Source organism: Melozone crissalis, unplaced genomic scaffold (assembly GCF_028551555.1).
Source record: "Melozone crissalis strain CALT ecotype California unplaced genomic scaffold, PUWL_Pcris_2 ptg000029l_1, whole genome shotgun sequence".
In the NCBI taxonomy this organism is placed as follows: domain Eukaryota; kingdom Metazoa; phylum Chordata; class Aves; order Passeriformes; family Passerellidae; genus Melozone; species Melozone crissalis.
In genome coordinates this window covers 14,062,804-14,195,393 of record NW_026535807.1, presented here as the reverse complement: position 1 = coordinate 14,195,393, position 132,590 = coordinate 14,062,804, and the positions used below count along the sequence as shown (strand labels likewise).

The 132,590-nt window shown below is 60.7% G+C and overlaps 12 protein-coding genes across 13 annotated transcripts; 4 read left to right on the top strand and 8 right to left on the bottom strand.

Annotated features, from left to right (window-relative positions):
• The first annotated feature begins 1,987 nt into the window (after positions 1-1,987).
• GNAT1 (G protein subunit alpha transducin 1) lies at positions 1,988-5,308 on the top strand. Its single transcript, XM_054280810.1, has 8 exons — positions 1,988-2,093; positions 3,627-3,669; positions 3,852-3,993; positions 4,065-4,222; positions 4,308-4,436; positions 4,516-4,645; positions 4,731-4,884; positions 5,118-5,308. Exons 1-8 carry the CDS (start codon positions 1,988-1,990, stop codon positions 5,306-5,308), a joined length of 1,053 nt encoding a protein of 350 aa, XP_054136785.1.
• Positions 5,309-6,453: 1,145 nt separating this feature from the next.
• GNAI2 (G protein subunit alpha i2) lies at positions 6,454-21,615 on the bottom strand. The gene is made up of 9 exons (XM_054280996.1): positions 21,459-21,615; positions 12,761-12,803; positions 12,439-12,580; positions 12,080-12,240; positions 9,537-9,665; positions 8,262-8,391; positions 7,873-8,026; positions 7,396-7,593; positions 6,454-7,313 (listed from the first exon to the last, which is right to left on the bottom strand). Exons 1-8 carry the CDS (start codon positions 21,574-21,576, stop codon positions 7,403-7,405), a joined length of 1,068 nt encoding a protein of 355 aa, XP_054136971.1. The 5' UTR covers positions 21,577-21,615; the 3' UTR covers positions 6,454-7,313; positions 7,396-7,402.
• Positions 21,616-23,855: 2,240 nt separating this feature from the next.
• SLC38A3 (solute carrier family 38 member 3) lies at positions 23,856-37,254 on the bottom strand. 2 transcript variants are annotated; one of them, XM_054280854.1, is made up of 16 exons: positions 37,136-37,254; positions 29,774-29,929; positions 29,556-29,640; positions 29,348-29,463; positions 28,820-28,893; positions 28,647-28,739; positions 28,483-28,564; positions 27,834-27,916; positions 27,619-27,677; positions 27,000-27,173; positions 26,800-26,879; positions 26,173-26,273; positions 25,954-26,078; positions 25,453-25,597; positions 24,890-24,993; positions 23,856-24,783 (listed from the first exon to the last, which is right to left on the bottom strand). In XM_054280854.1, the coding sequence occupies exons 2-16, from the start codon at positions 29,881-29,883 to the stop codon at positions 24,679-24,681; spliced, it is 1,536 nt and encodes a 511-aa protein (XP_054136829.1). In that variant the 5' UTR covers positions 29,884-29,929; positions 37,136-37,254; the 3' UTR covers positions 23,856-24,678. The 2 variants fall into 2 exon arrangements, with proteins under 2 accessions (XP_054136829.1, XP_054136828.1); XM_054280853.1 differs by lacking the exon at positions 37,136-37,254 and adding an exon at positions 30,288-30,427 and having other exon boundaries at positions 29,774-29,925.
• A 14,244-nt stretch (positions 37,255-51,498) lies between these two features.
• Positions 51,499-57,112, top strand: SEMA3B (semaphorin 3B). Its single transcript, XM_054281208.1, has 19 exons — positions 51,499-51,506; positions 51,606-51,653; positions 52,325-52,452; positions 53,287-53,444; positions 53,525-53,587; positions 53,676-53,795; positions 53,869-53,962; positions 54,051-54,170; positions 54,486-54,631; positions 54,730-54,844; positions 54,921-54,990; positions 55,075-55,219; positions 55,328-55,547; positions 55,637-55,728; positions 55,903-55,944; positions 56,037-56,194; positions 56,309-56,364; positions 56,439-56,578; positions 56,672-57,112. Exons 1-19 carry the CDS (start codon positions 51,499-51,501, stop codon positions 57,110-57,112), a joined length of 2,364 nt encoding a protein of 787 aa, XP_054137183.1.
• A 1,214-nt stretch (positions 57,113-58,326) lies between these two features.
• On the bottom strand, positions 58,327-60,515 carry LOC128939908 (2'-5'-oligoadenylate synthase 1-like). The gene is made up of 6 exons (XM_054281138.1): positions 60,258-60,515; positions 59,794-60,088; positions 59,530-59,705; positions 59,208-59,449; positions 58,987-59,122; positions 58,327-58,903 (listed from the first exon to the last, which is right to left on the bottom strand). Exons 1-6 carry the CDS (start codon positions 60,450-60,452, stop codon positions 58,364-58,366), a joined length of 1,584 nt encoding a protein of 527 aa, XP_054137113.1. The 5' UTR covers positions 60,453-60,515; the 3' UTR covers positions 58,327-58,363.
• A 3,107-nt stretch (positions 60,516-63,622) lies between these two features.
• On the top strand, positions 63,623-67,115 carry IFRD2 (interferon related developmental regulator 2). Its single transcript, XM_054281140.1, has 10 exons — positions 63,623-63,881; positions 63,993-64,117; positions 64,197-64,354; positions 64,582-64,632; positions 64,968-65,137; positions 65,250-65,355; positions 65,572-65,709; positions 65,837-65,965; positions 66,038-66,133; positions 66,279-67,115. The coding sequence occupies exons 1-10, from the start codon at positions 63,721-63,723 to the stop codon at positions 66,357-66,359; spliced, it is 1,215 nt and encodes a 404-aa protein (XP_054137115.1). The 5' UTR covers positions 63,623-63,720; the 3' UTR covers positions 66,360-67,115.
• Positions 67,116-67,320: 205 nt separating this feature from the next.
• Positions 67,321-69,157, bottom strand: LSMEM2 (leucine rich single-pass membrane protein 2). The gene is made up of 4 exons (XM_054281142.1): positions 69,136-69,157; positions 67,828-67,968; positions 67,539-67,748; positions 67,321-67,457 (listed from the first exon to the last, which is right to left on the bottom strand). Exons 1-4 carry the CDS (start codon positions 69,155-69,157, stop codon positions 67,321-67,323), a joined length of 510 nt encoding a protein of 169 aa, XP_054137117.1.
• Positions 69,158-69,593: 436 nt separating this feature from the next.
• HYAL3 (hyaluronidase 3) lies at positions 69,594-71,253 on the bottom strand. Its single transcript, XM_054281139.1, has 3 exons — positions 70,354-71,253; positions 70,157-70,246; positions 69,594-70,028 (listed from the first exon to the last, which is right to left on the bottom strand). The coding sequence occupies exons 1-3, from the start codon at positions 71,248-71,250 to the stop codon at positions 69,675-69,677; spliced, it is 1,341 nt and encodes a 446-aa protein (XP_054137114.1). The 5' UTR covers positions 71,251-71,253; the 3' UTR covers positions 69,594-69,674.
• Positions 71,254-72,449: 1,196 nt separating this feature from the next.
• Positions 72,450-74,993, bottom strand: NAA80 (N-alpha-acetyltransferase 80, NatH catalytic subunit). Its single transcript, XM_054281141.1, has 2 exons — positions 74,953-74,993; positions 72,450-73,182 (listed from the first exon to the last, which is right to left on the bottom strand). The coding sequence occupies exon 2, from the start codon at positions 73,172-73,174 to the stop codon at positions 72,461-72,463; it is 714 nt and encodes a 237-aa protein (XP_054137116.1). The 5' UTR covers positions 73,175-73,182; positions 74,953-74,993; the 3' UTR covers positions 72,450-72,460.
• A 991-nt stretch (positions 74,994-75,984) lies between these two features.
• On the top strand, positions 75,985-79,573 carry RRP9 (ribosomal RNA processing 9, U3 small nucleolar RNA binding protein). The gene is made up of 15 exons (XM_054281207.1): positions 75,985-76,059; positions 76,196-76,278; positions 76,665-76,777; positions 76,857-76,930; positions 77,025-77,066; positions 77,233-77,359; positions 77,554-77,678; positions 77,903-77,995; positions 78,094-78,194; positions 78,305-78,439; positions 78,570-78,632; positions 78,709-78,854; positions 78,940-79,019; positions 79,162-79,235; positions 79,331-79,573. Exons 1-15 carry the CDS (start codon positions 75,985-75,987, stop codon positions 79,434-79,436), a joined length of 1,437 nt encoding a protein of 478 aa, XP_054137182.1. The 3' UTR covers positions 79,437-79,573.
• Positions 79,574-79,666: 93 nt separating this feature from the next.
• On the bottom strand, positions 79,667-90,103 carry GRM2 (glutamate metabotropic receptor 2). The gene is made up of 6 exons (XM_054281137.1): positions 90,013-90,103; positions 86,571-87,191; positions 83,990-84,827; positions 82,262-83,325; positions 81,224-81,398; positions 79,667-80,755 (listed from the first exon to the last, which is right to left on the bottom strand). The coding sequence occupies exons 2-6, from the start codon at positions 87,027-87,029 to the stop codon at positions 80,682-80,684; spliced, it is 2,610 nt and encodes an 869-aa protein (XP_054137112.1). The 5' UTR covers positions 87,030-87,191; positions 90,013-90,103; the 3' UTR covers positions 79,667-80,681.
• Positions 90,104-92,299: 2,196 nt separating this feature from the next.
• Positions 92,300-131,367, bottom strand: TEX264 (testis expressed 264, ER-phagy receptor). The gene is made up of 6 exons (XM_054281188.1): positions 131,309-131,367; positions 130,291-130,358; positions 128,868-129,159; positions 123,251-123,472; positions 99,806-99,977; positions 92,300-93,138 (listed from the first exon to the last, which is right to left on the bottom strand). The coding sequence occupies exons 3-6, from the start codon at positions 129,144-129,146 to the stop codon at positions 92,834-92,836; spliced, it is 978 nt and encodes a 325-aa protein (XP_054137163.1). The 5' UTR covers positions 129,147-129,159; positions 130,291-130,358; positions 131,309-131,367; the 3' UTR covers positions 92,300-92,833.
• Between the last annotated feature and the right edge of the window lie 1,223 nt (positions 131,368-132,590).

Here is a 132,590-nt window from a genome sequence, read left to right as displayed (position 1 = left end):
TGGGAGTTACTGAGAGTACCTTGATTGATACAGGGGTGGCACCAAGCTCCTCTGAGTAGTTACCGCAGACACTGGGGGCAGTTCTGAAGGTCTTGGGCTGTATCAGAGGTAGCACTGGCCACACTGGAGGTTGGTACTGGGAGGACTGGGAGAAGTACTGAGGCATTAGGGTTTGGTAGTAGGAGCTGGTGGCACTGTGCAGTACTGGAAACAGTGGTGGGGAAGTGGTGATGGTTCTCTAGGGTGGCTGGGGATTGTAGTGGACAGTACTGGGCTGTGGCAGGGTACTCTGTTCAGTACTGGGGCAATGGTGCTGTGCTCCTCTGGCCAGTCCTGAGAGGGAGGCACTGGTGCTGTACTGGGAGCTGCACTGGGCTGTACTGGGAGCCCTGGGCTGTACTGGGAGCTGCACTGGGCTGTACTGGGAGCCCTGGGCTGTACTGGGAGCTGCGCTGGGCTGTACTGGGAGCTGCACTGGGCTGTACTGGGAGCCCTGGGCTGTACTGGGAGCTGCACTGGGCTGTACTGGGAGATGCGCTGGGCTGTACTGGGAGCTGCACTGGGCTGTACTGGGAGCCCTGGGCTGTACTGGGAGATGCGCTGGGCTGTACTGGGAGCGCTGGGCTGTACTGGGAGCTGCACTGGGCTGTACTGGGAGCGCTGGGCTGTACTGGGAGCCCTGGGCTGTACTGGGAGCTGCGCTGGGCGCTCGCGCCCTCTGGCGGCCGAGCGGGGCACTGCAGGAGAGCCGCCGTGCGGGGATGGGGAGCGCTGGGAACAAAAGGGGGATACAGGGGGGAACTGGGCTGTACTGGGGCCACTGGGGCAGCCCTGGCAAGGCCTGGAGTCACCGGAGGTAGGGGAACACTAGGGAGTTACTGCGGTGTTCCTTGGCATACTCAGTTTTGCTGCGGTGGCCACATGGTGGTGGCAATGGGGGGCACTGGGGACGTAAGAGGGGGGCACTGGGAAGGCACACTGAGGGACTCAGAGACATTGTGGGGGCTCACTGAGGTTGGGATGGTAACACAGAGGCGGCACTGAAGTGTCCCTGGGCCTTGGACAGGGTTTTTTTTGGACTGGGGCAGGAGTAGCATGGTCCCCACACAGGAACTGGAATTGCCTCGAAACACTGGGATTTCTTCCATAGTCACTTGGGAATGTTACTGGAGAGGCTTTGGGAACCCTGTGGAGGGTATGCAGGTATCCCTGAGGACATGGTGCAGGTGTTGCTGGAGGCCCTGGGGACGCTGTGCAGGTGACACTGAGCTGGCCTGGTGGCACTGGGAGTGCACTGGTGGCACTGGGAGTGGCTGCGCAGGCACACTAAGTGCACCCAGAGGGCATGGAGACATTAGTGGAGGTTCTGGAAGGGTCCCTGGGGACACAGGGTGTGCTGACTGAGGCTGACATTCTGTCACAGTGGGGAGTGCCCATGAGGACACTGGCATGGCTTACCGGGTTGGGACAGTGGGCACTGCTCCAGAGCAGGGGGTTTGACCAGGTGAGATGGGGACAGTGGGGACATTAGCTCCCACTCCGACCAGATCCCCGCAGACACACCATCCCACTCCCCAATTCCAAACCCCTGGGGTCCACAGCAGAGCTGGAGATGGGCAGGGGTCCCACTTCGCCCAGGGTGGCCGGGTCACTGCCCCAGCCCCCGGGTGGAGGCAAAGCTGGGGCTGGTGGGGCCGGGGCACCCTCCCGGCAGAAGTGCTGACTCCGGGAACCTCGGGATTGCTGAGCTCAGCCCGCTGCAGATTGCAGGGGGTTTATCGGGGGGGCCCAGCTTAAGCCCCCCGGCGGGCGGCCCCGCGGGACCTTGGCCCAGTCCTTGTCGCACACGGGCGGGCGGCGGCGGCGGCGGCGGCGGCGGCGGGCGCGGGAGCGAACGCTGGAGGCGGCGGGAGGCTGGAGCTCGCTGCCCATCCTGGTGCTGACCTCCAAGGAGCGGGCGCTGAACCGCAGGGCTGCGGGGCTGACCATGGGAGCCGGGGCCAGCGCCGAGGAGAAGCATTCCCGAGAGCTGGAGAAGAAGCTCAAGGAAGATGCTGAGAAGGATGCCAGGACCGTCAAGCTGCTGCTGCTGGGTAAGGGGGACACAAAACCAGGGGGGACATAGCCATCCCTTGAGCATCTCACCCTAACAGCCCACCCAATGCGTCCCGGAAACCTACCAGTGTCCCCCAACCCAACCTGTGCCCCTCATCCCAACCAGCACCTCTCAACCCAACCAGCAACCCTCAATCCAACCAGTGCCCCCCAACCCAACCAGCACCCCTCAACCCAACCAGCACCCCTAAACCCAACTGGTGCCCCTCAACCCAACCAGCATGCCCCACAACTGCCCCAAAACCCAACCAGCCAATCCTCTGGCTCCCAATACACCCCCAAGCCAAGCAGCCCACCCTCACAGTGCATTCAACATTCTCCTGACTCGCTCAGGACCCTTAAAACCAAGCAGCCCACCCCAACATCAACACCATTCCCAGCAGCCCTAAACCAAACCTCCCCTTCTCAAGAGCCCACCCAATGTTTCCCTGATGCCTCCAGCACCTCTAAACAAACCAGCACAACCCAAGAGTGTCCCCAACAGTCTCCCACTGCCAGGCATCCCTAAAACCAACCAACTCCTCCCCAATAAAACACCCAAAATTTCCCTGACCCCACTCTAAACCAAATCAGTTCAACAGTCCCCAAGCCCCAGCTCCTAAGCACCCCTAAACCCAGTCAGCCCACTCTAGCAGTCCTCTGACCCCCACAGCACCCCTAAAGCAAACCAGTCAACCCAAAAAAAGCCCACCCAATGTTTCCTTTCTCCCTTGGCACCCCTAAACCCAACCAGCCACCCCAACAGCCCCTCCATTCCCAGGATCCCCTAAACCACCTCATCCCAACTTGCTCAGCACCCCTTACCATGTGCCCCAAACACAACAGACCATCTCAACAAGAAGATGAGATCCCGAGATCCTAAGGTCCCAAGATCCACCCTAAGATCCCCTGTGTTCCATATATCCTTCAACCCAACCAGCCCTGCTAACATTCCCCCACGCCCAGGTCCCAAACCCAACCAAACCACCTTAAGAGCCTTCACCCACACCACCTACCCCCACCCCAGCCTGTGAACACCCTCATGCTCCTGGGGGCCCCCATGCAGCCCATCCCACCACCCCATGCCTGTGCCTGGAGCCCCCTTGTGCTGTGTGTCCCTCCCAGTCCTTGCCAGTCCCCCAGGGGTGCCTGAGGATGGGGATGCTCTGTGTGTGGTGGGGCCTTGGGTGGCATCACTGTCCTCTGGCCTGGCCCAGGACACATCTGCCTGCACAGCCACAGGCTTGGGGAATTGGGTGGTGGGTGGCAGGGTTGCGATGTCACCATGTCCCCAACCCGTCCCCTGGGCTCCTGAGTGTCCTGGATGAGCTGCTCCAGATCCCATTAGACACAGCAGCTCAGGCTAACCTTAATGCCACTGGCACCAGGCTGTTAATCCCCCTGCACACCCACGGAGCCAGCACAGCCAGCAGTGCCCACAGCCATGCCAGGCACCAAGGCTCTCAGAGAGCCAGCCCGGGCTCAGCTGGGAGTGCCCATGGCCCCACCATGACCCTGCTTTGTCCCCTTAGGAGCAGGGGAGTCGGGGAAGAGCACCATTGTCAAGCAGATGAAGTAAGTGTCAAGGGGGGGTCACTTGATGGTGCCCACCATGCACAGTGTCTGTCCCACACTGCAGTCATGGGGTGCCCCATCCCACTGTGCCTGAGTGCCCCGTGCCACTGCCACGGGGTGCATCCACCTTGTGGCTCAGCTCCACCCAGCTCAGCCCGACACCTGTGATCTTCCGTGGCCAGGATCATCCACCAGGACGGTTACTCGCTGGAGGAATGCCTGGAGTTCATTGCCATCATTTACAGCAACACGCTCCAGTCCATGCTGTCCATCGTGCGGGCCATGACCACCCTCAACATCCAGTACGGGGACACGGCTCGCCAGGTGAGTAGCATCCATGTGGGACAGGAGTTCCCCGCAGTCCCCAGGCCCCACTGACCCCCTGTCCCTCACAGGACGATGCCCGTAAGCTGCTGCACCTCTCGGACACCATCGAGGAGGGGACCATGCCCAAGGAGATGTCAGAAATCATCGGGCGGCTCTGGAAGGACTCGGGCATCCAAGCCTGCTTTGACCGCGCCTCCGAGTACCAGCTCAACGACTCTGCGGGCTAGTACGTGCTGGGCTCAGGGAGCATGGGTGGGACGGGCATCAGGGGGTTCCAACCCGTGTCTCATGCCCACCGCGTGCCCGGCCAGCTACCTGTCAGACCTGGAGCGCCTGGTGACCCCCGGCTACGTCCCCACAGAGCAGGACGTGCTGCGCTCCCGCGTCAAGACAACCGGCATCATCGAGACCCAGTTCTCCTTCAAAGACCTCAACTTCAGGTGGGGGCCAGGCCCCAGCGAGGGCTGGTGCCAGGGGGTGGGCAGGGAGGGGGTGCTGACCCTCCTTTGTCCTGCCCAGGATGTTCGACGTGGGTGGACAGCGCTCAGAGAGGAAGAAGTGGATCCACTGCTTTGAGGGCGTGACCTGCATCATCTTCATCGCGGCTCTCAGTGCCTACGACATGGTCCTGGTGGAGGATGATGAAGTGGTGAGGAACGCTCACCACCTCACAGCCCCTCTGCTTTGCCCCAGCCACGACACGGGTGTCACCACGGGGCTGTGTCCCTCCGCAGAACCGCATGCACGAGAGCCTGCACCTCTTCAACAGCATCTGCAACCACCGCTACTTTGCCACCACCTCCATCGTCCTCTTCCTCAACAAGAAGGACGTTTTCCTGGAGAAGATCAAGAAGGCCCACCTCAGCATCTGCTTCCCCGACTATGACGGTGAGTGTGGCGGTGGCCGGGGATGGTGGGGCGCTGCTGGAGGGCCGGGTGCCACCACCCCCGCAGGAGTCCCCACCAGGTGTCCTCAGCACCCCACGCAAGTGGCGCTGCATGAGCCTTGCTGAGGGAGAGTACAAGCTTTACCCACCTGAGGGAGCACTGGGTAATCCCGGGCCGGCATTTTGGCGGGGGGCCAGCCCAGGAAGGGATCTTTCTCACTGCCACACCACCAGGTCCCAACACCTACGACGATGCGGGCAACTACATCAAGCTGCAGTTCCTGGAGCTGAACATGCGGCGGGACGTGAAGGAGATCTACTCCCACATGACCTGCGCCACCGATACCGAGAACGTCAAGTTCGTCTTTGACGCCGTCACTGACATCATCATCAAGGAGAACCTCAAGGACTGCGGGCTGTTCTGAGCCCCGGCCGAGCACCCCCCACCCGGGACCAGCCCCACCGCTGACCCCATTCCACCTCCACAACCATCCCCGCTTGCCCCACACCCCTGGGATTTGACCTGCCCAGCTCTAAAGCCTCCCCTGGTGAAGTGGGGGGGCTGGGGGGGGCGGGGGGCACAATCTCACACCCCCTCCCCACCCACTCTCCCACTGTGGGGTCCCCAGTTCTGCTGGGGGTCTCTGGGGCTCCTGGTCCTAGGGGCACCTGGATAACCCTGTATACTTTGGGGTGCTGCAGGTAACCCTCAGAGCTGTGGGGGACGGGGGTTACCTTGGGTGCTGAGGGTCCCCGAGTACCCCTTGGAGCAGAGGGGTGTTTGGGGGTCCTGGGTGTCCTTAGTACTTGAGGGATCCTGGGGTGTCCCTGGGTTCCCTTTAGGGCTGACAGGTGCTGGGGTTCCCAGATGACCCTTGGCACTGGGGAGACTGGGGGGTTTTGGGTGCCCCTTGGTGTTGGGAGTCCCTGGTACCCCTTGGAACTGAGGGGTGCTAGGGGTTCCCTTGGATGCTGGGGGGTCCAGGTGCCCTCTGGAGCTCTGGGGTGATCCCTTGGGTGCTGCTGGGTGTCCACGGGTGCCCCCCTGGAGCTGGGGGTGCTGGGAGTCTCCACAAACCCCTCAGAGCTGGGGGTCCTTTGGGTGTGGGGTGTCCATGGGTGATCCCTGGGGCTGGGGGTTCCTTGGGGGCTGCTGGGTGCAAGGGGTGCTACATGTCCCTCTGGGCTGCAGATCATTGGGTGTTCCTGGGTCCTGGGTGACCCCAGGGACTGACTGTGTGATACTGGGGGTCCCCTGTGCCACCACGTCACCGCTGCAGAGCCAGGGGGTGGTCATGTGTTTGTTCCCCCCCACCCCACAGCCCCTCGGGGTAGGGCTCAGCCCTGCAGCAGCATCCCAGCTACACCCCCAAGGGTCCCCCCACTGCCCTCACCTCTCACAAGCAGGGACTTCTCCTGACCCCAGGGGGATGCCAACCCACCTTGTGCCCCTCTCCCACCCCTGGGGCCCACCCCAACCCTCCCACAGAGGGGAAGCCCCCCCTGCCCACTCCCATGCCACACAGGGCATTTCAGTATATATAACGTTTCTCTTTTTTTTTTTTTCCTTTCTACATTTTATTATTTCAAACGACGTGAACAGTTTGGTAAAACATCCCGTGGGAAAAGCGAGGCCGCAGGCACCGGCTGGAGGGTCCCCCTGGGCTGGGGGGACAGCGGGGGCCGCTCTGTACAGCGGGCTCTCCTCGCCCAACGCAACAGCTAGCCCTAAAAACTAGGCTTAGAAAGAGGGGGGGGATAGAGGCAGTGGGCAGCACCCCCTGCCCACCCTCCTGCCTGAGCTGCCCATCGGCATGGGGGCAGCAAGGCGGGGTGGGGTGCAGACCCTCCCCCCCAAAGGCACACGGTTGGGGGGTGGGCTGGCCACGGAGGATGCCACCACCACGTAGCACTTGATGCTTTTAAATAGTTTGGTAAAAAGGTTTGTTTAAAAAGTAACCTGTGCCCAACCGGTGTGGTGTGGTTTTTTTTTTGCATGGTTTTGGGTTTGGTTTTGTCGTTTTTTCTTTTTTTTTTTTTTTTCCTTTTTTTCTTTCTTCTTTCTTTTCTGGTTACTAAAAGGAATGTCATCGGTCGTGTTTGTGGCTGGGTGGGCATCCCCGAGGGGACCCTGTGCCCCCCGTGCCAGCAACACTTGCAATGTAAACAGTGAGAGCACCAGGGCTCGGAGTGAATGAAATGGGGGCTGAAGGGTTGAGGGGGTACAAACCAAGATTAAAAACTTGTCTTCCCTGGAAGGGCAACGCCGGCGAGGAGGAGGACAATGGTGGGGGGCAAACACAGCCAGCAGGGGGTACGTGGGCCCTGCCACCATGCTGACACTCAAACAGTCTCTTTACGTGGTGGGCGGAGGAATGAATCAGAAGAGAAGCAGGAGTGGGAGATGGTGTGGTCCTTCCTTTGCAGCTCCTAGGAGAGAGAGGTGGTGAGCAGGGGAGGGTCTGGGGAAGGGCAGCCTGCAGCTGAAGGATGGTCCATGACCACCACCCACCTGAGCCTCAGAAGAGACCACAGTCCTTCAGGTTGTTTTTGATGATGACGTCGGTGACGGCGTCGAAGACGAACTGCACGTTCTTGGTGTCCGTGGCACAGGTGAAGTGGGTGTAGATCTCCTTGGTGTCCTTTCTCTTGTTCAGGTCCTCAAACTTGCTCTGGATGTAGCTGGCTGCCTCATCATACTTGTTGGCCCCTGGGCAAGAAGAGACACTGGGCTGCCCCACAGTTGCCCACAGCCACCAAAGGGTTTGGGCTTGACTTGGCCCCCACAGCCACTGTCCTGATGCCAAATTGAGGCTCCAAAGGCAGAATGACCCCCAGATAACCCCCCTTCAAGACAGCTGCCCCTTGTGTTGGGCGTCACTCCTCCCACATCTCCTGGGGCAACCCAAACACCCATCACACCCCACTTGCTGCCCCAACCCACTGCTCCTGCCAGGGGGGCAGGGGGCACAGAGGCTCCCAGTGGTACCTGTGTACTCAGGGAAGCAGATGGTGAGGGAGCTGTGCACAATCTTCTCCTCAAAGAGGTCCTTCTTGTTGAGGAAGAGGATGATGGACGTGTCTGTGAACCACTTGTTGTTGCAGATGCTGTCAAACAGCTTCATGCTCTCATGCATCCGGTTCTGGCAGGGAAGATGGCAGCATGAGCCAGGCAGGGACCCCCAGGCAGCACCCACCCCACTGCTCCCCAGACTGTCCCCCCTCATGCTCCTGCCTGCCTGGGCAGGGGATGGCAATGGCCCTGCAAGGCTTGGGCCACCCTGGCCAGGGCACTGGTGGCCACCAGAGGAGGGGCTGCTCCCCCAGGCCCCCACAGAGGGGACAGCTCATGGCACTGGTTCCATGCCCATGACTCACCATCTCCTCATCTTCAGCCAGCACCAGGTCATAGGCACTCAGGGCCACACAGAAGATGATGGCTGTCACCCCCTCAAAGCAGTGGATCCACTTCTTCCGCTCCGAGCGCTGGCCTCCCACGTCGAACATCCTGCAGCAGGGGGGTGACACGGGATGGATGGCAGCTCCCAGCCCCACCACCCTCACCCCATGCCCTGCCTCAGTGTCCCCAGCTGCTGCAGCAGGAGCAGCGCTGGTGCAGGCAGAGCACAGTGCTTCTGCCCCAGGGATTTTGCCAGTACTGAGGATCTGCCCCGGCTCCTGCTGCCAGGACAGTGCCCAGGCTCATTTCCCAGCCAAAGCAAATCCCTGACGTGAGCTGGGGCAGGATCAGGCCACCTTTCCCAGGGGCTGTCAGTGTCATGGTCCCCAGAGACCTGCTCCAGAGCAGGCACAGCAGGGCTTTGCCAGAGACCTTGGACCAAGGGGAGCCAAGTCAGCGTGGGCTCAGCAGGATTGTGGCAGGAGCAGGGCTCGGGGATGATCCCGATGCACCATGTGCCTCTCCCTCCACGGGCAGCAGAGGATGCCCTGCTCCATGGAGAAGAGCCCAGCAGCAGCATTCCACATCCACTGCCATGCCCAATGCCAACTGCTTGGCTGGAGGGAAGGCTTCCCCACTGGGACACACTGCATTCTCCCAGACCACCCTCACTGCCACCCCCAAAGTGCTGCCCTGGCAATGCACAACCAAGTGTCTCCACTCTACCAGGGTGGCATCGGGGTCCCTGCGAGCCCCCTGCATTCAGAGAGGACCCCAGCAGATCTTTCTGACATCAGCTCTGTTGCCATGGGACTAAATCCCCTGGGGATGTGCACAATGGCAGCTTTCTGCCTCCGAAACTGGAGCCCTTATTATTTCCCGTGGGTTTTCAGTGGAAAGCAACCACGGGGTGCCAGCAGGCAGCACTGCCACTGCCTGACCCCGAGCCCCCAGCTCCTGCCCAGCGCCCTTCCTGCAGCGGAAGCAGCGTCACAGCAGCGGGAGGAGGGACGCCTTCCCCCTCCCCTCCTCGCCAGAGCCTGGATCCGCCCCCAGGCTCAGTTCTCTGAAGTGTTTTTGAGGCTGTTCCAGCTATTTCAGCGGTTTCCGCTCTCTGAGGCGGCAGTTCCCGCCATGAGCAAACCAGGAGGTGGGGAGAACTGAGTGCAGTGTGCACCATGCTCCATCTGAACATGGGGAAGAAGGGGTTTTTTTGCTTTCAAAAAGGCAAAAGGGAAAGATGTCAGACATACTTGAAGTGCAGGTCCTTAAAGGTGAAGTGAGTCTCTACAATGCCCGTGGTCTTCACCCTGGTGCGCAGCACATCCTGCTGGGTGGGGATGTAGTCAGCACGGGCTATCCTCTCCAGGTCGTTCAGGTAGCTGAGGACAAAGAGAAAAAGTGCTGTGGGAGCTGGACCGTGGGGCACAATCCACCCAGATCCCACGGGACATCCCCATCCCCTGTGCATCTCCCAGCATTGCTCAGTTGGGCAGTGCCAAGCTGGGGTGCACAGCAGAGTCCCCATGTGCATCCTGGGGTAACCCCACATCCCTGCCAGACACAGGCAGGGCAGGACACCAGTGGCCAGGGACACACAGGACCGAGGGGCTGGGGGCAGTGTGCTGGCACTGGGAGCCAGGCAGAGGATGCAGCCGGGGCTGAGGGGCTCACCCCGTTTCCCTGGCCGTTTGCACGGGGGGAAATGGCAAGAGGAAAATATTCAGTGCTATGGCAACCAGCCACAGTGCCGGCAGAAACAATTGATGGCGCCATGCCATTTATAGTCAAAAACACAAAGGGACGGCGTCCTGGGAGGAAGCAGGAGGTGGGAGGCTGGAGAGACAGGGAGCAGCGCCGTGGGGGGCTGCAGGAGCCCTGAGCCCCCCGGGAGCATCACCCACCTTGCTGCCCGCACAGCCACAGGTGGTGGCCGGGTCCCCAGTGTGCAACACCCACCAGGACTGATGAGGGCTGCCAGGGGGATCAAGGCAGGTTTTGATTTCTCCATCTCACATTGCTTTAATTGGGTTACTACAAACGGGCTCCTTTAAGCAAATTAGGCTTGTCTTAATTAAGGCATTTGCGGCCCTGTAATCTGGTGAAAGCCAGATTACAGCCCGCGAGGCCACAGGGATCCTTGGCTCCGACTGCAGCACGGCCACTCGCCAGCTGCTGGGAAACCCTGCAGCGTGTCAGGACAAGGCCAGGGCTGGAGGTGCCCCAGGAGCCTGCTGTGGGTGTGAGGGTGGGGGACCTGCACGTTACTGCTGCAGAGCAGCTCAAAAACAGCCGGAAACACACATGGCCTCTGGCTATGAAAAACAGGAAACGCCACAGCAGGGCCCTGCGCAGCGCCACAGGCTCTTGGACATTGCATCGAGCCCCAGGGTGCTGCCGAGCACCACCCCGGCACTGTTGGAACTCCCAGAGGCAGAGGAGGACCAGGATGGGGGCTGCTGTGCTGCAGAGGGCTGGGGCACAGGTGGGCTGTGCGCTGAGTGGGCACAAGGCTCCTCATTCCCACACTGTGCTGTTCCAGCAGCACCGTGGGCACATCATCCCTGTGTGATGGGCAAAGGATTGGCCACTGCACAGGGATCTCCACAGGGCTGGAAAAAGGCTGGAGCAACAGCTTGAAGGTGCTCCTAATTGATGGTTGTCCAACCCCCACCATGTGCTAAACACTCCATAATGGCACTGACAGCGACAGGCACTTGGCAGACACTGTGCAGATACACCTGCTCCAAATGTGTGCAAGCTCCCTGGCACCTGCTGGGTGTTCTGTGCCTCCAAACCAGCACCCACTGCCAGGGAAATGCCAGGGCTGGCTGGGGAGTGATGGGGCTGAGCAGACAGGGGCTGGGGAAGGTGGGGTGTGACCATCAGGAGGAAGTGAAAGCTGCGGGTGCTGGGGGAAAGAGCTGACAGGAGTTTCTCCAGGTCTGGGGCTTGCCAGGAGCTTTCCTGCAGTCTCCTCCCCATGGTGACCTCAGTGCAAAAGAGAGACCTGACACTGCTATGCATGAGGGGACAGCTGGGGAATGGGATGGCAGCAAGTCCCAAGTGTGCAGGGATCCCAGGCAAGGCCAGGCTTGATGGGGTGTTCCTGGCACACCATGAGCTCCCCCCCCACTGCTTTACCATAATGGGTCTGGGTGGAGAGGGTAGGAGGGCACTGTGCAAGCTGAACACAGACTCAGCTGTGTTGCTCTCTCCAGCAATGGTACATTAGCCAGATTAACTTTATTTATTAATCTCTTCAAAAATAAACCCAACCAGCTGCAGCAATCTACCTAAACACCAATTTGCTGGGTAATGCACAAGTATAATGCCAAGTCTTTCTGCATAAAAACAGTTAAAAGAAAAAGAGAAGCCTCTTGAGCATCCTACTCATCCTCTTCAGACCTAGAGTGTCCCCAGGGCTTTCCTTGGGAATTTTTCCTGCCTTGACAGCCCATGAAGGGCGATGAGGATGGGCTGTGCTCACGAGTGGGCAGCCAGTGGAAAGCCTCTCCTGGGAAGGGCAGAGGGGACAGAGCAGTGGCAGGAGGGGGATGCCCCAGTGCCCCCCTCCCAGGGTACACACACCCCGCCAGAGAAGGAAACAGCTTTCGAAACATCCGCCTTCCCAGTTCCGCTCGGGCTCAGCCCCAGCACCCTGCGGGAAGTGGCAGCACCAGCTCCTACGCCTGGCGAGGGTGAACAGCAGCCCCTGGGGGGATTTTCTGCTGCTTGATAAAAGCACTGTGGCTCCCAGGGCTCAGCTGAGCAGGGCAGAGGAGGGGGCACTCACTAGGCAGCAGAGTCGTTCAGCTGGTACTCTCGGGAGCGGTTGAAGCAAGCCTGCACCCCGTTGTCAGCCCACAGCCTCCGGATGACGTTGGCCAGGTCCTCAGGCATGATGCCCTGCTCCTCAGCAGTGGAGGAGAGTGCAAACAGCTGCCGAGCATCATCCTGCAGGGATAAAACAGCTGAGCATTGGCACGGACTTATTGAAGCTCACTCACTCAAAGGATCTGATGGGAGCCCACCAGGGAACAGCAGGGCTTGGGCTGAGCCACCTTTAATCCTAGTCCAGTCTTGGGCACATCTGTTTTAGCCACCGAGAACCTCCCTCCCTGCCAGGCACAGTGGGAGAAGGATGGCACTCACTGCTCTGGAGGAGTCTCCAAAGTCAATCTGCAGGTTCCCCATCGCCTTGATGATAGCCATAATGGACTGGATGGTGTTGCTGTAGACCACAGCTTTGTACTGCCGGCACTCCTCCTCTGAATAGCCATCCTCATGGATGATCCTGGGGCAGGGAAGAGATACAGGACAGGTCAGCCCTTTGTGGGGTACTCCAGGATGCTGCTCCCCACCCATGCTCTGTGGCAACACCAATTGGGAGCTTTCCCTGTCAGACACTGGTTTTGGAGCCTGTGGCCAATGCCTGAGCAGTGCCAGCCACAGTGACAGTGCAGGGACCACTCACTTCATCTGTTTGACGATGGTGCTCTTCCCAGACTCGCCAGCACCTGTGGAGAAAGGAGAAGGGATGAGGTCCTGTGCAAAGGCAGGAACCCTTACCCTACTGGGACACCCGCCCAGCCCACAGAGGGAGTGCAGCAGGTGCTTCAGCCATTGGAGAGGCAGCATTAGCCAGAGCAGATGACTGGATCTACACTGGAAACGTCAGGACCAAAAAAAGAGGGAACAAAAGTAGAGCCTGAGGGGCCCTCCCAATAGGTCCCAAGGGAAGAAATGACACCTACTCTGGGCCAGGAAAATGGCATCAACACACTAATATTTTCCCCACAATCCTCACATGCCACTGCTGACGGGCAATCCTGGCTTTGGCTGAACCTGGGGACTCCCTGTGACAAGGGGACCAGGCCCTGTCTATCACCTATCTATCCCATCTCCAGGCAGAACCTGAGATGCCACATCCCACATCCCCTCTGTGCTGAGGAACAATGGAGCACCAGCCCCAGCACATATGCACAGCTGGAGGCAGCAGCAGCCAGGATGCAGGGATGCTTGTGCCACAAGGTACAGGCAGGGAACTGAGGAATAAGTTGCCACCTCCAGCAGCAGCTCAAGCGATCCCAGCGGGCTCAGCCGCCCCCGGGCTGGCTCTTAAATAGCGAGCACTTCCCAGCCTGCCGTGCACATCCCAGCCTGCCGGGTCCTGAGCCCCAGCCTGCTGTGGAGGCGGCTGCCAGCAGGGAGAGCCGGTGGCTTTTGGGGTCGTTTTGTTTTTCAGCATCCAATCGCAGGGTTCTGTGAGTTCAGCGAGACAGCCAGAGTGCCTAAGGTTCTCCTTCCCCCACCCTGTCCCCCTAGGGACGTCACCCCACGCAGGCAATGTGCAGCTCAGCTCAGCCCTCCCTCCACTGGCTGAGAGCAGGGAACAAGCAAAGTCACCCTGGCTGCAAGAAAGGGGAAGCCAAAAGGGGAAGCTGAAAGAGGCATGTCCCTTGTCCCCTCTCTGTGCAGGGAGTGTCACGAGATGGATGAGTGCCTGGCCCGTCTTGCCCCAGGACCCCCAGCAGGATGAAGCCCCTTTGGCTGGGGACAAGTGCAGTCCCTGCCTCCAGGTGCAAATCCCAGAGGATCTCCCAAGCAAAGTCCATCCCTGTGACCTCTCACAGCCCTTTTTGTGGGTCCCCAATGCTGCCCTTGGCCATGGAGCTGCCCTTACAGGGGGCCCCAAGCAGGATGGTGCCAGCATGGCCACAGAGGGGGCAGAGATTACAGAGGAGGTTAAAAAAAATCAGAAAAAAAAGCAGCAGATTATGCTAAAATTAACTGGGAAAAACAGGGCCCATCATGCCAGCTGAGGCATGGTGGCAGGGAACAAACTCCTTGTACCCATGTCACCGGCCTGAACACCACCAGGTGACAGGCATGCACCCCCAGGGACACCACTGCAGGCAGTGCTCAGGGCATGGAGCGCCCTGATGCCGGGGCCACACTGAGGCTACAGAGACCCTGCATTTACCACTGGAGCACCTTGCTCCGTGGTTCCCATGCTCTGTGTGCCAAGGGACGGGCTCTGCTCAGCTCAGAGGTCAGTGCCCAGCACAGCAGGGGCTCTCAGCCCTGCTGACCCATCCTCCCCCAGGATGCTGACGCGGCACCGGGCGCAGCCCGGCCAGCGCTCGTGGTCAGTGCTGGCAGCTCCTGCCTGGAGCTGGGAGCAGGGGCAAGGACTCTGTGTAGCCCTTCATTTTTTCCATTAAATATCTCTAGTTTCTAACACCATCCCATAGCACTGGGTCTGGTGGCCAGTGGCATTCACTCAATCCTTTCTCAGTGGGTGCCTGGACAGGGAAAATGAGGCAGGTGGCAAGCAAGAGCCTGGATTATCAGCATCTCTGAGGTGAGGTGCCAGACAACCATTCCCAGCTCCTCCTCTCTCTGACCCTGCCTGACATTTTCTCCCTGCCAGGAGGGAACAACCCTGCCGGGGCCTCCTGCTTTCCCCGGGCTGGGTGACAGTCACAGAGTGACCGTCACCAAGGCTGGCTATTTCCTTGCAAACTTCCTCCACATCTCCCGGCTCCTTCCCATCCCCCTGAGGAAGGCAGCCATGTTCCAAGTCAGCACCTCTGCCTCCCAGCAGAGGAGATTGCACACTTGCAGTGAGCAGGAATTTGGATGTGAATTAACAGCCCCCCCTCCCCAGCCCCCTCCATGAGCGCGGCGGAGGGGAAGGATCTCCAATCCCCGGAAAACCCCAGCTGCCGCCCATTCAGCCCCAAAACAATTCCTGGGCTGGATGCCAACTGCCAGTTCCCACCCTCTAGCCCAGCCTGGGCAGGATGAGGCAGTGTCAGAGGAGCTCTGGACTCCTGTGCCGGCATATCAGGGTGGGGTGGAGACCCCCCATTAGCATGGGCTGACCCCAGGGCTGTGCTTCCTCCAGCCCTGCCTCTCTGCAGGCAGCGCTTGTTCCCAGGGCAGCGCCTGGCAAAAACAGGACGAGAGCTCTCTCTTGGGCTCATTTCCTCCTTTCTTTGATAAAAATAATCTCCAAAAATTTAAAATAAGCAAGCAGCTGCCTGGCTCCAGAACTCCCTGCCAATCCACTGGCAAAAACTTTATTGAGCCAACGTATATATTCTGCAGCCCATGATTTATGGTGCTTTCTGGGCAGCAGATATTTAGTGCAATATATGCACATACTTCTGGGCAGCACCTACATAATCCCTGTATTTTAGCAGCTGGCCACAGGTTTCAGGATCCACCTCACCCCCCAACACTGACAGGGGATTTTCCATTTTTCTACACGGCACAATCCTTTCCAATATTCAGGCATAGATGGAAGCAATGCATAGCTGGAAAATTCTCATTATGGGGGAAAAGCTGAAATTCAATCTGCCAGCAGGTCCAGAGCCATCCCCATCCCCATCACCCAGAGGCCCATCCCCTGCTGCTGTCCCGGCAAGCTTTCCCAACCTGGCAAACAGCAGCTATTATTTGAGCATGGATTTACAGATGGGTTTTAGCTCTGGACAAACCCACCAATCCCCTCCCCTGCAGGACAGACAGACAGCAGGACAGAGGGATGGCTGCAGAGCCCACCCCTCTTGGCACCTGCGGGGTCCCCACCACCAAATGGGACGGACAAAGGGGTGTGTTAAAAGCAGAGTTACCCTAAAGACTCTAATAACAAAAAGAGATTCCCCTCGACATTTTCCTTCCTACCCAAAATAGATGGAAAATTGCTGTAAAAATAATCACATTTTTTTAAAACCCCACAGTGACACAGGGCGTTTTTCCCAAGGGCCATCCCATTCCAGCACAGGGCTGGCTGCTTCCCAGGAGGAGCCGTGCATCGTTGGCTGGTGGAATGCCACGTCCTCGGGCAGGACCTCAAAAAATCGGGGGGTGCAGACCCCCTGTCCAAGGCAGCTAATAAAGATGCAAAAAAAACCCCAAAAAACCCACAAAAATAATAAATTGGCAGCACAAAGGATGCTCAGGGCACACAGGGAGGAGGTGGGCTGGGGATGGTTTCCCAGGGGGAGCATGGAAAATGCACCCCCCGTGCCAACAAGGGCCGCCGGTGTCCACAAGCTGGACAAAACTATCCTTGTGCTGGGCTTTTTCCAGGAATCCTGAAACTTTGCTGCTCTGTTTCTGCCCCTGCCATGGCCAGAGTGCTCCCTCTTCCCCTGCACCACTGCTGCCATGTGCCCTCAGGCCTGGGTGCCATTATCCCATCCACCCTGCCCTGACTGGATGGGGCCTCATCCTCTGGCACAGCCGGGATGCTGCCGGCACCTGAATCCCCCTGGCTGTGTTTTCCACACCCGAATCCCACCAGCTGGGTTTTCCACACCCGAATCCCCCCGGCTGGGTTTTCCACACCCGAATCCCCCCGGCTGGGTTTTCCACACCTGAATCCCCCCGGCTGGGTTTTCCACACCTGAATCCCCCCGGCTGGGTTTTCCACCAGGGATGGAGGATTACTCAGCTCCCTGGCTCCGGTGATTCAAGCAGTCTCCGGGCCGGAAAGCCGCGCTCCGGCCTGGAGCAGGAAACCCGGTGGCTGCGGAAAGGCCAGGCCAGCCCTGGCTGCAGCACCAGTGCCTGGGGACACCATGATCCCTGCCCTGGCAGGCTCAGACCAGGGGACACCATAAAGCTATACATATATATAGGTGAAGATAGATATATATATTTATATGTGCTTTAAATCAATGTATATGCTGCTCCATAAAAAAGTAAGATAGGTGGTGTGTGTGTATATATATACACACACACACACAAAAGTTAAAATATAAAATGAATTTCTAATGTACATCTGTAAAAATATATGTTAAACATACAGATATAAGCCTGCTGCTTCCTCTGGGCAAGGTCTAAGTGCTCATCTTGGAGCAGAGGGCAGCTGCCAGCCCCTAGGACATCACCAGTGGGGGCATTGTAGTGATCCATCCCATCCCAACCTATCCAAGCTGATACATACCAACTTCAGGGGTTGGACATCATATCCCTCTGGATTTAACAGCACTGAGTTCTTCCCTGGTCCCCCTCACTGTGACACCTCCTAGCCCATCACAAAAACAGCACTGGGCTCCCAGTGTCCCCACCAAAGGGAGGACCCAACCCCTCCAACAGCCAGGACAGAGGAAGGAGTAGAGGCAGAAACAACCCCCAAGACAGGACCAAGCACAGCAAAGCAGGCGGCTCACACAGAACCCAGGGCAATTCTGGAGCCACACAACCTCTGAAAGTCACAGCTGGTCCCTCCCTTCCTCTATTTTTATGCAAGCCCCCCCAAAAAAAAAAAAGCAAAAAAAAAAAGCAAAAAAAAAAGCAAAAAAAAAAAAAAAAGCTGCTTCCGAGCCCTGCCCACCCGCTGTCTGTCCCAGGCAGGATCTGGTACAGGCAGTCCCTACATGACGTATCCTGGTGCCACCACGCCAGCAAGGGCAGTGTCCTCATCCCAGGGTCTGCACAGACCCCTGGGGATTAACATCATCACCCTACCAGTGCCTTCTCAACCTCTAACACAGCTGGGAAATCCTTCACTTTCCCAATCCTCCAAAGATAAGAAATAAGGGGCTTTGAGCACAGCAATCACTTGTCTGCTGCCAATCCTCAATCCCCCTGGAGCATCCCAGCTCCCACAGGCAAGGAGGTGGCTTGGCCAGAACACTGCTGCCCAGCAGAAACAGCCACTGACTGCAGGGCTTTGTGTGCTAGGGATGGTGAGGAGCTGACAGTGGCACCAGGAGGTGCTGGAAGTATGGGGCAGATGCTCCAGGTGCTTTTAGATGTCAGCGCTGGCTCCTGGCCCCTCCCAGCACCAAAACCGTGGGAGACTGGTGGTTTTCAGTAGCAGGAAGGGACACATTCTTTGTTTGGGGGGAATTGCTTTGCCTGGGGGATATTGCTTCATTCTCCAGTCTTCTCTCCACCAGAGACTGGAGCTTTAAACTATCTGGCAGACACCCACTTTGCCAGAGCAAACAGCACAGGAAAACCTGAAGGCATGGACAGGTGCCACAGCAGGAGCAGTGCTGTGCCCATGCCTGCAGGGCTGTGTGCCACTGGGGCGTCCTGGCTGTCCCCACTGCCCTACCAGTGTGCCACTGGGGCATCCTGGCTGTCCCCACTGCCCTGACAGTGTGCCACTGGGGTGTCCTGGCTGTCCCCACTGCCCTGACAGTGTGTCCATGCCTCCCCAGCTCAGCCACCACGGCAGAGGAAAGGCAGGAGGTGGCTCATGGGCACATACAGAGCACAGCACAGACCTGAGGCACCTGCAGCAGTCAGCCCCAAGCCTTCTCTGCTCCTACACTGCTGATGCCATCACCACACACCGAGACTGGTGCCTTCCACTCACACCCTGCCCTGCCTGGCTGTGGTGCCCCAGCTCCAAAGCTCAGCTGTGGGACACCATGAGTTGACACCAAAAATAGGCCACACTTGGAAGAGACATTTCCTCTTCATGCAGTAGGTTGATGCAGCACAAAGGGTGAAGCTGTTTTTCTCTTTAGTTTTTGCCTCCCTTTTTCTGGAGGAGGCAGGAGGGCTGCAGCCCTCATGGAGGACCCTGGAGCTCTGCCTTGCTGAGAGTGACGAGGAGCTGTGGTGCTCACCAAAAGGCACGTGAGGCCTCAGGTCTCCTCAAAGCTTCCCGTGACCATGGGGAAAAAAAAATAAACCATACAAAGGACGAGCAGCAGGGAGGTGGGAGCATCCCCCCAGCACTGGGTCCCACCTCACAGAGGGGACATGTCACAAGCCCCAGGGGACAGTGCTGGCCACACCTGCCCAGCAGCTCCCTGCCGGCTTGGGAGGATTTTCCGGCCAAGGCTCAGCTCGGAAATGGGCAGTGCTGACCCAAGGCTGTGGTGCTACTGACACCTGAACAGCTGCAAGGGGAAGAAAAGGCCATTTTTCTTAATGTACAAAAAGAGCCATTTTGCTCTATTTTTGGCTTTAGAAAGCAGCTGAGATCAGAAATGCCGCTCGTAAACACTGGCCCCAGCAGAAGGGAGTGAGGACATCCTCTTCCTCCTCCTGCCTCCACTTCAGGACAGAGCAATGCCTGGGAAAGGGATGTCAGCCAGTCAGCCTAAGGCACAATCCTGCTCCTCGGTGACGCTCAGCACCAACAGGATGGGCCCTCCCTACCCAGGCACCCAGAGCTCACAGCACCAGGTGACACTGCCTGGACAGTCCCAGGAGCCTCCCGAGGCTGGAGGTGCCAAACCCCCTTGGCCAGCGACCTCCCCATTGCTCCCCACCAGGCCCTGGGCTGAGAGGAGCAGACCTGGCAGCAGAGCCAGCATGGGAGCAGCTCACAGAAAAGAGCCACCACATGCTCCTCCACTATCCCATGGGATTCCACTCCCCTCACTCTCCCTTCCACAGGAAAAAAACGGGGCAGCGAGTGTGCCCAACCATGGAGCCCCCCAGACAGCACAGACCCCCTCCCAACGTCCCCAGGATGGGTTTTGTTGCCAGCACTGCTCGTGCCAAGGCAAAAAGAATCAAAATAAAACAGAACGCAAAAGAGCCGCACTCTGATAAAGGAGCATTTTGAGGCGTTAATTACGCATTTCTCAAGGCAGGCAGGGGTTGAGCAAATAAAGGCCTGCCGGATTTCAGCGTGACTTCCTGCTGCTGGCAGCTTCCTCTGCAGACAGCAGATGAGTCCAAAGACATTTTCTGTCAGGGTTCCCTCTGTCTCGCTGCCCCACGGGAGCCTCGCAGCTCCCAGCTCGCACCTGGCGGGAGGCCCTCCCTGGGAATTTCGCAAAGGGAATAAAAAACCCAACTGGGAGTCATTAAGGGAAATAATGAATTAAAATAACGAAGTGCTGCCTTGCCCGCAGGCACAGGGCAGGGCTGTGAACGCCCATGGGAGCATCACCAGGGCGCTTTGAAGAGGAAAGCGGCCCGTTATCAGTACCCAAATCGAGTGTCCGTGAGGCAGAGAGCCTGTGGGCTGTGGGGGGCCCTGCCCACGGCAGGCAATGGCCCAAGTCCCCCAAACCCCCACGGAGAGGGCAGGGTGATGGAGAGGCTCGGGCCTGTCCCAGGGCTCCAGTGGGGAAGGCACGGGGCAATGGGTGGCTCTCAGCCCCGCTACCTCCACCACAGCCAGAGGCCAGGGTAAGAGCAGCCCAGGGGGGAGTCCAGGGATCCTGGGCAGGTGGGACAGGGTGCCCGAGCTTGCAGGACCTTTGCTGGGGGGGAACATCCAACAGGTGAGTGGGGACGCCCCCACCTTTGTCCCAAAGGGATGGACACTGACCAGCCGGGAGCACAGTACCATAGTGGGGTGGCAGCTAATTCTGGGGGGATCCCCACAGCCCAGGGTTGGGTGGCAGCCTCTCTGAGGGGCACCCAAGGCTTGCTGTAGGGCCAGCACCCCACTGCCAGGGGGATCCCCAAAGCCTGGAATGGGCCGGCATCCTGCTCACAGAGGGGTGGGGAAAGAACCCCAATGTGGAGGGGACCCAGAGTCTGCTGTGGGTACAGGGCGCCATTCCTGTGGGGGAACCCTGGGAGCTGGGATGGGGTCAACATCCCACTCCTGGGGGGAATCAGATGGGGTCAACATCCCAATCCTGGGGAGGAGGGGATCCGTGGAAACTGGGATAAGATCAATAACCCCCTCCTGGAGGAAATCCCTAGGATTTCGGATTGGATCAACATCTCACTCTTGGGGGGGATGCCTGGGATGGGATCAACACCCCAGTCCTCGGGAGGATGCCTGGGACCTGGGATGGGATCAACACCCCACTCCTGGGGGGATCCCTGGGATTTGGGATGGGATCAACACCTCACTCCTAGGGGAGATCCCTCAGACCGGGGATGGGATCAACACTCGACTCCTGGGGGAAACCCTACGGCCTGCTGCTCCATCGGAGGGGGGGAACCCGGAAGCCTGGGGCGGGGCAGGCCCCGGTTCCCGGGGACATCCCCGCGGCCCGAGATGGAGCCCACAGCTCACCGTGGGGAGAGCCCGAACCCTGGGCTGGGGCCAGCATCCCACAGACGGGGGATCCCCGGGGCGGGGCGGGGCACTCCGGGCGCTGGTACCCAGGATGGCCCCGGGGCAGCGGGGGGCGGAGGCGGCGAGGCCGCCCGGTTCCGGCCGGGCCGAGCCGGGCGAAGCAGCCAAGATGGGGGGCCCGGGGGTGGGGCCCGGGGGGTCTTACCCAGCAGCAGCAGTTTCACCTCCCGCGCCGCCTTCTCGCCGTCCTCCCGCAGGTTCTTGTCGATCATGCGAGAGCGCTCGGCGGCCGCCTTGTCCTCGGCGCTCACGGTGCAGCCCATGGCGGCGGCGGCGGCGGCTGCTGCGCGCCCGCGGCTCTGCCGGCCCGGCCCGGCCCGCCCCGACAGGCCCCGCCCTGCGAGCCCGGGGGCGGGGCCTACTGGGGCGGGGCCAACGGGGCGTAGCCGATGGGCGGGGCGCTGTCGGGGCGGTGCTGGTGGGCGGGGCTTGCGGGGCGGGGCTTGCGGGGCGGGGCTTGCGGGGCGGGGCCGCTCGGTGTCGGCGCGCGGGCCCTCAGGCGGCAGCGGCCGGTAACGGCGGGGGAGGGGCGGGGAGCAGGGACACGGTGTGTCCCGGGATGGACGTGTGCGTGGGACACGTTGTGTCCCGGGATAGACATAGGGAGGGAGGTGGAGTCTGGGTGCCGCGTTTTGGGGCCCTTTGGGTGCAGAGCAGTGGGTGCAGCCCTGAGAACAGCGGTTTGGGTGATGCTGTGTTTCAGGGCTACCTTCTGTGGAGTCTCGGTGTCCCAGGGTGGTGGGTCAGAGCTTGAGCATCTCTCACTCCTCAGGGTCCCCTGCTGCAGGGGAAGGAGCTCCTTGGCAGGTTCTGGGGCTGGGGGTGCCTGTGACAGGGGATGGGGCAGGATGGGACTGGGCAGGACGGGGCATCTCCAGGTTTCTCCCAGAACAGGGGCTCCCTCAGGCACTCACCCTGTCCCCCATCTCCCAGGGCTGCTCCCTGAGGAACCAGAACTCCCCACAGGTCCTGAGGAGGGGGCCAGGTGTGCCCACTGACCCAGGGGGCTGGTCCGTGCCCAGGTAGCCACCCTCACTCCATGCCAGCCCCACAGCATTGCCTCATGCCTGCCCAGGCCCTGCAGCCTCTCCACACACCCCAGCGGCACCAGCTGAGCAGGATGAGGGCAGCCAGGGATGCTCTCCACTCAGAATGCCAGGGGAAGGGTACAGCATCTCCCGTGGGGTCTGCAGGCCTGTGCCCGTGGGCCTGCTGTGGGGGAGCAGGGCTGTTCCCGTGGGAGCGGGCTGCCGAGCTAATAAGGCTTTGCTAACGAGCTGGCACTGAGCCCAGAGCTGGGGCCAGCTGAGGGAGCGAGGGGCCAGGGCCAGGGGGGCTCACCCCCACTCCACACTGTGCCATGGGTGAGGGCTGGGGGCTGGCCCTGAGGGCACTGGGGGCACCCATTGCCCTGGCACGACACACGAGATGCCCCAGCACCGCTTCCCTGGAGCCCTGCTTCCAGAGCAGCCCCAGCACTCTCCAGGGATACTACTGCCATGGCACTTGCTGGGCTCCTGCTCCCACGTATCCCACTCCTCAGGAGTCCCACTCCCCAGGGCTGTGCACCCACTCGTGTCCTGTTGTCTTGGGGATCCTGCTCTCACAGGTGTCCTGCTCCCCAGGGATCCCACTCCCTCACAGTCCAATTTCCCCAGGGTCTAACTCCCACAGGGGTCCCTGCACATCCATGTCCATGTGTCTGTGCTGTCCTGCTGTATGTCCATGGTGTCTCTCCTGCTGTTCATCCGTGTGCACCTATCCTGCACATCCACGTCCATATATCCCTGCTGTCCTCACGCATGTCTGTGCACCCGTGTGGCTCGTATCCGTCCGTCCGTGCCACCTCAGGATGCCTGTGTGAGGTGCCAGCCTGCATGCCAACACCTCACCCACCCCAGTGATGCCTGAGACCTGGGCACATTCACATCTTTATTCTCACCTCGGGCCTCCTGCCACCGCCAGCATCAGCCCCAGCAATAATTTACAGGTGTCAGGGTGGCCCTGGGACAGCCAGGCTGGTGACAGGAACAGCAGGGCCACGCTGCACATGGTGAGAATCCAGTGCCCCCCCATGTGATATGTACATTATACAGAGCTACCCAGAGCAACACAACACGTTAAAAAAGTTCTACTCTTATGTACAGTATTTATAAAAAGCATCCCAGCCTCCACCACCTCATAAAAAAATACGTCTCTTATGTACGTTGCCGCAGGACAGACCCCCCAGCCCTGTGCTGCCCACCCTGCCGGGCTGCCCCCATACTGGGAGGGGAGCTGGGGGGTGGGAGAGCCGCTCTCCGGGTTTTGGCATGGTTTGGATAGATGATCCCAGCGGCGTGGATGGATGGGTGGATGGATGAGGGCTGTAGGGTCTGAGTGCTGGCCCAGGGTGCAGGGCGAGCAGGGACAGCTTGTGTTGCCGGGGTGCCCATCACCCTGGCATCTGGGCATGCAGACAGGGGTGCCTCCAGAGCCCCGAGCTTGCCCCCAGTGAGTGCTGCCCCCAGCCCGCCCCCAAATCCCCCTCATGCCCCCTGGGTGCACCAGGCCCCAGCAGCCCAGCCGCAGCATGGATGCAAAGCCCATGGCATGTGTGCCACCTCCCTGGAGCAATGCAGCTGGTCCCCCCCGTACATGGCCCAGGGTCAGCAGGGTCCCATCCACAGGCACCCGGAGCCAACAGTTCCCCTCAGGCTCAGGAGCAGCAGGCTGAGCACCACCAGCCACAGCATGAGCGCCACACCTGTCCACAGGGACCGGGGTGCCCCTGCGATGCCAGGGCAGTGGATGGCATCTCTCTGGGGATGGGGGATGGCAGGGGAGAGGGCGGGCGGCTTGGGCACAGGTGCTGTCACAGGTCCGACCGCCCCGCTGGATTCCAGCCCCCACGGACACTGTTCATCAGGCTCTTGATGCTATCTGGGGGAGGCCAGGGAAGTGCCCAGCCTTGGTCCCCGCGGCAGGCAGTGCCCTGCGCCCCTGGCAGTGCCTGCTGCTGCTGGTGGCTCTTGGGGTGCACAAGAGCTCCACCTGACAGCCAGCTCCGGGTGAGGTAGGGCAGTATTATTCTCCCCATTTTACAGATGGGGGAACTGAGGCGCAGAGCAGGGAAGGTGCCCGCTGGAGTGGCTGGGGGGCACAGGACCTGCCCCGGGCTCACTGCCCCATCCCGGACACAGGTCGAGGAGTCTCCATGCCTGCCATGGCTCAGGCCCTCTCACCGTCACCACAGGTGATGGGCAGCAACAGCAGAAGTCCCCAGGGAATCCTGGTGGGGCTGCAGCATGGGGGCTGAGCCCAGGGTGGGCTCTCCCTGGGCACCGGGCGGGCGGGGGCGAGGTTGGCTTGGGCACCGGCAGTGGCTAGTGGCTGCCGCCGCTCTTCCCCCCACCCGTGGCCCAGTCGATGATGATGAAGCTCAAGCTCATGATCATGAAGACCACTCCGAGGAGGGCAAAGCAGGCAGCCTGTGGGGACAAGGAAGGGACTCAAGGATGGCCAGGGCGACAGGGTTCCCAGCCAGGCTCAGAGCCCCATGCCTGTCCCCATCCTTGTACCCCTGCCCACGCTTACCAATATTTTGGGGGTGGAGCGCAGCGGCTCCTTGTCCTTGGGCATGATGCGGATGTAGAAGATGGCAGGGAAGATGAAGATGAGGCAGGGAGCGGAGGTGGCACCTGGAGAAGACAGGGACAGAGTGGGCAGGGGCCTCCCACCCTGCAGCTCAGCCCTGCCAGCCCCACTGCCAGGACAGGTCCTGTCCACCCCCACTCCCTCCTTGCCCTCCCCAGTCCTGGCAAAGCCTTCCAGGAACCCAGGGACGCAGTGTGCTGGCACTGTCCCCACACCCCTCCCGCAGCCCTGGCACCGAGCTGAGCGCTGAGGGGGGGAGCCTGGCTGGGGGGATCAAGGGAAACACGCAGGGAAGAGCGGTGCAGGCGCTGCGCTGTGGGAACCGGCCCGCAGGACAGCTGTGGGATAGGTGAGCCACGCAACCACCTGGTCCTGGCAGGGTGACGGGGAAACTGAGGCACGGCAGGGTCAGTCACAGCTGAGCACCAGTCAGGACAGGGGTTGGCATGCTGCTGCAACACCCCATGATCAAGGAGGGACAGGAGCAGGGCACTGACACCCACCAATCAAGCCAAAGATGCCGAGAATGGAGGGGGCAAAGATGACGAGGAGGTTGATGAAGGTCAGCAGGATCACAGCAATGGCAATGTGGCGGATCCAGCTGAAGTCTTTCCCTTGGAACAGCATCTGCTGGATGGCCCGACGAACCTGGGGACAGTGACAGGGTGTCACACTCCATCCTCAGAGCCAGGACCCATACCCTGTCCCTGCAGTCCTGCTGGTCCCCATTGCCCTCACTCTAGCCCTGTCCCTACGGCCCTGCGGGTCACCATAACCCCTTTCCCTTCCCAAGCTCTGACCGTGATGCCCCAGTGGTTCCTGTCACCCCTTCACAGCCTTGTCCCTGTGGCCCTGCCTCTGCCCCATCACCCCTGCCTCTGCCCCAGCCCTGCTCCTGGCACCCAGAATGTCCTTTTCCCCAATCCCTGTCTTCATCACTGCCTCAGTTTCCCTTCTCAAAGCCTGGTGCTGAAGCCACCTGGCATTCCTGTGGGGTCACTCACCGGGAAGAGGACGATGGGGACGGTGAGGGTGACAGCTGTCAGCACAGCCACACGCACACACAGGATGAGCACATCAAAGGGATCCACCTTGTTGTACGTGTGCAGCAGCTCTGACTCCACACGGTCTGTGAACACCACCAAGGAGCCCCTGGGTGAGCCCCAGCAGCATCGCCCCCCTGGCACAGGTGTGCCAGCCCAGTCCCCTCCCCGACAGCTCACCGTAAAACGTGAGGTAGCCAAAGAGGGCAGCCAAGAAGTACATGAGGTACATGACCATGATGGAGATGTTGGAGATGCACTGCATCTTCTTCTTGGAGGGGCTGCAGGACACGGTGGGCTCAGCACAGCCCCGTGGCACCCGCTGACACCGAGCACCCACCCAGTGAGGAGAGGTGATGCCAAAACACTCTGGGGCGCATGGGGGATGTGCAGAGAGGGGCTGCGTACCCCTTCCTGGGCAGGGTGGCACCAACCGGCCACCCACCCTCTCCAGGTCACATCACCCACCTCCCAGGGGCCACACCACCATCCCTGCACCCATTCTGAGTCATATCACACACCTCCCAGGGGTGATAGCGCCCACCCAGGGTTATATCCCCAGTCTCCCAGGGGTGATATTGCCTACCCACCTACCCCAGGTTGTATCACCCACCTCCTGAGACTGATACCACCCATCCCAGGTCCTATCAGCCACCATGCACCCACCCACCCACTGCCCCACCCAGGGTCATATCACCCACCTCCCCACGCTGCCCCGGCGCAGGTCCCCACATGGATGGCACTGCCTTTGGGTGGGCGCCGGGGGAAGCCCACCCCTCCCCGTGGGTGCCCCCACCCAGGACTCACTCCTTCAGCTCGGTGTAGATGGGCAGGACCTCGGGGTGGCAGACAAAGGCGAAGGCCATGATGGGGATGGTGTAGGCTGTCTGTGTGAGAGGAGCATGACTGACTGCTGGGGGCCCAGAGGCAGGGGCTGCCAGCAGCAGGACCACCTATCTTCACTGGGTGCACAGGTTGGGGGCTCACCCAGAGCCTCAGGTCCTTACCTGTGAGTTCAGGGTAAAGAAGCTGGGTGTGCAAGTGTCCTGCTCGGGGGCCTGGAGGACTGTGTAGCCATTCTGGTAGTCACTGGTGCTGACAGTGGTGACGTTGAGGATGCCCGTGATGTTTCCCTCCTGCTCTGGAAGTGGGCAGGGGATCTGGAACTTCTTGTAGATGACCTGGGGTGAGGGGGGAGACATGGGGCCAGTCAGTTCTTGGTGCCCCCAGCTCCCAGCACACATTGCCCATGCCCAGCAGGAGAGTGACCCTGCTGGGACCCCTCCCAGGGACACCCTTTGCTAGGGCTGCCCTGTGGCAATGCTGCTCCCCCAGCCTGTCCCTGTGGGGGTGGGCAGCAGGACAGAGCCAGGCAGCAGCACGTGGAGGGGCCACATGTGCAGATGCCCCTCCAGCACCTTCCCCCCTCTCCCTTTCCACAACATTCGGTTCCTTCAGCCGAAAATAACCCAGCAGCTTGACAGCCCAGCCACAGCGTCTCTGCAGCCCCGAGCACCCGCTGTCCCTGCTGCCTCTGCTGTCCCCACAGCAAGCAGCCCAGCCTCACACCCCGGCAGGAGGGATGCTTGGCACCCCAAGGCACTGCCAGTGCCAGCGGGCGCTCACCGAGATCAGGAAGAAGACCATACAGCTGAGGGAGAAGCCGCTGGCGTAGCCAAGGTAGCCTGGGGAGGGAGGAGAGTGGCTGCTGGGTGCGGGCGGGACCCTTGCACCGGCTCAGTGTCCCCTCCTTGCCCAGCACATCCAGGCTGGCACCATCTCCCCGTGGGAGACCCAGGGTGCCAGGCCCCAGTGCCATGGGTAGCATCTCCCTGACTTACCCAGCTGCTTCATGAGCGCCAGGGGCAGGATAATGGTGACAGAAACCAGGATCACCAGGTAGTTCCCATTCATGTACCAGTCCCTGGAAGGAGAGGGCCTGCTCACCACCTCAGTCTGCTGGGGCACAGCAGGCAGAGGCAGCCACTGTGGGGGCTGTCTGCCATTGCTAGGGACCCTTCAGCTGGCAAATCCCAGGGGCACTGGTGTCCCCTGAGGCTGGCATTCCTGCTCTGCTAACATCCCTGGGGACCCCTGAGACAGCATCCTTGGAGACCCTGAGGCCAGCATCCCTGGGGGCCCTTGAGCTAGGGCTCTGCCTTCCCCCCACAGTGGTGCACCCACAAGGGCTAGAGTTGCTAGTGGGGATGTGGGCATGGGGTGGGGGGACTTATACCCAACCAGACCCCCACCCTGCAGCCCCAGGTTCTGCTCAAGGAGGAAAGCCTGATCCCAAGGGGATGTGAGGAGCAGGGATTGGAAGTTCAGCTCGGTTTAATCTCACCCAGGGGCTTATTCAGCACTGACAGTTATCAAAAATAGTAGTGGCTTAATGACAGTAAATCCCTGCCACGGGCTGCACAGCTGGAGCCAGAGCCCCGGCGCCTGCCCGGGGAAGGCACGCAGGCAGCGTGGGCAGGAGGCACTCACGTGGTCTTCTCCTCCAGGTTCAGGAAGGTCTGGATGACCAGAGGCACTTCAGATTTGACAATGTACAGGTAGCTGGACATGGCTGCAGGGCAGAAGGAGGTCTTGGTGCACTGGTGTTCTCTGGTGCCACCCCATCCCCAGCCCCGGCGTGTCCCCCAGCTCACCCCCGATGTTCTGCAGCGTGATGGCGATGGCCGCTGCCAGCTTCCCCGGCGTGCCGAACGCTCGATAGCCCAGCTGCTCATAGGCACGGATGCCTGTGGGACAGGGAGCGGTGGTGGTGGGTGAGAGTCAGGGTGGGAGCCCCAGCATGGCCCTGCTGAGGGTTGGCACTCACCTACAATGCCTGAGGACTTGAGCAGCAGGTGGATGGAGTAGCTGGAGAGCAGGGCCACTGCTGTGAGGAGGAAGCTGCAGGAGGACAGCAGTTACCAGTGGGTCACAGCACAGGGCTCAGACATGGCTGTGAGGCAAGCCCCATGCAGATGTGCTCTGCCTGTGGGCAGCTGTCCCAGCATACCACCCCCAGGATACCACCCCCTTGCCTCAGCACCAGCTGGGTGTTCAAGGGGCAGATTCAGTCCATGTCTCCACACCCAATAGGAGCCGTCACTCATGTCCTTCAAGCTACTTTTGAAAATCTGACTTTGTAGTAAGGAAGGCAAACCTTCACCCTCCTCCTCCTCCCCCAAGTGGGGCACGGCACTCAGGCAGACTTTTGCCAGCAGTGGGCATAGCTCAGCCAGCAGGACACTGGTCCCTGCATCACCCCAAGCCAGAGACTTCTTTATTCCCTGCACCCACTGATCCCCTTGGAGGAGCCCCCCATGCCTGAACATCCCCCCCATGCCCCCATGGCACTCACAGGAAGAGGATGATGCCGGTGTTGGCCATGGCATAGGCCAGCCCCAGGATGCCGCTGCCCATGATGGCATTGCTCAGGTTGAAGACCGACATTCCGAAAGACGTCTTCCCTTCAAACTGTTACAGGACACAACAGGGAGGGGATGCACCAGTCACACGGGGAGCTTGCCCCATCCTACCCTCACCACTGTGCCCGTGCTGCTACTCACATCAGTGAAGTGTGTCTGCTTCTTCTCGGCGCCATGGGGCAGGAACTCCTCCATCTCTGCCACGCCAGTCTGGTTCTCTTCAAATCTGCCCATGGAGGGAGAGGAGTGAAGCCAAAGTAGAGACAGGGACCACCAGCCCTGGCTGGTATCTCAAGGGCCGGGAGCAGCTCGGAGGATCCCCCAAGTCCCTGCACCACCCCTTGCCCTGAGTGCCCTACCTGTCACCCGCCAGTGAGGGGACAGTGGAGGCGGTGAGTGCGGCCGTGTGCTTCCCGTTGGGCACCAGTTCCACCATCTCGGCCTGCAGAGGCACGTCCGTGGTATCCATGGCTGGGAGACAGCTGGGCTTGCTATGGGCTCTGCTCAGGCTCTGCAAGAGGGAGGCAACAGCGGTCCAGCTCTGGGCAGGAGCAGCGGAGGGGCTGGCCTGGAGCCTCACAAGTCCTGCCTCCACCAGGGACTCTGGAGCTGGGCTCAGCACCAGCGCTGGTGGCACGGCAGGGATGGGAGGGTCACCGAGCCAGGCATCACGGTGGTGTGCTTCTTCTCCTCCCTTCTGCCTGCCCAGCACACAATGTCCCACGGAACTCAGCCCCAGCTCCAGTGCCCCACCGCAGCCCCAGTGTGCGGGTGCCCTCTCGGCCAGCCAGACATCCCACAGCCCACCCTGTCCCCTTGCTCACAGCACAGCCCTGCCCAGCCCCAGAGTCCCCATGCACACCGCCTGCCCACCTCCACTCCCCTGCCCGCAGCTCTCGGCTCCATGACTCAGTTTCCCCTCCTGCAAACCGGTGCCAGCAGGCGAGTGGGGGCGTTTGGGAGGGCGGCTGAGGACGGGGCAGGGAGCTCAGGGACCCCCCGGCCGCCGTTATGTAAAGCCCGTGGTGCTGCCCGGCGCGAAGGGCTCACCCGCGTCCCGCCGCTGCCGGGGTGCCAAGGCGGGGGGCTCGGGGGCACGTCAGGGCTGGACAAACGGAGCAGGAAAGAGCGCGGGGCCGGGAGACAGCTCCTTGGCAGGGGAAGGCGGCCGGGCTGCCGAGCGCGGGACGCCTTGGCACGCCGCACAAAGCCGCCTCTGTGCGAGCCCCGGCCCTCCCCGCCCCGCTGGGAAACGGCACAGGGTGGCTTTCTGGGGCAGGCTGGCAGCCGGGGCAGGGCCCCGCCACCCCCCACTGCCCCGAGGGGCTGGGGTCTTGTCCGGCTGGCCAGGGGGCTCCACACTGGGGCTATGTCCAGCCAAGGGCTGCTGCCACCCAGCTGGAGGTTAGGCCTGGCTGGGATGCAGCGCGGTCCCCAGTCCCGGGAGGATGCTGCTGCCCCACCACCCCGCTGCCTGGGGTCGCCATGGGGTGAGCAGGGGACATGCCTATCTCTATGCTCCCAGGGGACTGGTGTCCCCAGAAATCTGAGGAGCCCTCCCACAGCACAGTCGGGTCCAGCAGTCCTGCTGGCACGCAAGGGAAGGATGACACGTCAGGGTGTGGGTGCCAGCACCTCCGGTCTCCTGAGCTGCTGCCCTGCTTGTCCCTGCCCATCCAGGCCACAAAGACCTGGCAGGGTCATCCCAGGCCACACACTGGCTGCTGGCACTGCCAGGGGGGCCGAGCCCTTGTGGTTGGCCCGGGGTGGTGGGCACATATTTGGGCCACACTACCTGTAGCACCCAGCCAGGTGGGGAGGCTGAGGCAGGACACAGGCCAGCAGGAACCAAAATGAGAAGGTTCAGCCATGCGGGGGACGAGAGGGAAGCGCAGGGCGGGTTCTGGGTGATGATTTATCCCCTCCACTAGGCCTCCGCTTGGGATGGATCCAGGCATGAACAAGGCTGCCAGCACGTCCAAAAGCCACCGTTAACTCTGCGCCTTCCCACCGCCACGGGCAGGCATCGCTGAACCCACCGCTCACCCAGCATGGGATTGGGGGGGGGCACCAGATCTGTGAGGTTCCAACACCTCCCTAAGCCCCCCAGTGCCGCTGGGCTGCCTGCGGGCAGGGCTTCACCGCATCCCGCTGGTGGCACGCAGCATCTGCCCACTCCCCTGCCCGCTCCCCCACGGGCGCCAGGAAGGCTGGGCACTCTCGTCTGCAGCCCCTTTCTTCTCCCAGGTTATAATTACACCTCTCTGGGCAGCTCAGGAAATACCAACTTCTTCCCCCAAGCGTCTCTCGGAATAGCAAGCGGCACGGCTGGGCTCATTCAGCATGCACCGGGCTTCGTGCTGCCACCCAGACGCTTCCTCCCGCCGGGCAGCCTGGCACGGCCCTGGCACAGCCCTGGCACGGGCCCAGCACCACTCACTGCCACTTCCCCAGCTGGCCCTGGCCTTTGCCCCCCGGCCAGGCTCTCCTGGTGGCAGTAGCCAGGGCAAGGGGGGAGATGAAAGAGGAGGGAGCATGAGACGATTCGATCGGGCAGTGTGAGCCCTGCCTGCTGCTGTTTGCCTTGCGATAAGGCAGAACAGCAAATACAGAGTGACGGGCGGCCCTGAGGGGTGGCTTGGTTCCCCTCCAGGTGGGGTTGGTGGCTTCACCACCTCACTGTGTGCCCACCTTAGCTGGGAACCCTCTGCTCTGGGCAAGGAGCATCTCCTCAGGGATCTCATCCCTCAGGGTGCCACCACACAGATGGGATGCTGCCATCTTCTCTGCCATGTTGGGTAGCCCACATGCTGCCTGGCATCATCCCACTCCTGACCAGCAGCTCCAGCACCCACTCACCCAGCTGATGGTGTGCACCTGGCCACATGCATGGGCACAGAACCCTCCAGGCTGTGGCACCCAGAGCCGCATTCCTGGGGGTGCTGGGCAAGCTGCATCAATTTCCCGGCATGTGCCTCTCTGCTGCCTGCCGGGCTCTGGGACACAAGGACAGACCTCCCACCTCTGCCAGGCTGCTCCCAGAGTTGGTGACACCCCACCAACACTGCGGGGTGGCCAGGCAGCCTGGGCCGGGCCCCGGTGCTGTCCCGCAGCCCCGGCAGAAGAACACGGAGCCGGATGCGTGGGACGGCACGTCCCGTCCCGCCGGCCACGTCTGCGCTCCCCGTCAGGCTGCGTTCGGTCTCGCACGCTCGTCCCGGCCAGCACACAGCCTGCCCGCCCTCGCTGCGAGGGGGACACGTGTGTGGGGCGGCCCGGCTCCCAAATCCCGGCCCTGCTCTGGCACACGGGCAGTCCTGGGCTCACCTCGGCTCCCGGCCAGCCTTCCTCGGGGACCAGGGCACCACGGGGAGGGTTTGGGTCCTGGAAGGGACCGCATCCCTCTCTCTGCCTCACACCTCGCTTCCACGCAGCTCATTGAAGAGGTGGAAAATCCCAGCGGGAGGCGGGAGCTGGGGGCTGGGCAGGGGAGCTCTGTCGGCAGTGCCAGCAGATATGCAGGATGGGAGGTCCATTGCATCAGGCAGCGTGGCCAGCAGGATGTGTATGACCCTGGGCAAGCCTGGCTCCTGCGCTGTGCCTGTTCCCCCGGTCAGGGCCCGGCACGGCACAGTCCCCAGCAGCACACACGGTCCCCAGCAGCGCACACGGTCCCCAGCAGTACACACTGTGCCAGTGGGTGCGCAGCACACGGGGACAGGCGGCCAGTCCTGCCAGCCCTGCCTGTGCCACACAGTGACAGCCTGAGTGTCCCCACAGCTCATAGCACCCACCTGCGAGCCCCCACGGCTCCCACCTGTGCCCAGCGAGGGCACAGGGTGTCCCTGGCAGCAGGTGGGTGCTCCCCCAGGCCGGGGACCCCCGCAGGGCACAGAGTCCCTCCTCATCTCCTCTCCTTGTAGATGAATCCTTGTTAATCCGGCCCAGCTGGAGCCGTGGGACTATTCCGGGTGGTAATCCGGCTTTAGCGCCAAGGCCGCCGCAGCTGCCGGCCTGCCCTGCGTGCTGGCAGCCAGGTATCCCTCCCGTCCCGCCGCTGTGCGCCGGGCACTACAGCCCCCCCGGCCCAGGTGGCCGTTCGGGTTTCAGCAGAGCTGGGCACACAGGTCTCATGTTCCCTGAGGCTGTGCTGACGAGCGAGCCCTGCCAGAGAGATGGGCAGCAAGGGCAATGGGCAGGGATGGCACCAGCCATGTTCCCCCAATGCCATCAGCCCAACCCCTGGGGTTCCCCCCAGCACTGAGCACAGGGTGAGCCCAGCCTGGGGTCCCTGGTCAGCCTCTGGCACTGCTGTGGGCACAGGGGGGGTGGGCACAGCTGGGTAACAGCCCAAACTGGGGAGTCCCTGGGCAACCCCTACCCAGGGAAATTGACCCCAGCAGGGCACACAGCAGAGAAACCCCTCTCTCCTTGCCTTCCACCGAGAACTGCTCCCTACAGCTGCCCTGGGAATATCTTTGCCTTTCCCCTGAAGCACACACAGGCAAAGCTTTCCTCCCAGCCTGTCTTCCTAAAATTAGTAACCCAAACCTGGATTTAACCTGTGCTGTTCCATCCCCCACCTACCAGCCAAGCAAAGGCAGTGCCAGGGTGCCACCTCCCACAGAGGAAAGGGGCACCCAAAGGGGCAAATCCAGTCATTCAGGGGATGGCCAGGCACCCCACTTTGGGGCAAAGGTTCTGGGGGTTGCCCATGTGGGCATGGGAACCCCAGTAGCTGTGGGAAAGGACAACTGGAGGCAAAACCTGCCTGGTGCATGGCTGGAGAACCTCTCTGGGTAGCCCTGCTGTAGACCTTCCCCAAACAGATCCGTGGGAGATTCTCCTGAGATAGATCCACCTGGGATCCTCTGCAGATGACAGCCCCACCAGCTGGTCATGCCAGCCAGCCCCACTCATGCCCCCAGCACAAGGTGGGTGCAGTAGGCACTGGGCTCACCTCAGCTCTTTCACCCCAAATACCACACCACGGCTCAGCCTCGGGGCAGGCAATCCCCCCAGTGCTCCAGCCAGGGCAGGACTGGCAGGAGCAAGTAGGAACAAGTGGCTCTGAAGGTGCTGTCCTGGCTAGCAGGGCTCTGGGAGCTGCCTGGGCACTTCTGGCCATCTCTGTTGCATCTCTGTCCATCCAGGGTCTTACCTCTAAGAGCACAAGTGGCATCTCTGTCCTGCTGGACAGCTGTACCTGAGCCTGGGAATGGTGTCTGGGACACACCAGAAAGGGGAAAGGCACTTCAGGGAAGGTAGTGGTGGAGCCAAACATCATGGTGGGGCCATGGAGAGGGTTTCCAGTGCCAGAGCCATGGTGCAGCTCAGCCACGGCATCACCTGCCAGGCACACAACCCAGGATGGCTGCAGGTGTCAGCCATCACCATCCTGCCACACCCCCAGCATCCAAGCACCAGGACAAGGCAAGCTGGGAAAAGCAGTGAGGAAGCTGAGGCCAGGCAAGGGGAGTCATGTCCAGCACTGGGACAGCCCGGGCTGTTGTTGTCACCTGCCAGCTGGAGTCCATGTGGTACAAGGTCAGGTGGCAGGAACAGCTGGCAGCACGGGGATGGGCACAGGGTGGGCACAGCACGAGGCCGATGGCACTCAGTGTGGTTCTTGGGGAGGCTGGGTGAGACACCAGCTTGAGCCCAAAGCATCTCAGGCAGTGCTAGGCTGTATGATGAGTTTTGCTATAAACTTCAAACACTGCCCTCCAGAAACACAGGGCCGCCCAGGGAAGGTGGTGGCACAGGTAGTGGCACTGCAGAGACTGATGGACAGACAGTGCCTAGAAAAGGACATGTCAGGTTTCCTACCACACCTCTGGAGTTCTGTTTTGCCTTGGAAGCAAAATGCTTTCCAGGAGTTCACACTCTCCAAAACACAACTGGCCTTAGTGGGATGACACGGAGGGGTCAACAGCAAAAGCTCCAAGGTGCCATTTGCTGCTGGTAGTGCTGGGGACTATCCCTCCATCAGGAGGGACTGGCCTCAGCCACAGCCTCACGTGCCTCTGGCACCTCCAGCACAGCCTCCTGTGGCAATCAGGAGCCACGATTCGCCCTAGCCCCGTGGCACCACCGCTGTGCCTGCCCACGGCACTCTCGCCATTGGACCAGCCGGACATTTGCTCCACAGGGTCAGCGGAACCGGGCATGGGGGCCCCGCTGGCATGGGGGACCCAGCCGGTCCCAGAGCTGCGTCAGCAGCCGGGGAGGCACGCGGCGGCCGAGACCCACGCGGAGAGGAGAGCCGGGGCACGGGGGTCCGTTCTGGCCCCGACCCGCCTCTGTTTTCTCAAGGGTTGCACTTCCAAAGGAGCCCGTGGGATTCCGCTCCTTCCCCCATCCCCACGCGCCAAGGAAAATAGGCTCTGCCGGCGCTTGTTTGTTTGCCGTGGCCGCGGCCCCGGCGTGTGATTTCAGCTGCAGCACGGCCGGGTGCTGTGGGGCCCTTTGCGCCCCAGCCAGGGTCCAGCAGTGCCAGCACCCCCGTGCCACCCCCCAGTGGAACGGAGTGTCCCACTGCTCCTGAGCATCCCTGGCACCTGAGCCGAGGCACACCGGCACTCTGTTCTGGGACACGGGGCAGTGCTGCCAGGCACCGACGCTTTTCTCTGGGGTACCCCCTTGAAGCCACAGGGACCAGACAGGTCTAACACCTCATCTTGGGCCTGGTCCAGCACCAGTGGAAAATTCCCCATCTCCTGTGCGTCAGCTCAGCGCAGCCATGCCCTCCGCAGCCAGTCAGGGTTCTGCGTCCCTGCAATCCCACCTGTTGGGGACTTGCCATGTCCCCTGTCTCACCCGTGCCACCACACAGCTTGGGGGGCACAAGTCCAGCAACCACCTGCTGTGGTTCAGTTTCCCTTGGGGAAGGTTTCTCTCCAGTGGGACTTTCACAGCTGACACGGCAGAGAGAGCCACCACACCATGCCGGCTGGCCCAGGACACGCGTGGCCGACAGGAACACAGTGTGCTGTCCGCCTTTCCACGCTGCTGGCCCGGCCAGCCAGGCTCTATTAATACCCCAGCCCGTGGAATCGCCGCACGCAGGTCCCAGGCAGCCCCGGCGCCCGTGACGGCCGGCACCGCTCTCCCTGCCCGTGCCCCCCGCCCCGGCACCCCGGCACCCTGACACCCGATCCTGCCCACAGCCGCTTCCAGCCTTCAGAAACATATGTCATTCCCACGGGCGATTAAAAATTAAAGCAGAAAACAGGGAAAGTAAAGGGAGTTTGGGGGTTGGTGCCACTGTGAGGATCCCCGGAACGATGCACGCCGAAGCCCCCACACCGCGCTCCGGGCAGGGGCAGTGTCGGGGCGCTGGGCTCTGCCTCCCCCGGCACCCGCGGGATCTGTCACCCACTCGTGGGAAGGTGCCAGCCGCTGGCAAGTGGCAGGAGTACAGCAAAGCAAACAGCCCCGGGGCGCTAGCACCTGCCAGAGCTGCCGGGCCCCGGAGCCTTCCCCGTGCTGCCCGGAGCCGGGAGGAGGAGGAGGAGGAAACGCAGGAGGAGAGAGAGACGGGCTGTGAGAGGAAAGCGGGGCCGGCGAGAGAGAGATGAGAGAAAGGACTGGATGGGGTGCGGAGGAGAATTAGGGGAGCTGAGGGGTCCGAGCGCCCGGCAGCCTCCAACCACGGAGCTCCAGGGAGGAGCGAGCCCGGGAGTGCGAGCGGCCGGGGAGAGCGGAGAGACCTACCTGACCCCTCTCCGCCGTGCCTCTGCTGCGGGCTGGGGCGAGCAGCCCCCGGTGGCCGGTGCCGCGGATTAGAGACTATCCTGCGACCGTAATCCGGCGGAGCCCGAGATTAAACCGGACCCGATCCCGCCCCCAGTGCGAAGGCTCCCAATCTGCTCTCCGCCGGGGCACGGGAGGAGCGCTGGGGAGCGACCGCCCCGCATCGACCGACCCCTGCCCCGCCCCGCCCCGCCCCGCCCCGGCGGGACCACCGCTCCGCCGGCACGGCCGCCCCCGGGGCATGGCCCCCGCCGGGCATCAGCGTCCCTGGGCATCGCCTCCCACCAGTGAATCACCCCGCACCAGGCATCATCCCCCCCGGGCTGCCAGTGTCCAGGCAGCGCTGCCCTCTCTGGAACAGGGCAGTCACCAACATCCCCACGCACCGCACACGGCACCCGGTGTCTGTGCCCCACACGGCGCCAGGTGTCTGTGCCCCACACGGCACCAGGCGTCTGTGCCCCACACGGCACCCGGTGTCTGTGCCCCTCATGGCGCCAAGTGTCTGTGCCCCTCACGGCACCAGGTGTCTGCGCCCCTCATGGCACCAGGTGTCTGCGCCCCTCATGGCATTATCACTGTATGGGGCATCCCTATCCTGCCAGGTATTGACACCCCACCAGGCACCCCTGCCTACAGCAGCTGAGGCTCCTGCAGGAGGCCAGGGGCCGCTTCCAAAGAAGGAGGGCTGGGGCAGCTGCTCTAATCTACCTGAAGGGATAAATCCAGTATATGCTGAGTGTGGGCACAGCGTTTTCCCCGTCCTTCAGTCAGATTCTCTCCCTGGCCTGGGAAGCTCAGGCTGCTCCCACGTTAAGCCAGACCAGCTGCCTGCCCTGCTCATGGTGCCCGCTGCCCCCAGAGTTCTCACCCCAGCATCTCAGCACACTGGGAGGAAACAACACATGTGGAATCATCCCAACAACACCCAGAGTAACTGGGCCAGCCCCCTTCCCCAGTCTCCATCAACCCTCCCCACCTGAGCTGAAAGATGTCTATTTTCATGAAGAAACAAACCCCCCAGTTCCCCAAAGCAGAAATTTCTCCCAAGTGCATCCCATATGCTTCAGGGAGAGCCATGAGCTCTGGGGAGTCACCAGCTGTGTCCCCAAAGATTCCCTGTACCTTTACAAGGTCTGCCCCCCCTAAACTACCTCCTGCTCCTCTGTCCTGCCCAGCTTTTACTTCAGAGGAACATTTTGGGGGTCCACGCTTGGGAGTCCCCCCAGCTCCCATGCTGAGCTGCAAACCCTGGCCAGCTGCTGTGCTTGGGCAGAATGGCTCCTCACGCTGCTGGAAGGTTTTATTTGTGTTATGCATATCTTTCATAAATCCTTGCGGAGCCTCGGGCAGCCTGGGATGGAAACGGCTTTGCCAGCCAGCAGCGAGCGTCGCCATCGGGAGAAGAGGCACCCTCCCTCTCGCCTGGACATCGAGGGATGTTAAATATTCAGTGGCAGCTCTGCCCTCCCGCTCGCGGCAATCCCGCGGCTCCTGTTACCGCCGCTCTGGCTGCAGAATACATCCATTAACTAATTTCTAATAACAGCAGCATGCGTAAGTGCTGAACCAGCGCTGGCTGGCACGCCGGGGGACGGGAGGCAGCCAGGTTTGGCAGTGTGACGGGGGAGCCAGAGGCACCCAGAGGATGGGCATGGCTGGCCTCAGGCCATCACTTTAACCCTTTCCCTGCTCTGGTGAAGGCGGGTGCAGCCACGTGGCACCTGCGGAGAAGCGTCCCGGGCTGGGCGGCCACGCGTCTCGGCGGGGCTGGAAAGGGCGGCGGGAGCTCCCGCCCTGTGAGCAAACACAGCACAGGTGCTGGGCCTGGGGACAGCACTGTGGGCCCGTGGCACTGGGTGCAGCCACTGCCCTGGGGCAGCGTGCTGGAGGACCTGTGGGAAGTGATTTGGAGGCTGTGTGCTCCTTCCCAGCCTCCAAATGCCCTTCCCCTGCTATTGGCACTAATGCAGCCATGTCTGCTCTGTCCTGTCCCCTCTCTTGTCCAGCATGTGACAGCCTCACTGGTGTTCTCACTTTCCAGGTGGGCAGAGGACAAGGGCTCCAATGTGTCAAGCTGAAGCTTTGTGGAGAATCAAAGCAGTGAGGAGAGGGGGAAAAGAGAGTGAAGATGTCCCCAGAACCTCCCAAAGCTGTCCCAGCACTCGGCACACAGTAGCTGCAGGCTCCTGCAGCCGGGCTGGCAGCACAGAGAGGAGCCATGAGAGGGGTGGGCTAAGACCCTCTCTCGACCCCTGAGCCCTCTGGTCACCAGGGCTGCCCCAGTGCAGCTTTGGCCAGTCTCACCAATGGCTCTGCTGGTGTCAGGGCTCCAGTGGATTGCAAAATTGCAGCCGTGCGGTTTTCTCCAGCTGCCTGGAAAGTTTGACGCCGGATTCCCGTATGTGAGGAGCCTTCAGGGGAGCACGGCCCAGCACGGCTCATCTCTCCAGCAGCCTCACCAGTGGCAGGGAGCCGAGTGCTGTGCCAGAGCCTTGCCCTCAGCACAGCCCCGTGGGCTTTGCCTTCTCACCATTTCCCCCAGCCAAAAGTTGCCCTGTTTCTTATCCTTCAGCCGTGCTTTGAGATCAGAGATTAAAGGGAACCCATAAAACCCTGGGCCTCAAATGTCACAGCAGGGACAAGGCCAGCCCAGGAGCCGGGCACGGAGCGGTGGGTGCTGTGTATGGCCAGGACACGCTCTCCTTGTCACGCTCGGCTTCCTCCCCAGCCCTGAGCCCGCTGCTGCCTGCCGCTGCCCGCTGCTGCCAGGGCCCAGATGGCAGGAAGATAGGGCAGAGATAATGCTGACATTTGCAGCCCAAGCAGCGCTCCCCTCACCACCACTGTGACCTCTCGAGCAAGAAGTGTTCCGGAGATTGCCCTTTCCAGGAACGTTCCAGAGGGTGCCTCGGTCCCCATCCCTGGGCATCCCACAGACACAGCGCCAGCACACACAGGGGCTCCAAGAGGGAGCAGTTGCAGAGGGTTATGCATCCTGGACCATGAAGCTGGTGGGGCACAAAGGAATGCTGGCTGTAAGAGGAGAGGGATGCCTGTGGCCAGCAGCACGGGCTGGGTGGGCTCCAGAGTGACCCCTGCCCCAGGCCATGTCCAGGGCTGCAGCCTTGCTCCCCCAGCCCTCCCAGCTCAGAGGCAGCCCGGTGCTGGTGCCTGTGCCTGCACACAGAGGGGCTGGGGAGCAGCTGGTGCCCCCTGCCTCGCCCTTGGCCGCCTCCCTCGCGGCACACGCTGTCATGTGGCAGGGCACAACAACAACACGGGCTAATTGGTTAATGTGATTTCAAAACATGATTTGCAATTATAACTCACCAGAGAGCATTCAATGATCCCGCACATCGCAGAGTGGGTTTTTCTCCTTCGTTTGTTCCTGGAACCTCGAAACCAATTAACTTTACAGAAGCCAGAAGCAAAGCACTGTTCAGCAGACCTGAAGGGTGGGTTATCTCTGTGCTCAATCGCTCAATCTGGGAACCAAGGGCTGCAGGACGAGCCCCGGGGTAACCCCAGTGCTTCTCCCTGCACCCCTGAGGGGTTTGGAGGGACCTACACAGGCTCCCCCAGCTCCAACCCATCAGGCACCATGGCTGCTTGGGAGCACTTGGGGACAGGAGGATGCCCTGAGCCATGAGGGGTGGGAATAAACTGCTCCTGTTGGCACAGGGACACTGTCCCTTCAGTTGCCTCCAGAGGTGCTGGCACCTGCTGGCAGCCTGCTCATCCCTGCCACCCTCACTGGACAGCCATGTCCCCCCCATCCTCACTGGCAGCACCCACAGCCCCACCAGGGCCAGGGGCTTTGCTTCTGTGGCTTGACAATCCTGCAGCAAAGGCTTAAATGCTGTTAAGGTAATTAAGCAAGGATTTAGCAAGGACTTGGATGCCTTCAAATGCCTTTCAAGCCAAACAAACCCAAGTAGCCTTGATGCTCCTGAAACATCCAGCACCCAGCTCCCCTGAGTCTTGGCTTGTTTCCCCAGTGACCCCAATTGCTGGGCTCTGTTGCTCCCCACATGCCCCTGGAAAGGCAGACATGGGGCCAGCAGTATTTTCTCTTGGGTGGGCAAAGAGATGTTGGGTTCCATCAGCCCCTGGAGGGATGATCTGGCAATTATCCCCCAGGATGGTGACCTGGCTCCACTCTGCAGGGGGACGCCTGCTCACAGGGGAACCCCCCCATGTGCACAGGGCCTGAGGCCTCCGGGCTGGGAACTGCCTTCCATCAGCTCCCCAAGCCTCAGGGAGCTCAGCATTGCACCCTGCAGCCACCCAGGCCTCCTGAGGGCAGGGAGGGAGCTCAGCAGCTGCCAGAACCTCTGGGGTGGCACAAGACGATGCCAGCAGTGCAGCATGGGGCAGTGGAAGGAAGCGTGGGGCAGTGTTGGGGGTCTCCAGTCCCTGGGGAGGGGCTCTCCTGCTCATCTCCAAGCTCCCTGCAAGCTGCCAGGAGTGTGGGAGCCCCTGGGGGATGCCAGGCACAGTGCCCAGGGCCTGGGCAGCAGGGTGGCAGATGGCTGGGGAGCTGGGGACCAGGGAGCAGGGGAGGAGCAGGGACACCTTTCAGCCCACACAACTGTAGCATCCTTGTTTAGAGTTATAAATAACTGGGCCAAAAATGGAGCCGTGGCCACAGCCGTGTCCCTCTTCTCCCCAGGGCGCTGTGGTCGGTCCAGAGCTGACCAAGGAGCAGATCTGGTCCCTGCAGCCCCAGTGAAAGGGCAGCCTGCTCTGGCTCCCTGCAGAGGCACCCACAGGGCTGTCCTGAACCCCCTCCCCGGCTGGGGTGACTGTCAGTCCCAGGGCTAGACAGCCCACCACAGGCTCCTGCCGGGTGTGATCCAGCAGGACAGGGGATAAAGGCCCTTTCATGGCCCATCCGGGGAAAGGATTCAGAGAGAAGCACAAAAGGAGGTGCTGGCAGGACTGAGGCTGCCATGTCCCACAGCACCGGGGCTCCTGAGCTGCCCCAGGGTGGATGTGGGTGCCTGCCCAGCCAGGGGGCAGCCGGGGAGCTGGGTCTGGCAGGCGCCCCTGGGTCCCTGCTGGCACCTCCCAGCCTTGTGTTTGGGTGGACTAAACCTGGTGCTGTTTCAGGCTGGGCAGTGCTGGCATGGTGGCCCTCTCTGGGGTTGGGAAAGCCCAGGGGCAGCTGCCCCTCTCCCTCCCCTCCGAGCTGTACAACAATTGGCTGCCCGAAGGACGCCGGCCTTGATCCACGTTGCTGGCCGTCCCCAGGGCCGAGCAAACAGAGAGCAAAACAGCCCCGGCCGCTCCTGCCACCGCCGGCATGCGGCCAGCCCGGCACCCCGGCCAGGGCTGCTGCCCCCGGAGCTCTGCAATGCTGCTCTGCCACCCAGCCCTGCCACCCAGCTCTGCCACGCTGCTCTGCCACCCAGCCCTGCCACCCAGCTCTGCCACCCAGCCCTGCCACCCAGCTCTGCCACGCTGCTCTGCCACCCAGCCCTGCCACCCAGCTCTGCCACGCTGCTCTGCCACCCAGCCCTGCCACCCAGCCCTGCCACCCAGCTCTGCCACCCTGCCCTGCCACCCAGCTCTGCCACGCTGCTCTGCCACCCAGCCCTGCCACCCAGCTCTGCCACGCTGCTCTGCCACCCAGCTCTGCCACCCAGCCCTGCCACCCAGCTCTGCCACCCAGCCCTGCCACGCTGCTCTGCCACCCAGCCCTGCCACCCAGCTCTGCCACCCTGCCCTGCCACCCAGCCCTGCCACGCTGCCCTGCCACCGTGCCCTGCCACCCTGCTCTGCCACGCTACTCTGCCACCCTGCCCTGCCACCCAGCTCTGCCTGGTGCTGCCGAGGGGGCAATGGTACCGACCCACCCGCCCCACAGCCAGGAGTGAGCCCAGGGCTGCAGGGCTTGAGCCAGGAGGAGGAAACAGAAACCGGGATCAGCACCCACCGCGCTGGCAGAGGGACTGTCCCCAGCGGGGGAAGTGAGGCACAGCCAGGGTGGCGCTGTGACCGCTGGCCCTGGGCGCGGGGTCATCCCTGCTCGCCCAGTCCAAGGGTCAGCTCGCCCACTTGAGCCCTGTTTGCCGTGGGGTTGGGCCAGGCCCCGGGGCTGCAGGCTGGCCGGGGCAGCCGCTTGGTGGCGGGAGGCCAGCACAAGCCCAGGGCACGTGCCACGGCCTTGCCCAGCCGCCTCACGTGTTTCCCCTACAGCCCAATTCCCTGAAGCCTTTTCCCACCCGTAGAGCACGGCGCTTCACAGAAGTCCCCCTGGCACCCTTCCCAGAGCTCCCCCGCAGGAGAACCATCCCAGTCCCACCAGATGCCAGGGGGATACCTGAGGCCAGCTCCAGTCCCATGTCCCTGGGACACCTTCCAAAGTCCTACCACCCACTCCGTGGCACTGCTGGGACCCCCACCTGCCTGTGAGCAGCAGGAGCCGCGCTCCACCGGCCTGGTGGGCGGCAGGAAGTACGGATGAGCGCTGGGATGGGACGGGGAATGGCATCACCAGCAGGAGCAGCCACCGTGGCGCAACAGTGACACAACGGTGACACCAGAGCAGCGTGGGATGGGGATACAGGCCCCCAGCTGCCCTCTCGGCACTACGGCTGTCCCTGGGAAGGTCAGGCCATGGGTGCCAGGCCACGGGCGGCTGCTCCAGCTCCGCCGGTTCTGCCCTGAGCGCTGCCGCCGGCAAGGTCAGCGCGGTGCTACGGCAGCACCGGCCCCGCCATCCCCATCACCGGCCAGCCGCTCCCGGTTCCCACCGGCTGCAGGGGAGGGCATGGCGTCGGTGACCCCACACCACCTACGCGGCACATGGCGGTCCCGTGACTCTGTGGGCTGGCGATGCCCTGCCCGGGAGCGCCAGGGGCACCGGGAGCAGCAGGAAACGCCGGGGGCACCGGGAGCGCCGGAGGCACCGGGGGCAGCGCCGGGGGCAGCGGCAGCGAGCGCGGGCGGAGCGGCAGCGCCGGCACCAATGCGCCACCGCCCTCTGGCGGCCACCGGCGGCACAGCCGGGCCCGCCCCCGGCCCCGCCCAGCTCCGGCCCCTGCCCAGTGCCCGCACTCCGCCCACTGCCCGTGCCCTGCCCACTGCCCTGCCCTGCCCACACCCTGCCCACTGCCCGTGCCCTGCCTGCCCACCCACTGCCTGCCCCCTCCCACCCCCTGCTTGCCCATTGCCCACTCCCTGCCCACTGCCCGTGCCCTGCCCACTGCCCTGCCCTGCCCACACCCTGCCCACTGCCCGTGCCCTGCCTGCCCACCCACGGCCTGCCCCCTCCCACCCCCTGCTTGCCCACTGCCCGCACCCTGCCCACTTCTGCCTGCTCCGTGCCTGGGGCTTCCCCAGCACCCCCTGCCCTGTCACACTCATGTAACTCCAGCCCACGTTCCCCCAGATGTGTGTCCCAACAAGCCCTCTCGCCCCACTTGCACCCCAAAACTCTGGCTGCCCCTGTGTGGGACAGCCCCAGTCCCTCAATCTATCCCATGGGCAGTGGTGGCCGTGCTGCCTTGCACATCTCCAGTGTGTGTCATCTGTTTCCTGAGGCCTTTGGCCACCCCAGTGCTTTCCATGGAGGTCAACGCTGAGAGGTGCTCTGGGGTTTCACCTGGTACCACACGGCACAGCACAGTGATCCACTGTCGTTTCTGCCCATCCCTGTAGTAGCACTGACATGCCAGGATCATGTGCTCCAGCCCCTCTCCACCTGCATGGCCCAAGCTGCCAGGAGGGAGGCTGGGCTGGCACAGTTCTGGCAGAGTCCCTGGCTGTCCTGAGCCCACCCCACGGCAGGAGGGGCTCAGCTGGTGCCGACTGCTTGCTTGGACACAGATCCTCGTGGCTGGATGCTCTGCAGCCTCTGGCACGGCCGTGTCAGCACCTGGCCACTGCCACAGAAGAAAAACACATTGCCTTGCCTCCAGATGGAATTTCCTGTTTTGTTTTTTGTTAGAATGGTGCCCATTGCTTCCCGTGCTGGGAGGCACTGCTAAACAAAGCCTTGCTCCCTTGCTCTCTCACCTCATGCCCTCTTGGAGGGCACATGGGCTGAGATCATCGTGTCCCTCCAGCAATGTGCTTGTGCCCAGCCCAGCGCTGCCCACTGTGTTCCGCCCAGCCAGCTCTGGGCACCCAGCGTGTCCAGCCACGACACGGACTCTCCTCCTCCCTCCTGCCCTGGCTGAGCGGCTCTTACTGCGATAGAGCAGCAAAGAGCAGTAAGAGCCGCTCGATCCCCTGCTCCCAGGATGCCGGGGAGGCAGGAGAAGTCATGCGGCTCAAACAGCCCCAGCCCAGCCGAGAACTTGTTACACATTTACCCCGCACTAATGAGGCGTCACCGGCTGCTCGGCCTTCGGACCGCAGGGGCGCTTCCCCCGGCCCCACGGCAGCTATGGGGGTTCCGGGGTGTGGGTCCCCCCAGAACCGGCACCATGGCAGCAGCCGCATCCCCTTCCTCCCCCTGCAGCCCGGCTGGGCTGGACTTTGCCGGAGCAGCTGAGGCGCTGGGACGGTGATGAGTGCCCTCACCCTGGCGCTGCTCCAAGGCAGGAACAGGACCGAGCAGGCAGGAGCGGGAGCGTGGGGACATCGGGATGTAGCGCGGCTGTGATCGGGATTCCTAGGCTTGCTCGCACCTCTCCTCCCTTCCCAGCGCAGGCAGACGGGGTGGCAGCGCCCCGAAAGCCCCGCGCTCCCGAGGGGCTGTTCCCAGGCAGGTCCTTGGGTGCAGAGGGAGGACACACGACACAGTCGCCTTTTGTTGGTGGCGGCCCCGGGAGCAGGACCGGGGCTCTGCATCCCCTCCCTCCACCCCCGCCGGCGGCGGGACTGGCGCCCAGCACCGGGATTTGGGGTTTAAGGAGCCGGCGGAGGCAGAGCCCAGCTGAGCCGCGGGCGAGGAGGCAGGCGAGCTCCGGCGGAGCCACCGCTGCACACAGCAGGTGAGATGGGTTTGGGGCGCCGGGCCGGCCCGGTGAGGGGGGCTGTGGCGATGGGGACCTGGGACAACGGGGCTCCCTGGGAAGCTGTGAGGTCCCTGCGTCCCCACAGTGGGTACCGGGTGCCAGAGGGCTCGGACGTGGTGCTGAGAGCGAAGTGAAGGCATCACTGGGCAGGTGCCACCTCCTTGTTCCTGTCGCCCCACAGCCTGACGGGAACCCCCAAGCCCTATGGTGGCAGGGGTGAGCAGCACCACGCCGGGAAGTTTCCCAAGCCACGCTCCTTCCCTGGCACTGGTTTATGGAAGGGGAGCTGCCCTGCTGGCCTCCCACCTGCTGCTCCTTCGCGGCACTCCCTGGCTCGGCCGAGGCAGGGGCTGGCACCTGGGTGAGCCCCGGGGCGAGGGGCAAAGGGGGTGTCCCGCGGCTGGGCACGGGCTGGGCAGGAGCGGAGCGGGGCCAGCACACAAGGCCCCATTGTGCCGCGCCGGCTCGGCCCTCAATGGCCCCATTATGCTCGGTGGCGGCCCCCGCAGCCTTCCCAGGCGGCACAGCCCCCCGGGAGCACCGTGGGAGGCAGGCTGAAGTGCCTGTTGTGCTGGGGTCCGGGGTGACGGGAGCAGGGTGAGAGGAGAGGGCAGGGTGCCGGCACTGCTCCACCGCTGCCTGTCCGGGTGCTGCTGGGTGCCAGGAGTGCTGTGCTCCCTGCTGCCACCAGCTCTGGGGGCAATAAGCCCACGATAGGGAGCAGGCAGGCTCGGGGGGCAGCTGGACACCCCTGTCCTCTCTTCCCCACCCTCATCATCCCTCCAGGCATTGCCTGTGCCCGAGGAGGCCGTGGCTGTGCTCCTTTGCCCCGGGGCAGGGAGGAGCAATGGGCAGTGAGGGGCTGACATCAGCCCTGTGTGTGGATGCAGCGGGGCCAGCAGGAGAAGATGAATGGATCAGCATGCTTCCCAACAAGACACACCCTGGCTAAAATTACTGACCCCATGGCAGGGACACCAGCCTATTTTTAAAGCCTAAGGAGCTGGATGCCGCTGGTTGGTGTGGCTCAGGGCAGGGCCAAAAGGACGTGGGTGGGACAACAGGCAGGGGGACTCAGCCAGCATCTCCCACTGCCCTCCTGCTGTGGTGGGGAGAGTGCTTGCATGGTGGCAGAAAGCCTGGGTGTCCTGCTCCTGCCCCACGTATGGCTTTGAGGAGCTTTGGTGGTTTTCAGTGCAGGGCAATGGCCCCTCTGCCTGTCCCAGAGCCTGGCTGCTGGCTGATGCCAAGCCAAGGGCAAATGGTCACCTTGGTCAGGAGGATAGGATCCTATAAGACCAGGATCCCTCCCTTTCCCTTTCCAAAAAGCCGCTGCCCTGCACCTGGAGGATGGACATCCCCTTCTCCACCAAAGGTTCCCATGTACCTATGGCTTGATGCCACAGAAGGGACACACGATGGCAGCACCCCACAGGTGCTCAGACACAGGGGTGCACACAACGCCCCCATTCCCTGGGCAGCCCCCATTCCCTGGGCAGCCCAGATCAGTCCAGAACAGGGCTGGGACAATTAAAAAGGGATTAGCTGGGCTACACCAGCATGGCACTGCCGGGAGCCGGCACCTAATCCCGGCAGGAATGCACTGGGGCCACTGGGCTCCCTGAGGCTGGGGTCTCACCAGCCTGCTGTGATGGGGGTGGACATAAGGTCAGGGTGTATCCACAGACAGGGTGTGAGCCCAGAGCTGGTGTCGCCCTGGGGCATTGCCTGCAGGCTGTGCTGCAAGGATGCAGCTGTCTCAGGCACGTTTGCTTGCTGCCAGCCAAGCCCTCACACTGACCCACTTGGGATGCCATGAGCTCTGTCCCCTGCCTAGCACAGCCTTCCTCTGTACCAGGAATGTGGCAGCCATGCAAGGCCTGATGCCATCTCATGGCCCAACATTATGGATGTGGACCACCACAGACAGACTCCCAAAGAAGTCCTAAAGCCACATCTTTAGTGCCATCACAAAGCACCAGCAGTTTTTTGGGGTGTCCAGACCCAGGAGAGACTAGTTCGAGCAGTATATCCCTGTGTTTGGGTCATGGGTGTAGGCTGGGATGAGGATGCCACCACTCTCCTGCCCTGTGACGAGTTGGCAGTGTCACTGGCAGTGCTGGCAAGGCCACCCTGCTGCACAAACACATCTCCTGGCTGGGGAGCAGTGCCGTGCCCAGCCCATGTGTCACAGGGATGCCCATGGCACCAGCTGTCATGGCCCAGCTCACCCTGACCCTTGGACCCATGGATTGCCATGCCCCAGCCATGATGGCTCCACCAGGCCAGAGGGAAGCTCTCTGGGCCCCAGGGACATGGGGAACCACCCTGCAGCACCCCTGGGGGAGTCACCCCACAGAATCACGAGGGTTCCTCTGGTGAGGTACCATTCCCATTTGAGATGCAGGATTGGTACCCATCCTCAGGGCTAGTGGATGCCAGTCCCAGCCCTCCTCCCTGCATGCAGGGTATCCAGCACCCGGTGGTCCTGGTCACCCCGGGCACCTCCCGTGCCCTGCTGGCTCAGCCCGGCACGGGAGATGCCGGAGCCTTGGCGGTGCCTGCTGCGTGCCGCCCCCGGGCCCTGCGGAGGTGCAGAGGAGCCGTTTCCTCCCGCTGACACCGCCGCGGGCCCGGGCGCTGCCGGCCGAGCCGCAGATGCTCTCCGGAGCCGGAACCGCCGGGGGAGACTTGGCCGAGGCAGCGATCCCCGGGTCCGCGGATCTGCCAGCGGCGGGGTCGGCATCAAAGAGCGAGAGCGGCAGCACCTGCAGGTGCCGTGGGCAGCGACACCCCCGCGTTGGCGGGGAGCCAGGCCGCCGGCACCTGGCTGGGAAACCCTCGGCGGGCTGCGGAGCGCGGGGGTGAGGGCGGGATGCCAGCGGCCGTGCCCGTTCCACATGGGCACCGCCACCGTGCCAGCGGCCGGTGGCTCCGGGGATGGCCAGGAACACCCCGTGGGGCGGGCAGGGGTGGCCGGCGGGCGACGTGGCGCATCCCTCCCGCGCCGCTTGTTCCGGGATGGAAGCCCGGCCCTCCTGACGCCTGATGGTTTCTCCAGGCGGAGCCGCTGCCAGCAAGGTCCCGTCAGGGCTCCGGGGCGATGGTGACGTCACCTGGTCACCTCGCCACGCTTGCCGGGAGCGGCGGTAGCTGGAAAGGTCCCAACTGGGTGAAGGGAAACTGAGGCACGGCGCTGGAATAGGAAGGAGCCCACTGTGCAGGGCTGGGCACGACATCTCTGTGCCCACCATCTCAGCGCCGTCCTGTAACAGTAGGCACAGGGACGCAATGCCCGTGTGGGGCCACCCAGCCCAGAGTCCTGCCGGTGCCTGGTCAAAGTCTGACAGCAGAGTAACCCCTGCCGTACCGGTGCCAGCTCCCCTGCTGCCCCACCCGTCCCCTCGCTGTCTCTGTCCTCCTTGCTGCCATAAAGCTGGGCTGGGCTGGGCTGAATGCCACTCAGCACCGCGGCACAGCCAGGAGAGGAACAAGATGTGGTGCTGGAACAGAGCCTGCCAGCATGCCAGAGTACCAGGGCTGGCAGCACGAGGGTTACTGGCAGCGGGACAGAAGGGCATTTCCCGGGCACCCTGCCTGGCACAGCTTCTGCCTACTGCACGGCTCTGGCTTCCTGCTGAACTCACTGCCTGCCTGTGCCAGCTGCCTGCCTGCACCTGCACCTGACCTGCCTGCACCCACTGCCGGCCCGCCCGCACTCCCTGCCAGCCCACCTGAGCTCGCTCCTGCTGGCACCCACTGCCCGCACCTGTCCGCACCCGCTGCTGCCCGCGCTGCTGCTCTCCCTGCACCTGCCGGCACAGCCTGCTGCCCGCAGCCCTGCCTGCCTGCCCCCCTGCCTGCAGCTCTGCCCGCAGCTCTGCCTCCCCACGCGTTCCGGACCCGCCTTCCTGCACCCCCGCAGCCGCAGGTAGGGACAGTCAGGGGCACGGGGAGAGCGAGGCAGGTGCGGCCCCCGGGGCAGCTCGTGTTCCCCGCCCCGAGCCCTGCCCGCCGAGGCACGCGTGGCCCCGCTGCCGGCACCGCTCGGCACTTGCTATTCTTGGCAGCGGCAGCTGGAAAATGGGAGGCAGCGGAGGAATTTTGTTTGCTCCGGGCTGGGCCCGGGCCAGACATCTGGGCTGCAGCTGAGCGGGGCGCGGGACCGGCCCCCGGTACCCCCGGTACGGCCCCGGCACCCCCGGCACGGCCCCCCCGCTCGGGCAAGCGAGTGCCTGTCCCGGCGAGGGGGGAGCCCCGGCACCGCTCGTGGGCTGAGCCACGCGTGTGCGGAGCTGGGCACCCTCAGCTCTGCCCCGGGGCAGCGGGTGTCACCGCGGGTGTCCCCGTGGGTGTCACCCAGGGCCGCTAGGGGGTGGCAGCACGGCTGTGTGTGTCTCTGTCTGTGTATGTGTGTGAGGGGCCGCGGGTGTTCGCCTGTGTGTGCGTGTGTACATGTGTGAGGTGCCCGCTCGTGAGCGTGTGCTCGCACACTCGTGTGCGTGTCCCTGTGCGCGCCCCCGGCCCCGCCCCGCCCCGCCCCGCGGGGCCGCCCCGCTCCCTCCCGGCGGACGCGGCGGGCGGGGCCGGGCCGGACCGAGCCGAGCCGGGACACAGGTGGGTGCCGGGGCCCGCGGGCCGGCGGGGTACGAGGGTGACCGGGGAGTGTCCCGGGGTGGCGGGGTCTCTGCGCTGCCCTCGGGGGGTTGCCCGTGCTGGTACTGGGGGGCTCGCGGCGGGTTCGTGACCCCTCCGGCACCGGGGGGCACCGGCGGGCTGGCGTCGGGGTTGGCACGGGGAGTTCCGAGGGCTGGATCTGACAGGGTTGGCACCGAGGGTCCGTGGTGCTGCCGCTGCTGCCCGCCCCCCGCCCGACCCCCGTGCCAGGCGGGTCGGAGCCACGCGGGTCCGTGCCCGGGGGTCTGCCCCGGCCGCTCGGCCAGCGAGGGCAGGCGGGAGCCCCCCGCGCCCCGGCACGGCCCCGGCTGGCGGCAGAGCCCGGCGGGTCCAGCGCCTCATCCCGGCGCCTCTGTAAATGCCATTAGCGCCGATCGCCTCCGTGCCGGGACACCGGGCAGCCGTAGCCGGCACTGCGCCCAGCCAGGCCCTGCCCGCTGCCCGCTGCCCGCCCCGGGCTCACCGGCCAGCCTGGAGGGGCTGCCCTGCCCGCAGGAGCCCCTTCCGTGCCGTGTGTGTGTGTGTGAATGTGTGTGTGACCCTCCCGGCCAGCACCCACCAGCTCCCAGCTCAGGCAGGGCAGCAGAGCCTGGGGTGATTGCACCGAGCCCCGGGCTGTGGTGGGGCTTTGGCTGTCACTGGTGTCCCGGTGAGACCCCAGTGGCTGTGCCATGATCGGCATGGCTCAGTGTGTGCCTTGCACAAGGCACCGCAGCATGGCCAGGAGGCAAGGTGGGATCTGTGTTCTGACACAGTGCCCTGATAACCATCACCTCCCACTCCCCAGGGGAGAGCTGCTGCTGCCAGAGTCAGAGGAGGACTTTCCTACCTCGTGGTGAGCGCCCATCAGAGTGACAGACACACCAGCATGGGTCCCTCTGGGTGTTGTGGGCACCTGCTCAGCCAGAGCCCCCAAATCCTGCCCCCATTTCTATGGTAGTACAAGAAAGGCCAAGGGCTAATGGTGGGGCTGTAGCAGTGGGGGAAACTGAGGCATGGGACCCCATGACCACCATCATGGACAGCTTGCCCAGTGCTCAGGAGCCCACTGACTGCCCAGGGTGCCCTATTTGGTTGTCACCACTTCGGTGCTTGCTCTGTCCTTGTCCCCATTCCTAGCACAGCTCCGTGCGTGCAGGCAGGAATGGGCAGAGCGAGGCACACTCGTGCTGATGGGCTCAGACAGGCATGGGCAGGGCTGGATGCTGCTCGGCTGGGCTGCCTCTGTTTCCCCACGGGCAGGAGCAGGAGGGGTGTTTCTGAAGCCCATTATGTTTGGGATTAGATTAATGGGGACTTTAAAATAGGGAGGGACGTGGCTGGCTCACATCCCCTCCAACTACGAGGCCGAGCCCAGTGGGGGATCCCCTTGCGCCGTGCCTGGAGTTGCCCTGCGCTGATGCTCAGGGCTCTACAGACACTCGGCAGCATCGGGGAGGGATCGTGGTCTGGGGGCTGTGGGGAGGGGGCTGTAACCCGAGCTGAGGTGTTGTTTCTGTGCCCCAGCCGCGGCGCCACCAGCCAGAGCCCGGCCATGAGCCGCACGCTGCTCCTGCTCCTGCTCCTGCTGCGCCGGCTCTCCGCGGGCCGGCCCCCGGCCGCTGCCACCCCCCGCCTCAAGCTGTCCTTCCCCGGTGAGCGCGGGACTCGGGCAGGGCGGGGGTGCGGGGTCAGCTCTGGGTGCGCTGGTTCCGTGTCAGCACAGCCAGCATCATCGCAGGGCCGGGAGGGTCCGGGGGGCAGCACGGTGCGGTGGGTGCAAGCCCCAGCACTGGCACATCCCTGGCACTGCTGCCGCCCTCCCCGCGGGCTATCAGGTGTTGGCACTGCTCCTGACCTGATGCCAGCCCCTCCAGGGCCACCTGCCTGTCCTTGGGGCCATGCCGGTGCTTGGGACCTCGCTCCCAGCCCCTGGCATGTGCAGGCGCAGGTGCCCCATCCCTGTGTGCACCGTGGTGGCACTCCCTGGCCTCAGCTGCGCCATACCTGTCGGGAATGTTGTGCCAGCTGGAGAGCTGGTCCCGACCGGCCACTCCAGGGGCTCCAGCGCGGCGCAGGGGGCTTTGTCCAGCGGCGGGGCTCAGCGAGAGCCCTCCTCGCAGCCTGACAAAGGGCTGTTTGTTCCCGCCACGGTGGGATTAGCTCCGCGGGGCAGGGAATGGCCCCTTCTCCCCCGCTGCCGGGTGAGCGGTGCAGGGATGGGTGTCGAGGGCATGGGAATCACTGCTGAGCGGTTTGGGGATGAGTCTCGGGGGACACGGGGGTGGATGTGGGGCTGGCACGGGGATGAATGCTGGGCAGGCAAGGGCTTGGTGAACCCGGTCAAGCCAGTGGGACAGGTTTGGGGGAGGGGATGGCATGGCAGGGGGCCGTGGCCTGACCCGGGCTGCCTCGGAGCGTGTCCGGGGCAGCGGGGATGGACGGGCAGCGGCGGGGCCGGGCTGAGCAGCGCCGCTGGGTCCCGGCAGAGCTGCGGGCTCGCCATGGGCTGCACCACTTCTCTCTGGAGCACTCCTGCTGCTACGAGGCCCTGCTGCTGGACGAGGAGCGCGGCCGTCTCTTCGTGGGCGCCAAGAACCACCTCCTCTCTCTGGCCCTGGATGACATCAGCCAGCGGGGCAGGAAGGTAACGGGGCGTGGGGAACACGCTGGCGGGGCAGTGCAGGGTGCTCCAGGCACGGTGAGCATCCCCTTCTCCACCCGCAGATCTACTGGCCGGCTCCCGTGGAATGGAGGGAAGAATGCAACTGGGCCGGCAAGGACATCACTGTGAGTGGTGGGGATTGTTGTGGGATGCCAGGACTGTGCCAGGGATCTGCCCCAGCACTACCTCACCCTTCATTCCCTCCATCCTCAGGCTGAGTGCATGAACTTTGTGAAGATCCTGCACCCCTACAATCGGACCCACCTGTACGCCTGCGGCACTGGTGCCTTCCACCCAGTCTGTGCCTTCATCGAGGCTGGCCAGCATGCAGAAGTGAGCCTCCCCTGGCACCACCACAGCCTCCAGCTGCTGCCACCTGCCCACCTCCCGTCCTTACCCTCTCCAGGAGCCCGTTTTCAAGCTGGACCCCCACCACACTGAGGATGGCAAGGGGAAGAGCCCGTACGACCCCCGGCACACAGCCGCCTCTGTCCTTGTGGGTAAGGGCATTCTGAGCCTGGGGCTGGGTGCAGCGTGGCACAGGGGTGCCAGGGAGGCCCCTATAACACTTCCCTCGGTGCCTGCCAGGCGAGGAGCTCTACTCTGGGGTGGCCACCGATCTGATGGGCCGTGACTTTACCATCTTCCGCAGCCTGGGCCGGCGCCCCTCCATCCGCACGGAGCAGCACGACTCTCGCTGGCTCAACGGTCAGTGCTGGGCACTGGGAGCGTGGGGGACAGGGGGGCTACTGGCACCCTGGCACAGCAGTGCTGCTGCCTGGAGGCATCAGGGCAAGGACTCCTTCAGGCTCAGATATGTCTTTACCCAGAGGGTGATTTCAGGGGTTCGTGTGTTGCCTACAGACCCTCAATGTCTGGTGTAGTCACATCCTCACTATGCCTCTGCTCTGCAGCTGGGCAGGGTTGGTTCTGCACCCTCCCCTGGGACCCCAACAGGTGCTCCAGGGTCCCTGGGGAGCACAGCCAATGGAGGCATTGGAAGCACCACCCCTCTGTCCCCAGAGCCCAAGTTCGTGGCTGTTTTTTTGGTGCCGGAGAGTGAGGACCCCGACGATGACAAGATCTACTTCTTCTTCCGCGAGACGGCGGTGGAACGGCAGCAGGGGCTGGGCAAGACCAGCTTCGCCCGCATCGGCCAAATCTGCCGGGTGAGAGCGGGCACAGGCAGGGGGGCTGGGGCCAGGGTGCCCAGGGGTGCCACCTGCTGCAGCTGCTGCTGACACCGGTGTCCCCCTTGCCCTGGCAGAACGACATGGGCGGGCAGCGCAGCCTGGTGAACAAGTGGACGACATTCCTGAAGGCTCGGCTGGTGTGCGCTGTGCCAGGGCCCGACGGGGCAGACACCCACTTTGATGAGCTCCGTGAGTGAACGGGGATGTGGCCCCAGCAGTGCAGCTTGGGCAGCACTGGCAGCACTGATGCCTTCCCTGCTTGCAGGGGATGTTTTCCTGTTGCAGACAAGAGACAAGCGCAACCCTCTGATCTACGCCATCTTCTCCACCTCCAGGTCGAGCCCCTTCCCCAGCACCCTGCACATACCCAGTGGTGCCCTCCCTTGCCCCTCACATCTTTCCCCTCTCTCTCCCACCAGCTCTGTTTTCCAAGGCTCAGCTGTCTGTGTCTACACCATGGCTGACATCCGCCGGGCTTTCCTGGGGCCCTTTGCACACAAGGAAGGTCCCAACTACCAGTGGGTGTCATACCAGGGCCGTGTGCCATACCCCCGCCCAGGCATGGTACGTGGAGTAGGGGTGCCCTGGCTGGTGCCACCACTGGGATGCCACTACGTGGGGTGGGGACAGTGGGCTGTGAGACCCTGCTTAGCCACTGCTGTCTCCCTGCAGTGCCCCAGCAAAACCTTCGGCACCTTTGGCTCCACCAAGGACTTCCCAGATGAGGTGATCCAGTTTGCCCGTCACCACCCACTGATGTACAACCCTGTCCTGCCCCATGGCCAGCGCCCCCTGTTCCTGCAAGCCACCGTGCCCTACACTTTCACCCGCATAGCTGTGGACCGTGTCACCGCTGCCGATGGCCACTACGACGTCCTCTTCATTGGCACAGGCACGTAGTGACCCTAGGGATGGGGCAGTGAGGGAGAGCGGGAAGATGCTGGGGCTGGGACCCGTGGCCTCACCCCTCCCTGCCTGCAGATGTGGGCACAGTGCTGAAGGTGGTCTCAGTGCCCAAGGAGAGCTGGCACCGCATGGAGCCGCTGCTGCTGGAAGAGCTGCAGGTCTTCCAGGTGAGGGTCAGGGTTCCACATCCCACCAGTCAGACTTCCCTGCAGCATCCCCATGTGCTGTCCATGCTCTGGGTTGTGCCAGGGCACTCCAGCTGCCCAGGATGTGGGAGCCAGGATGCTGCATTTGTAGGCTGCCCCATTCACCCTTAACTCCTGCCCATGCTCTGCCCACAGGATTCCTCCCCCATCATCAGCCTGCAGCTCTCCTCCAAGCGGGTAAGGGGGGACCCCGGGCATTCCCAGGCCCACCATGGCTCTGCCAAGCCCCGTGCCACACCATGGGGTGCTCAGCTCTGCTCTTCCCCCAGCATCAGCTCTACGCTGGCTCAACCACAGGGCTGGCCCAGCTGCCCCTGCACCGCTGCAGTGCCTATGGCAAAGCCTGTGCCGAGTGCTGCCTGGCCCGGGACCCATACTGCGCCTGGGATGGCAACACCTGCACCCGCTACGTGCCCAACACCAAGAGGTAGGTGCCATGCCGTGCCAGGATGCAGTGCTGGGGCAGCCAGCCTGCCCCCAGGCCATGGTGAGGAGCACGGTCAGGCTGTGCAGCCCCTGCTCCTCCATCGCCCTCCCACAGGCGTTTCCGCCGGCAGGACGTCCGCAACGGGGACCCCAACGTGCTCTGCTCTGAAGGTGAGCTGGGACCAGCCCGAGTCTGGGGCTGCCCTGCCGTGGTGGGGGCTGACAGCCAGGCTGTGTCCCCGCAGATCCCAGGCGCGACACCGTGCCCCAGAAGCAGCTCTACGGGGTGGAGGGAAGCTCCGTCTTTCTGGAATGCATCCCCAAATCCCTGCAAGCCCACATCCTCTGGACATACCAGCGCACCCTGAATGATCCCCAGCGAGAGGTAGGCTCTCCCTGGCCCGGTACCGCCGGTGGGGCTGTGCCGTGCCGTGCCGTGCCGTGCCGAGCTGACCGCCCATCCCCGCGGGTACTGCAGGTGCAGATGGACGAGCGGGTGGTGCGGACGGAGCGGGGCGTCTTGCTGCGCAGCGTGCAGCGCTCCGACGCCGGCCTCTACCTGTGCCACGCCGCGGAGCACGGCTTCACGCAGCCCCTGCTGCGGCTCTCCCTGGAGGTGATCGGCGCCTGGCAGGCCACGGGCGCGGCGTCCGCCGGGGACCCCCAGCTCGCCGCCGGGATCCCCGGCCGCAAGGTCTGGTACCGGGACTTCCTCCAGCTGGTGGAGCGCCCGCCGCTGGGAGCCACGGACAAGGCGTGCCAGAGGCTGTGGAGCCGGGGCAGACCCCCGGCGCCGGCCCGCAGCCCCGCCGGGCCCCCCGGCCGCGGGCAGGGCTCGGAGCCGCGCAGGGCCCGCCGCCGGCGCACCCACGAGGGGCCGCGGGCGGAGCGGGGGCCCCGCAGCGCATCCCCCTGGTGACCCGGGCGCCGGCCCCGGGCGCCGGGCTCTGCCTAGGAGCGGGGCCGCGGGCGGGGCACGGCCTCGGCAGCGCCGCGGGGGCTCTGCCGGGGGCTGGCTGCGGCTCCGGGGCCGCAGGAGGGCAGCCGGGCTGAGCCGCCCCCCGAGGGGCTGCCGAGCGCCCTTGCCACGGGCTGCAACACCGGTGGGGACCCAGCCGGCTGCCGGCATCGCAGAGTCACCGAAATATTTATTAACGACTGTTACTATGAATGTAAACTGCGGGGCCAGGCAGTGCCCCCCCAGCACGGCACTGCGGGAGGACGGCACAGCAGGGTCACGCTCGGGTCCCAAAAGGGCCACGGGCAGCAGCGGGGGCACGGAGGGGCAGCACAGGCACTGGTTGGATGCAGGAGGAGGGGGGCATAAAGGGGAGATGTTGGGGGGCATAAAGGTGGCACCCACTGCTCTGGGTGTAGAACAGTGGCACAGGGGACCTTGTACTAATTGAGCACAATAAAGCAGATTCAGCCGCCCAGGCTCCCGCGTCTGACCCGGAGCCCCAGAAGCGCTCAGGGGCAGCCCGGTGCCCCACAGCACAGACCCACTCTGGCACCCCAAGCCTGGAGGGGTGGGATGCCTGGAGACACTGGAGGGCTGAGGGAAGACAAGACCTGCAGGGACATTGCCAAGATTGATGGGTTTTCCCCAGACTTCCAGCTGCCCGTGCTTTCTGGAAGATGAAAACCAAACTTCCCCGGTGCCAGCAGGCAGCAATTAAGGCAGTGACCGAAGGTGACCTCGGAGTCTGCTGCCTCCTGCTGTCTGTGCTGGCATCAGGACCCCTGGTGGCACTGGCCACATCCCACGGCCTGCAGTGACTCCATGCTACCAGCACAAACCATGTCCCAGGGCTGGTTGCCGCCCAGCTTGAGCACAGGCAGGCAGAGGTGCAGGCAGGAGCAGGCAGATAAAGCAGATGGTTTTTTCTCCTGAGGTCCAGCTGGCAGCAGGCTGGCATCCTTCACCCCACCAAGCACCCTGGGGTCAGGGAGCACTGCTTTACTGCACCTCTGTGTCCCTGTGCCATCCCGGCAGCTTGTGGCATTGAGGTCCCCCCTCAAAGTGTTGGCGACCCCAACCCCTTTGACTATCCCATGTGACACTTGTCACTGTCCCCAACAGAGCAAGCAGCACAAGGATCTAGTAAGTATTTATTTCCAGCATGACAGGAGGGTACACAGGGGCATGGGCTGGTGCTGAGGGCAGTGCTCAGGGGGTCAAGCAGGCAGGGAGCTGGGGGAGCTGGGGGAGCTGGGGGCCTGCGCCCCCCCTGAGCCGCAGGAGCATGTAGATTGTGCTCATGGGCCTGATGTCGTAGTGCTCCAGCGTGTGCTGGTCCTGCAGCTCCCTGGAGCCGTAGGTCAGGCGCTGCTCGTTGGCAGAGGGCCCCTGCCGGGCCTGGATCTGCTCCTTCAGCTGTCGGACGGTGTCGGTGGGCAGCACCGTGTAGGTCGTGGTCCGGTTCCTATCGTCCTTGACCAGGACCTGCATCCTCTGGACCTGCTCAGTCTGCAGCAGCACCAGCGTGGTGTTGTAGAAGATGCTGTGCGTGGCCAGGGTATCGCTGTCCTGCAGGGTGATGTTGTTCCTGCCTGGCTCCTGCTGTGCCAGGCGCTGTTTGTATGGGGAGCTGCCCCAGCTCTGGTGGATCATGTCCTTCAGCTGCCCGATGGTGGTGTAGGGGCTGACACGCTGCGTCAGCCTGGTGCCTGACAGCTGCATCACCTCAATGGTCACGGGCCGGGCTGGCTGCAGGGACAGGAGAGCGGGTGGGCACAGACAGCAGGGACAGGGGTGGGGGACACGATGCTCACAGGGTCAAGCAGCCTTACCTGCACATCCCAGGGCTGGACGTTTGCAAGGCAGGGCAGTGAGCGGCAGTAGCTGGCAGCTGCCTGTGCCATCAAGTTCCAGTTCTTGTCCTGGCCCAGGATCCCCGTGGGGTCGGCAGGGTCCAGGATGACAGGGCTGCAAACACAGAGTGGGCATTGCTGTCAGCCCTGGGCAGTACCATGGGGCCAGCAGGCACAATCCCACTGGGCACGGTCCTCACCGGGGACTGCTCAGCAAGCCCTTGACGTGGGCACCAATGTCTCTGTGCTGCAGTGAGTAGTACTTCTCCCAGTAGATGCAGATGTCCCGGTGCCGGCCCAGCAGCTCCAGCACTGTGCGGAAGCCCTGAGCCATGTCAAAGCTGCAGGAGGAGTCTGTGCCCTCCTCCCAGGCATAGATGGTCAGCAGCTCCAGGGCATACTTAGGGGGCAGGTGTGCATCGGGGTACTGTGGATTCAGCAGCTGGGGAGAAGAACAGATGGAGGTGAGAGCTGGCTGGGATGGGTGTCTGTTGGGAACTGGGAAAGCTGGGCAGCCCTCACCTTCTTGTACCAGTACTTGACCAGGCGCAGGAGGTCCTTCAGCTTGGCAGGGCGATGCTTCACAAACATCTTCTGCAGCTCAGTGAAGCAGGGGGAAAACTCCCCGGGCTGGCTGTTGGCATGCAGGAGCCTCACATACACTCCTGGGTTTGGTGGGGCATCCTGGGTCACCTGCCCTGTGGGGTGAGAAGGAGGGTGAGAAGGGTGAGAGCCATCCCAGCACTGACACCGCTGCCTGTCCCTGTGCCAGCCTGCAGCCCTTACCCAAAGCATCATAGGCAGGCAGGATGTCCACATCAATGGACTCTCCAGTCTCCGGGGAGGACAGAGTAAGGCTGAGGGAGCGCGGTGTGCTGTCAGGACCTTTGTACCTGGGCTCACCAATGCACACATCGAACTGCAAGCTCTCCCTGCAGTCCTTCAGCCTTATCATGATCAAATCCAGGATAACCCTTCTGTTGTTCCTCTGGTCCTCGTAGCTGGGTAAGCAGCTGAGGAAGAGCACCACATCAGCATCAGAGCTGTTCTTCAGAGCTGTGCCCTTTCCTGCTGATCCACCCTGCAGAGAGAGACCCTGCTTGCTCAGCACCACTGCCAGCACCAGGATCGGCTGCCACCACTCCTGGAGCTGCCAAGGGAAACTGAGGCAGGGCAGGAGCTGGAGCATGGGGCAGTGGGAAGGGTGGCAGCAGGGCTGGCAGCTGGCCCCCAAGTCGGGCAGCACTCACCTTGACGGTCTTTTGGACGTGGATATTATCCTCAAAGCACTTCGTCTTCAGGAATTCACAGATTTTCCACACTGTCTCCTTCACCTGTGCAGAGAACTCCGGGCTGGGCTGCAGGGTTCTGGCGATCCAGCCATCCAGCTCCCTGGCAGTTACTGTTCTCAGTCCGTCCATGGATGCCACTGGGTCCACATCCATCCTGACAGGTGTATCGCTCCCTTTGCCCTCTTCTGATTTGCCGCCTCTTACCTCTACTCCTGCCCGCAGCGCTCCACCCCAACAGGCTGCTTCTGCCTGCAGCAGCTTTTAAACCTTCCCGGACCGCCGCCCCGATGCGTCACAGCGGGGAACTTAAGGTGGCCCCCGGTCGTTTCCCCGGGATGCTCCGGGTGTCTCCGGTGCCGCCCTGCGGGGGCTGGGAGGGGGCTGCGGTCACCCTGACACCCAGCTCGGCTGGCGGTGGCAGAGAGGCAGCAGCCTGCAGGCTGGCCCTGGGGTGCCGTGGGCCTCATAGCCCGGTGCCTTCGGTGACACAGGGTCTCACAGCCCCGGTGCCTTCGGTGACACAGGGTCTCACAGCCCCGTCGGTGACACAGGGTCTCCCCCGACAGGCAGAGCCCCAGTGTCCGGGCTAGGGCACAGCCAGTGCTGGGACACGGCTCACGCTGCGCCATGGTGTGAGCAGGGGCAAGGGATGTGGCAGTGCCACCACAGGCAATGGAATGAGGCTGTCACCAGTGCCAGCAGATGCCCGGCACCGCTGCAGGCAATGAGATGCAGACATAGCCAGTTTCTCCGAGGCTCCTGGTGGCAGCACCGTCGGTGGGACACGGCTGATGCCGGCATCACCAGGGAGGCTGTGCCCTCCCCTGCAGGGGGATGCGGCCGGTGCAGCGCCAGCAGCGCCCCCGGAGCCCCTCGATGCCGGGAGCAGGAGGCAGCAGCACGAGTAGGATGTTTCAGCCCGTGCTGCCTTAAACCGGGAGATAGAGAGTTTCGGTTTCTGTTCCCGACGCAATTTTCAGTTTCTGGCTCTGCCAAGCTGGAAACGAAAGTGCGAAGGAGCCCGCGAGTGCCCCCGTGGCCCAAATAAACAGGGAACAGCCAAATGACAGAAACACACCTGGGAGCTCGGCTCGGGGCCAGGCGGATGGGCGGGGGCTGTGACAGAGCGGGAAAGAGCAAAAAGGGGCAGGGAGTCGGGACATGGGCAGGAGACAGGCAAAGGCTGGGGAGAGGGAGAGAGGGAGAGGGAGGGAGGGAGGGAGGGAGGGAGGGAAAGGGATGGGGACAAGATGGGGCAGGGAAAGGGCAGCAGGAGGGGCAGGGATATGAAGAAGAGGGAGATAGGGTCCATGTGGGGTCAGGGATTGGGATAGGGGTACAGATAGAACAGAGGGGAGATGGACAGGGTTACAGGGATACAGTCAGGAGCAGGGACAAGGACAGGAGTAGAGATACTGGATATTAGGATAAAGTTTTTACAGAAAGAGTGATAAAGTACTGGGGAGGTGGTGGAGTCACCATCCCTGGATGTGTTTAAAAAAAGACTGGATGTGCCATGGTTTAGTTGAGGTGTTAGGGCTGGGTTGGACTTGATGATCTTAAAGGTCTTTCTCCAACCCTGTGATTCTGGGATTGGCAGCTGCAGCAAATGGCCAGGGATGCAGGCAGGAGCAGGGATGGGTGTCCCTGAGTATTGGGTGACAACAAGGCAGGAATACAGGCAGGGGCAGGGATATTAGAGGAGAGGCAGGGAGGGGACCAGCACTGGGGACAGGGTTACAGGCAGGGACAGAGCTGTGGGCAGGGACAGGTGTCATGAGCATTTCACACCTGAGGAGCAAGGCCAGGACACCAAGGTGAGCATGACAAGAGACATCCTTTATTCACACCCAGGGGATGTCCCAGCCAAACTGACACACCCCGAATGTGGTTCACATGTGGGTCTCACACCCCACAAGTGTTGGGGTACAACAAGGCCCCACAGATTGCCTGCTGTCCCCATGGCTTTGTAAAGCCAGTGCAATTTGTGGCTTTGGCATCCTCCTTTCCTCGTTCTGGAGTCAGTCTCACTATGCCAAGGGGTGCCTATCTGTGAGGCCAGATGGTGGGAGGGCCCAGCTGTGGGCCTTATCTGCCTGCCTACCCAACCACAGCTATGCAGTGTATACAGCAGTACAGGGGGTGTATAGAGCTCAGTAAGGGCCAAACCATTTCATACTAGAAAAGCTAATTGGTACTTTACTTAGGGAATGAGATTTTCCTAATGAGATGCAGGCAGGGACAGGGACAGAAGAAGGGATACAGGCAGGGATAGTGAGTAGCTAGGGATGAAGATAGAGCAAGGACAGAGACAGGGCAGGGATGTGCAGAAAATCACATTAGGAGAGGCCAGTGTCCATAAAGGAGACAGAGGAGTCCTGCAACTTTATTCGAATAAAGGGAGAGACTCCACTGGGCCATATCCCCATGGAATTTCTCTCCTGACGTTCACGATGACGTTCATCCTTTTATCCTAACTCCCACTGCTTGTTGTCCTCTTCCTTTCCCCATTGGCTGAGGTGCTAGGAAGGTACAGCCTTCCCGGGTCGCCTACCACGTGTTCCGCCCCTAAACCTGTCATTTGCCCCTGAAGTTCAGAAGTTCAGGCTGAATTCTGCAAGAGACTTTGTGCTGACCCAATTATCTATTGCCTTAAAGTTCAGGAATTCGAGCTGTAGTCAAACTGTCTGGGTTCTGTACCAAACCTGCGTGGCTTGAGCTTAGTAGAGACATTAAGACCCATTTCAAATACATGAACACCGATTTCTCCTAAAGACCCGCACCCGTCAAATTGTTTTAAAGATATCGGTAGGTGTCTTTCCTATCAGGGACCAGGGATGAAGATAGCATCAGGACAGGAGAGGGGCAGGGATGCTGAGGGAGCAGGGATGAACATAGCGCCTGGACAGGGAGAAGGGCAGGTAGAGTGTCAGAGAAAGGGCAGGGAGGCGAGCAAGGACAGGGACAGGGACAGGGACAGGGACCGGGACTCGGGACTCGCTCGGGACTCGGGCAGGTCCCGCGGCGCATGCGCAGATGGCGGGGGCGCTCTCAGGGGGCGTGGTGTGGGCGGAGTGTGGGCGGGGCTCTCCCGGCGGGGGCGGGGCCCGGGGTCCGCGCGCCGGCCATGCCGCGCTCCCGCCGCGCCGCGCGCCGTGAGTGAGGGGGGCCGGGAAAGGGGACCGGGGGTCGGGTCTGAGTGTGACATAGCCGGGCTGGCACCGCCGGGCTCACAGCGCCGGGCTGGCACCGCCGGGCTCACACGAGTCTGCTCCCAACACCGCAGGCGGCACCGGCAGTGCCCGGGCGAGCTCGCCCGGCAGCGAGGAGGAGGTCGGCAGCGAGGTGCTCAGCCATTGCAGCAGTGCCAGCGAGAGCGCCGGCCCCGCTGAGGAGGGAGCAGGTGAGGCACGCGGAGCCCATGGTGACCCCCACGTGGGTCGCGGTGTGCCCGCCCTCGGCCTTCCCGGCTTCACGTGGTGCCGCCCGGGCAGGGAGCGAGGCGGCGAGTGAGCACGGCCAGGAGGAGGAGGAGGCGGAGGACAGGCTGAAGGAGCACATGGACACCCTCCTGGACAAGAGGTGAGGAGCGGCTGTCCCCCCGCGGGCGCTCCGGGCGCGCTGCCAGCCGCGGGCAGGGACGTGCCCCGTGCCGGGACAGCCCAGCCCGTGACGTGCCGCGGTGTCTCGCAGCGCCAAGGCGCGGCAGGCGGCACTGCAGGGCCTGCGCCTGGCCCTGTCCTCCAGAACCCTGTCCGAGTTCCTGCTGGAGCGCCGCCTCACGCTCTCCGACTCCCTGGAGAAGTGCCTCAAGAAAGGTGAGGGGCCGGCCGGGCGGGCGGGGGGCGGCGGGGCCGCTGGGCCGCGTCTGAGGCAGGTCTCTGGTGCTGCCCACAGGTAAAGGGGAAGAACAGGCACTGGCGGGCAGCGTCCTCACCCTCCTCTGCCTCCAGATGGGCTCCGGCCCGGAGGGAGAAGAGGTGTTCCGCAGCCTGAAGCCTCTGCTCGTCAGCGTCCTGACAGACAGCACAGCCAGCCCCAGCGCCCGGCAGAGCGTAAGCCTGGCCCCTTTCCTCCTGGGGACACCTCCGTGCTGGGGAGAGCCCAGGCAATGCCTTTGGGAGCCCCTGCAGTGCCGGGAGGGTGACAGGATTGGGTGCTGTGGAGTGCGCTGGGACAAAGCAGGGGCACCCCAACCCGGCTGCCCCTTGGCTGGGTGCTGGATCAGGCCTGGCATGATCCAGCTGGGCCTGATCTGTGTTTCCCCAACTTCTCTTGCCAGTGTGCCACGGCCCTGGGCATGTGCTGCTACATTGCTGCTGCTGACCTCGAGGTAACTGCGCCTGGGTGTCGTCTGTACCCCTGCAAGAGGGCACCCTGGGGCTGCCATGCCACCTGCCCTCAGCCCACAGTGCCAGAGCAGCCTGGAGCTGAGCTGGAGTAGGGGTACGGGGACATGAGTGACAGCCCAGCCCCCTTCCCTGGGCAGCCTGGAGCTGAGCTGGGGGCAGCCAGCAGATGGGGTGTTGTGGGTGGAGTAGTGTCCCCTGTCCCAAGGGGCTCCTGGCACCCCTTGGTATGGTGGGTTCCCTTTGGTCCCCAGTGCACAGCTCAGTGTGGCATCTCCATGGCAGCTGTGGTCTGACTGGCACGGTTTCTCTCCTCCAGGACCTGGTTTCATGCCTGTCCTGTTTGGAGGGCATCTTCAGCACCCCCAGCACAGGCGAAGGGGGCACAGCACCTGCCCAGCACGGGCCTCTGCACTGCAGCGCACTCCAGTCATGGTCCCTGCTCCTCACCATCTGCCCCCCCTCCCACCTCAGGAGCATTTTGGACAGGTGAGTGCAGTGTGAAGTGAGTGGAGGCTGGTGTGGGGCAGCCAGCTGTGGATCACAGTGCCCTTGGGGCAGTGCTTGGCCTCTCTGATGCCCTCTTGCCTCCCTGTCCCAGTCGCTGGCTGCAGCTGCCCCCGCTGCTGACCAGCAGCAGCGTTGCCCTGCGCATCCTGGCTGGGGAAACCATTGCGCTGCTCTTCGAGCTGGCCCAGGACCTGGAGGTAAGGCATGGGCTGTGGCATGGAGCAGTGGGTGAGCACTAAGCAGGCAGCAGGGAGGGAGCTGCTGTGACACCCTGACGTGCCCCGGCTGAGCTGGCATTGACCGGCAGGCACTCAGGCAGAGGGGCTGGCCCCAGTGATCCCCCAGCCCTGTCCTGGTCATGGCAATGGGCAGTGCCTGGAGGTCATCCCTCTAAATCCCCTGCTTTTTGGCAGGAGGACTTGTGCCACCAAGATACAGAGTTCCTGTGTACCCAGCTCAAGGTCCTGGCTACTGAGAGCAACAAGTACCGAGCCAAGACAGACCGACGGAGGCAGCGATCCATCTTCCGGGACATCCTGCGTTTCATCGAGGTACCGGAGCCTGGTGCTGCCCTGCTCTGCCCCTGCTTCCCAGCTGCCTGATGATTCCTCTCTGGAGAGCCAGGGGACACACAGGGCTGGTGCCCAGGTTATTGCTGATGCCCCTCTCTTTGCTCAGACTGGGGAGTACCAGGAGGAGACCGTCCGATTTGGCCTGGAGTGCATGTACCTGGACAGCTGGGCACGCCAGCGCACCTACCAAGCCTTTAAGGAGGTGTTGGGCTCCGGCATCCACCACCACCTCCAGGTATGGGCTGGCAGATGCACCAGGGAGTGCTGGGCTGGTGCTGTGGGCATTGACAGACCCCTGCTTTCACAGAACAATGAGCTGCTACGGGAGATCTTCAGCCTCGGGCCCCCCTTGGTGCTGGATGCGGCTGCTCTGAAAGCCAGCAAGGTCTCCCGCTTCGAGAAGGTGGGTGCCACCTCCCACACTTGTGCCCACAGTCCCCTCCTCTGCCACCAGGGACTCCAGCTGAGTGCCTGAGTGTGTGGGTGCTGCTGGGGAGGTGAGCAGAGGGGCATCCCCAACCCTCATCTCTCCTTCCCTCTCCTTGCAGCACCTCTACAACTCAGCTGCCTTCAAAGCGCGCACGAAAGCGCGGAGCCGCGTGCGGGACAAGCGGGCGGATGTGCTGTGATGGGCATGGGGGGCAGAGCCCCCAGCCCACCTGGACTGCAGACCCTGCACTGTGAGGGGCAGGTGCCCCCAGCCCTCGGGCTTTTATTCATGTACAGCAGAGTATTTAATGCCTGGAGCTGCCCCAAGGGGGGGCTGCCCCCTCTTTTATTTTTTTAACCAAAAAATAGGAAGGATAAAAGAAGAGCAGGGGGAGGTGGTGTCCTGCTGCCATGTGCCTGCTCTGTGGCTGGGCATCCATGTGGCACAGTGGGAGGGGATCTCACCCAGGCTTCTGCAGCCACTTTCAGTGGCAGGGCTTGTGTATACCCTCCCTAGTCCTGCAGGGGCACCAGGGTGGCCTGGCACAGCCTGAAGAGTGGGTGGGAGGGCAGAGCTGTGCAGGGCTGCAGAGCAGCTGGTCCTGGTGTCTGTGCCTGTGGCAGGAGCGTTCTCCCCACCCTGCCGTGCTGGGTACAGCCCCTGCCTCCCCAGCCAGCCTGGCATCAGTGATGGTGGCAGAGCAGTGTGGAGTGGGAAGCTCTGCCCAGTCCTGCCAGCTGCCTACTCTCAATCCTTTTGCAGCCAAATGCTTTATATGAAATAGTAATCTTGTGGGAAATTAATTACAGGGGGGCCACTGCCCAGGCGGACATGGGGCCATGCCAGTTGGCAGTGCCTGCCACCCTGGGAATGTATCTATCATGGTGATTTTCTAAGACTTTGATTGTAAGAGGTAATTAAAAGGCTAAATAAAGTATGCCTTCTGCCTTGTTAAGAGGAAGGGCTGTCACTGGGGCGGATGCAGGTCCTTACCAGCCCGGTTTCTTTCTCTCACAGCCTGGGATGGGGTCTGGGGTTGCCCCTGTGCCCCAAGGGGCAATGCTGCCAGGTCTCAGCGGGTAAGGCTGCCGCTCCCCCCTCCTGCCCTTCGGTGCCCCTTCCCGTGGCGGCTCAGAGCCCGTGGTGGGGCCAGGGGCAGCTCAGCGGTGCCCGCCCGGCTGGGCACTGGCGTTGAGGCGAGCCCAGAGCTGCCTGCTGGCTGCCCGCAGCTGGTGCACGGCGTCCTCCTGGCTCTGCAGCCACTGGGCCAGCGCCCGCACCGACTGGCTCTGCAGGACTGCGGGGACAGGACGGGAGCGAGCTGAGCAGGGTTTGGTCCCCCACATGCCCCATCTCCCACCCTGCCAGTGCCACGTACCACTCAGGTAGATGGCCAGCGTGGCCAGGACCAGGCTGGACAGTGCCAGGAGCGCCAGCAGGGCCAGCAGCAGGGGGTGGCCGGGGCCGAGGCAGGGGCAGGGGCTGGCGGGGGGCACGGGGCGCAGGGTGGGCAGGAGCGGCGGGGGCACGGGGGACACGGGCCGAGCCGGGGGCCGGTGCAGGCTGCTGGAGGGAGCCGGGCCGTTGCCTGCAGCAGGGGAGAGAAGGGGTCAGAGCCTGGCCACGGGCACAGCTGGGCCTTGCACAGCCCCCCTGCCCCCTCTCACCCTCTGTGCCCTTGTGCCCGCCCGAGGCCCAGTACAGGTCGCTGATGGACTCCACGGGGCGCAGGCTGATGGCTCCAGACTCGCTGCTGTCGGGGTCCCCAGGCTCTGCTGGTGCAGCACCCTCAGCCTTTCCCATGGTGTCTGCTGGAACAGAGGCAAAGGGTCAGCCTGTGCCCTGCCCTGGGCACCCCTGTGGGACCAGAGCCCTGCTGGGGGGATCTCAGCCACGGCAGCCCGGTGCTGCACAGGGCAGGCAGCCAAGGCTGGTGTTCCTTGGCTCAGCCCTGCAGCCACCGTGGGCAAGCCCTGGCTGTGCCCCCCCTGCCCCACCGCTGTCATCGCAGCAGTTAGCGGGTGCCTGGTGGCCACGATCCCGGAGCCTTGTTAGTGGGGCTGGAATCTGGCCCTGGCTTGGGGGCAGGAATGTGCCACCCCCCAGCCAGGATAGCCCAGCCACTGTGGGACTGGCTGGGGCTCCAAGGCTCCAAGGGCCAGCTGGAAGCTGGTGGGCAGGTGCAGGGCAGTGCCAGTCTGCCATGTGGCCTGGCTTGCCCCACAGGTACTGTGCTGCTTGGGGTGCACAGATGGAGATGTGGGGTGTATGCTGTGCCAGGGGGCCCTGGTGCCCATTGCCGTAGTGAGCATGTCACACGGGACTGAGAGGGCTTTTTGGAAGTAGGCATTGCTCCAGCACTGTTTTGGGAAGCAACCATGCCTGCATTGGGGTAGAGGGAAAAGATTATTTTCTAGGTGTTTGTGTATTTTTGAGCAGTGGGCAGGGCCCACGCACTGTGCCCTTGGCAGAGCATGGCAGGCTGGCAGCGTGCCCACCCCCAATCCCTCCCGGGGTCAGTGGCGTGTCGCAGGGCAGCGTGGCGCCGTGCTGCTGCTGTCCAGACTGTGTGTCACCCACAGGCTGGCAGGCATCAGGGTTGGGGGGCCTCAGCCGGTACCCAGGGCCCCCTCAGACCCTCCCCACAGCCCTACCCTTGGCCAGGGACTGCTGCACACATACCCACATCACCCCTGACCCCACTTGCCCCAGGTATGGGGGCACAGCTGGTCACACAGGTTTGCTGCAGGGGGCTGTGCGTGCCAGCTGCCTGTACCCTCCCCAAACCCTGCTGCCCTACCCCTGCAGCCGTCCAGGACCCCCTTCTTCCCCGGGCAGGCATCTCTGCCCACAGCCCGCATGGCAGAGGGCACCATCTGTCCACTGCTCCCATCCCAACCCCACAGCCTTGCATTGCCCGGTATCCCCGGGGGTGCCAGAGCCCCCGCCAGCCCCAAGCCCACTCCCCAGAGTACCTTCTGCAGCCTCCCTGGGCATGGCTGCCTGTGCTGGGCAGCGTGAGCGGGCAGTGAGGTGGTGCAGGGCCCCCAGGAGCTGGGCACTGGGCTCCCGGTGCGCCAACTGCGCCGCTTAAAATAGGACAGTGAGAAACACGGTTGGGGGGCGATAAAAATAGCTGTGGGGAGGGGGGCCTGGTGGCGTGGACAGGGCTGCGGGCAGCATAGTGCCAGTGGCAAAGGGACAGCAGGTTGTGGCAGTGCCCCATGCCCCCTTTCCCAGGGTAAAGCGGCTGCCAGCTTTACGGGATCAGGGCAGAGCCCATGCAGGAAAACTGATGCACTGCTGGACCCATCCAGAGCCAAACTGGGGTCTGTGCTGCCTCTCAGCAGCAATGGCAACTGTGCCCAGCGTGGGGACACCACAGAGTCCCCCAGCTTTGCCCACAAAGACCATGCCAGCTGTGCCAGGAGAATTTATTTAGATTAATGAGACCATTGGAAGTGCCAGCAGCAGCACTGCTGGGGTAGGGGACCGTGGCGGTCCCTGGCCTTTGTCACCAGCCCCACATGCCCTGTGGCAGGCAGGTGTCAGAGGATGTGAGATCCTTGTGCCCATAGAGGCTGTGAGCGTGGGCGGGCACCTGGCAGGAGGTGGCAGGGCTGAGCCATACCCGCTGGGCACAGCCCTCCCCTGCCCAGCCACGGTAGCAGTGGCAGCGGAAAGCAGCCCACGGGCTGGCACCGGGGCCGAGGTGCAGGAGGGTGCCCAGCTCGTGGGGCTGCCGGCGCACACAGCGCCCGTGCCCGTGGCACTGCCCGTAGCTGCACTCTCGGGCTGCTGCCGTCACGTTGGCCACGTAGGGACCCAGGGTGGACACGAGGTAGTGGCGCAGGTTGGCACAGCTTTCCTGGGGAGGAAGCACCAGTGAGAACCCGCCCCAGCGACAGACACCTGGCCAGCCCTCCCTGGTGGGCACGGGGGATGTGGCCACCCCGTACATCCCACAGCCTCTGGTGCTGCAGGGGCCATACTCACAGCCGAGTGGGAGTAGGACAGGTCTCCCCAGAGCACGAGTCCAGCCGCTCCCAGCGCCGCGCTCTCCCCGATGGTGTGCACCAGGTCAGCCTGCCAGGAACACAGACGTGACCCGTCTGGGGGACACAGCCTGTGTCCCTGCGCCAACCAGAACCCCGCGTGGCACCCGCAGCCAGCTCCGGCCCCACAGTGCTCACCAGCTGCAGGAAGCGCGCGGAGCGGCGGAAGGAGAGGCGGGAGTAGGGGATCACGGGCAGGAGGCCGTGGGCCCCGCGGGCGGCCACGCGCAGGGCCTCGCGCAGCCGGTGGTGCACGAAGCGGCGGCGCAGCGCGGGCGGCAGCGCCAGCGGCAGGTAGATGCTGGGGTACAGGGCAGAAGAGGCGGCCCAGAGCCAGCCCAGACGGTTGTTCCGCTGCACCTCGGCCGGCTGGCACCGCCCGGTGTAGTTTGCCTCCTTGGCCCAGTTGCTGTTGAGGCAGTCGGGAAAGCGGTAGAAACCCCAGAGCCCCCCGGGGCGCAGGGCTCGGCCCACCAGAAGCGTCTCCTCCATCAGAGCCTGTGCCGCCTGCTCGAACTCCAGCTGGGCCAGCCGGAGCTGCTGCCGTGCCGGCAGGAAGCCGTGCTGCTCCCGCACCCACTGCTCCGAGGCTGTCCGGTAAATCCTTTTGGCTCCCCAGTTCTGGGCCCACAGGGGCCTCCACTCCTCCCAGTCCACCACGGCCAGGCCATGGAAAGCCGGTCGCAGAAGGAGGTGGATGTCCTCAGCCACCCTGTTGATGTGGGCGTCGAGGGAAACACGCTGGGGGAGGCCCCCGTTATGGGGCACACCGTGCTGTGACAGGTAGGGGTACAGCCCAAACTTGTTCTTGTAGAAGATGGTGATGTTCTGGCCGGCAAAGTGGCCACCCTGGTTCTCCACGATGCCGTAGTCGCCGAGGGGCAGCCCTATGCCAAAGCGGCGCTGGCAGCGCTCGGTGGGGACGTTCCACACCACGGCAAAGGGCTGCCCGCCTGCCAGGGGCTCGGGTGCCGGGCTCTCCTCGCTGGCTGTGCCCAGTGCCAGGCAGGCCCACAGTGCCAGCACCAGCACCATCCCGCCTCACCAGCTGCTTGCGGGGCCGGCACCCTGCGAGGAAAGGAGAGCCGTGGGGATGAGGCTGTGGGATGCAGTGGGCATTCCAGCAATGCAGGCACTGCCCCCTGGCACATGGTGGACTAGGACTGGCCACAGGGGCTGGGCTGTCCTGCAAGCACATGCTGCCCACCCCAAAACCTGACAGGACTGGGTACACTTGGGGCTTTGAGATCCCTTCTGCCTCAACACTGCCAGTGTTACCCCTGCCTGCTGCTCTCTGGTACTGTGATCCTCCTTGCACCACCACAGCCATGGCACAGCTCTGGAGTGGCACTGCAAGCCACTGACCCTGGTGCCTCAATTTCCCTGCTGGCTCCCAGTCCTGCCTGTAGTGGAGGCACCAAGATTCTCTGGTCCCCATTTCAGCACAGTGCTGAGCCAGGCTGGCTGACCTGCTGAAGGACTGAGTCCCCGCAAGAGGCATGGTGGGGCCAAAGGGACAGCTCTGTCCCTCACAGCCCAGGCAGGGCCAGAGGGGTCTGGTGCCCCTGCCCAGCACTGGCCAGCTGCCCAGAATGAGGGGATTAGGCGGGGAATGGGCCCAGGGCCGCGTGACACAGCAAGGACAGCGCTAATCCCTCGCTGCCAGGCCGGACACTCTGACCTTCCCGCTCCCATGCCTGTCCCTCACTGACACCCGCTGCCTTAGGGGGGGTTGGCCACCTGCCCCCCTCGCTGTGCAGTGCAGGGGACCTGATTCTGCAGCCCCACCACCATGCCCAGTTCCCATAGTGCCCCCCCAGCCATCCTGTGCCTCAGTTTCCCCAGACCGCTCAGTGAGGACAGCTCTGGCCATGCTGGAGGCCACCGCTTCCATCAGCCCCAGCTGCCCCATAGCAAATCCTGAGTGGAGGACACAACTGGTGGGACTGGGCAGTGCTCCTGGGGACTAGCGCCAACCCCACAGCCTGGGGTGGGCCTGGCTCCCCACCATGCTGGTGGTCCCAGAGCCCCAGCCAGGCGAGCTGGGGGCCAGGCGGGAGCAGAGGCAGCGTGCCCGGGTAGGGCAGGGCACAGGAACTCTGCCCATTCCCTGCCCCAGCAATGGGGCCAGGGTGAACCACGGAGGCTGGTGGAGCTGGTGCCAGCCCTGAAGAATGGCAGCAGTCAGGCAGGGCTGCAGCGGGCAGCTCCCACCCGCACTGCTTTAATCACTGCTCGGGGCCCCTCAGATGTCCTTCTTCATCCAGAAGATGGGGAGCCCTTTGGCATCGCGGTGCGGGGTCTGCAGGACGCTCTGCTGCTCGCCGCCCTCAGCCAGGACACCCCTCGCCCAGATCACAGTGGGTGGGGGAGGCGGTGGGGGCACAGCGAGGGGCGGCGGGGGCACAGCGGGTACCCACGGCCTGGTGCTGGCGGCAGCGGCAGCCCCAGAAGGGGCGGAGAAGAGCCGCAGCACCTCAGAGGATATCGCCGGGCTGAGAAAGGCCACGCTCTGCACCGGCTCGCCCAGGACATAGCCCAGGTGCGCATAGAAATGCTGCTTGTCGTGGGTGGTGAGGCGCAGACAGCGAAAGCCCCGGGCCCGGGCCCACTGCTCAGCGGCCTCCATCAGCCGGCGCCCGTAGCCCCGGCCCCGCAGCGCCCGCGCCACCACCACGCTCTCCACGAAGAGGTCATGGGGACGGCTGAGCACGCGGGACAGTCGCACGTGGCCCACGAGCTCGCAGGGCCCCTGCCGGGTGGCAGGGCTGTCGCTGGCGCCGCGGCTCCGCAGCAGCAGCAGGCAGGCGGGAAAGGCGTCCGAGGAGCGCTGCAGCGAGTGCAGCCGTGACGCACGGCTCTTCCCCCACTCCTCGCCCAGCAGCTCCGCACAGGCTTCCAGCAGCTCCGGCCTCTGGTGCAAGGGGACCAAGCTGAGCTCCTCTGACACAGAACCCATTCTTCTCACTGACAGGAAACCAAGCAAGTCACAGCTTAGAGGCAGTAAGGCACAGACCGTGCGTGTGTGTGTTCCCCCCAGCCCGCCACTGGCCCCAGCACAGGTACAGTGCCCCAGCAGCACAGCCAGATGAGTTCATGGAGGTTTGGCAGGTCCAAGAACAAACAAGAGACTCATGGCAGGGAAGTGGCACATGGTGCCAGCCCCAGGAAATCATGCCATGAGACCTACAGAAAGGTCTAGCACTGCCCAATCAGCTGCGCGGCAGGAGGCACAGTGCTTCCTCCCCAGCCCCTGCCACCAGCTCCTGCCACCTTGGCATCCATCAGACCAGCTAGCTCATCACACATGTCCTCAGTCAGGGTTCTGAAGAGCCCAAATAGCCTCTGTGGGGTCAGAGGCTATCCTACAGCATGCTGCAGGGTCCCCTCTCTCAGCCTGGCAGTTCCCCTTGCAAACAAGCCACAGGCAGAAGGCAGGAGCAACCACCACGCCAGTTGATTAACCAGGATTGAGCAAACTGCCCCACTTCCCCTCTGGGGGTTGGGGAGGGACTCAGTCTGCCCTCCCACACCCTAGGTGCTCCTAGGAGGCATGGTGGGGTCACCCCCCCTAGTTCCAAGACTCCTGACCCACAGCCCAGCCTGCACTGTCCCGTTCAGAGGCCAGACCCCACCAGCACTCCTGAGGAGGTGATGGTTTCCTTCTGCCTGCCCAGCAAAGCCACGCCATGACCTCAACAGCATCTGCCTGCTACCCACCTGCCCACATCACCCTGCCTTCACCCACCCACCCTGTCTGCACCCACCCTGCTCACGTTCACCCTGCTCAGTCACTGCTCACACCCACCCTGCTCACGCTCACCCTGCTCACACTCACCCTGCCCGCTGCTGCTGGCTCCTTTGCCCCGGGTGCCAGCGCAGCAGGAAGCAGCCCAGGCTCATGACCAACCACAGCGCCTCGATCTGCTTCCCCGGTGTGAATGACACGTCTGTCCAGGGCCCCACAGAGCACCCCCCACTTCCCACTCTGCACCCCCACACGGGGCACTCAGCCTGCCTGCACCCCGATTGCTCCAAACCACACTGCACTCACACACAGACACAGCAGCTGATCGCTGCTCCCACCTCATGGCTGCACCTCCTGAACACGGGTCCCCACCCCACCACTGACCCTCACCAAGAAACACTGACCCAACAGTCACCTCATTACTGACCTGTCGTTTGACCTGCCATTGACCCCATTGCTGACCCCACCACTGACCTCGCACCAACCCGTCATTGACCCTATCAGTGACCGCAGCATTGACCCATCACTGACCCATCACTGACCCCATCATTGACCCTCCACCAACCCATCATTGACCCTATCAGTGACCGCATCACTGACCCATCACTGACCCCTTCACTGAACCATCACTGACCCCCATCCCTGACCCTCCACCAACCTGTCATTGACCCTGTTAGTGACCGCAGAATTGACCCATCACTGACCCCATCACTGACCCCCACGCTCACCCATCACTGTCGCATCAGTGACCCCCCCCACCAACCCGTCATTGACCCCAGCATTGACCCAGCACTGACCCATCTATGACTCCACCACTCACCCACCACGGACCCACCACTGACCCCACCATTGACCCCTCACCACCCGTCATTGACCCTACCAGTGACCCCAGCACTGACCCATCACTGGCCCATCCCTGGGGCACGGCCGAGCCCCTGTCCCTGCCCGTCTCCCCGCTCTGTCCCTGCCCAGCCCGGTCCCGCCCGTACCGCTCTCCGGCCCCGCCGCCGCCGTCACTTCCTGGGCCCGGCCCGGCCCGGCCGCGCCCTCTGGCGGCCGGAGGGCTCACGGTCCGTGCCCCCTTCCGCACTGCCCTTGGCGTGGGTTCCTGCAGCCTCAGAGCCTGAGCAGCAGCTCCACAGCAGCCTGGGGCCACCAAGACCAAAATTCCATAGCCTGGACAGGCTTTCAGCCAGAGACGGTGGCTCCTCTTGTCATGCCCTGGGATGCTGAGCCTGAGGGTAGCATCATTCCCCACTGGTGCATCCATTTCACAGGCTGGGACAGGCTCTCCCTAGGCCTGTTGCCCTGCAGAGACCAGTGCAGGACATTCCCACTGTCCTTCCCTGACTCCCACTGTGCCAAAGAAAAAAGATATTGTTTGCACATAATAAAATTTCTGCACAAAAGCGGTTTTTAGCTCTTCAGAGCACTAGCCCTCCCAGACAGACCGACGCTACCCCAGCATGGCCAAGGACGGGTCCCTGGCACTCCACAAAGGGCATGGGGAGGGAGCAGAGGCCATGCTCGGCAGTAGAGGCTGGTTAAGGGTCCCTGAGGGGCAGGACGAGCTGACCATCGTTTCGGAAGCACGAACCCACTGCCACTGTCACCACGGGGGCTGCCAGCTGCGGGACGGGGTCCGAAGGACCATGGGGGCAGAGGAGGCAGTCTGGGGACCCGGGGGCTCTGACAGCCGCTCCGGGCTGCGGGTCCCCGGTACGAGTGGCCGGTCCGGCCGCAGGGACCCCCGGCACCGGCACCGGCACCGGAGGGGCAGGGGGGCGTGGTCAAACAATAGGGCGTGCCTACAGACAGAGGGCGGAGCTAACACGTGACGTCACGCTGGAGTGACCGCGCGGCCGTCGGACCGGGGCGGGGCAGGGCGCGCTTCCGGGACCGGGAGGCGGTGCCGCGGGACCAATGGGAGGCGGGATCCTGCCGGACACAGCCAATAGGCGCTGTCGGGGGCGTGGCCTGAGCCCCGGTGGCGGCCGGGGGCGCCCACGTGCGGCGGCAGCATGGCGGCGGCGGCGGGCGGCAGGCGGGCCAAGGCCCCGCGCGGGGCGGCGGCGCGGCGGCGGTCACGGTCGGCGGTAAGGGCCGGGCCGGAGGGAGACAGCGAGGCCGGCGAGGAAGGGATGTCTCGCCCGGGTCCCCGCCGTGGGGCTTTCGCTGCGCCCGTCCCCATCCCCATTCCCGTCCCGTCGATCGCCCCATTTTGTTCCACAGGCACCGGGCGCCGATGGGAGACCGCGGGCGACGGCCGGTCGGCCCGCCGACGAGGAAGTGTCCAGCGATTCCGAGACAGAGAGGTAAGGGCTGCGCCTGGGCAGTGCCGCTACCGCAACGGGGTGCCGGTACCGGGGGATGCCTGTACCGGCGAGATGCCGGGGCAGCGGATGCCTGTACCGGAGAGATGCCGGGCCGGGGGATGCCTGTACCGGAGGGGGTGTCTGACCGGGGATGCCTGTACCGGAGGGGGTGTTGGACCGGGGGATGCCTGTACCGGAGGGCGTGTTGGACCGGGGGATGCCTGTACCGGAGGGGGTGTCTGACCGGGGATGCCTGTACCGGAGGGGGTGTTGGACCGGGGGATGCCTGTACCGGAGACATCCCGGACCAGGGGATGCCTGTACCGGAGGTGTGCCGGTACCTGTGGGGTGCCGGTACCGGTGCTCACGCACACGTGTCCCCGCAGCCCGTTGTTGGGGCGGCGGCGGCGAGAGGCCGCGGAGGAGGAGGTGGAGGAGACGCCGCAGGAGAAGAAGCTGCGCTTGGCCAAGCAGTACCTGGAGGAGCTCCGGCAGCTCGGTGAGTCCCGCCCGGTACCGGTGCCCCGCGGGGCGGCCCCGGGCGCTGAGCGCGAGCCTCACGCACTGTCCCGCCGCAGAGGAGGAGCGGGCGGAGGACGAGGAGGAGCTCGAGCCGGCGGATCTCATCGGCGACCGCCTGAAGGAGGACGTGGTGAGCGGGGAGGCGGGCGCGGCCTCTTGGTCCCCTTCCCGCGGGACCGGGACTGAGGCCGCCCCCTCTGCTGAACGTGCCCCTTCTTCCCCAGCTGGAGCAGAGAGGCCGGCTGCAGCGCCTGGTCGCCAAAGATGTGAGTGCCGGGGTGCCAGGCTGCCAGTGCCAGCCTCGGGGACACTAGGGCACGGCCAGCACCCCACAGCCTTTGTCCCTGGAGCAGCCAGGGCGCTGTGCTGGGGTGCTGCTGTGCGCGGGGAGGGGTCCTGGGCAGCCCAGCTCACATCCTGCTCTTCCTGCAGGTACAGCCCCCAGATCCAGCCAGGATCCGTGTGCTGCGTGGACACCAGCTGCCCGTTACCTGCCTCGTCATCTCTCCTGATGACAAATTCATTTTTTCTGCTTCCAAGGACGGCTCCCTCATCAAATGCAAGTTGTTCACCTGGGGCTGTGACTGGCTGTTGCCAAGCCCAACCCCTGCAGGGACCCAGGTGCCCTCTGAGGTGGCTTGGCCCTTGACTATTCTTAGATTGTGCATAATTCCAGGCTCTGTGGAAGGCTCATTGACACTTTTGGGAGTGGTGGGAGGCTCCCAGAGGGTGATTGTGACGATTTTCCCGCAGGGGAGGTGGACAGTGGGAAGAGGCTGTGCGTGGTGCCCGGGGGGAAGAAGGGCACGGAGGAGCGGCACATGGGGCACGCGTCCCAGGTCCTTTGCATGGCCATTTCATCGGACGGCAAGTACCTGGTACGGGCAGGGGGGGAGAGATGGCCCTGGGGAGTGTTCTTCCTGGGTTCTGGGGGCACAGCCTCATGCCCAGATGTGCCCTGCTGGGTTAAAGCAGCCCCTATCCCCTGCTGGGCCAAGAATGGGTTCCTGCGACAGCCGCAGCCCATGGAGTAGGGGTGGAGGCAGGGGTGGGCTGTGGGTCTCCAGGGTGCAGGTCTCAGGTGTCCCCTGCTGCCTGCCAGGCTACAGGGGACAGGAACAAGCTGATCATGATCTGGGATGCCGCCACCTGCAAGCGCCTGCACATCTTCACGGGGCACCGCGACGCCGTCTCGGTGAGCTGGGGGCACTGGGCACAGTGTCTGTGGGGCCAGGCAGCTCTGTCCTGCTCGGCATCCTCACTGCTGTGCCCTGTCTGTCCGTCTGTCCCCAGGGCCTGTCCTTCCGAAAGGGCACACACCAGCTGTACAGCGCTTCCCACGACCGCTGCGTCAAGGTCTGGGACGTGGCTGAGAACGCATACGTGGAGACCCTGTAAGACCTGGGGAAATCCCATGACCCTTCCAAGGGGTGCCCAGCAGCCCTGGGGAGTGAGGGGGCAGAGGGCCCTGCTTGCCACAGCTGTTTGTCATCTCCTTGTGCAGGTTTGGACACCAGGACGTCATCACAGGGCTGGACAGCCTGAGCCGGGAGTGCTGTGTGACCGCGGGGGGACGGGACGGCACCGTGCGGCTCTGGAAGATCCCTGAGGAGTCACAGCTCGTCTTCTCTGGGCACCAGTAGGTCTGGGGTGGCACAGGGGGCTGTGGGCAGGTGTGTCAGCTGGGGCAGTGCTGTGTGGGTGCTAGGAGCCCTGCAGGATCCCAAAGCACACCTGTAACTGCTGGTACTTGCCTCTTCTCTTCGCAGGGGCTCCATCGACTGTATCCAGCTCATCAACGAGGAGCACATGGTGTCTGGTGCAGATGATGGGTGAGCATGGGGCCAGGATGATGCCTGGGGTGGGCAGAGTGCCCCCTCAGCCCCCTCATCCCTCCCATCCCCGCAGGTCTGTAGCCCTGTGGGGGCTGACGAAGAAGAAGCCGCTGGCGCTGGCTCGGCAGGCGCACGGCGAGCAGGGCACCGAGGGCCTGCAGCAGCCCTGCTGGGTCTCAGCCGTGGCTGCCCTGCGCAACAGTGACCTCCTGGCCACAGGTGTGTGGGGTGGCAGCCTGGGGGACACCAGTCCTGCTCCCACCCCTGGGCTGGGGTGCATGACAGGCTCCTCTCTGTGCCCCAGGGTCCCACAGCGGCAGCGTGAAGCTCTGGAAGTGTGGGGAAGGATTTCGGAAGCTGGAGCAGCTCTTGGACATCCCCTTGGTATGGATGGATGGGCGGGCTGGGAATTCTGGAGCTGGGCTGGAGGGTCTCTGAGCAGGGGCTCCCCTTCTTGGGCAGCAGGAGAAGCCCATGGGAGCCCCTCACCCTGCCCTGTCCTTTTACCCTGCCCTGTCCCCTCCAGGTGGGTTTTGTGAACAGCCTCAAGTTCTCAGCAGCTGGTGACTTCCTGGTGGCTGGCATCGGGCAGGAGCACCGGTACTGTCCCCCCTCCCTGGTGCTGCCTGCAGGTGCAGCTTCCCCCTCCTTGGGGTCTTGTTGGATGGTGACTCCCCCATCTCTCTCACCCACAGGCTGGGACGGTGGTGGAGAATCAAAGAAGCCAAAAACAGTGTCTGCATCATCCCCCTGAAGCAGAAGACCACAGCCTCCAGCCCTGAATCCCCTGGCAGCTCCTAGCCCTCTGTCCCTGGAGCCACTGGAGCAGGTCATTCTGTCCCTGGAGCTGTGCCCCCATCCCTGGTGCAGCCACCACCGAGCTCAGCAGGATGTGAGTGGGGGGTTGTCCCATGGCCCCTGATTCTGCTGGCCCCCATGTCTTGATGTGGCTCTGCCCTCTGCGAGGGTCTGTTCCCTTCTCTCAGGTTTGGCTGTACCTGAGCTCTGGAACAATCCGTTTTGTAAAAAAAAAAACAACACCAAAACCACTTTATTTACATAAATTACAAAAAAAAAAAAATCATCACACTTTTGTTCACAGAAAAAGTCTACTGTTAAAAACTTGGTTGGGCTCAAATACCTGGGTCCTGTTACTTGCCCTGAGCCTCCAATGCCCCCTGGGCTCTGCAGGGGCTGGGGTCAGCAGGAATTTGTCTGCCCCCTCTCATGCCCTGTCTCCCAGTAAGGGATGAGAAGCGCCACACCCAGTGAGGGAAGCGATGGGGGAGGCTTAAGCCCAGCCCAGCCACGCTCTCTGGCTCTCCTGAGGCCAAAACCAGGAGGAGAACATGAAAATGCAAAGCACTGGGGAAAGGGTGATGTGATCCAAGGCTTGGCACAGGAGGTGATGGCAAAGGCATCCCTGGGAAGCTGGGGTGGGCTTTGGGGCACAGGCAGTGTGTGGCACCGCAGTGAGGGAGTGGGATGGGTGCAAGCCAAAAGCAGGAGGTGGAACGTGGCTGGAGAGGGAGTGGAGTGTGCCCGAGGCTGGGGACAAGGGACAGGGGCTGTGTCTGCACCAGGGCTCAGTGCAAGGGACAGGGACAGGGTATTTGTGCACAGCTCAGTGCGAGGTCCGTGCCATGTGCACCACGGCTCAGTGCGGGGCTGGGGGACATGGGGACATTCACCATGGCTCAGTGCAGGGCTGTGGGGGCACGTGGCTCAGTGCAGGTGACACAGAGGGACGTGCCATGGCTCAGGGCTGGGCACCTGGGGACGTGCGCCGTGGCTCAGCTCGGGGAGGGGGTGTTCACCATGGCTTAGTGCAGGGTGTGGAGGACAGGGTACATGTAAGGTGGCTCAGTGCGAGGGGAGGGTGACACGTACCATGACCCGACATGTGGGATGTGTAGCTCGTGCTGGGGCAGGGACTGAGCCTCCCGGCTGCACCTGGCACCTCAGCAGGCCGTGCTGCGGGCACTGCCCTCCCTGGGGAGCAGTGGGGGTGCTGGGTGGCAGCACCACAGCCTGGCCCCCCGTTCTTCACAAGGATGACGTCGTGGAATCCACCACCTCACGGCCATTGCACACCGTGGGCACGTACGGCGAGGCTGAGCCTGCACAGGAAGGAAACAGTCAGGGCTGGGTTGGGGTCTGGCAGCAGCACTGCCCAGCATCCCATGGCTGTGGTGCTCAAGGAGTTGGGGTGAAGGGTGCCCAGGATGGCAGTGTCCCCCCAGGTGCTCAGGGTTGTTATATTCCCTGGAGCTAAGGGGGAGAGTGCCTCGGGTAGTGACAGGCACATGGGGGCAGCTGAACCCCCTGTGTTGGGGTGGAGAGTGTCCCCCCAGAGCAATGAGGGCCCCCCAGGAGCAGAGTCCCTCTGGCAGCTGTGCTGTGCAGGGAGATGAGGGACAGAGGACAGGGAAGAGCCCCTGGGGACACATCCGCCATTTCCCCCCGTTTCCCGCTTTGCCCTACCCCACACCCCCTTTTCTTCAGGAGCCCATGCTGGGGTGCCCACGCCCCCCCCAGCAGGACAGGGGTGCTGTCCCCCGGCCCTGCCCCAGCCCCAGCGTGCTCACCGTGGGACTGGCTGGAGCTGGCGGCTGCCACGCTGAAGCGGGCGGTGCCCACGCGGTGGCTGGCCACGTTCTTCTGCGGCTGGAAGAGGATGATGTGCAGCTTGGGGGTGAAGAGGCAGCCGAGGACCACGGTGCCGCTGAGGCTCACCGAGATGCACATGGTGGTGGTCTGGACCTGGAGACAGGGGTGGGCATCAGGTGCTCCACCCATCAGCCCTCTGCCCCAAGCAGGGCAGGATGAAGCCCGTGCTGTGGCGCTGGCCAGCCCCACTGGGCACAGGCTGCACCCTGCAGGCACATTCCACCCCACACCACATCCCTCTGTCAGGGTGGTCCTGCAGGAGACTCCTGGGCAGAGTATGGACACTGCTCTGGTGGGGACAAACTGCCCCTGCAAAGTGGGTACACCCCAGCCCTGCCCACATGCTGCTCTGTGGCACTGCCCAGGGCCAGAGCCTGCACTCCCCCACCCTGGTGCCCACTCTCTCTGGGGGTGCAGGTCCTCTCTGGGAGCCCCTGACTAACTGCCCCACCAAGTCCTCAAGGCCCATCAAGGATGTGTTTGGTTGTCTGTGACAGGATGCACCCCATGCTACCCGGTTCCTGGCCCTGCTTCCAGCCCAGGGACCAGGCTCGCCCTGGGGCTGGCACTCATGCCCTGGGCTGTGGTGTCTGGGTGAGCCAGGGGCTGTCTCATGCTGTTGTGTCACCAGGCTGAAGGATGACTATCATTGCTCCATGATAGTCATGGCTATGGGGGATCTCTGGAGGTCTCAGGGCATTTCCCATCCTCATCCTAGCAAAGGAGGGAGGGGGGCAGGTCCTCTCTCCAGGACTCATTGCCCCATCAGCCACAGCCCTCCAGGACCCTCCACCTGATCCTGAATTACCCAGTGCAAAGGTGACCATCACCAGGTGTGTGGATGCAGACCGTTCCCCAGGCCCATGCATCTCCTAATCATGGACCCTGCGTGGCCCAGATCTCCAGGACCACTTAGATCAAGCCCTGTCAGAGCCCCTCAGTGCCCCAGCTCTTACACGGTAGTCGCTGGAGGTCACGTAGAAGATGGGCAGGAAGGCCAGCCAGATGATGCAGGTCGTGTACATGGTGAACCCAATGAACTTGGCCTCGTTGAAGTTTTCGGGACATTTCCGTGTCTTGAAGGCGTAGACCGTGCAGAGGACAATCAAGAGGACATTATAGGTGAGCGAAATGAGCATGTTGGAGTCACGGTTGTTGCACTTGAGGGTGACAATGTACCTCTTGTCAGGCTCAGTCTCCTTGCCCGTGCCAGGGGTCTCCACCAGCAGCCAGATGATGACGATGATCAGCTGGCAGGAGATGAGGGCCATGCAGATGACCACCTGTGACGTCGGGCTGATGAAGCGGGGGCGCTGGACGCCCTCCTTCACCCCGCTGAAGATCCTGGCGATGCGATTCGTCTTGGTCAGGAGGGCCGAGTAGCAGACGGCAAAGGAGGTGCCCAGCCCCAGGCGCCGCAGCGTGCACACGCCCGTGGAGGGCTTGGCGATGAAGATGAAGGTCATGCTGTAGCACATGAGCACCCCAGTCAGCAGAATGTAGCACAGCTCTCGTCCAGAGGCCTTCACGATGGGAGTGTCGTTGTTCTTCACGAAGACCCCGATAACGAAGAGGGTGGAGATAAAGCCCAGGCAGGAGATAGTGACAGGACCGATGGCCCAGACGTCTTTCCAGCGGATGTACTCCTGGGGCAGCTCGTAGCAGCCGTTCAGGGTCTCGTTGGGCCAGTAACCAAGGCCGCAGTCCATGCAGGTGAACTCGTCCAGCAGGTACTCGTAGGGCTGGCAGGGGATGCAGATCCAGCAGCAAATGTCTCCGGGCTGCATGCTCTTGATCTCGTTTTTCTTGCAGGGGTCGCTGCACTGGGACACGGGAACGGAGGTGTCAGCCCAGGGGATGAGGCTGGTGTCCAGCATGAGCCCCTCTGCCCAGTAGCCCACTTTCTGGTACCGGTACCGCCCGTCCGTGTGGTGGTAGTTGAAGATGTTGTAGCGCCCGATGCCGTCGCCGTAGCGGTCAAACCGAACGACGCTCTCGGTGTCTGCTGGCCTGAAAGGAGCTGCAGGGAGGAGAGGGGGAGACAGTCACTGCCTCAGGGCAGGAGAACACTCACTCCAGCCTCGAGGCAGGGCTCATCCAAAGGGTCACATCCCACCATGGCCACAGGAAAATGCCCAGCCTGCTTCCTGCCTTCATTCCCATCCTTGCTGCCTGTGCACATGTTAGGGGCAGGAAAGCAAAGGTGGAGAACCACCGACCTGCCTGAGAGCCTGTGAGCCCCAGCCAGCTCTGCAGGGGCAGAGGGCGGTTGTGCAGCCTCCATGGCTCTCAGTGACTCCTGGGAGCCAAGACATCCTCAGCCCAAATCACAGAGGACATGCTTCTAATGCACCCCAAACTACATGGGTCCCTGATCAAGGGTATCCCACCAGTCTAATCCCTGAAATGTAAATAAATCATGATGGTTGGAAGGACCCTGTTCTCGAGGGTCCCTGGGGGTGGGTGGGGCTGGTCCCACCCAGCTCTAGCAGGATGGAGCTGGTGGCCAGCTCTCCACATGATTCCACTGGGAACAGAAGGCCTGGATTGCCTGGACAGCCTTGGGTGTGGGCAGGCTGGAGGAACTGGAGGGTTTTGGGTCAAATTTGGGCCTCCTTTTTCCCTATCCTCCACCCATCCCTTTCCAGTTTGGCAGCCAAACCCCATCTCCACTTTGGACTCACCATCAAAATTAACATTGAGTATAAAGTCCTTGTAAAACCTCTTGCCATTGACAGGCTTCATGGCATCACAGAGCTTGGTGGATTTAGGGCACAGTGTCCGGTGCATGTTGTGCAGAGAGTGAGCCATGGCATAGACTGCATTGACCACAAACGTGATCTTGGACTCTGGCTCAAACTTGCCTGTCTTGAGGGAGTACCGACTACAGTCCTGCGTGTGGAAGCTGCACCTGAACTTCTGCTCCCAAAACTCCCGGAACCAGGGATTTCGGCTGTTATTGTAGGGGTGGAGGCTACGGAAGTAGGAAGCAAACTCCTTGATGGGGTAGGCTGCCAGTTCAATGGTGATGGCTCCCTCTGCCACCGCTTCACTCCCGGCCACCACGCTCTCCAGGGCTCCCCACCCATCACTGGCCACCCACATGAAGGACACGTTGGCTCTCTGGGCAGCCGCCAGCAGCTCCCGGGCATCTTCACTGCGGGTGAACAGCACGACCACTCTGGCATTGGGCTTCTGCAGCAGAGCCCGCACCACCCCATCATAGGTCTTCTTGTTCATGGAGCGCCCCACCTTCTCGGAGGTGGCGATGCAGATGTTGCGCATACGGGCCTCCTGCTCGAAGGCCTCGATCCCCGTCTCGCCGTAGTCGCCCTCGGAGGCCACAGTGGACACGTAGGTCCAGTTGAAGAAGCGGAGGATCTCTGCCATGGCCTTGGCTTGGTAGAAGTCTGGAGGGACGGTGCGGGCGAAGTAGTCATAGCGGGACTTGTCGCTGAGCTTGGCGCTGGTGGAGGCATAGCTGATCTGCGGGATCTGGAAGAGCCGCAGCAGGTTGGCCACCTGCGTGCAGGACGAGAGGTGAGTGTCTGAGGGGGTGGCCAGCAAGGGACATTCCTGTGGGGGGACCCCCGCCCTGTACCCAGTGCTGCGTGATGCTCCCAAACACAACCATTGGGCTGAGGAGCAGCCCATCCCATCCCAGAGCATCCTGATCTGCGGAGGGACTGGAGGAGAATGGATGGCACATTCACAGAGTGCCTGAGCCCTCAGACATGCTCATTTATCTTTATTTTTATATTTTTCTTAGTGTTTCAAGCACTACACATTGAAATTTGGGTTTGGGGAGGGGACAAAAGCAGAAAGTCTGCCATAGGTGGCCTGTGGGAGATTCTCAATGGCAAGGAGAAAGCCAGGATGCCTGGCAGCCCTACAGCACAGGGGAAAGCGTTCTAGGGGCTGGGAGCCAGGGCAGAGTCCCCCCACCAGGCTGGGGGATGCTGCAGAAGTGGGTCAGGGGAGCGGCGCCTGCGCATCCCACATCAGGAGCTCAGTGGGACTGGCACCTTCCAGCACTCAGCAGAATCCTCGTGTGCTTCAAAGGGGAAAAATCCCCACTAATGAGGCTGTTAAACCCAGGCTCTGGGGGCAGCAAGGGGACCTCGGGTGTGCCAGCGGGGCTGCCAAGCCTGCCCACATCTCACTGCTCCCCAGGCAGGAGACGCGGCTTAATTAACGTGGACAAGTGATCCTGACGACAAATTCCCCTAATGGCAAGAGTGTCCTCAAGTGCAGTGATGCTGCTGCCTGTCCTCACCATGCATGGGAGCTGCCAGCCTGCCATGCCCCTCCAGTGCCCCTTGAGCTCTCCAGCCAGCCCACATTCTGCCCCTGCTCACCCTGCCTGCCCGGTGCTGGGACATGGGGACATGCTGGGTTCCCAGCAAGGCAAGGGACAAGTGCCCAGGTGGGCTGGGATGCTGCCTCCATCACACAGTCCCAGCTTTTTCCACCCCATGCTGGGGGATGCAGGGATTCCAGGGACCAGGACACACAGTCTGGCACATGCTGGGGACTCATTAAATCTCAGCAAGCATGTGGCCCACCGGCCACCCCTGTGACTCAGCTGGTCCTGCTGAGTTCTGCACCCTCAGGGGATGCTCTTCTCCCTGCTGAAACCAGCCTCCAGGTCCACAGAGCTGTGGATTTGGGGACTGAGATGCACCCCAGGCAGGGTCACAGCCAGGCCTGAAGCTTGAGGTGCCTGCTCCTGTGGGATCACTGGGGACGCAGGGGCACTCATCCTCCTAGCACAGCCTGCCTTAGCCAGGCAGCCCTATGGCTGAGTCCCTCAGAGGTGCATGTCCCTTGCAGCACCTCATGGGCTGACCTTTGGGAGGGAAAGGGGGACAGCGCCCCCTCAAACTGGTCTGCCCTGCCTGGCACAGTCCAGACATGAGCTGGGCTGAGGAGCTGCACTTGCCACCTTGAACCCAGGAGAGGAATAAACACCTGTCCCCATGTGAGGCTTGGCTCCTACGGCTAATGGAGTGTTGGGGGATTTATGCAGCCCCCAGGGGTCCCTGGGCACATCCCCCACAATCACAGAGAGATGGCTCATTCAGGTGCCCATCTAGCATTCCCTCCCCACTGAAGAAAGGGGCAGAGCATCACTGTGAGGGATGAGTGAGCTTCCCTGTGCCACACTGGCAGTGGCATCACTGCACTGCTGCCAAGGTTTTACCCCTCTCCCCCAGTTCAAAGCCCCAGCCCCATGAGAGCCCCCGTTGCCCCTCAGGGAGGTACCTGGATGGACACGTCACTGTAGGAGCCGCCGATGACGCCGGTGATGGCAGTGGGAACGTCATCGTGGACAGCGTAGGAGCCATCGGGGCAGATATGCTCAGAACCATCCACCCTGGTCAGGGAGGCACGCACAAAGTCAAGGGACTGCTCTAGGGCATAGGTGTCCTTGGAGCAGGTGTCCAGGATGTGAGCACCCAGCTTCACCCCTGGCAGGATGCTCCCGTCCCTGTTGATCTCGTCCAGGGCGAAGAGCATGGCCTCCAGGCGCTGGATGCCCCGGTGCTCGTTTATCTTGCCGCAGTCTTCGCTCCCTACTCCTTTCTCATGCACGGGGAAGAGGCCCCCAATCACCAGGTCCCCATCCATGCTGATCTCCTTCTTGCCAGCCATGCCGTGCCCAGCAGCCAGACAGGTGGCCAGGTGCATCAGCCCCAGCCAGGCGGCCAGGGGCACCGCCATGGGGGGTGCTGGTGCTGGCTGGGGGACCCGCGCCACCCCGTGTCACCCGCTGCCACCCGTCAAGGCGAGGGCCGGCAGTCCCCAGGCATTGGGTGGTGGGGGGTGGCACGGCGTGGTGTCGGTGGGAGAGAGGTGGTGTCACCCCAGCAGAGCCCTCGGCACCTGGAAAAGCAAAGGGAAAAGCTGCTGGGTCTGTGGGATGCAAGGCATGACAGGGACAGGGACAGTCAGTGCTGCATGGGAGAGCCAGGCCATGAGCCTGCCTGTGCCCCCCACGTGGGGTGCCCTTAAGAAGAAATCCCCTGCTGAAAGGCAAGATAAAGAGCTGCAATAGCTCCCACAGTGATCCAGAACCCCCAGGATACACACAAGTGACACAGATCCCAGGGCACATGGAGGGGCACAGGGACAAGCCTCCCCACAGCACTCCCAGGGACACACTGGCATAGGGTGGGCACAGAGCTGGCCCCTCTGGCAGCCTCGGGCAGAACAGCCTGCAGGGGGACAGCTTGACAGCCCTAAAATATCGTGCAGGGGGAAAGAGCCAGGGATGTCACCTGGCACAGGCAGACCAGGCTGGGCACACAGAGCCAAGGCCGGCTCCAAGCTGAGCCCCCGACCCACGCAGCAGCATCGGGGGTGCTGACAGATCCCACCCTCCAGCTGAGAGCCCTGCCAAAAGCAGCCAGCCAGGAGCCCACAGTGCCCACAGCACCCAGTGCCCACGGTATTTTAATCTCCATCCCACAGCCATGGGGCTGCTGCTGCCCCCAGGGCTGTCCGTGGCACCGGGCTGGAGCAGGGACTCTCCACTGGCTTCACCCTCACACAGCAAGGCGCAGGTTCTGGCAGCCGTGGTGCTTCAGAGTCTGTTCTCTCACCACCGCCCCTTCCTTCCCTGTATACTAAATTCAGAGATTTCAGTAAAAGTAAGAGCCAGGTTTGCTGACTCCCTCTGCAGAAAGCACGGAGGCGCGGGGGAATCAAAGGCTTTTGCAGCAGGCAGGCCTTGTTTTGGCAGAGGATGCAGTCCCCTCCGAGATTGGTTGTCTTTTCCCAAATCACAGGAGAGATTTGTTTCCCATTTGAAGCCGACTGCTGAAATCCCTCGGGGCTGGCATTTCAGGGACCACGGGAGAAGGAGACCCCTTGGCGGTCCAGAAGCCTCAGGCTGCTCTGGAACGGGAAGCTGCCGATGCTGTGCCTGGACCACGGCCTCCTCCACAGCCCAGCAGTGCTTGTGGGGGCACTGAGGGTGCGAGGGGGATGCCAGGGAGTGCTGCCCCCCTGCAGTTCCCTGCAGCCGTACTGAGGCTGCTCTCCCTGAGCAGCAGGAGGGCACCCCCTGATGCCCCCGTGCTGCTCCCAGACAGGTGGTGGCTGTGCTGGGGAGCCCTCCAGCCAGCAGCCAGAGCTGGCAGTGATGCCCAGGGGGCTGCAGGCAGCAGTGTGGCACAGAGCCTAAAGGGGTGGGGTGGGGTGACACATGCAGACCTCCTCCTTTTCCTCTATGCCCATAAGTGACTGTTCTCAGGTGCTGTCTGCTGATGCTGGGTCCCCATCTGTCTCAGGGCATCTCCTACCTGACCCCGCAGTGTGAAGGACTTTGGAGGTGAGAGAAGGAAGAGTTCCTGCCTTACTTCAGGAATAAATGCTTCTAAGGGACCCGGGGGTTCCCTCAGGCAGGGGAGAGGCCACAGGCACATGGATTATTGATGGAGCTCATCAGTGGCAGGCTGAGCCTGGCACAGGGGTCTGGTGGTACTGGGAACCCAGAGCCCTGTGATCCAGATCGTTTGGGGCAGCTGACAGGACCCACCAGATGAAAGGCACCTTCAGGCCAAGCTCCTGTGAAGGGCAAAGCACCATCCCCCGGCAGCGAGCCACGGTGGGCAGCGAGCAGGGCTCCCGCCATTCCCGCAGCTGCTCCCCTCGGCTGGTTCAGTGCCGGGGGTTTGACAGCCCGCGGGAGCCGCTGGAGAACGCCCGGGGAATGGAAGCACCGGGCAGGGCCGAGCCAAGTCCAGCTCGACAGCCACGGAACGGCGGGAAGCTCCTGCCAGCCGCGGGCAGCCTCTCCTCGCACGGCGAGCGGGGTGGGTGAGAGGGGCCGCGACTCCTCCGTGCTCGGAGCGCTTCCCACCCGTGCCGGGAGCCCCGACCCCTCCGACACCGCATCCCAGGGGCCGTGCGACACCTGGGGCGTGTGCGAGAGCGGCAGCGCTGCGGGGGCGCAAGGACAGTGTCGCCTCCCGCCGAGGTCCCGGAGGTCCCACGGCCACCGAGCTCTGCCAGGAGCCCCCAGCTGTCCGCTGCTCGAGGGCTGCCAGTCCCGAGACCCCGCGGGGCAGAGCCGCTTCTCCTGGGCGCTCCCCCGGCCCCGCGGCCGCCCCGCATCCCGTCCCGAGCGCGCCCCGAGATCCGGCTGCCCCCTCACAGCCCCCTCAGAGCCCCGCCTCTCCCCGGCCCGGACAGCCGGACCGGGGATCGGGGGAACAGCAGGGACCGGGGTCTGTCCCCGCCGGGCCGGGCGGTGACCCCGAGTCCCTGCCCCTGTGCCGGCGGGCAGCCCCGGCCAGGAGCAGCGGGTCCTGCTGAGCACCACTGCGGGCTCGGGGCTGCCGGATCACCGGGGGACCAGAACCCCCCAAGCCGCTCTCCCGGAGCGCCGCGTCTTGCGCCGGGCAGGGGTGAGCGGCGGGAGCAGCCCCGGTGCCACCCCGACCGCCCGCATCCCCGGCCCCGCCTGTGCCGATGCCCGTGCCCGTGCTCTGCTCTCGTCCCGCAGCTTCGGGAGCCCCGGCACCGGGCACCGGGCTCCGAGCCCCGCCGTGGCGCGACCCCGACGGTAGCGGGGTGTCGCCGGTCTCCGTGCGGCTCCACCGCCGGCACCGGGGCTCTGGAGACGGAGACGCACCGCCGGCACACGGAGCGAACCGAGGTCACGGCGATGGGAGCGCCGGGGTGGGAGCGCAGCCCTTACCTGGGCCCGGCGAACTGTGCCGGGAGCCGGTGCCGGTGCCGCGGCTGTCTCGGAGCTGCGGCTGCCACCGCCTCCCGCCGCCGCCTCTGACACTCCGCCAGCCCCAGCAGAGCGGAGCCGCTCCGCCCCCCGCCCGGCCCGGCCCCGGCCCCCGCCCCCGCCCCGGCCCGGCCCGGTGGGCAGCGGCAGCCCCGGGGCCGCCCCGACTGCCCCCCGCTCGCTGGGGCACCGGCTGAGCCCGGCAGGGCACGGCCGGGGCTGGGGAAAAGCCGGGGGCATGGCCGGGTCCGGACAGAGCACGGGCAGGACATGGACAGAGAAGATAAAACACAAGCCAGACACAGCCAGGTCCAGCAAGGGATGGTCAGACTGGGCCAGAACACCGTCAGGATGCAGGCAGGACACGGCCAGAGCAGGCAGGACACGGGCAGAGCAGGCAGGAGCTGCTCTGCACACTGACAGACCTGTCAGGGCACAGCTCGGCACCTGCTCCCCTGGCCCCACAGCCCCCAGCTCATTCCCAGACAGTGAGAGGGGACCCAGCCCCAAACCAATCCCACAGCCACAAGCCGGTGCCCCAGGGTTTGTTCCCCCCTTGCCTGGCCTGCCCTCTGCTCCCCAAGTCCTTGTGAGGGTTTGAGGCAGCCGGCATTACCCCACTGCCCAGCTCTGCATTCCACACAGCCCCAGCACTCCCTGGCAGCCCAAGCACCCAGCTGGGAACGGCTCTGGACCACACAAAAAGAGGCACAGGCAGGGCAGGGCTGTGCCCCAGATCTCCACCAATTGCCCAAACTCCTCCTAGAGCCGTTCAGCTGCCCAGGATCCTGCGGTGCTGCATCCCCAGAGCTCCATCACTCAGAGACAAGAACGGGACAGGGGATGACACGGGGGACAAGGGTCCTTCTGGGCACTGCCCCGAGTAACCACCTCACCACTGTGTGCCTCAGTTTCCCCTCTGCCAGCCTCTGCACTCGCAGGCTCTGGGTTAAGGCCACTGCAGTGAGTCAGACACTGCTGGACTCCCTTCCCCCTGGCAATCCTGGTTTGGGGAGGGATAACTCAGAACATCCGTGGCAAGGACCCCAAGGACCAGCCCTGTCCTTTCAGGAGTGTTGGCACAGACAGAGTGGGACACTGGGCAGAGGAGGGTGTCTGGGCTGGGGGACCTCACCACTGCAGGCCGGGGTGGGCAGAGGTGGTGAGGAGGACTGGAGGTGTGCTGTGCCAAGGGATGTGGCACTGCCATGGTCCCACCTCCCCCCAGCAGGTGGGTGCTGGCTCCAGCCTCACACACACCTCGGCACTGGCTGCTGCTCCAGCACGATGGCAAAGCCCCCTGGTGCCCAGCTTCAGTGGGGTTAGGGGACAAGCACCGTCAGTATCCATCCACTGCCTGGCTCCAATCCCCCGGGAGCCTCAGCCAAGCATAAATATTTCAGGGGGCTTGGCAGTTTTGTAATAACCAGCAACAAAGATAAACACCGGGAAGAGCAATATTTTTCCATGTGGGCTGGAGGAGTTTAATATTTTATCACTCAGAGCACAAAATATTTATGAACAATCCCATGTCAATCACTGGCTGAGGACTAATCATGACCTTTCCAAGCCAGGGAGGACACATTCCAACCATGGAGAGACAGACAGACCTTCCCTGGCCCTGACACCCCCAACCCAAGTCCCAGTTTTGGGCTGCCACATTTGACCACCAGGAACAATCCCTGGGCTGCTGAGGCACCCAGGGCACTCAGCAGGTGCTCTGGCACCTGGCATTGCCCCGTGGCACCGTGACCATGATGTCCAGGCTGTTCCCTTGTCCCAAGCTGAGAGACAGGGAACAGGGACCACCCCAGGCAGCCCTCCCTGCCTGCATTCCACAGCAGCAGGACAGACAGACGGGATGTCAGGAAGGCACAGTGCAGGCAGCCTGGTGTCCCCTGCCACAGGAGGAGGCCCAGCAGCAGCTTTATATCTGGTTTTACTCTCCACAGGTTCCCAGGAGGAGTGGGGATGCCACCTCCCTCCAGCTCTGCCCAGCTCAGCAGGGCAGATAGGACCCTCCTTCCCCCCTTCCCCTGCAGCTGGCACAAGCTGGGCACAGAGCCCGTGCTCTGCTGGGTTGCCCAGGCAGGGAGAAAGCCTGAGCAGCAGGGATGCAGAGCCCCTGGGCAGCTCTTTGGCTCAGCTGAGGGCTGTGGGGGCAGCTCCCATCCACAGCCCACTCCCCACCATGGGACAGGATGGCACAATTGGCCAAAGGACAAGTCAGCAATGCACCAGCCACCAGTGAGGAAAAGCATCCACTTTATTACAGATCCCAAAGCGCCCGTGGCAGTGCCAGGAGGACCACATTTACACAGGATGTTTCCATTGCTCAGCAAGGGGAAGAGAAGAGGGGAACAAACCCAACTGACCCAACTCACAGCTCTTTGGTGCTAGAAAATGTGGTGGTGCAGCAGAGAGAAGCTGTGGGTGAGAGGGGCACCAGCAGAGACGAGGGGGGACATCTCTGACATCCATCACCATCCCCCAGACACCTGCAAGGATCCTGCCACGTGCCTGGACACACACACACACAGCAAATGCATTTCATGTCCCCCCAGCCTGCACCTAACCCTGCGCCACCAAGCACCACAGAAATCCCCCCCCCCACCTCCCAGCACCCCCAAAAACAGTCAAACACCCTTTCTGCAAAGAGGGAGAGCAGGTTCTGGGGGGAATCAGCAGCCAAAATCTCTTGGCTGGAGAGGAAGGAGGTGGGAAAGGCAACTGGTTCCCATAACTCAGACCCCGGTGGGAGGTGAGGCAGCCGGGTCTCTCTTCACTCCTCTCCTCTCTCAGCAGCAATGGGCTCCTTGGTCCACTTGTCTGTGAGCTCCTGGCTGCCCACGTCAGGCAGCAGCCCCGGGGCTCCCTCCCCGTCGCCGGCAGCCTCCAGGTCCAGCTCCTCGAAGGAGGAGCCGCTGGCTCCCGACTCGCTGTAGCTGTGCTCGCTGCGCGTGTCCGCCTCCTCCCGGCCGCGGCTGCCGGCCAGGGGCAGCAGGATGGACGTGGCCACCGACGTGTCCCTGCTGTCAGTTGTGGCCTCCACGCTGATGGAGCTCGTCTCGCTCATGGTGTCCACCCCTGGGATGGAGAGAGAATGGGGAACAGTGAGTGCTGTGGGAAGGAGGCAGTGGGGATGGGGGCACAGCCTTTGAAGCCACCAGAAGCCTCTGAGATATCAGAGACCAGCTCCTACCTCTTGTCCCTCCTATGCCTTTGAGACATGACCAGGTCAAGCATGGGCTGAGCTCAAACTGCTCCCTGAAATCAGGAGCCCCCAAACAAGCACCAGCCTCCAGCCATACCCTGACCTGGCCACACCATGGCCCCACAGCTGCTCCTTGTGCACACAGCAAGGACCTGCCAAGCCCTTCCTTGGGGAGAATGCAAGCCTGTCTCTGGCATGGTACCAGCAATGAGACAAAGGGCAGGAAGGACACTGTGCTGTGAGGGTGGTGTGAAGCTACAGCACTGTTTAAGCACCCAAGGGGATGATGGTACAAGTGCAAATCCTCAAATGTTCTGCTGTCAGAAGCAGGTATGGATGTCCAGCCTCATGCCAGGGCATCCTGGTGCCTCCAGCACCTGACAGGCTGCTCCCACTCCCTCCATGGCTCCCCCAGAGCCGGCAGCCCTGGCAGCAGCGTGAAGACAGGCAGGGGAGCAGCAGGCAGGTCTCCGGGTGCCAGAGGACAGGGAGAGCCTTCCCAGCTCATCCTGTGCTTCTGCACATGACCTGGCTGCCAGCCCCACCCCATCCCATGGCCAGGCCCCCGGGGCTGTCCCTGCCTGCCCAGGTGGGACCCTTGGCCCAGCTCCCCCTCCCCAGATCTCTGCCTCATTAGCTCCATCGACAATACCATTAAGGAGTCCACAAGGAGAGGAATGTGTCAGATTGAGACCAGCAGCTCGGTGCTGTTGCCAGAGCAACCAGCCAGGAGACAAAACCCTCCTGTTAAACATTAATTATTGTTAATTATGACATCACAGATCCACGAGGTTTATTATGACATCACAGATCCTCCTTGTTAATTACGATACAGGCTTCCATCATGGCCCTGCCTGCTCTATCTCCTCCCTGCCTGCCTTGCATCAGTGGGAAGTGAGTGCCAGGCTCTGTCACTTCCCAGCACCTCCATCCATGCTGGACTGAACACCAGGATCATGCCCCACACCAAGAGGGAAACCAGGAGGAGCAGCAGCACTCCTGGAGGACTGGGGCCTGCCACCAGCAGGGCTGGGAAGTGGCAAAGGGGAGCATCACCATCCTAAGTGGGAGAGGAGAGCCCTTTTCTCCACACTGTCTCCTGCAGGTGCAGCTCCATCCTCAGCTGCTGCCATGGGGCTGCCTTGGGCTCCCACAGGCATTTCCAGCCTCCCCCAGCTCCTGCAGCCAGGCTGCCCAAGGCTGGGCTGCTTGCTCTCCTGCAGCTGTGTGGCAGCCACTGATCTCCTGAAGGAGATTCACCAAGGAGGGAACTTTCCTTCCAAACATCCTTGAATCCTTTTTCTGCGCTGTTTTTCTTCCCAGCCTGGGCAGCTGCCAGCAGAGCTGCTTGTAAATGGCAGAACTCTGCCTCCTGAGCAGCATCACCATCATCCCACGGCCCAGAGAGCCGCCTGAGTGACGGCTGCTCCCAGGACCCAGCAGTGGCGGCAGGATGAGGGGCAGCCAGAAAAGATCCACAGACACAGTGCTTCATCCCACCTGGATGGCTTCATCCTGGAAAGGAACCTGAGCCTCACCCTCTCACCTTGGCAATGCTTTGGGCAGCTGGCACAAACTGAGCCCTCAGCCCAGGCAATGCCAGGTGACCCCTCCCATGGAAAGGAGGACAAAACCACTGCCCACTGACACACACTGCCTTTGCTGCAGCATCAGGGAGCAGCTGACATGGAAACTACATTTACTCTAAGTTAAAAAGGATGTTCTGCTCGCTGAAGGGGACAGCAGCCACTGAGTGGGCAGCAGGAAGGTGGGAGATGCTGTCCTGTCCCACCTGACAGGAGCTCAGCAGGGCACTGGGTCAGCAGGGAGCCTCTGGGAAGACTCAGAGCTGTGGGGGATGAAAGGGAGATGAAGACCCTGAGCCTTGAAGACAAATTAAGGTTTGCAAGGTCTTTAGTGGTGATCTGAAAAGAAGAAATAATCTGATTTGGCCAAATTGGTGGCCTGAGGTGACATGGACATGTTCCCACCATGGCTTCATGACAGCTCATGTCATGTGTGGCCATCTTGTGTCTCTCTAAGATCCCAGGGGACAGGAGTGACACCAGCCCCCCAAGCAGTGCCCTTCCTGCTCAGCACCTCTCCCCTGGCACCCCAGGGAACATTTTGGCTCAGAATTTGTCATGTAACCCCATGGCACAGGGCAAAGAAGCTCCTGAGGAGAGGAGCAGCAGCTCAGGAAGAAGAAGAAGACAGGGATGAAGCTGACCTACACACTGCTCCAAGCCACCACTGTGGCAAAGCTCTGCTGTCCTTGCTCTCATGGCCACCTTCCTCTCCCTTGCTCCAAGGGTGACAATAAATCCAGTCCTGTTTCCCTTCAGCCAGGCACTTTGTCACTGCTCTGTCACTTCTGATCACGTTTGAGCAGCCTCAGCTGGCAAATCTGCCCAGTTCAGCAGCCTTGCTCTCCTCTGCACAGGAAAGGGTGGCTCTGGCACGGCCCCTGAGCCTGGCCAGGATAAATGTCTGGGGTGGGCAGGGCAGCAGAGCTCCAGGATAAATGTCTGGGGTGGGCAGGGCAGCAGAGCTGCTGCCGCCAGGGACCATGTGGGGCCAGCTGTGGCAGGGGAACGTGGCAGGAACACCCAACTGTCCTAAGAGGGAGGCCAGGCAGGCAGGGCAAGGGGCTCTGAGAGGGCAACCAGAGCCCTGGGGGAGGGCAAGCAGGGAACCAGCCCCCATCTCACAGGCACACCCTTCCAGCAGCTGTTACATCCACTTGTCCATCCTCACATACACCTTGTTTGTCCTCCCATGGCCCATTCCTTGCATCCACCTCCCAAGGCTGGTCCTTACACCAGGAACCAGTCCAGCACCCTGATCCAGCATGGCTGTTCCCTCTGGCACACTGTGAGGCAGCAGTCATCCTCTATTGAAACTCACCCCTCACCTTGGTCCCTCAAGGATGGCAGAGCCATCCCACTGCACTCTCACTCAGCAGGAACATGGGACCCAGGAGTTTTCATTTGGGAAACAGAGGCACAGCCTGGGCTGAAGCCATGGCAGGGTGTTAAGGAGTCCCCAAAAGCCAGGAAGAAGGGATATCAAGCAGCCAACTCCAAGAGACCAGCCAGGAATGGGTGCAATGGGAACCACTCACCCCATGCTGCCAATGAGCCTGGTGGGGAGCTGCCTCCCCAGACAACTCAGCCCTGTGCCATACCAGGCACTGACATTCCCAAATCCAGAATGAGGGCAGGCACCACCCTGTGCCACACTGATACCTGAGCAGGGCTCCACTCCTGGTGCTCCTGGGCCCTTTCCTTCCCCTCATTCCATCAAACATTCATCACCCCTAATACAGTGTGCTGCCAGGGGGCACAGCTCGTCCATGACTGCTGAAGCTCGCACACAAGCCACCAGGAGAGGGACTGGGGCCCTTCCCAGGATGCAGAGGCAGGCAGGAACAGGCAGGGCTCTCAAGGATGGAAGCAAGCAAGGATGAGGCAGAACACACCAGGAAAGTTGCTCCTCCGTGGCGCTGGAGCTCAGCGTGTGATGCCATCAGTTGTACCTGAATGCCGTGGGACAGACTCTGCTCCATGAAAATGAGCACCTGAGGTTCTGGGCAGAGCCACATGCTCGGGAACCATCTGTGTTCATGCCAGCCCGTGTGGAGAAGCTGCTTTAGTTTGTTTCCACCTTGCAGGCGCAGCAGCGGGGTCAGTGCAGAGCGCTGGGAGGGAGCCGGCAGCCAGGACCCGCCCCAGAAAACAATTAAATACAAAACAACTGATCCTGATTGACACTGCCCCCTGCAGACCCATCAGCCGCCTTCCGAAAACGCTCCCTGTCTTTCCAATGACCCTGACCATGCTGAAGAAGGGATAGAATTGGTGCAGAGGCAGCCACAGCCCCTGGCCCCTTCCCTGAGTGTTGAGTGTGTGTGTCCTCAGCAGAGCTGCCAGCACCCTGCTCTGGGCACAGCAGCAAAGAAAGCAGAGCCCAGACCATGTCCCACATCCTTTGTGCCACTTGCTCACAGCCACAGGCACCCAGCACCTCCCAGGGTGAGCTCAGGAGCAAGGACAGCAGGTGACAGCCTAAATGGAGAGATGTGCTCCAAGGTCAGGAGGCTCGAGAAAACAAATCCAAGCTTTTCTTACACTTTCAAGTCGCTTGGTAGCGTCTGGCACCAGCCACAGTGACAGGTGAGGAGAAATGGCAACACCTTCCACTGGGAACTTCTCAAGTCTTTAATTCAAAGAAAGCAAAATCCAGCTGCTGGTGGGGAGTTTCTTGAGCTGTGAGTGACCAGTGGTGTGCTCACACAGAGTGTTACTCAACATGATGTCCATGCTGAAATCACACTCAGTGCCCTTATCTCAGTATTTTGGGAGGGGGAAAGAGGAGGCTCCCTTTGCTACCACATGAGGACACAGAGCCCAAAGCCTCTGTGCACAGAGCAGCCTCAGCTGCCTTTGGGAGAGGAAATGGGGCTCAGAACCTTCCCAGTCTCTTTATCCATTAAGGCACAACTGGGTATCAAGGCCCTACACCTGGATTTGTGCAGCTCAGGCACAGCCAGAGGATCTGACAGCCACCACCAGGGACTGCCACCTGCCCCACTGTCCCAGGAGCACTTCCTGAGCCTCCAGCAGAGCAGGACCATTTGAAACATCCATTCAAACCTGAGAAGGATCAAGAAATAACCCAAATTCAAGCAACTGGGGTTGAGCAGAGATCATGCTGACAGGCAGATGGGGACATTGCTGTGCCCACCCTCCAGCTGGCAGAGGAAAGCTTGAAAACTGTCATAGATATCCTGGGATCTCCTGGGTCATCAAGATGTCATGTCCATCATGCCTGTTGAAGGGGCTGTGACTAAGCAGAGCTTGCTTCCTGCCCAGGGAGGAAGGCTAAAAAGGATGGGAAAAGAGGTTTCTCCAACTCAGGGGTGGTTGCACAGATCCCAGCACATAAAATCGTTGGGAAGGGAGGATCAGTCTCATTCCATAAGGTGCAGTCTTCATGGGACCACCAAAGCCCTCAGGCAGGAATTGCACAAGCCACCCATAGGCTTGCCAGAGCAAGGATGTGACACCCCATGAGATGTGGTTGTGCCACTGTGCCCAGCAATGGCAATCACAGTGAAACATCCAAGCCCAGCTCTTCAGTCTCGCAGGCAGGGCCAACCTCACAGGTATTATTATTTGAAGTTGGTTTTGTGCAGACTCAGCAGATGGCACTGCATCAGATTGCACTGATAAAAGTTCATCTTTGTGCCTGGAAGGGAAGGGGTGGTGGAGGAGCTGGCCCAGAGCTGCTGCTGGAGAGCCTGGCCCAGAGTGAGAAAGTCCAGTGTCATTTTCCTTCTAAAACTGGGAAGATCTTCCTAGCCCTTCTTCCAGCAGGGCAGGGGAGTCCCCACTGTGGGCATGCTGGCAGTGGCACCCCAGGGAAAGCAGTGAGACAGCCACAGGACAGTGGCTGCTCTGAGCACCCCTGGCTGTGCTGTGGGACCTTGCACCTCCTGAGCAGGCACATGAGCACACACAGCTATGGAGGCACCACCCTCGAGCTGCTTTTGCTCCCATAGATCCTGCCATCCCTCTCCAAACCAAGGGGAAGCTGTCAGAGGGAGTGGCCTTTGGGCACCTCTGCCCAAGCAGGGCTGGTGCTGCCCCAACACAAGGCAGACAAAGAGGAGAGCCAAGTGAGCACCATGCTAACAGGGGCCCTAGAAGGCTGGGAAACAGCTCCAATTAGACTCATTGCAACACTAAATGGACACAGCTCCCAGAAAGCAATTCCCAGGCTTGCTTTTATGTGATTAAGAATTAAAGCGACCCAAACCTGGAGATGTGCTGAAGCAAATGACCCAAGTGCCCGTGAGGCGAGCACAGCCCTCATGGATTTTTCATGCCCATTACACAAGCGTGGCCAACCCGTGGGGCAGGGGGGAGGCCCCTGCCAGCAGCCAGCTCAGATGTGCTGTCCAGTGCCTGGGAACGCTTGGACAGCCAGCTCTTACATCTCACAGGCACGGGAGCATGTGGGCTGCTGAAGGCAAGCAGCATTTTGGGTTACTATAGCACTGCTGCTCTGCGCCTACAGCCATTGTGGTCCCTTCCTGTATGAATACATCCAGGCTCCAACAAATCTTGCTGAGCAGATGCTCCCAGGCAACTCCACCACGAGCTACAGCAACCTGGTATTTAAGCTCTTTGCAATCCCAACATGTAACAGATGAAGATGAGATCAAGGAAGATGTATATGACAAAGAGAAAAACAAGCCCAGCTGCAACTAAAAGCTGTGAGATCCAGCTCTGCGCTGACAACGGTGGCTTAACCCAAAACTGCAAGGGTTCCTGGGTGCTCCCCAAGGCATGCCATGCTATCTCAGATCCCTAGGGATCAGCACAGGGTGAGGGGAAGAGGTGTGCTGAGACTCTGGCTGGGTACCAGGTGGGCACAGGCCAGTCCCTCTCTGCCCAGGCAGCAGGACTGGGGACACCAGGACCCCACCTCTGTGAGGGATGATGAAGAAGGAGCCTGTACACAAGCCACAGGTACCTGTGATGTCTGTGTGGGCGTCCTCAGCCACAGCTGCAGCAGCCCTGCTCTTCCTCTCCAGTTCTTTCATTTCAGGCACATAGAAGTCTCCTTGGCGGGCAAGGGGACACACGAAGTAGATGCGGTCCTGCTTGTAGATCTCGATCCGGGGGTGGGCACACAGCTTCCTCTCCTGGAAGACACAAAGCAGCCATGGGCAGGGATGTGTCCTCACCCCCCAGCCCAGCAGATCCCTCACCACACTGACCTGCCAGCCTGGCAGCCTGGTCCTCTTTGCCCACAGGGGTGGAGGCCTAGTGAGGAGCAGAGGGTGCCATCCCAAACCACGGTGCTGCTTTCCCTACCACAGCAGCCCCAGGTACCAGGGCAGGCAGGTTTGGCCCCGAAGGTAAGCAGCCAGCTGGGCTCCAGGAGGAGATGCTGAAGACCCCCAGCTCAGCCTTGGTTGTGATGTGCTTATTTTGGGCTGGAGCAAGGGGTTTTGGAGAACCAGGCAGCTGCTTCACACAGACCTGCCAGAACTCCAGCTCCTGCTGGCAGCACAGCCCCACAAACAGCACAGCCCCATGAGCAGCACAGCCCCATGAACAGGCACTTCTCTGCTAATTAATATAATCCAGAGCCGACAGCTCCAGCAGCTCCTTTAAGAACCACGAGGGCAGGGGGAGTGGGAGATGAACCCCTGGCATTTGAGACAAGTCCCCCTCCTCCTTTTCCTCACCCCAGCTCCCCCTGGCAGTGCCCCTCAAGACCCCAGGCTGTCGGGGCCCCATGGCAGGGGCTGAGCCAGGGCTCTGGGGACTCCTGGGGTGCCAGGGCTGGGTGAGGAGCAGCTGGACCCTCCTGCCACCCCCTCCTCGCCCGCCCGCCCGCCAGCTGCTCGCTGGCAGAGGGGGCGGCTGATTGCAAGCCGGGTGAGAAAGGAGAGTGTCTCTTTAGCGGGTTTTCTTTTTCTTTCTATCCCCTTTTCAAATCACTGACAGCTTTTATTTAACCCTGCAACCACCTTAGTTAACATCCTCCTCCTCCTGCTCCTCCTCCTCCCTGCCCCAGCTATTCTCTTCCTCCCTCTTGCCCTGATTATCCTCTTCTTCTTCCTTGACCCAGTGATTTTCCTCTCTGCCTCAACTATTCTCCTCTGTCATGCCCTGCTGGTGTGGCTTGTTTGCACATCCTCCAGCAGGGTCCACATCCTTCTGGGGCTCTCTGTTGCCAGAGCTGGCCCCACACCAAGAATGAGCTCTATGGACACATCAATCATGACCTTACAAAAACCTGACTCCTTTCAGCCCTGGGGATGGACCAATGTGATTTAAGAACCATTTATTTCCCAGACTAATGCTGGCACCAGGCAGGATCCACAACAGACATGAGCCAACACTGACCCTCTCTTGGTGCTGGCAGCTGTACCACCTGAAGAGCCACCTTCACACTGCCAGGATGTTGTACCAGAAATACAGGCAGAAATCCCACAGGAGCAGTTTTTGGGTCCATTTTCCTGGGAAAGCCTGCAGGATCTGGCAATGCAGAGGCCCAGTTTACCCAGAAACACCTCAGTGGCAGAAACATGACCCCAAGAGAAGCTTCACCTATCCCATCCCAATACCTCCCAGCCTGAATTTCAGCAGTGCCTCCTCCAGCCGAGGAGGAACCACATTTCCTGTCCCATGCTGCAGGGACACGCAGGGACGCAGGCGGGCTTCCAAGGCACTTGGAGTTTGGAGTTCCCACTTGCAGGCAGGTGAAATACTGGGGCCTGCAGATCAAAACTGCATTAAATAACAACAAGCTGGGTTGTTTTTAGCAGCAGAGCAGAGGCGGCTCATATCACTGCTGCTTTTTCAGCAGCAAGGCAGACAGGAGCCCTCCCCGCCGCTCTGCCCCTTGCTCTGCCAACCACAAGCCCATCCACCAACCCCCAGCTCAGCTCCCTAATTTAGGTTACTGCAACACACACCAGAGATAGGTACCTCCAGGATTTGCAGGGTGTTTTGGACAAATCCACTTGGCCCTCCACCACTTCATGCAGATAAGGACAACTCAAAGGATTTTAGAGCAAAGAGACTTTCATCAACTTCATGTGACATCTCCAACCAGTCCAGATCCTCAGGGCTCCAGTCTGGTCTTCAAGACATCCCAAGCTGACTTTCCAAAGCCCCTCCTAAGGTTCCAAAAGAGTGGAGCTGGGACATACCCTCTCCATACAATCTACTCTACACTGCTACAACTTCCAATTATACAAGCATAGCAGTGGCACCCCCAAAACACAAACAACACCCCCTCTTGCCCATACAAAATGTGGGAATCTTGGCTTTTTAAGGAATAAAAATGTGCACATGAATGAAGAGCAGGACTGGCTCTTGAGCCAAATGCTGTTTCACACTCAAGATTATCCTGTAAGAGAGACAAGGATGTTCCACCCTGCCAGAAGCAGCTCTGTGTCCCTGAAGCCAGACCAGCCCAGGTGTCCAGCCCAAAGCCCATGGCTGGGGACCATGGTGGGACCATGCCAAAGTGGCTGGACACTCCCTGTCAATACCCATGCCTGCCTCATTAGGGACAGCTGCAATACTTTATTTCTTCCCAATTCATCCAGGGTTTTCCCAAAATGAAATGGAGGGAAACCAGAGCCTGAGAGTGCTAGTTTATGTCTGTACAAATCAAGCTGGAAGCCAGGCCAGTGAGCTAGCCTCTGCTTCTGTGCTTCTTCCCAGAGAAGCCCAGCTGCTGGCAGGGCTGCTGCAGAGCTCAGCACTGGCAGGTGGGCTCAGGAGAGGACAATGTCCCCAAGGAGGAGCAGGGATGTTGAAGCTGGGAATGCTGTCCTGTCCAGCGTGGATGAGGCTGCATAAAGACTTGAGAAATGAGCCATGAGGTGGGGAGCAATGACAATGGAAATGGATAAGGGGATCATCTAAAGGGGGTGGGAGATCAGCCCTGTGATCATACCAAAGGAGATTAGGAAGCAGGCAGAGGCCAGGCAAGAATAGTGCAGCAAAGTGCAAAAGAGGCTGGTGACACAGTGAGTTTGGGATTATCCCCACGGAGAGAAACACTGCAATGAAAGAAACAACCCAGAGAGACTGGAGAGCAGAGCCCAAATGCAAAGGTGTGGGAAGAGAGCGAATTAGCAAAGGCTCAACAACATGGCAAAACAACAGAAAGGCTCAACAGGCAGTATAGCACTGCCACTGAGAAGGGAGCCCCTGGCTGGCTGTGCCACCAAGCCAACAGATGGAGCAGCAAGGGGAATGTGGAGTTTGCAAGGCAGAGCCCTCCAGTCAAATCCAAAGCAGTTTCACATGGGTGGAGGAGCTCAGCGAGAGCTGAACAGTGGGACACTGTCAGTGTCAGGCTGCTGGCTGTGACAACAGGACCAGTAAGTGGGGCAGGAAAGAGGACTTGTCCCTTTGCAAGGTTGTGCAGTGCCACCTCCCTCCTCAGCGTCTGCCAGCAGCTCTCCCTTCCCATGGCCAGCAAGGACAGAGGCAGCAGTGCAGCATTCAGGGCTCATTTCTGTGGCAGGACCCTCCCCACGGCACCTGAAACAGGGGATTGATTCATTGCACATAATCCATGCAGCCCATCTACACACACAAATGCACCCAGAGCCCACAAGCTCAGTTCTGACAGAAGAGCAGCTCCAGCACACTCCTGCCACATCAGACCCATGCTTCCCATGAAGCCAACTCCTTCTCAGCCCATCTGAGGAACGTGGTGGGGTGCTGCTCACCACCTTCTCGGGAGCAAGGCGTTACGTAAGGGAAGACTCTTGCACTCCTCTTTCCCAGATGGAACAGCACCTCGCCCAATCTTTAACCTCGGGTTCCATATCACCTCCCACCACGTACTGACTGCAGGATTTCCTCCAGGTCACTCTCATCCTGCTAGGAATGGAGCATCCCCATGCCTTATGCATCAGAAAGGACAGGGTTATGCAATGACCAGGTTTTTGGGAGACCTTCCCCAGCAGCAGGAGGTGCCAGCTATTCATCAGCACAAATCCTCCTCCCCCTACACGTCCATAAGGTCTCAATGTGTGTTCATGATATGGCTTGGGCACAGCCTCCCAGGGGGAAGATGCCCTCACTTTCCTGGGTGAGCATGAGAGCAGTCCCAGGGCTGCAGAGGACATGACAAGGTGTCCGAGCCATGACCTGCAGTCATTAAAATCCCGGCAGAATTGTGCAAAGGCAGAAGGAGGTGGCAGGGTGCTCGTGTCACACCATGGCCCTCAGCACCTGCTGGGAAGCAGAAGATGAGCTGGGGCACTGCAGGGACTGTCTTTGTCACTCTGCCAGGTTCAACTGCTCAGGAATTCAAATGTCACCAACTGGATTTGCTTCATCTCCCACTGCTGCAAGAATTCATCTTGTTAGGAGACCACAAACGAGCCTTGTGGATGCTCTCTGGATCCTCGCCACGCACGGGCATGCTGGCAATCAGGCTCCAGCTGAACCCACAACACTTCTAGTGTTGCCAGGAAGGCAGTGGGGAGGCAGCTGCTGTCCTCACCCCACTTCACCCCACAGGTTCCCTGTCACCCTCGACTCCTTACTGTGACCTCCTGGAATCACTTACAAGGTGATGGTTAAGTCACACCAGCCTGCAGAGTCCCTGTTTCAGGACTGATGCTGTAGGAGCAGTTGAGGAGAGGCTTTTCACGCCACCACCAAGCTTCCTGCTGGAGCAGAGCTGGAGGCTGAGCTGTTCATGCTGCCCAGCAGCTCCTGGCTCCACTGCAGAGATGTCCTCTTCAGGCTCCAGCACCTGTGTGCCATAGGAACACAGCCATTGCTTGTGCCTGGCACCCATCCCTGCCAGAGCACCTTCTGCCTGCAACATGTGAAAAACGTGCCTGTTAAACCCCAGCCAGGACTGGGAAAACCATGGGGAGCAAGCAGCTGGTCGCCCAGCAGATAAAAACCCTCTTCTCCCTTAGGGGAACCAGGCAGCCCTGAGCTGGAGGCACTGGGAAAGCCAACAGTGCTGACAGTGCAGGGTGCAGCCTCAGCATTGCCTGCTCTCTGCACAGAGCCAGTCCAGAGAACTTCCCAGAGGGGCCAATGGACACATGCCCAGGAGGGCCAGACTCAAGGAGAACCTCTGGGTTGTTCACAGGGATTGTCTAAACTTCATTTTGGCATAGTGTGCCAGGAAGTCAGTGCAACTGTGCCCAGAACCCTTGTTCCTGTTGTGAGAGGACGTGCTGCTGCCACTGCAGGGAAGCAGAAGGGCACATGGAGCTGTTCCATCCACATCCTGCTGTGACACTGGAGCAACACCAACCACATGAGGAGCTTTTCCACAGGCAGCTGGGCTCAGTCCCTTCTCTTTACTATGCTGCCACACCTGAAGAAGGGATAGATGGAGGGTGCAAACACACAGGGGGCTTGTGACCACTGCTGGGGATTGCTCCCTGTTGGGGGGGCTCACCAGCATCCCCCCAGCCAGCCAGGGCACCACCACAGGCTCAGTGCCACAAGGCTCCCCTTGCCCGTGCTGCTGGCACTGGGGCTGCTCTGGGAACTGCCAGCAAGTCAGCTGGCACCTGGGAGAGTGTGGGGAGACCCCCAGGAGACCCACCAGCCCTGTCCTCACACGCCAGACAACACAACTCCCCCACACCTTCCTTCCAGCTGGAGGCAGCCATCCTCTCCATCTCCCAGCGATGGAGTCGGACGCTTCAGTCCCAGGGATTTTAAAGGAACAACAAAACTGCGTGGAGCTGAACGGCCCTAAATCAGTTGCTAAAATTAAAAGCTGAAACTGAGCCACCACCTAGGACTGGGGGGAGCTGTGCTGTGTGCCACATCCTCCTCGCTTCCTCACACGCTCCATGCTCGGTGTGTCATCCCTGCTTATCTTAGAACACGGGTGCTAGGTAGTCCTGAGAGGCTTTGCAATTCATTTGCACAGCACTCAGCCCTCTTTGGTGTTCTCCTCCTTGCTGGGCCATCCCTCTGTCCCAGGCCCAGACTGGGAATGTCCCTGTTTCCATTCCTCTTTGCTCAGACAGCAGCTTGAGGTTAGACATTGCTTCAAGTCATCCATGTGAGCTGATGAAAGCAAAACAGAGGCACCCCTTGCCCCTGGGGTGAAGGGGCTCCTGGGCTGCACTACAAGTGGTGTGGACAGCAGCCTGAGGGGGATGTTTCCCCTCAGCTCTGCTCTTGTAATTCCACCTGGAATATTGCCTCCAGCTCTGGGGACCCCTGCATGAGACAGCCATGGACATGCCAGGGCAGGTCCAGAGGAGGCCACAGAAACAGCCCAAGGGCTGGAACAACTCTGCCATGGAGACAGGCTGAGAGAGTTGTGGTTGTTCAGCCTGGAGAGGAGAAGCCTTTAAGGAGCCCTGAAGAGATGTAGATTTTTTACCAGGGCCTGTAGTGACAGGGCAAGAGGCAGTGATTTTAAAGCAAAAGTTAGCAGGTTAGACTGGACATAAAATGCCTGTGCTGAAGGTTGTTAGGCAGATTGTCCAGAGAAGCTGTGGATGCCCCATCCCTGGACATAGCCAGGAGTTCAAGGCCAGGCTGGATGGGGCTTTAAGCAATCTGTGCTAGTGAAAGATGTCCCTGCCCACTGCAGGGGGACTGGACTGGATGACCTTTAAATGTCCCTTCCAAACCCAACCCAGATTCTGGTCCTCTCTGCTGGGCCACAGCCTTCCAGTGGGAGACAGGGATGAAGCCTGGGTGCTCAGGGCTGTTCAATGAAGGGCAGCCACAGGCTGGGGCAGAGCCATCAGCCCCAGAGATGGCTGGGCAGAAGCAAAGACAAACTGCTGGAGGGAGAGGCAGGCAGACATGCTTTACACAAGTAATACCTCAAACATCAAGGAAACCCCAACATCTCAGCTTGCAGCTCCAGCAGGGTGCACATGGAGCCAGGCAGGCCAGAGCCAGCTCCAGCACATGGCACAGCAGCACCAGACTGCCAAGGGCTGGGGAACAGCTGCTGCCTCCCAGCCTGGAGAAACTCACACTTCAGGGCTGGTGAGACTGCTCCCACGCACGTGCACTTTACTTTCAAATCCTCTGGGCTGTGAGGTGTTTCAGAAACAGAAGGTGATATTATTGCAATCAGGAAAAGGCCGTTTCCATCAGGCAGCAGGAAGAACGAGTGCCACCACCAGCACTACGGCAGCAGAAAACAAAGTCTCGCCAAAGGATAACAAATCCTCCAGGTAGCAGAATACAGGGCCTGGCAATTAGCACCTCCCACAGCATCAGCATCCTTGCCTGCCCTCAGCACACTTCCCCTTCCCACGGCAGGCCCCCCGTCCTGCCTGCTACCAGGACACGCCGCCCTGCTGATGTGGCAGTGCCACGGCTCCAGGACAGGCAGGAGAGAACCAGCCCCCGAGATCCTCCCTGCAGCAGTGAGAGGGAGTGGGAGGGCATTTGGACCGTGGGAGCTGTGAAACACTGGGCTTGATAGCTTGGGAGAGTTTTTCATTTTCACCTCAGTGAAGGCAGCCCGCCATGCAATTTACACCTTGCCCGCCCGCGCTTCCAGGCCCAGCCACCCAGCTGCTCCCAGGGCTCCTCCAGGCAGCACCTGCAGAGTGGCAGCTGCCAGGCACGGACAATCTGAGAGCTAAGGGAGTGAGCCCGGGGCAGTTGGTGGGCGCAGGAGATCCCAGCACCCTGGGACGGCTGGCAGGGACCAGGCACAGGCTCTCAGGTCATGCTGGCAGCTACTGTGGGAGTCATAAACACTGCATCCTCCCTGGGATGGAGATTCCATTCTCTTCTCCAGCAAAAGGGAATGTGCTCCAGCCCTACCTCACCAGAGGCCCTGACACACTCTGGACCTTTTCCAGCACCCACTTGAGCTGCAAGAGAAATCCTGCAGCACACAAAGAGGCATCCATCACCTTCAGAGATGAGCCAGGTAGCAAGTCCCAGCAAGACAAAACCTCTCAGAAAGTAGCCACAGGCAGTCAGAGCCCCCAGTGGGGGCAGGACAAGCCTTGGACAAACTGCCAGCCCAGACACGTTCAGGTACATCAGTCTGTGTGCTTCCAGGGATGGATGGTACTGCCCCCAACTATGGGAATGTCACCTGCAGAATAAAGAGCAGATGGTGCAAACAAACACAATTCATGGGGCCTGGGTCCCCCCTGGTGTTACGGTTATTTGTTGGTAATTAGTCCTGAGGCAGAGAGTTGCAGAAGTAAAGGAAACTTTTGCATTAAAAAAAGTTAGTTTTCCTAAAGACTCAGTGTTTTCCACTTCCCCAAGTTCTGCCTTGCTCCAGTACCCACAATGGATAAAATACCAGATAGGGAGATGGTACTCACCAGCTTCCCAGAGCTCCATAATAATGTTCTCACACTCTTCCTCCTACCCGACCCCACCACCTCCCATCTTCTCCTCCTCCTTCCCCATCACAGCCACGCACAAGCTCTCTGAAGGGGACTTTGATTTTAACCATTCTGAAGCTCAAACACCAGATAAGGAATCTTGTAAATTATGTGTAAATCCACATAATCTCTCCTCTCCTGAGGAACCGGTGCTGGGTTCCTGTCCCAGGTCCTAGGAACTCCATCACTATGGGAGTACATGGATCAACAGCTGCACACAAGAGGAGGAGGATGAGACTGTGGGAGAGGAGGACCACAGCTGGAGAGGGCTGCCTCTGCTTCAGAGAGAGGATCTCCAGGGACCAACACACTCTTCCCAGCCCTCACAGGATGCTTCTCCAGCATTAATCACAATGCTGAAGGGGTTGATGCAATGATCTCTGCCACCACGGATGACTGGAGCAATGCTAAATCGCTTTGCCTGCTCTGTTGCCTTGGCAAGGCTGCCAGGAGCAGCAGCTGTGGCAATTTCTCTGTCTCCTGTCAAGGCAGGGCCTTTCAGGAAAGGGATCATCATCCAAGATCATCTCCTGTTGTTCTGCCTCAGCCAGGCAGCCCTCTGCAGCCTCCCACCCTGCATGGGACACCACACAGGTAAAAAGAGCCTCTCCAAAACTTGTGTCTTTGTCATGTTCCTCACAGGGAGAGTAACTCCTAACCTAAAGTGACGTGCCCCACCCTGCCATGAGACTTGTGGTGACAGATCTTCCATGGATAGCTCGGAGAGCTCCTCATCCAGGTGGACATTCCCAACCCACCTTGATGGCTTTCTCTCCTGGGCCACCATTCACTTGAGTAGCTGCCCTTCTGCAACAAGAATGTCCAGACAAGCTGGAGGCTTGTGGTTCACAGCTTCTCACACATGTCCTCACCTGCAACAAGTCCTGCCATGAAATCCTCTTGCAGCAAAGCCAAAGCAACAGCCATGGAGCGGGAGCAGCAGTGTCTGTGCCCACAGCACATGGGGGTTCTCAGTCTCCTGAGACAAGCTCTGAGCTGCCCCTTCCAAACCTCAACCCTTTACTCTTTGGATTGCAGGCATCTCTAGCTGTTCTTCCACAGCCTCAATCACCAGGACAAACTCTGGTGTCACACCAATGGCCCCAGGAGGAAAATGGACGAGTGGAATAAATACCCTCCCTGTCCCTTCCTACCTCCTTGAACAACCTTGTCTTTCTGCAACGCCCCCAGCTCCCAGGCTTCATGGAATATATTTCACGATGAGCTAAGCTCAGCCTCACACCATCCCTTCACAACTGAGAAAGCCAAAAAGGGAAGCTGAAGAACTTAACCTTGTTGAACTTGCACAGATAAAGCCACCAGCAGCCCAGGGCAAAGCCATGATGCAACTGCCTGATTCCCAGACAAAATAGTCCTCCCTCCCCACCCACAGGGACTTACTGTCAGGCTTATTGGCCTCATTTGGAAGGCAAGAAGATCCAGAGGAAGAGATCAAGTGGGTTTCAGCCTGGTTTGCTGAGGAGGAATAGGCAAGCTGATCACGACGTCCCTAAGCACATCTCAATTACAACACATTGACAAAACTGATGTCAGAAAGCAAGTTTCCAGGACAGAGGGATCTTCAAAGCTATCAGTTATGTGCAGCCAACTGTGCAGAAAGATTGTTTGAGCTCTGGCTCAGGGAAACCCTGCATTCACAGGCTTGTCTTGGGTGACAGGGATCCCAACCAGGCTCTTTGTAGGGCAGACACCCATGGGCCAGTGGTTGCCTTTGGCTCACTGCCCCTCCTGCTCCTCCTTCCCTTGCCCCAGCGACAGCTATTTCCACGTTTTAAATGCAAGCCAGGGCTTGGAACAAGTTCCTTCCTGAATGTTTATAAATGAACAAGAGGCATTTCCCTGCAGGCTTCCAGCAAAGCCACCTTCAAACCCCCACATCCAAGAGCTTGCACCTCTCTTCCCCAAAAACCTGGCAAAGGGCAAAGCGACAGCGCTCCGGCAGGCTCCTGTGTGCTGACAACTCTGTGCTGACAATTCCGTGCTGACAATCCCCATGGTGAGCTGGGCTAATGAAGCCCCCGGAGGCCTCAGCGCTGCAGCCGCGGGCGGTACCGATTGCCCGGGGAAATCCCCAGCGCATCCGCAGCGCCGGCGGCACGGAGCGAACACGGCCGGGCAGGCTGAGGCTGCTGCAATGCGGGACGAGCTGGGGAGCAGGGGGTGTGAGGGAGGCCAACCAGCGGCACCAGGCAGATTCACCAGGGGCAGCTCCAGGTGTCCCCACACACGCCATTTCAGCGGCCACACGTGCTGGCCGCACTTCTCCATCGGCCCCGCTGCGAGCGGGCAAGGCAAGGCAAGGCGAGGCAAGGCGAGGCGAGGCTGCCTTTTCTCCGCAGCTTTCACCTCCTCCTCCTCCCTGGCCCACCAGGGACCCTGTGCAGTCCCAGCGGGCTCATTACCTTGGTGTGGAGAGCAGAGCACCCGCTGAGCAGCACAGTGCAGGGAGGCAGCGGCCGCGGGGCCAGCAGGGACACAAGCTGAGCGCCTCCAGCCCGGGCTCCGCTGCCGGCAGCACGGGCAGCAGGGGAGGGAGGGGAGCAGCTGCTGCCAGCGACCTTTGCAGGCTGGCAACTGCTCCTCTGCCAGCACAGGATCGTGAGTTTGACTGTGCAGATCAATCAGGAGGAGAAATCAAAGCAGTTAGGCAAGGACAGAGCCCAGCCTGATTCTGTCCTTCCACAAGGATCCCATATGTTCCCAGATGTGCTCTATGAGCTGGTAATGCTCTGGAGATGCATCAAACCACTCAGCTTTCCAGATCTTTCTCTCCTGGGAAGTCAACTCCCCATCTGCACCGCTGCTCTGTCCCCCCAGGTACCCCAAACGTACACAGCCCTGTGTAACACCACTGATGGCAGCACAGCAGCCAAACCTGCAGCCACCAGAGCTGCCCCATATCCTCATTAGTGCCCTGAGACCTGGAGGACATCCCTCCTCTTCCCAGTGCTGATGCCTCTCCTCACACTCTGGGTACCTGGAGGATGGGGAGGCCTTTGGGGAAGAATATCTACACCTCTGTCCCATTCTGCCCTTCCCCAAGCAGCCACAGCTTGCCATGGGCAGGCAGTGTGCTCTGCCTGGGCAGCTCTGTCCCAGGACACAGCAGAAAGCCAGAGCTGAGCCAATGCTATGGGTCCCAAAGTAGCTCCCCCCAGGAGACACAGCTTTGAAGGGGAACTGCTGGGAGATGAAGGCAGTGGCTTCTTGGGGTGGCAGGACCTGGGCAGGACAAATGAACTTGGCACTAGAGATGCACGTGAGAGAGGAGGAGGAAGACGCAACAACAGAGAGGAGCTGATGGCTGTGTTCCTCCACTGCGAGCCCACAACATCTGGCAGCTCCTGCAGCCACAGCACCACCCTGCTTTGCTCATTCCTGTACTGAGAAGTACCTGAACAAGTCCTTCCCCACACTGACCTCCTGATAAGCTTTTGCCAACTCACGGGCTGGTTACTGAATCACTGGGAGGACCTTACCCCAAGCTGTGAATCTGCACAGCGTGAAGAGCAGAGCAGCTGGCCCCAGCAGATGATAGATATCTACCTTCCTGCATGTCAAGGACCTGCCAGCAGCTCCAGGCAGAAATAAACCCCTGAGTTAATGACAGCCTGCTCCGGCCATCCAGGAGCAGGGAAAAAATGCAGGTGTCCACAGTGGGAATGAGGCCATTGTTTCCCTCCCTGCAGCCTTCCCAGGGAGTTGTTATGTTACAGCCCTACAGAGTGGGAACAGAGCCTGTCAGCAATGCTGAATGAAGCCAACAGGCAGCTGCAGACAGGGCCACTCTGCGATCAGCCACGGCACATTCTCTTCCTCCCCCAGGGCCAGGACACCCCTTCAGGTTTCATTTGAAAGGCAACAGCCCCCAGTGCTGGGACTGGGGCTCCCAGACACCCCACTCTCCCAGCTGCCTTAGACCTCCACCTCTGACCTTCAAGCAGCCCCTTTGCTGAGTCCATCCCTGTGAAGATAAGGGAAAGAGACACAGTAGCAATTTAAAATGTACTAGGAGATTTTCTGGTTGGTGGTGTGTGGAATGGGGGAACAGAAGCAGAAACTTCCAGGGGTTGTGTGATGCAAATGTGCCCATCCACAAGTTACCACTGTGATAAGCAGCCAGAGCCAGGGACTCAGAGCAGCTACTAACTTGCTGTCTCCACTGTACTGAGCTCTGTCACTCCTCTTCATCCCTGCAGGGTTGTTATAATTCCTCCCATTAGCAGAAGATGCAGGTAAAACCATCTGTCTGTGGAGCAAGCACCCGGTGGTCATTGTACAAGCCGCCAAAAAAAAAAAATCATTCCAATTACTCCATAGCGACAGCAAGTCCCAGGCATCCTTCTGCTCTGAGCCTTTGAAATGTAAAGCCATGCTGTTTGGTGTCATTTAATTTGGAGCTCAGCCTCAGATCAGCAGAGCCTTGCTGAGCTTTAGGAGGAGGCAGCCATGCAAAACATACATGTGCAAGATTCAGATGTCAGTGGCCTGGAAGACAAGCACACTCCAAGCTTCATCAGTAGCTCCATTTCATGGCCCTAGCATCTCTCTTTTGCCACCCCAGTGCCAGAGGAGGCTGATTCTAAAGTCCCTAAAGCTGTACTGAGCCTTTGCTCCAAATCAGTACTAGTTTCTCTCTGGTACCCAGGAAAGCTGACTTCCCATCATCATCTCCCCTCCCAGGAAGGTTTGCTCCTCTCCTCCACACTGGAAGCACATTCTTTTTTGGATTATGCACCCAGCCTAGCTGACCCGGCAGGGCAGAGGCATCCCACCTAAGGGAGAGCTTTTCTCTGACAAACCCAGCAGAAATGCATCTGCTCAAGCCAGGCGTGAGCCTCTGCCTCCTCACACTCACCACAGCACTGAGGAGCCCAAGGAAGGTGAATGTTGGGCGGGCTGGGGACAAAGAAATGGGTTGGACTAGAGGCACCATCAGGTGCTGCTGATCACTCTTGAGGGTAACAGGTACCTTCCATCTCTTACCAACACCAGGCACTGCACTGGATCCTAAGAGAAATCAGCTCTAGGGTGACAGAGGACAAGCACTGGCTTGTGCTCGCCAGGCAGACTGGCCCCTCTGCCCACTGTGGTCGGACAGCAGGGGAACAAATGCCTTTCCTTGTTCCCATGCTTTCAGAGAGGTGCCAGGTGACCCACCCAGCACAAGGGCCGTGAAGGTGAAGAGAGCTGCCATGACATGTTGCTCACTTGGAATGGAGCAGGGGAAGCAGCTCAGGAAGCTTGGACATCCTGCCATGCTGCAGACCTCCATCAGCTGCCTCAGGGCAGATCTGATCTGGAGTAATCCCTTCCAGCCCCAGGCATGAGTGGTGGAGTTAGAAACTGCCAACACTTCTATTACAGGCTCTGATTTTCCCTGGTGTGGCTGAAGCACAGGCTGAAATCAATTGCCACATGCTGGAAAAGAAAAGACACAAAAGGAGTCCTAGACCTGAGGGCTCACAGGCACTCTCCAAAAGCCTGCAATCCAATAATTAAGCATAGCTCAACCTTCCTCTTTCAAGGAGCTCACAGACTAGTCTGCAAACTGCTCTGAAACCCTCAACAGCTGAGGCAGCTGGATACCATAGAGATGAACCCAGTCCTGGCAAAACCAGAGGGGTTCAGAGGGCCAGGATTTGGCAGCCTACTGGGACAATCCAAGTTGTCCTGACAATAAACAGGCAGTTGGTGTTTGCTCCTCAAAGCAGGACGGGATATACTGGCTGTGTGTAGGTCTGCACTGAACCATACCCTGCACCCACTCCCCAAAGGCTCTGAGTTCCTGTGGGTCTGGGCAGAGTGACCAGCAGGCAACAGCACAGAGAGAGAAAAGCACATCCTGAGCCCATGAAGGCCTCCCCAAGATGTGAGCTGCTCCACAGAACTCCACACCTGTCACTGCCATGAGGAGTGGCCACTCTGGACACCTCCAGCCTGCTGCCTCTGCCCAGGGCCACCAGCACACAGCAGCATCAATTCAAACAGCATCCACAGGGCAGCAGCTGCTGCAGGCAGGCAGAGCTGACAGAGCTCTGTGTGTGTGTGTGTGTGTGTGTGTGTGTGTGTATCTCCTGTGCATCTCCCTGTCAAACAAAGAGACCCCGAGGGACGCCCAGTGTGACCCTTTGCTTCAGAGCAAACAGCTGGGCTCTGCCACCTCACTGGTGCCCCAGCCTCTGGTGCAGCCCCAAAGCTGTGCCTTGCCTATGGCACACAGGCTCTAGGCAGGAGGAGGAGGAAGAACTGATTTTGTTCTTTCATCCCTGTGATCTGATCACCACCCAGCCTCGCGACTCATCCATCCATATTTTGACTCACTGCAGAAGAGAAATGTTTTCACTCTCCTGCCCTCCCCAAAGCGGGGCCTTTCCTACCGTTTTATACCTAACTAGAATTGAAAAAGTGCAAGTTAGTCATAGCACAATGGTCCCTTTTCTGGAGGTAAAAATGCCACTGCTTTCAAGTGTATTATCTGCCTGCTCCACAGGTTTCAAAGTGGGAGCTTCACAGCCAGGGAAACTGGGCCAACAGCATTTGTTGGAAAAGAGCAATATTTCTATGAAGCTGTTTCTCATTTGATCGGGTTCATTTTCCTATTTCTTAAGCCTGGCACAGCTGGCAAGGTCTGGCTCAGAGGGCTATGGGGAAGAACCTGTCCAGACAAAACTCATTAGGACTCAGCTAAAATAATTGCAGAGAGGCAAATCAATCTCATCCTTGAATTAATTGACTAGCTGTCCAGAAGGGAAGACCCCAAGGTTCAGGACACTGTGGCTGCTGGAAAGAGCTGGACACGTCTCCAATGCCTGACAAAGAAAACCTTTCAAACCGATTGCATCCTCTGGGATTCTCTATAAATACATCTGGGGAGAGCACACGTACAGATCAAGTCAATAAAGAGATCTGACAGAAAAGCACTGTAGTGTTTTACTCTCCCTCCTTGCCCAAGGCAAACCATTTCAGTTCTTTCTCTTCCTTGGACAGCCATATGAAATATCCCCGGCTTCTCCCGTGATCATTAATCCTCGCTGCAAAGAGGGGGAAGCAAATCTTTTGTCTGAGAAGATTCATCTCTGTGAGAATTTTGCAAGGTTGAGCAAGTCATTCCAAGGCTGCTCTCCCAACTTTCCAAAGCAGCAGCTTGGGAAGGTGAGGTGGATTCCTACTCCCTCCTGGGACCAAAATGCCTCCAAACAGGACCACTGAGTGACAGCCAACAGGGGTGCAGGCTTTAGGCTGCCAGGCCATCAGGGATGCCCACACAGTTTGCATGCATGGGAGGGCAGGCACTGGAAGTTCACTCTTCTTCCAGGAGCTGCCTTTGGAAATGTTCCTGAAAAAGGAGCTGGGATAGCAATAGGCTCAAAATGCTGGATGTCACAGGAAAGCGCCCACTGTGGCAGCAATCTGGGGCTGAGCTGCCAGCTGGAGAAACCTCCACAGGAATGTGGTGGAGGCCCCATAGCCAGAGGCTTTCAAGGTGCAATTGGGTGCTACATAACCACACACCCTTTCCTATAAAAGGCTGTACCAGACTCTCTTTGCAAGCCCCTTCTAACCTGGCCTGTTCCCATTTTGTGATCAATTAGAACTGGGAGGCCACGGTGGCAGGAGCCTGCATCCCACACATGTGCATCCCACACCCTGCTTCCCTAGAATCAGGACTCCCCTGTCTGCTGCTAGGACAGACTCTTGCACAGAGTCAACAAAAAGTTGAGGAAAACCTGGGTGATTTCACACATGCCACAAGCTGCAGAGGCAGGGAAGGAGTCTTTTTAACTACCAAAACTCAAAACTGGTCAGCAAACCTCTCCTGCTCAAAGCAGTGATGCTGTCAGAGCTGCAGTTTGCACCTGCTCTCGTGCAGGAGCCGAATAGCAGAGCCAAAACAGAAGCTGCACAGTTTGCTTGCAGGACGAAAGGTGTGTGCAGGCACAGGCAGCAGGAATGGCACCAGCACAGGCTGGGAAACCAGCACACACTGACTGGTGCACACCAACCTGCCTGGCACAGGCAGCACTGAACATGAAGCATGGTCACTGTTAATTCACAGCCTGCCTACAAGGACCAGGGAGAAGGTGACAGCAGATGAGTAGTGGCATGGGGCTGCCACATTCCTCTGGGGAAGGGACAGTGGGGCTGCCTGCTGCGGGTGGCAGGAGCTGTGACGCAGAGCCCCGGGCCCCATATGTTCCATTAGCTGCACAGGAGGAGCGCAGTCCCTGCAGACACAGGTTAAACAGACCTGCTCCAAAGCACTGCACAACCCTGCCCACCAAAGCCCCTCCACCTGGCTCAGCCCCCAGCCTGGCCTCGTGGGCATCCTGCCCTCCCCTGCCCGCTCCACGCTGAGGGCGAGGTCGCTCACGCTCGCGGGACTGAAACGTCTTTGGGTGGTTTTGTTTTGTCGCTAAAAATATTTAATAACTAAAAGCTGCTGCGAACGTGAGAACTGATGTGATGTGACATCCAGCTGGGGGGTGCCAACCAGCAGTGAGCAGGCTGTGCTGCAGAGAGCCCACTGAAAACCAGCTGTCAGTGCAGGTCAGCGAGAGATGAACGCGCCCGCACAGGCACAGAGACCCCGGGGTCCCTCTGCACTCCCTGCCACTGCATGTCACCTTTGGGACAGGCTGGAGCATCACAGTGCTCACCCTTCACCTGCTCCTCCTGCCCAGCCTGAGATCCAGAGCTTCACTGCTCCTGGCAGAGAGCACACACCAGCCAAGGGTGCTCTCCAGCACTGCACAAGCCACTCTGGTCCTTGTCCTCAACATCAGCCAGGAAGGGTCCATGAATAGTGCACAAGCCACATGTGACATGACCTACAGCCCAGTTTGGGACCATGCAAGGGCTCCCAAAACACTTTCCCTGGAGCCTCTATCCTTACTCCAAATATATGACAGCCCACAGCCAAGCAGCCTGTCACACTGTCAGCTCTGGTCTCATCCCTGACATCAACAGAAGATGGACACATCAAATCCTCTATGACTCTCTAGGATTTTTTCCCTGTTATTATTTGATGTGTGAGGATCACTTCTCAGCAGGGTCAGGTAACCTCCTGTCTTCCTGGGAACCCTAAAGACCTACACCCATGAGCACACGGGCTTAAACTGAGGGTCACCCCACCCAGCCAGGCAGCTGAGCCACCACCCCTAACCCCAGCACCCTCTTCAAGCTAATCAATTCCCACAGTCACACTGGGGCATGGGAAAAAGGCAGGAGAAAGATCCAGGGCTCCATTTCCCAGAAATTCACTGGCATATTCTGCAGGGTAACCCATTGATGCAAAGAGGAAGAAGAACATCAACTGGATGAGACACTGAGAGCAGCAAAGCCCCAGGTTAGAGGTGATAAGTTTGGATAAAGGTATCCTGCTCCTCCTTCTCTCTAGAGAGATGGATATGTGGCTTTGAGTGGCCCTGGCTCAGCAAGGGCTCCACCTTGGGCAGCAGTCTTCAGCCTCTGGTCCCCAGGGCTTGCAGGAGAGCCAAGGAGCTCACGAGGACAAATGAAGCTGTGGTCCAAGAACACAGGACTGAGCATCTGTTAGTAATTCCTGGACCTCTGGAGGAAAATTCAGGCAGCAGTTGATTGGCTGAAGCTGCCACTGCGATCAGCTCTCACGCACGTGCAGACTGAAGCCTGAGCTGCTCACACACGACAAGCTGGCATTTAAAAATGCTTCATGCACAGAGCCCGGAATAAATAAACTAAATCATCCAGGAGAAAGAATTTAAGTGGAAAAACATCCCAATAATTGAGTCCTTTTTGTAAATGTTTTATCAGCTCCCAACCCCCAATCCCAGCCTCCCAACACAGTCAAGCAAAAGGATGGCCTTTAAAGCACAGACCACCTGGGATGGGAACACAGCTCCACAGACCTTCATTTAAAACTGCTGGGAGAAAAGGATTTTCAACAGATCTGAGCAAAGGCAGCAGGCTCAGCAGCGTGGTCAGGTGAGCCAGAGGGGAAAGATGAGGTGCAGTGTCACAAGGGTGCTGAGGCTCAGCTGCCATGAAGAATCATTTAAGCTCCCAGCTCCCCCCAGACAGAGGTATCCATGCTCTGGAGCTGTTTGGGGCACTAGGTAGGGGAGGAGTGTCTGAAGGATGGCACAGACCCTGGATAGGTCAGCCAGGGGAAACCTCAGCAGCACCAGTGAGAAGGGAGGAGTGCTCACTGAGTATTTCTGCGCTGAAATTAGGACAGAGTCAGACGACATGGGCAGAGGATGCGGGTGAAATGTTTGTTCTTCATGACAAGATAAAACACATGGCTCACAGGCCCAGATAACACACATTTCAACATGCTGAACTCCCTGCTGACAAGCTGTCCACATGTCAAAGGGTGATCTCTGGCCAGCTGGAGATGCTAAAAAGTCCCAGGAGAGACAGCAGCCTGTACCTGCCAACATTCAATGGGTAAATAACTGACTTGAACAAGCACAGACTGCCCAGGCAAAGCCAGCCAAGACAAAATACACGGATGGCTGCAACTGGGCCAGATCACCAGGAAGAAAAGGAGATCAGCATAATTAATGCCAACCAACACTCGTTTACAGCTGTCAGATCCTGTTGGCAAACAGGATTTGTTTTAGCGGGGAGGGAGGGCTTGACTGATAAACAAACCAGCATTTGTGCCATTCAATCCAGCTCAGAGGAGATGCAGGACTTGGCATCATTTCCCATCTTTAACTGAGGAACCACAACTCCATCAAAGGGCAGAGGCACGTGTCTGAGGTTGCTATTAGCTGGCTCAGATCAAACCCAGGACAGGGGGGCTGTGGCAGGGACAAGGTCTCCACCAGAGATTCATGTGCTAAAGCAAAATGACCATTGCTGAAATAAAGCATCTGTTTGAGCTACTGACAAGTCACAGAACTTTTTAAGCTCAAAATAGGTCCAAAAAAGAAACTGGAAATTAAGGTCAGAAAATATGGAAAACATTGGAAAAGGTGGGAACTTTAAAAGGTTTTTGTATTTAGCTTAGCAAAGAGAGAGGCAAGAGGTGACCACATCCTAAACTGCCATAGCTGACAAGGGGAGAAAAGCTTGCTCCAAGCTGATGGTTCAAGGAATAACACATTTCCCTGGCTGTAAACAGGAACAAGCCACATCTTTCCAGCACCTTGTGGAGCTCCTTTTATGGGGAGCTGAGGTGTGGAGGAGTACGACAGCCTCTGTCAGGCAGGAGCCAACCTGACAGTTCCCAAATATCTCCTGGCATCACAGAGTCCATGCCAGCCATTCTTGCCTGAGATCTGCATTGTAAAGGAGTGATTCACAAGCCCATGGAAGTGGGAAACTTGTGATTACAGAGACCAGGGGAAGGAAAAAAGCTGGGAGTTCAGCTGAACTTGGAGGATACCTTTAAAAGACCATCCAAAGAGATAAAACCCCAGTTTTCCAAGTTAGGCAGTCAGAGTTTGAGGTCAGTCAGCTGGTGCTCTGGAGGGTGCAAAGCAGTCAGGATGATACTGGCATCCACTTCCACATCTGCCTTGGCTGAAGATCACAAAACTGACCCAAAAAAATCACAAAAAGAGACCATGTTGAAGCAGGCACTTCTAGGGCTGTAGTGAGAGACACCTGCCAGCTCTGCCTGGGATGCAATTAGCCACCTCTCTATGCCAGAGGAGACCAACAGCCAGAGGTCCAAGCCCACCCACCTGGCAGTGCCCAGCAGGTGCCAGAATGGATGCAGAGAAATGCAGGGACACACAGCCCACCACAGAAAGCTCATTATAGCTAAAGCAGAAGAAACACTCCTTGAAATGGCAGGAGGTTGCAGGGGAATAAGCTGCTCCCAGAGCTGTCAGAAAGGGTCCCCACCAGAGAAGAGCTTTCTCCTTTGCTCCCAGGAGCTGGGAGTGCCTGGTCTGACAGGCAGCTGTGCTGTGGGCCGGGAATGCACATCCCAGGAAAGCAGGGCATACCTGCCTGGAGGCAGAGAGAAGCAACATCAGAGGTTATTAGGGAGGAAATGCTTTTAAGGGACACTAAATAACCCCAGCCTATGTCTTAAATAACTCATGTTCAGAGTAATGAGCCAGCAGCCCCTCCTGGGTTCCTCAGAAGGCAATTCTAGCCCCTAAGTCACTGCCAGCCTGCCATTGAGGGGAAGGATGTCCTCTTACCTGCAAAGGATGGCTGCAACCATTTCCCCACAGCTCCCAAAAGCCAGGCCTGCACCTAAAGTCTGACAGAAACACCAGCTCCTGTGCTTACAAGAGTCAGGGGGCAGAGATGCATGCTGCAAGGACAGCCTGGACATGAGACCTCCTGCTCCATGCCAGCTCATCTCCCTTCCCACCCTTAATGAAAGGAGACTGTCACCCTACTGCTCTTTTTTAATACCTGTTATAAATTTGTTTTTAACTTTTCCTGTCCCTCCAAAGCCATGGCAGACTGGGAAACACAAAGTTCAGACTGCCAAAAGCCAGCACCACTGCATCCCCACTGCTTGGGAAACACGAGCCACAAACACTCCTGGTAACTTCTGCACAGCAGCAGCAAGCCCAGAGGGAGCCACAGGTCTCATCCAGCAGCCTTTGGGACTGGATGTCCCCAAGTTAACCCCACAGATGCCATGGGAAGGCTGCTGGAGTGCCATCTGTGGTAAGGCTTCTTTCAACTCTGGCCCAGAGCTCCTCCCCAGCTCTCGCTGCCCTGATCCCTAAGCTGGACCCCAAACCCTCAGCTCCTTTGCCCAACATAACCCCCTCCAGTCCCCTTCTCCTCCCATTCCTCTTCTCTATTTTCAGCATCTCCACAGCTTTCTCCACTCTCCCTCCACACCTTGCAACTTTCTTCCTGCCTCATTCAGCTCCCTCTCCATCCCCAGCTCTCCCACACCTTCTTTCTAGGACTAGGCAGCCATGTCATCCTCCCTCCACTTCAGCTAATTCTCTCTCTCCATGGGAGCCAGCATTTCATCCCTGCCACTGAGTCCCCTTTCATGCCTCATGGCTTTTGCCTTCCGACCTCCTGAGATGGGAGAGCTGTGGGGGACCTGCTCTTGGCAGGACTGACCCCCAGCTGTCATTAACAGCACCTTTCCCAAAGCAGGCACACAGGAAATAAATAAATAAATAAATAAATAAATAAATAAATAAATAAAGCAAATCTGTCTCGCTGCTCTCTCGGGTTGCTTAAGGGAGTTGGGCTCTGGGGGTGGGATGAAGGATGCTATTTGGAGAAGCTGTCTCCATGGCAACCCCCATTCCCACCACTGAGCGGGCACAGGTCACCTGTTTCCATGAAAGTTTCCCCCTTCCCTCCCCATCCCTCCATCCCAGGAAGTGCCAGCACAGCCCCAGGGGTGCAGACAGTCCAGGCTGAGGGAGAAGTGGCAGGGATGCTGCTGGCAGCCTCCTGAGCGCCCTGTGCCACACTGGGGAAAGGCAGGGCATCCCCAGGGTGCAGTGTGCAGGGAGCAACAGCACCCACTGCCCTCTGCCCCTCCCGGCATGGCAAACCCACCCTCCTCCTGCCTGTGTCCCCATGGTCAGTGCCAGATGGGCAGGGGGCTGATCCTGAGTCCTGATCCTGTTCTGCTGCAGGACATTCAGACAGACACAGGCACCCTGACCCCCGTGCTGCTGGGACTGGGGCAAGATCAGAATGTGTCCCCTCCCTCTGCGACTGCCTGTGGGTGTCTGTTTCCCTATGATTTCAGTTATTGTAAATGGAAATGGACCGCTCCCATTACACACTGCCAGGTGCTCCCAGAGCAGCCCGTGGTTCCTTTTTGGGCTCTCACAGCTCCATCTCTCCCGTGACAGATGTGCTGCTGGGCCCTTCCCCAGCTCAGGCAGCCTCAGCCCGGTGTCTCCGAGCGCTCCCGCCCGCTCAGCCCCCTCCGTGCACGCCCACCACAGGGCTGGCAGCTCTGCCTGGTGCCCCCACAGAGAAACGGGCACAGCTCCAGCAGGAGACATACAGCATGAGAACAGGGGACTCGTTCTGCTTTCCACAATGGGGAGAACAGCAGTGTCACCTACTGCCAGCACTAATGCACGTTCCCCCAGGAGCAGCGGGCAGCTCCCTGCGGCCGGGGTGGACAAGAGGGTCGGCAGAGAGCCCCAGCTGAAGTTCCAGGATTGGCAGCCAGGCAGCCATGCTGCAGCACAGCGCAGGCTGGAGGGATTCACACGGTTCCCCCACAAGGCTGGGAGTTTCGCCAGGAAAAGCAAGTTTATAAATAGTGTGTTTCAACACGAACAAACCAAAGCGTCAGAACTCGACAGTCAGATAAGCCAAGGGCTGAGCATGGCCCCTCCACAGCATCCTCCCCCACTGGGAAGGACAGTCCCTTCCCTCCAGCATCCAGCTAGCCAGGACCTTCCATGCTCTCTGGAAAGCCTGCATCTGGAGGTGTCTGTGGCAGATGTGCTGCTTGGGAACACCCCTGCCCCAGCTGCGCTGGCAGCCAGAGCAAGGCAGCAGAGCTGGCTTCAAAAGGACCACAAGCAGCAGGGATGGCCACTCAGGGCAAGGGCAAACACAGCCCACAGCAGCCAGCTGCCCAGCCAGGGCCAAGACCCACAAATTTCAATGTATTGCTTGAAAAAGTTTTCAGAAGCCCGCAGGCCAGAAAGTTTCTAACTTTTCCTCCTGTTCCTGAAGAAGACAAGCTGCCCCACTGGTGAGGCTGGCACTCAAAACAGAAGCTCCATAGCACGAAGCATTACACCGAAGGGCACGTACCTGCCAGATCCTAACAACAAGAAAGAAACTCAAGGGGAAAATCAGCTTTTATCTCTGTGTTAAGGAGAAAAACAGCAAGTTATTAGACAAGAACTTGTTTCTCATAAACACTAAACAGCAGAAAAGACACCCCTGTGCCTACCAAGCGAATGGAAGGACATCCCTGCTGGGGAACTACCTGCCAGATTGCAAAAGGAGGAGATCTTGATGGCAGTGCCCAAGGGAAAATATCAAGACATGGCACGTCAGAGCAGCCCCATCAGCTGTCAGGAAGAGAAGCCTCTGACAGCCCACTGAACACCGGCAACGCTACTCACGCCACACTCGCTTACCTTGATGTAAGTGTCAAGGGCTGGGTGGACACGGTTGACTGCCAGATGGATGGACAAGGGTGTAGTGAAGGGGAAGGTGGCCATGACCACGTGGCTGGGAGCAGGGAAGCTGAAGATCTTGAAGCCATACTTCTGGAACCGTTTGATCTGCTCCTCCGACGGCTTCGCGTCCCCCTCGCTCAGGATGCGGCCGATGGCGAAGCGGCACTTCTCTGGAGACACCTGATGGAAGGGGACAGACAGACAGACAGTGTCAGAAGACAGAGGCTTGGAACTGGCCAAAACTTCAGCTTGCTGAGGTTGGAGGCAGAAGATGACCATAAACCAAGTAAAAGCAATGGCCCAGCATGATCAGGCACACCAAAGCAGGTGCCCAGTCCTAACCCAGGCTGATCCAGGCCTAAATAATCTACATTCCTCCCAGCCTAAATGCACAGCCCAGTGGGGAAGGTGCTGCTTCTCTCCTTGGAGTGTAGATGGACTTGCAGCAGAGAAGAGCTAAACCCCACCAAGCTGCTCACTCAAACCTGTCCCAGGTGACAGTCCCTGCAGGAAGTGTCTCTCCTCATCTCACATCAGACACCTTTCTGTCAACAACTTGTCACAGCCATCCCCTTCTGCAGGACACCCCTGTAGCTCAGGGAGGGGGCTTAGAGATGTGATCACAGCCTGCCAAGTTTGCCCCCATCCCACTCCTGAGAAAGTCCCCTGGCAGCCACGTGCACATGCCACCAACCACCATGGGCCACGGGCACTAAGCTAGAGAGAAATCCAGAGGCTCCCAGGTCCTGCCAAAGTAGGCACACTCAATATGGCAGTTTTGGGGTGGGGAAACTGAGGCAGGTAAAACCTGCATGCAGTCACCCAGCTGTTTGTAATAACACAAAGAGAAATATATTCACTTCTATCCTGAACCCCAACAACATACAAAACCCAGAGCATGCTCTCTTTACAGATTTGAGGATGCCTCCCATTAAGACAGGGGTTGCAGCCCAGCAATGGGGGTGCTCAAAGCCCTGCCACCAGCACAGTGATGGCCCACAGGACTCCAGCCATCTCCACACCAAAGCTGACCCAGGCCACAACTTACATTTCTAGTTTTCAACAGAATCCCACCACTTGAGTTCAAGCTTACCCACAGCCCTGGGCAGGAATGTGGGTGGGGGCTGGACAACCCAGCCACTTTCCCTGATATAACCTAGGGCCACAAAGGTGTCACAAAACTCCCACAGGGACGATGTGAAGCAGAGGATGCATCAAGGCCAGCGTTTTACAGGCTCCCATGCCCATGCAACACCACAAGGGGATCTGTGCTCCCTGATCCCATCCCTAACTTGGCTGTACTAAAGCCCACCAAAGCTTCCTCCTGCAGTGTAACCACCCTCTCTGCACTCCCTGCTCTGCCTTTCCCTTAAACACCTTCTGATGTCGCAGGGCAGGACCATTCCAGAGGGAACACGAGCAGATGTGAGTGGAAGGAGGAGAGCAGCCTGTGGAGCAGCATCCACCAGGCTGGGGACAGTCTCACGGCTCGCTCTTGCCCTCCTGTGCTGCAAGAGGGAGCTGCATCAGGGCTGTGCCCAGCATCCATCACTGCTCCGGGCAGGGAAGCAGAAGCAGATCCATCCCAAAGACAGCAAGAGGCAGCCATAAATGGCATCCCTGGGAAAAGAGCCAGATGAAACTAGGAGATATGGAAATCTAGATTAAATTCCTTTAAACATTCAATCTCCATTTATGTCCCGAGCAAAAACAGCTCAACCCCAGCCCTGGAGCAACCGTCAGAGGGACCAGAGCTGCTGGAGTGGGCAGCAATGCTAGGCCAGGCATGTTTGCTTCCCCCCTCCTCCTTTTACCTGTCCTTTTCACAGCATGTAGCTCCACAGACATCTTTCCAAGGGTAGCAACAAGGCAGATTTGCCTTCTTGGAATGGAACAGAAAGGAAAAGGGAAAGGAAAAGGAAAAAAGGAAAAAAAGGAAAAAAGGAAAAAAAGGAAAAAAAGGAAAAAAGGAAAAAAAGGAAAAAAGGAAAAAAAGGAAAAAAGGAAAAAAAGGAAAAGGAAAAAAGAAAAAAGGAAAAGGAAAAAAGGAAAAGGAAAAAAGGAAGAGGCTCCATTTAAAACCAGCCTTTCCCTAACAGATTTGTCTTTTCCAGTAGGCAGGTGCTGATCAAAGCCTCTGGTCCCCCAAGCATCCTGACGGAGGAGTTCTGGAAATTATTGCTTAACCTATCCATCAGCTTTGCCAGTTGGAACAAAACCTATTTCTGCATTCACAGAGCATTTTGGTCTTATCCATCCAACACTTGGGCACGGGCTTGTGGCTGAGCACATGGACTGCAAGAAAAGTCCCTGGCATGTGCCCACAGCTATATGTGAGCAGGAGCTTGGCTGGAGCTGAGCACAAACCCACCCTCCACATCCACTCCTTGCTGAGGAGTTATTTTTGTTCCTGACAGAGGTGGGAAAAGGAGGGACAAGTCCTCTGGGCTGCTAAATATTAAATAAAAAGGAAAAAGAAAAAAAAAAAGAAGATTAAATTAATATTAATCTCGTCCATTAAGACACATAAACATGGCTGGCAGGGTTTTGGCAGCACTCGGGGAGCATCCTTGTGTGAATGCTGGGAGAGCCAGGAGTCAGCAGGGAGCCCCAGGGACGCTGGTGGCAGTGGCTGCCCTGAGGCATGACCCTGAGGCAGCCCACATGCTCCAGGCCAAGGGGCTCCCCCAGCCCCACTCCCAGCCAAGAGCAGCATGCTGCTGCTGCTCTCCAGCTCAGCATTCCCACCCTTTCTCCTAGCCAGAGCTTCCTCTGACCACGAATCCACCAGCACAGTAATTGCCACTTGCTGGCCACCAGCACCTTCCTTCCCAGTGCTGGGGGCACCAAACCCCCCAGGAGCCATGGCTGGGGTGGATGTCTGGCCAGAGCCCCCCAGTGCTCCACCCCCAACACCACAGGACGCAGGACTCAGCCAGCACCTTCTGCTGCCTGATGACAAAGGTCTATTTTTAGAGACAAGTCAACATCCGTGGCAAGTGGCCAGCTCTGGGCGGGCCAGCTCTGCCAGAGGGTGCTTCACCGAGGTCAGCAGAGCACTGAGAATGAGGAGGAAGAGGAGGACATCATCTCTTCCTCCCAGGGGAAAGGCAGCCTGGGTGAGCAATCCCACCCTGTGGAACCTCCAGGAATGAGGAGCCAGCAGTGCACAGCATCTCCCAGGCCATCATGGCTCAGTGGATAGGAGCACACAGGGAGTCCCATGGGACACTGGGCTGTCTGCACCTGAGCCAGCACATCACGTACAGGCACTGCAGTCTCCACCCAAGAGACCAAGCCACAGCTGGCCCTTTCTTCACCTGCCCAGAGGCAAGAGAACCACCTGCCCAAACACATTCTCACTCCCAGCACCCTGCCTGGCCTGACCTGCCTGTGGGTGAGATGTGGATCTCTGTGGGGAGCCAAAGATCAGTACATGGAAGGTCCCACCAGCACCCCAGCTGCTCCAGCACTGTGTTCACCACTGTGCTCATGGGTAGCAGGCAAGGCTCCTGTCACTATGCAGAGCTGCAGGCACTGCAGTTACATCCTGCACAGCCCCGCTGTGCCCCAGCCACCACAGTGGCTACAGGGACAGGAGGCTCAGGCCAGTGTCACCTGCTCAGTGCCATGAGCAAAGGACGCAGATACAGAGAAGGGCAAGGTCCGTGGAGCTGCCTGCCAAGCCTTGGAGGGCAGGTTAGACTCTTGCACAAGGAGCAACAGGTGGCTTCCAAAGCCCTGGATGGCCACCAGAGACAAGGCCTGCAGCCCCACTGCCTTCTCCAGCCACGGGGTAAAAGCAGAGATGCAGCAGATGCAGGAACAGGAGAAGAAAAGACAAGACCTGGAAGGGGAGGCAGTTTGACCGCGCATTGACAGCCCAGATTTTCAGGGTCGGGTCAGAGTCACTCCTTCCTAGCCTCACCTGGTGCTAGCAGGGAAAGAAAGCATTCCCTGTGCCAGCCAGGGCAGGAGTTAGCACAAATATTCTTATCAGTATCCATGAGCCAGTACAGTACAGGCTTTTACTGGCCCAGGCTTTAGCAAACAAAGAGCCAAGGCCCTTGATACAATGTCAGCTGAAAGGCTGCAGGGCAACCACAGGCATGTGCACATCATATCCCTGGAGCAGGACAGCACTGGGAATGGACACTGAGCCCTTCCCACGGCACTGACTGCCTGCTCTGTGCCCAGAGACCACGGCAGAACAACCAGCACCATCAGGGTTCTCAGCTCCAGGGGAGACCCCCAACACAAGGAGACAAATCAGTGGCCATGAAATGGCCACTCTGACCACATGGGCACCATGGCTCCCGCTCCAAACATGACAATTGCTCCAGACAAAAGTGTCCAAGCACATCTAGCCAAACCCTGCCTCTGCCCAGCTCATCCTAAGGAGAGAAGTCATCCTTGCCATCATCCTTCCCAGGCCAGGAAGAGGCACCATGGTGTTTTCTCTGCCTCCCTGTCAGGGCACCACAGGACACAAGGAGGCTGAACACAGCAGGCTCCTCTGTGCACAGCCAAGCTCAGTGCTTTCTCACCTCCAATATCTTCCTGTCACAGCTCACTCAGCACTGTTTTCATGGACAAGTTCTTCCCTCAAAGCAAGTTCAATCCTTGGGAGAACCATCTTGCAAGCAACAAAACAAGGTTTCTAAAACAGGACAGACACCCCAGAACAGAAGCACTGGGTGAGAGCTATCAGCCCAAGCCCTGTGCCCTGCACCAGCCCCCAGCACACGAGCCCAAGCACACATGCACAGCTGCTGGCCACTCTTTTGTCCCTCCTCCCCACAGATTCCTCCACGGTCACACGAGCTACTGCAGAATTACCAGGGAGCCAGGCTGTCTGCCCCAGACAAATGCCCACATGCCATTATTTGAAAACCCCAGAGTCATTCAGCATCAGCAGCCAGGTTCCACCCCCCTAGCAAGTTCTGATGCACTTTTGTTTGTTCCTTGTCTTTAACTGTTCCCATGGAGTACTGGGCTCTGGCTGGCAGCCACCAGGCAGGGTGCTTTCTGCTCACCTCTCAGCCCAGGAGCATCATGGAGCAACTGTTTCATCAGACAGGAGCCCTCAGCACGCAGCACCCGAGCTTTCAGTAAGAACTCTCAGGGGATGGAGAACTACAGGGAAGCTTAGAAACACATGAGAACACTAGAAATGAGAGAAGGAGTATGGATGAGAACAGACCGAGCTTTTGAGAAGCGACCATCTGCTTTCAACCACAGAGCTGCAAGTCCAGAAGGAGCCTTGGCTGCACTTCCAAGGAACATGCCAAGGAATGCCTCACCTTGGGGTCGTGAACGCTGGTTTCTGTTCCATAACCAGCTCTGTTATCCTGCAGATACCCTGTTCAGCAGAGGCTACCAGAAGATACCAAGCTTTGCTCACCCAATGCCTTTCAATCAGGATTATGCAAATCCTGATGCAAATTTCAGGTGCTTTTCCCCTCTGTAGATCTGGGAGACCATGTGAACCCCAGTGCTCACCTACAGAGGATGAGCTGCACGTGCCTGAAGCACATTTAGGGAGCATCCCGGGAGCGTGCTGGGCACACCTTACCGTGTGGGGGTTGTCATAGTAGACCCCGATGGAGCAGAGCTTCGAGGAGATGCTGCAGCCGTCCGTGAAGAGCTGCCCGGACTCTCCATAGGGGCCCACCCTGAACTTGTAGGCCAGAGTCATGCTGCCCACAGGGGGGGAGCCAGCACTCACAACCACCTCGGTGAAGAGCCCCGAGTAGACGACGAAGCCGAAGACGGTGAGCAGCAGCAGCACGACCAGCGCCGCGATCAGCCCCAGCAGCACCCAGTCGGTCACGATGGACACCTGGTGCACCATGGCTCCTCTGGCACTGCAGCAAGAGCAGAGGGGAAAAAGAAGGGCAGTCAAGATACCACTTGGGCAAAGAACGGCTTTCTAAAATGATTTATTTGCAGCAAAATGCACTCTCTTGCAGTTGTTCTTATGCGTGAAGCTTAACAGAGTGGAAGTCCTCCAGAAGCCTGCTGTATATTAGTGCTACATTGCATCAGCCTGCTCCAATTGGTCACCAGGTACAAATTATATTGCTTCAGTGCCACTTGGGAATGAGGTGGTTTGGAAGGGAGGACAGAGAGGCATCATCTCCAGCTCCTCAAAACTGTTCAAATCCAGTTTTGTATCCAGGAGAGACCAAAAAACCACCCTGGGAGCCTGCATCATACAACAGGTAACAAATACACAGCACTGGTCTAAGGATCAGGGAACCATAATAAAATAATTTATCATTTATGGGTACCAGGCCCACTCCAAGCAGGGCAGCCCCTTTGTCAATACATCCAGAAGCCCTGACCTTCCTGCCATGATCCAAATGTCCAGATTCAAGCACCCAGAGAGGCTCAGAGGAAGCTGAAAACCCAGCTAGAAAAAGCATTTCCAACACACTCAGGTACAATGAATTACTGGTATTTCTTTTAGAGGCCTTTTTTTAAACTAAAGGAGTTTTTATAACTTCAACAAAGGCTTCCTGTTTTGTTTGGCATATTTTCTCTTGTGCTGACTGTGGGACACAGCAGCCTGGTGAATGCCTCCTGCTTGTTTTCACCCACCAAGTGCAACCACTCTGGGGAGTTGCAACCCAAACCATTCCAAAGAGTTGTTTGTGTTTTACACTCCCTTGAGACACAGCTCTGGTCTCACAGGGAACGGTTGCGATGCTCCCCTGGGACTTTCACAGGAGGCAGGTTTGGAAGTGAGCGCTGAAGTAAACAATCCACCTTTACCTCTGTGTGTTATAAACACACTTTGTCCACAAAGTGTCGTTCACCAAGGCTGCTGCTTGTTCACTCAGCTTTACAAGAGAAAAGCCACATCCTGGTAGGAAGCGCAGGCGGCTCTGCTTTGGCCCAGCAAGCAGATACACGGCAAAACCAAACCCTGCTGAGTCCAAACTGGGGCCGCGCTCTTGGGCCAGGCACCATCTCACACCATGACCCCCACTCACCTGAAAAACCAGCTCAGCCCAGAAACGCTTCAAGACATCTGATCCACTGGGGTGCAGGATCTGTGGCGCTGCAGCAGGAAAAAATAAGGATCATTGCTTCCTCTCAAACTCACGGGACCAAAGGCAACACAGCTGCGGCAGAGCAGCCGAAAGGCGCCCGGTCACCTCCGACCTGCTCCCCTCAGGCGGGGTGTTCCGAGGAGAACCTGCTCCTGCAGGAGCTCGCAGGCCAAGGTTTCTTCCCAAAACTCTGTGGCTGAATGCACGGGCACCAAGAAACGTGGAAACGGGGAACGAACGGTGAAAGAGGACGATGTCCTGCCTCTGCTGCGTGTTCCAGCCCGGCCGCCCCCGGGGACACCTGAGCCGCGGCCGGAGCCGCTGCCGGGTGCCCTGGCAGCAGAGAGCTCCCGGAGGGACACAGCCGCTCCCGCAGCGCTTCCGCTGCTCCCGGTAACCAACACAGAGCCGGCACTCCAATCACGGCCCGGTGATTCCCCCGAGCTGCCAGCCCCACGCCCAGCCCCGGGGCCCTGATGGCAGCCGCCCCAGAGGAGAGCAGGGTATTTTTGGCCGTTCTTCCCGGTTCCCGTGGCTCGTTCCCCGCCGGCACTGGCAGGCACTGCCGGTTCCCCCCAGCCCTCCTCACGGGCCGGGGATGTCACCTCCCCTTTCGGCCCGGGATGCCGACCCTCCCGGTGCCCGTGCCCGGCCGAGGCTGGGGGTCTGCCCCGAGCGGCCCCGCAGTCCGGCCTGCCTGCCGGGAGCCGCAGCCCTGGGCCCCGCCTGCCCGCAGGCAGCGTCCCTCGCACCGGCACCGGTGCAGCCCCCGCCACGGGCGTGCCCACCGCCGGAGCGCTGCGGGACCCGACCGGCGCCCTCCGGCTCCAAGCAGGCCGCAGCCTGGGGGGACCGGACCGGATCGGCGCGGCGCTGCCCGCCGGGCCCCGCGGATCCCCGCAGAGAAGCCCCCGCCGCGGTGCCGGGCGGGGTCCCCGGGCACCCCCCGCGCTCTCACCGGGGCTCCCGGCGCGGCCGGCCCGGAGCGATCCCGGCGCCGCCCCGCCCCGCCCCGCCGCCAGGGGGCGGCTGCGCGCCGGGCCTGGGGGCGGGGACGGCGGGATGGGCGGGGCGTAAGGCCGCGGTACCAGCGGGAGGGGCGGGGCTTCCGGAGGGGGCGGGGCTTTGGCTGGGCAGCCCGAGGGTTTGCCCGCCCCGCGGGGAGTGCGCCCTCTGGCGGACGGGCGGCGGCACGGCCCGGCCTCAGCGTGGGCACGGGTTCCAGCCCCCCGAGGCTCCTCACAGCTCCCGGCTGCTCCCCGAGCCCTCCAGTGCCTCCCCGGCTACCCAGCCCTGCAGCCCGGGAGCCGAGCAGGAGGGCTGTGGATGGAGGGCTCTCCTCTCCCCTCCCCTCTCAGCCGCGCGCCCTGCAGGGCACCGTTGATCGCCACCGAACGCCGTGTCCTGCAGCCTGCCGGGGCTGCGGCATCCCGCGGCTCGTCCCTGCCGGCTGAGCCGCGGTCAGGCTCCCCGGGCCTGCTGAGGAGACCCCGGTGAACGGGCCCTTCCTTCCTTCCTTCCTTCCCCCGGGCACTGGACAAGCAGGGGCCCTGAGCACACGGCCTGGCCTGGCCGGTCCGGGCAGTGGGCAGAGCTGCTCTGCAGCACCCAAACCCTTCCCAACAAACCCAGAGAGGGTTTTCAGCAGCTGCTCGCAGGTTCCATCGCTGGGGCTGTTGCAACCTGGCAGAAATATCTTGACTTCTGCCTGTGCTGGGGTTTTCCCACTGCCCAGCTGGAAGGAAAATCAGGCAGACATCTCAGACAGCAGTGCCCACCAAGGGGAGCACCAGCAGGGCACAGAAGCAAACTTAACACCTCTGAACTGTCTTCAGCCTCTTCAAGCCTCCAAGTTTGCTCTGTGTTGGTCCATGAGCCACCTCCAGATGCAGCAACAAGGAGCAGTGGAGTTTGCTGTGGCCTCTCCTGTTGTGGTTTCACATCCATTTCCCTGCATCCCAACCCCCTTCACTGGGATTGGGGTTTTTTTGTTTTGTTTGCAGAGGGAGCCCAGCCACTGCTTTTCACCAATGTGCTCATTTACGAACAGCAGTGTGAAATACTGCAGTACTTCAATACTTGCCTTTCTCCAGCAGCTTCCTTGTGAGGATCTCAAGGCTTTCCATAACCTGAAATTAGTTAAACCTCAGAGGCCCTCCTTGTATTTGGCATTATAACTCTTTTGCAGCTGGAAGAAAATATTCCAGCTTGGTTACGTGTCTCGCCTGGAGCCATGCAGT

Excerpts from the sequence above, each read along its gene's own strand:
- GNAT1 (XM_054280810.1), top strand. The coding sequence starts at position 1,988 with ATGGGAGCCGGGGCCAGCGCCGAGGAGAAGCATTCCCGAGAGCTGGAG. Across the intron at positions 3,670-3,851 it reads ACCATTGTCAAGCAGATGAA|GATCATCCACCAGGACGGTT; the intron begins GTAAGTGTCAAG and ends TTCCGTGGCCAG. Across the intron at positions 4,437-4,515 it reads TTCAAAGACCTCAACTTCAG|GATGTTCGACGTGGGTGGAC; the intron begins GTGGGGGCCAGG and ends TGTCCTGCCCAG.
- GNAI2 (XM_054280996.1), bottom strand. The coding sequence starts at position 21,576 with ATGGGCTGCACCGTGAGCGCCGAGGACAAGGCGGCCGCCGAGCGCTCT. Across the intron at positions 12,581-12,760 it reads ACCATCGTCAAACAGATGAA|GATCATCCATGAGGATGGCT; the intron begins GTGAGTGGTCCC and ends TCCCTGCCCCAG. Across the intron at positions 12,241-12,438 it reads TTGGAGACTCCTCCAGAGCA|GATGATGCTCGGCAGCTGTT; the intron begins GTGAGTGCCATC and ends TTATCCCTGCAG.
- SLC38A3 (XM_054280853.1), bottom strand. The coding sequence starts at position 30,320 with ATGGAGCCGAGAGCTGCGGGCAGGGGAGTGGAG. Across the intron at positions 28,565-28,646 it reads CACGCTGCAGAACATCGGGG|CCATGTCCAGCTACCTGTAC; the intron begins GTGAGCTGGGGG and ends TCTGCCCTGCAG. Across the intron at positions 26,079-26,172 it reads TGGCTACCTCACGTTTTACG|ACCGTGTGGAGTCAGAGCTG; the intron begins GTGAGCTGTCGG and ends TGGTGTTCACAG.
- SEMA3B (XM_054281208.1), top strand. Across the intron at positions 53,963-54,050 it reads AGCCGCCTCTGTCCTTGTGG|GCGAGGAGCTCTACTCTGGG; the intron begins GTAAGGGCATTC and ends GGTGCCTGCCAG. Across the intron at positions 56,365-56,438 it reads CAACGTGCTCTGCTCTGAAG|ATCCCAGGCGCGACACCGTG; the intron begins GTGAGCTGGGAC and ends GTGTCCCCGCAG.
- LOC128939908 (XM_054281138.1), bottom strand. The coding sequence starts at position 60,452 with ATGGATGTGGACCCAGTGGCATCCATGGACGGACTGAGAACAGTAACT. Across the intron at positions 59,450-59,529 it reads TCAAGTACTGGTACAAGAAG|CTGCTGAATCCACAGTACCC; the intron begins GTGAGGGCTGCC and ends TCTTCTCCCCAG. Across the intron at positions 58,904-58,986 it reads TCCAGCCCTGGGATGTGCAG|CCAGCCCGGCCCGTGACCAT; the intron begins GTAAGGCTGCTT and ends CTGTCCCTGCAG.
- IFRD2 (XM_054281140.1), top strand. The coding sequence starts at position 63,721 with ATGGTGACCCCCACGTGGGTCGCGGTGTGCCCGCCCTCGGCCTTCCCG. Across the intron at positions 64,118-64,196 it reads GGAGAAGTGCCTCAAGAAAG|GTAAAGGGGAAGAACAGGCA; the intron begins GTGAGGGGCCGG and ends TGCTGCCCACAG. Across the intron at positions 64,633-64,967 it reads TTGCTGCTGCTGACCTCGAG|GACCTGGTTTCATGCCTGTC; the intron begins GTAACTGCGCCT and ends TCTCTCCTCCAG.
- LSMEM2 (XM_054281142.1), bottom strand. The coding sequence starts at position 69,157 with ATGCCCAGGGAGGCTGCAGAAG. Across the intron at positions 67,969-69,135 it reads GCCCAGGGAGGCTGCAGAAG|ACACCATGGGAAAGGCTGAG; the intron begins GTACTCTGGGGA and ends CTGTTCCAGCAG. Across the intron at positions 67,749-67,827 it reads CGGGCACAAGGGCACAGAGG|GCAACGGCCCGGCTCCCTCC; the intron begins GTGAGAGGGGGC and ends CCCCTGCTGCAG.
- HYAL3 (XM_054281139.1), bottom strand. The coding sequence starts at position 71,250 with ATGGTGCTGGTGCTGGCACTGTGGGCCTGCCTGGCACTGGGCACAGCC. Across the intron at positions 70,247-70,353 it reads CCGCGCGCTTCCTGCAGCTG|GCTGACCTGGTGCACACCAT; the intron begins GTGAGCACTGTG and ends TGTTCCTGGCAG. Across the intron at positions 70,029-70,156 it reads TGTCCTACTCCCACTCGGCT|GAAAGCTGTGCCAACCTGCG; the intron begins GTGAGTATGGCC and ends CTTCCTCCCCAG.
- NAA80 (XM_054281141.1), bottom strand. The coding sequence starts at position 73,174 with ATGGGTTCTGTGTCAGAGGAGCTCAGCTTGGTCCCCTTGCACCAGAGG.
- RRP9 (XM_054281207.1), top strand. The coding sequence starts at position 75,985 with ATGGCGGCGGCGGCGGGCGGCAGGCGGGCCAAGGCCCCGCGCGGGGCG. Across the intron at positions 76,060-76,195 it reads GGCGGCGGTCACGGTCGGCG|GCACCGGGCGCCGATGGGAG; the intron begins GTAAGGGCCGGG and ends TTTGTTCCACAG. Across the intron at positions 79,236-79,330 it reads GGCATCGGGCAGGAGCACCG|GCTGGGACGGTGGTGGAGAA; the intron begins GTACTGTCCCCC and ends TCTCACCCACAG.
- GRM2 (XM_054281137.1), bottom strand. The coding sequence starts at position 87,029 with ATGGCGGTGCCCCTGGCCGCCTGGCTGGGGCTGATGCACCTGGCCACC. Across the intron at positions 83,326-83,989 it reads ACTCAATGTTAATTTTGATG|CTCCTTTCAGGCCAGCAGAC; the intron begins GTGAGTCCAAAG and ends TCCTCCCTGCAG. Across the intron at positions 80,756-81,223 it reads CAGCTCCAGCCAGTCCCACG|GCTCAGCCTCGCCGTACGTG; the intron begins GTGAGCACGCTG and ends CTTCCTGTGCAG.
- TEX264 (XM_054281188.1), bottom strand. The coding sequence starts at position 129,146 with ATGGTGCACCAGGTGTCCATCGTGACCGACTGGGTGCTGCTGGGGCTG. Across the intron at positions 123,473-128,867 it reads ACTATGACAACCCCCACACG|GTGTCTCCAGAGAAGTGCCG; the intron begins GTAAGGTGTGCC and ends CCCTTCCATCAG. Across the intron at positions 93,139-99,805 it reads CGCCCACACAGACATCACAG|GGGTGGACACCATGAGCGAG; the intron begins GTACCTGTGGCT and ends TCTCCATCCCAG.